We start from the raw sequence: 141,747 nt of genomic DNA, 5'->3' as shown, positions 1-141,747 counted from the left end.
TGATCTTCGATAACAAGAAAAATAAGCGAATTTGGCTAATCAACTGGACTCGTACATTAGAATATGAAATCCCCACAACTAAAAGAAATGCATACACAGTCAAATAAGATTCAAGCAAGGATTGTCCAACACAACTACGCTGTAGTAAGATATGGGTTAGGGGAGGGGCGGAAAACATCGATCCAAGACTGAAAAGATGAGAGAACAAGTCATATATACGGAAGCTGGTGATGAGGAGAAAAGACACAAGTCAATCTAGGTAGCGTATCTCCTTCAAGAATCCCATCTGTGGAATTGCTGAGGGTCAACTGGGCCAGGCAGCTTGAAAGAGATGCAGCAAAGATTCTGACTTCGCATCTCAGATACTTGAGACCATTTCTCCACTCTTCTTTCACTCCTTTTATGATCACCGTGCCATCACTCTCAACTTCACGGCTCAAGTCCTCTGCAATGTATCATGTTAGATTTGATGTTATTGAAGCTAATAAACAAATCCTGACTAAAATTGAACCATGATGATTAGCAAAGGAAAGAAGCAAAGTTAAAACAAGCTTTTTCCACAGTAAAATTAAAATGACCAAACAGACGACTTACATAGATAGCATAGGCTAACTATGAATGCTCAAATTATGCCAGGAATGTAACATGTCATGGATCCTTACAAAATCTGGAACTTACTTGCATCCCTTTTTACGGAGTCCTCTGCTTCCCCAATATCAGTAAGTCCTACAACTTCCAGTAACAGCAAAACCACCGTTAGTGGAAGAAACAAGGTTGCTCTCCATTCTTCCTTATGAATAACATTCCCTGATCTATTTCTTGCCCGGAACTAGCCTTGATTTGCGATAGGACTGTGAAACCGCATGCCACGAGGTAAGTATTAAACAAAATCCATTATCTATTATTTAGCATTGACAAACAAAATCCATTATCTATTATTTAGCATTGACAAACAAAATCCATTATCATACCATATAACAGTACAGTGTTGATGAAACATAGGGGATCATTTTCAACATGATATTACAAAGTTAGGTATAAGTGCGAACACATTGAATTTGTCTCTAGGAACATTTCTAACTTGCAAGTTACCAGAATTTATTATCAGTTCGATGGAGTACAATTTTTATTACGTAAATGCTTGTCATGTATGAATATCAGAGCTCAACAACAGGAATTTGCTTTTCTGCCATCTTCTAATTCCTAATCTCCACCTAATTCAATACTCATCTCACTTTTCTAACTTAAAAAAAAAAAAAAAAAAAGATGATTCTGGGGGGGCAATTCATGAAACTCGAACATAAAAAAGTAAATTACAAAAACATTAGCAGCAATCCACAATCCAACACATTTATTGAGCATAAACTATCCAACAAAAAAAACGTTACAAAGTTTATTAAACAAGAAAACCAAATCAGAAAAAGAGCATATGACAGTGAATCAAACATAGGCATCTGGATTCTGAATGAGGAAAGCTTCAACAGCCTTGTACATTCCCAACACCCTCTCTTTTCCTGCCTTCACTTCCTCCTCTTTCAGGCTGAATTCCCCGGCAGTGTAGTACTTGCTCGTCACCTTGGAAACCGACCCCCCATCGCCCGACTCCTCAAACTTAACCTCGTACGTTATCTTCTCTAGCTTCTCCGCCAAAGCATCTCCTTCCACCAACGTGTAGCAATAAGTAAGTGTCTTCTCGTCCAGTTCGTCCACACGGTATTTCACACACTTGAGAGGGCTACCTGCACGCCCGTGCTTAAACTTAATTACCTCAGCAATCTACTACTACTACTAATACAGAGGGAAATTTGAGAACACGAAAACTGACCTTCAGCGAAGTTGATCTGCTTGATGCTCCCAGCACCTCCGTCGCCTTGTGTGATCTCAATGCTTTTTATGGCCTGTGGCAGGAGCTTCGGGATCAAATTGTGGGAATCAACGATCGAGGCCTTGAAGATCCTCGATGGGGCAATTGGGGAAGTGTATTCATCACAAAATGTGGTCACACCCATGATTCTTTGTATAACTGAATGATTTCTTTTATGACTTATTTGGGATGAGTGAGTAAGATGGAGAAAGCAAGTGTATTTATATGTGCAATTTTGAGTTGTTGAATGATTCCAAATTTTGTCTTTAAACTGCAGACGGCCAAACTTATACTATTAAAACAGATTTTATGCAATTTAAAGTACCAAATCTGCACATGTATGACAAAAAAGAGCATATCTTGAGCTTTGCTCAATTCCAAACACAAATTAAAGATTTAGAATCAGTCAGTAAACATTATCTTCATTTCACCATAATTTCCAACGTAGACCAAAACAAGAAAATGGATATGTACCTGGATATATGCTACAATTGTTTACTCTAGCAAGCACAAATTAAACTTCTTCATCGCTAAAATCATCATCATCCATGTTAACGACGGAGGAAAGAGTCGCAGCCCAAGTCTGCATACCATCCAGAGCATCCCTCTTCCTTGTCTGCTCGAGCTTTTCCAGAGCGCTCTTTGGAACTCCACATTTCAAGAGAATGATCCCGAGCGACTTGAACGTGGAGTCATCGGGCATGACACGAGACTCTAGCATCTCGCGGAAGGTAGCTACAGCCTCCTTGTACCTTCCATCAGAAGCATAGAATCCAAGCACAAGATTATAAGTAAGCAGCTCTGTCATGAGCCCTAATTCTCTCATCTTTCTTGCAATCCAAAAAGCTTCCACGAATCTCCCGTTCCTTTTATACATGGACAACATCATAGCATGTGTGAACTCATTCGCCTCTCCAATTTGCTCCAACCTCTTGAATATCTTCTCCGCCTCTACCACCATCGAACGCTCACTGTAGAGGTCAATCATGCATTTCAAGGAGTAGACATCAAGCCCACCCGCCTCCAGCGACTGAAGGGTCCTGCACATCTCCTCCGCTTCTCTCAAGTATCCCACCTTCGTGTACAGCTTGATTAATGACTTGCATATGACCGGATTCATAGACAAACCTTGGTTTGCCATGGTACGGACATAGTATGTCGCCTCATCCACACTCCCAGTGTCTGCAAATGCATTTATAAGGACTCCATAAACGATTATATCAGGCTTCACGTCATGAGAAATCATCTCCTCGTACAACTCAACTGCCATGTCTACACGGCCTAACTTTGCATAGCTAGAGATGACTGCACAATACGGGACACAATCAATCACAAGCCCTGCCTCCTGCATTCTCCTAAGATAGACTATCGCAGTTTCTGGCATATCCGCACTAGCAAGCATTTGCACAAGAGAATTATATCCACATAAATCAGCAACCAACCCATGTTTCCCCATGCTATCAAACAAGGAGCAAGCCTGCTCGAGTTTCCCCCCAATACCATATGCTTTGATCATCACATTAAACTCGAGAACAGTCAGTTTTTGAACCTGCACACAGCAATCAAACACTTTCTCAGCTAGTGAAACATACCCTCTTTGGCCATAAGCATCAATGTTTGCAGAATAGCACTCGGAAGTCATCCCTCCTCCACGGTGAAACCTCTGAAACCACGACCACGACTCGTCAAGCAAGCCTGCTTCTATATACATTCTTGTCAAGGATGACTGAGTAAACTCATCAATCTCCAATCCTCTCTCATCCATCTCTAAGACCAGCTCCTCTGCCTCGTTAACCATATGCCTAATTGCATAGGCATACAAGAGAGTACGATAGCTGACAGGATCGGGCTCAAGAGATGCTGCCTTCATCTTCTTCCAGTATCTTGCTGCAGATTCTATGTCATTGTGCTTAGCATGAAGTGATATGAGAATATTATAGGTTCGTGTATCGGGGCAACATTTAGCACTCTCCATTCTACCCATCAGGGAAGCAACCTCATCAAGCTGCCCATTGTTACCATACATGTGAATCATAGTGTTAAAAGTCACTGTGTTAGGAGATAAACCTTTCTGCACCATCTCCTCGAACGTCTTACTTGCTTCCTTTAGTTTCCCGGCTTTCCCATACGTATCAATCAACGTATTGTACGTGTAAGAACCAACATTAGCACCCGTTTTCCTCTTCCATTTACGCCCCTCAATCGAAGAGTTTCCCCGTGACCACTTCTTGAAGAAATCCTCAGCAGCCGCGAAATCCCCTGCTTTCTTATACATTTGCACCACAATCCCCAGGGTCACCTCATCCGGCTCCATTCTACGCTTTTTCATGAGCTCCAACCACCTCATTGCGACGTCCCTACGCCCCCCTTTGCAGTACACATCAATGAGAGTCCCATAGGTGGAGTTGATGGGATCAACCCCGCTCTTCGCCATCTCATCCCACAGCCTCTCAACCTCGCTCCACTGCCGCGCCTTGCCTAGAAGGCGAAGCATTATGTTGTAGTGGATGACATTCACTTCGTAGCAGCCTTTCCTTTTGAACCACTCAAAAATCTCCATCGCCCTCTCCCACCCCGACTGCTCCTTCAGCAATATGCTCCTCTCCTTGTTCGTAAGCGTCGCCTCCCACGCCTTCAACGCCTCGTCCAAGTCGCTTATCCTCTCCAAAGCATCCAACATTGCGGGAATACTGCCGCCGTACCTTCCCCATTTCGTCGAACACTTGGTCTGCATCCCCTCAACCACATTTTCCCGCCTAATCCCTTCACTGCAATTCACCTTTTCTTTCCTAAAAACCCTATTACGAGCAGGCAATTCCTCCTCCTCCACACCATTGACCCTATTTGAATTGCCGAAAATCTCTTCTTCTTTCTGAGGATTCCCATTTCTGCCATTAAAGCCACCTCCTTTTCTCTCGATTCTTTCACGAGGGCCTTTGAAAAATCCATTTTTCTTGAACAACCGAACTGCGTCGCTGGGTTTGTGGGAGGGTGGAGTAACGGAGATGCCGACGCTTGGCGGAGTGGTTTTTGTGGAACTGAATATGCGCAGGCAGCTGGCGTCAGAATACTGAAACTGTACAAACATATTTTCGCAGGGTTTAGGAGAAAAAAAGGTAGAGTCTTGATATTGTGATTTTGTGATTGCAGAGTTGGATTCTGCTTGAGAGAGATGCCGGCAACAGTCCTGGTAGCGCGAAGAGAAAACAGTCTCAAACTTAGGACAAATAACGTCCAATTTAATCAATTTTGATATAATATGGAGTGAATCTAATCTTTTATTTCAGGAATTTTGATGTTGGGAGGATGGGCATGAAGATGAGTTTTTTTTCTTTTTTGTAGAGAAAGGAGAACAAAACTGAGTGGCAGACTAGCGACAGAGGTGAAGGAGAGCAGACGTGAGTTGACGGCCGGCTGGAGGAATTGTCGACGGAGATGGAAGATGGTGCGCGCGTGTTTTCCTTTTCTCAAGGATTAGGGATCATTTCATTTGAGAGGAATTGAATGAAATTGGGCTCAAATTTAGGCCACTTAATGAGTTGGGCTGACTGCACCTTTAATATTCAATTTTCTTCTTTCTTTTTCTCTTCAATTTTAATTAAATTATGCAAAAATTTATTTTTTTTAATCTTCACTTTATCCTCTTTATTATTTTATTCTTCTACACTCACAAAATAAAAAAATAGGGATGACAATGTAGCCCGTAACTCGTGGGCTGGCCCGAATATTCCGCCAAATTTATTGGATTAGTGCCGGAAATTTCTAGCCCGATAAAATCAAAACCCGATTAGCCTGCACCCGATTAACCCGCAATCCGTTAGGGCCAGACTCGAAAACCCAATAAAGTTTCTATTATTCTATTTTTTACTCCTAATTCGACACTTCATTAATTAATTTTAACTAAAAAAATAACTTTCAATTTTATAATTATATATACAAATTATATATTAAAATTTTATTAATATAATAATTGATAAATAAATTAAAACCTTCAAATTCACTAAAAAATATTTAAATTTGTAAAACATGCATTAAAATTTCATGAAATATCTCAAATATATTATAATTAAATGTTTTACATTGTATGAATATTAGTAATTTTAATCATTATTTATTGGATTGGTCGTATGTTAATATTATCGGTAGCAACCCGATTAACCCACTGGACTAGCCCAAAACCCGAATTTTTAGGGCTAGGTTGACCTTTTATAACCTGAAAGAAATCGCAACCCGATTAGCCCGCACCCGATTGATCCATAATCTGAGTAGGGTTGGCCCGAAATCCGACGGGTCAGCCCAATTGACATCCCTATAAAAAATTATAAAATTTCATGTTGAATCGGAAACGCTCCACTCAGATTGGGACCTTATATTACTTTTTTTTAAGTGTTGTTTTATTTGAGAAATTAATTGAACATCTTCAGTCATCCAGCAGCCACTTTATCATACCTGTGGTAAAGCTATGTTTCATATTATTGAACACATTTGTATCATAAAAGATTATTGCAGATTTGGAGTGGTTTGTATTATTAGCAGACCTGCGTATGGTTATTGAAAACGAGATGTGCTGATAGAATGCTTCATGAAATGGAAGCTCACTCATGATTATTATATCAATTAGTAGTTTCTCAGTACCATTCAGAGGTAAGCTTGAATACCTAATTACCTATCCACCATCGATGTCCTAATTAACTTTTGATCTATTCACTTATTTATGGCATGTCAAAAGCAGTAAGATCTACACAGATAAACTAGTTAACAAATGAACATGGTGTCAACTGTCAAACACTAATCCCAGGGCATGTTTCAACTGTGCCTTGTTCTTGATGTCCTTTATCTTGTCCTGATCTGCTAGCTAGAAAAAGAAGTCCTCACTTGTAATGAAAATCTTGTACTAGTCTCTTTTTAGTCTGGTCATTCTTTCTCTTTTGGTTATAGTGAAACTATGCTTATTGATGTTGGAATAATGATTTCCGAAGCAATTCATATTTTCATTATCTTTGAATATATCATTATATTGCACTATATAATCCATACACAAATTTATGTTGCAGTTTGGGGTTAACGTTGTTGCAATCACGCATTCCATCTTCACTGCATCTTGAAATGGATGAATTCACAAACTTCACAAGCGCATTGTCCCATGTGTCGTAGAGAATGGCAATTCAAGGTAATTCAGGGACGGAACTAGAAATCGAAATGAGCCAATGCTAAAATTTAACGATAAATACGCCAAACTGTGTGATGCTTTCATAATACTAGTATTATCCATTTGTGATTACTTTGACTCGTTTCTAATAGTATTAAAAAGTAAAAAGGTTAAAAAAAAAAAAAGAAAATTAGTGAGTCATTTTATATACTAGTAGTAATTTTATGAGCAGAATGTGAAATTTATTTATCAAAATTAATAAAATAGAGTAGTAAATAAATATGTATTTGGATAGACCTAAAATAAAATATGAGATGAATAATACAAAATATTAATCAATAATGTTATTACACAAATAAAAATAATGAATCCAATCTTACGACAGGTATCACGTATGATCTTCTCATAGTCTATGTTGGCCTTGGTTGTGTGATCTCACCAAAGACCATTACCATGTTGGTTTTGGTACAAGTCTCACATGCAAACTTGATCGAGGCTGGCATCAGATATCTGGTCGCAGAGCTTGTCAGGGTGGGTTGTCCCTCGATCACACTCTCAGAGTTAAACAAGAAGGTTTCCATTAATGTAAATTGTAAATATTCTCTTAGAGTTTGAAATCTTTACTTATTGACTTTTTTTTTTTATTTTAATTTATGCATTTATTGTTTGAATTAATTTTTAAACGTTATAATTATAAGTTAAAATAAAGAGACTATTGTATCTCAAAAAGTGATGAACCGAATGGATCAAAATCGTTCTGAAACCACCAAAATCGGCATGAAACAAGTGGTTTAACACATTGGCACACTTACCAAACTACATTAATTTTTTTGTATAACATTATGTTTTGTCACTATTTTTTTATGCAAATTGATGTGCAAAACTCCTATCAAAATACTCTTTCTAGCTAACATGACACATTTCTTAGTCAGCACGAGATTTTAGGAGGTATTGGCTAATATGTTAATTGAAAAGGGAAATGTGGGTGTAAGTATTAAAATAGAGCGTAATACGAGTGAAAAATAGTGGTTCAGTGTATTAATTGAAAAAAAAGTTTCCAAAAAATAAAATGTATCATCTTAGCCCCTACAATATCAATTTTCTGCATCCGCCCATATTTAAACAGGAACCATTAGCTTGCTCATGGGCTAGATACAATTTTCCATTTTCTTGAACCCATAATAATAATGATAACAATAATAATAATAATAATAATAATAATAATATCAATAATAATTATTATTATGTTTATTATATAATGACATAAAATATGAACAATAATTTTATAATTACGCTACATTAAGATTTACTTAATTAATTATTAATAAAATAAAAATAAAAAATAATTATTATTATTATAATTAAGTTTGATTCACAATTTTAAAATTATTCATAATTTTAACATAGTCGTGACACTGATGGAATTTTAACAAAATAATATAAAGTGCGTGAATATGTAACAAACTGAACATCAGAAAAAGAATACCAAAAAAGAACTAAGAATAATCCCGACAAGTTAAATAGTTTTATTATTTTCAGAATTCATATGATTTTCAGTATTAAATAAAAAACAGTTTAATAAGATAGAAGAGCCCTTATATTCATACTCGTAAGTCGTAAATATATGTTGATTTAATTATCGTGGTGCTCAACTGATTTTGATCTTATATATTTTTAACTTTTAATTTCATTCCAAATCGAAATATATGCTAATTAAATTATCGTGATATTCAATTTGACTATTATCTAATTATATTTCAACATTTAAAATTCATTCGAATTTCAATTTGGCTGAGTCGGCTTCTGTTCATTCCTTCAAGTTGTTAGTCTTGCCACGTCAATAACCGTTTCACCATTCATTCTCTTTTATCCAATCTTTTGTTATTCAAATTTGTAAATAAGTGGATGACTTCACAAATGGAGTATTTAATTGACATACATTGTTATTTTTAATAATGTTACGATTTTTCTTGTTTATAGGGTATCCCAGTAGTACACAACTCTCAAATTCGACTATTTGGAATTTTGGATCAGATATTATTAATTCTGATATATATGTGACAAATTATTGATATTTTTTTTCACAAAAAAATCAAAAGAACACATCTTTGGGCCTCTTGATATATGGGCCTAATGGCTCGTGAGGTGGTCCATTCACAGGTTTAAATGATTGAAAGAGATATGGTGGTTGAAATTTGTGATTATTATACTAAATATTTATCAAAAAAACATGAAAAACAACGACCTCGACATCAACAATCCAACCACTAGAATTAACTTGAATCCAAATAAAACGTTTTTACTAACGTAATTAATTAAAAAAAATAACTTTTCAATTTAAGGTTTATTCTAATCAAGATGTATATGTAAACAATGTATCTACCAAATGAAAACATAAAAGCACATTTGTATCAATACCAATTGAACATGAAATATTATGTCTTATACAATAATATTCCAAAATAAATGGACCGAAAAAATATGCTAAGAATTGGACCAAAGATGGCTAGCGGATTATCACTGTCACAGTCTTTGTTGTTATAAATGTCATTAATTTCTGAAAAAGAATAATTTTTTGGGGTATGATTAAATTAATTCATAACGGTGTTGTGAATGTGACGGGAAGGAATGTCACAGCAACAGTTGTTCTCTCTTGGTCCAAATAATAATTGGAATATATTTCCAGATAAATGCAGAAATCAGATTTATGGCTTCAAAAATTGACTCTTATCTAATTCAGGTCCAAAAATTTAATTCTCAGGTTTACCCCATTAATATGGCATATTTATACTTTCATTTCACCATTTATAATTAATTATTTGCATTAAGAATTTTGATATAATAATTTAAGAAAAAGGCTCTACTGATTAAAAAGGAGAAGCCGAAATCAGCTTATAATATAACAAAGATTATAATACGAACATTTGAAAGCAAAAGAACAAGTGGTTTCTGTTTGATTATGTGGTAATGCTTATAACATTCGCTAAATGTAGGACATAATTAGTAAGTTTGAGCATGATTAGTACCACTAACGAGATCCAAACCAATATGATCATTTAACAATTAAAAATATAACTTTTAATAATAAAATATGCCCAAAACCAAAAAGGCTAAACCTGTCATATATATAATGCAAAATGAAGTGTACAAATCTTTGGAAGATCAGAGTTAGCCGAAGCCACACTTGCAGACGAATAGAAATTTAAATGCCGCACCATAATAATTTTGAACTCGAAACCTTTGTCTTAAAAATTTATCGTTAGGTCAATTCACACACACAAAATTATTTATGTTACATTTTTATTTTTAATGATATAGCCACTATTTTATTTTTGCTTATAACTCTCTTTTCTTTGTGTCTACTATTTATCCATCTTCATCAATCTCTAATAATTTTTTCTTTCATTCTTTATCAACTTACAATAAAACTTACGTTACCAAGTAACGAAAATAACGAGAAATTACAAAATACATTAGAAAACAAAAGGTCTCTATTGTTTAATTCAGCTCCCCTTGCCATCAAATTTATATAACCTGTCGAATGTTAACATTATCATATCTTTTACATTGTGACGAAGCTAGTATACCAATTGAATTCAATTAAGAGAAATTTTATCAATTAATAAAATGGTACCACAAAAGCGTGTGCTAGATGGCAAAATAAAGAAGGGTGGTGCGCTTTTAAGACATTTTAAGGGAGACCCCACCAGTGTATATTGTCCCATTTTCAACCAACATATGGAATATATATTAATATATTATTGTGCTAAAGATTCCATTATATTTTTCTACATTTTGATTTCCAATATGAAGGGGCCCTCAACAGTTAATTTAGAATTTAAATGACATTCATATTTTACATTTAGTCAAGTTATTAAATATTTATAAAAATTGATTAGTGTTGCCAAAAGATTTATTGGTTGAAGTAAAATTATATATCTGCATAGTTTGTCATCATTATTGGGTAGAATTAAAAAGTATGAGTAAATATTTTTATAATTGGTAAACCACATTTTACTGGATAGTAAATTAATTACAAAGTCTCGTAATTATGCATACGGGTGATAAATGGTAATGATATAGTAGCGATTTTTAACAGAGCAAAATATAATTTATATATAACTCCATAATTATATAATCGAATAAATACTGCAGAAAATTATAGATATTGAAAAACTAATTTTAACTATATATACAGAGTCATGGAGGCATGTAAAATTAAAGTGAAAGAACGAATAACTTAATATATATGTTTACCTAAATGACTGAACTATGTATATAGAAGTATTTAATTGGTACTTTGATGCTTACACTGAATATCACTTAATTTTAATTATTTAAGAATTACCGACAAATTAATTCGATTTTGTTAGTCTAAAAAAAGATTTTGCAGATGTTGACATTGATGTACCCCATAAATTTCAAATTCAATAGTCTATGTCACTTAATTATTAAACTTTTCTCTCTATCATTTTAGGAATGATTATATAATGGATACTACTTTTTTCCATGAGAATCACCAAAAATAAAGGAGAAGTAAATAAATCTCTCATTCTACAGTTTAGTAGTACTATCATTTTATTAACTTTTCCTTCAATGAAAAATAATTCTACTATTAGATATTACACGTTTTACTAGAAAATTAGAAAAATAAAAAATAAGTATAACATAAACAGTGGATCTAAATAAGTATTTTTATTAAAAAAAAAATAAGAAAAATCATTTTAATGATAAATTTATTATGAATAGCTACTAATGGATGAAATAGAAAAATATAATTATTTTTTGTGAACGGGTTAAGTACTTTTGTAATAAGCCATAAACTAAATGTTTTATACACCATTTTTGTTATTCTCCATGCAGTCCACGCTAGTTCTTCTTCGGGTTACTCTTTAGTATTACCATTTTCAACAATGAATTCATATAAAAAGGGCAACTCAGAAGAATAATTCATCTTGCTTTTCCAAGCTTTATATAGGCAACATTACAACAAGCAATCTCTTCTGTTGCACCTCCAAAGACCAATTCCGAATTCCGGCCACCAAATATGATGGGCATCAACAAGCTTTGTGTTAAGGACCTAAATCCCTAACGATCCGATAAATCGGACAATAACAAGATAAAGATAATCCGACGCCCGTAAGGGTCGGCGGAGGTAAGGATCTGGGCGGCTGTGCGCGGGTTCCAACCCATCGGGCAACGGCTACAGATCAGATATACGTTCCGGCTATGCGCGGAGACCTTCCGTCGGGCAGCATTATGGATTCAAAGCATTTCGCAAGGCATTTGGCCAAAATAACGTATTCATTGATTCATTGTTGATGATTCAGCATATATCTCACGAAGAGATCTCTCGCGATACAGAAAGTAAGTTATACAAATTGAAAGACAACCACGATAAGGGAAACACACGAACTAAAATAAGATAAGAGATAGAAATAGAACTGAAATAAGATGGGATATAAAAATACGAACTGAAATAAACAATGTTAATCCTCTTACGAGGCCTCGAAATTTCGTGCCTTCAATTGTGTGATTTTATATGCACCTTTATGAGATTTAATTTAATTTGCGTAATTATGTGACTTATTTAATTTTGGATAAAATCCAAAATGAATGTGTTTAATTAAGTGAGTCCATGCATAATTCCTTTCGCTTATTTTCCTAGGTAATTTTCGATCCTTACCCTTTTTTTGAGAGAAACTATTATTTCTTGTATTTAATACTTCATCCGTTCTATTTTAGAAGTCTCAGTCACTTTTCTTGAGAAGACTCTTTACTGTGCATTATTCTCTCTCTTAGTTTACCATTTCTCCACTTTAACTATTTATTACTTCATCCGTCCCAAAAAAATTATGGGTAATGAGTATGGCAAGGGAATTAAGACAAAATTGATAGAGAGGAGGAGAATGATATGGTAAAGTAAGAGAGAGGAGGAGAGATGTTAGTGGATAGTAGGACCTACATTATTAAATTGATATAACTTTCCAAAAATGGAATGCATATATTTTTGTGGGACAGACGAAAATGGAAAATGCACATATTTTTATGGGACGGAAGGAGTATAATTTTTATAAAACGGGTGCAAAAAAATGACTAAGACTCCTAAAGTAGGACGGAGGGAGTAATTTATTTAGAGATAATTTTCCAAATTAAATCTTATCCATTTGCCCTATTTTTTGATCCCTGCCCCTATTCCCTACATGTAATTTTCGAAATTTACATGTCTTAGTAAAGAAGAAATTGTTTTGTGAATTTAATTAATTCCTTGTGTATATCCTTTTCTAATTAAATCCAATTAAATCCTACCATTATTCATCAAGAAATCTTCATTTGTTGTGTTCCTTTGGAGTTGAAGAATCAAGAACCTTTGAAGAGCCCTTCTATCCTTTTGATTCTTTTGTATACTTCTTAAAATTCATTCTTAAAATTCATGTTGATCCCGGACAACTAATGACGAACACTAAAGTATTGAACATGGGAGATAATTCAATATATGAGGTAACGAGCAGGTCAATATTATTTTGATAGTAGCACAAAATAATGTTTTATTTGTTGACTTGAATTAAATTGTGGCTTGATTTAATTTGAAAATTGGAATAGATTAGTCTCAGTTTGACCTTCATGATCCTGGTACGACCTTGATTACTCATGATTTAGAAAACTAGAAATGAGATAGAAAAGTAGAGAGAAAAAGAAGGGAATATTCAAAAATCCCATATAGGAAATTTTCAAGTTTTATATCCACTTGCTAAAAGGGGATATATGTTGTGGTCTACCTAGATATCGAAAACATGATTGTCGGATATTATATATATCCAAGAATATCATTCCTAGGGATTCACATAAAATAGTAGTAATCATCAACTTAATTTAAGTTAACTAACCTACCTAATACTTTGAAGACCACGTTGCATAAACATCTAGACTCGGTCGCATCTTTACCATCCATCGAGGACTTTAGTTTAGTCTCACATAATCCGTAATCCTCTTTCCAGACCTCGAATAAAAATATGCAAAGACCCCATAACTATAAATCCAAATTAAAATCTCTCTTTAATTGTTTTGGACCAATTACGTACATTCCATTAGTTACGCAAATGGACATTTGGGAGAATTCATTTTTGAAAAAAAAAATCGAATTTTAAGTTTTTAACTAATGTAGCCAGGATCTTAGTTCAAACGAATTCAATGATGGAGTGGTTTTTATTGGAATTGGACCTGTCTTCTATCGTACGTATGTTTCTCTCATGAAGTTTTACCTGTCTTCTAAGTATTTTTACTGACTTTTAGCTTTTCCCCTAACTTCTAGGACTCCATCAGATGTCTAGAATTCTTTCAAATGTCTTTTAAAATACTTCTATCCACTTCGTTCATTTCCGCAAAGTTTGGGTGTTTACTCCTATCGTACGTGTGTTTCTCAGAATCCTAGACATCTGATGCATGAGAGAAACACACGTACAATAGGAGTAAACACCCAAACTTTGCGGAAATGAACGAAGTGGGTAAAAGTATTTTAAAAGACATTTGAAAGAATCCTAGACATCTGATGGAGTCCTAGAAGTTAGGGGAAAAGCTAAAAGTCAGTTCAGATACTTAGAAGGCAGGTAAAACTTCATGAGAGAAACACACGTACGATAGGAGTAAACACCCAAACTTTGCGGAAATGAACGAAGTGGGTATAAGTATTTTAAAAGACATTTGAAAGAATCCTAGACATCTGATGGAGTCCTAGAAGTTAGGGAAAAAGCTAAAAGTCAGTAAAAATACTTAGAAGGCAGGTAAAACTTTATGAGAGAATCACACGTACGATAGGAGTAAACACCCAAACTTTGCGGAAATGAACGAAGTGGGTAGAAGTATTTTAAAAGACATTTGAATGAATCCTAGACATCTGATGGAGTCCTAGAAGTTAGGGAAAAAGCTAAAAGTCAGTAAAAATACTTAGAAGGCAGGTAAAACTTCATGAGAGAAACACACGTACGATAGGAGTAAACACCCAAACTTTGCGAAAATGAACGAAGTGGGTAGAAGTATTTTAAAAGACATTTGAAAGAATCCTAGACATCTGATGAAGTCCTTGAAGTTAGGGGAAAAGCTAAAAGTCAGTAAAAATACTTAGAAGAATCAATTTCTTCTGATCCAATTAGAGGACAAGATCCGTTTGATTTTTAATGGCATAAACTTTTCAAAGAAGAGCGTTAAGATTACATATTCTAGATCTCAAAGAAGGAGTCAAAGCAGATGTGGCAAGAATTGAAGCTTTTCTCCAAATTATCAATAGAGAAATCAATGTTCCAGGAGAAATTGATCAGTTTCATATGGATTTAATCTTAACTGGGATCCAAAGAAGAATGGGCCGAATCAATGAAATGAAGAAGAATCTTAAAATCATCTCTATCATACTTGCTGCTTGATATGTTTTTCAAAGATTGCAGTTTTGAGATTACCAGGCTTGAAGAAAGGATTAAAATTCAAAGACGTTTTATCAAATATATCTTTATTCAACAACAAAGGAGACAAGAGTTCTACAGGATCAAAATTGCAGAAAAATCTGAGTCACGACAAAGAATGGAGAAAATAATGATATCACATGACCTTCTCTCTCTCCAAGAAATTGAGTGGAGGACAGGTGTGATCGATTCTGCTCAAGCTCAAATCCGACGCATCAACATTATCTTATCAGCTTGAAGAGATAAAGATGCTTTTCAGAAAAGAAGAAGGCAAGAAGCGAGAATCTCGCTTACACCCTGACAAAATTCTCATACTTTAATAATGTAAAATATTGTGATGTAAGTGATGATGTAATCAAAATGTAATAGTGAGTTTTACTAGCCACCTGTTTTGGCTATAAATAGATAGTTTCAGAGTGATGAGAGACACACCGGGAATTTGATGGTCTTCCCTTTGCTCTCTCCCTCCTCCCTCTGTTGTAACTGCATGTTTTAAGCCAAAGTAATATTTTCATACTCTCTGTTCATTACTGTTTATTATCTTCAAATTCAAATCTCTTCTAGCGAAGAAAGTTATCATACTAGCAATGAGCAAGGAAAGGATATTTGTAAAAGCTGTATTAATATTATCTCCAAAGAAGAAAATGAAGTCATCTTTGGTCTTATCCAAGAAATTCCTGATAACAATTTAAAAGAAGATTACCTTAACAAACTTAAAGATTTAATATTGGAAGAACCATCGTCTTCTAAGAAAGTCAAAATCAATGAACAGTTTAGCTTAAATAAAATTTGGGAAAAATATCCATACCAAAAGTTTTTCCAAACAAATAACTGCTAAAGATCTTCAAAATGAAATTAATACTCTTAAAAGGCAAATTAATAAAGAGTTTCATGAATTAAAAGAAAAAGACTTTGAACTCGAATCAAGAATAGAAATTATTGAAAATAATGAAAAGGTTCATGATTAGAATAATGAGGAAAAAGATACATAATCCATTAATAACAGGGAAAACAATTCCATAAAAGTTATTCAAAAAATGAATTACTAAAAATGGCACGTGAATGTCACCCTAGTTGTTGATAATTTCAAAACTAGTATAATGACTTTGGTTGATTCAGGGGCAGATCATAATATTATTAGAGAAGGAATTATTCCGACAAAATTCTGTGATAAAACAAAAGAAAGACTTTTTACGGCAAATAATAATCCTTTAACGATAAAATATAAACTTTCTAGAGCTCATATTTGTAATAATGGTTATTGTTTCAAAAACATTTTCACTATTGTTAGTGATGTCTCTTATAACATGATTTTAGGAACACCCTTTTTAACTCAAATATACCCATTCTATGTTAATGACATAGGCATCACAACCAAGATTCAAGGAAGAGAAATAAACTTTAAGTTTCTCTCACCCATTAAAAAGCAAGAAATATTAAACCTTCAAAGTAGTTCCATATTTAAACAAATAAATAGCATAAGCCATAAGAAAAAACAAATCAATCTATTAAAAGAAGAATTGTCTTTTCAAAGAATCGAAGATCAATTAAAAACTTCTAAATATATTAACAAAATAAAAGAAATAGAGAATAAATTTATCAATAAAGTCTGCAACGAAGTTCCTAATGCTTTTTGGGATAGAAAACAACACATAATTGAATTACCATATGAGAAAGACTTTAATGAGAAAGATATTCCTACAAAATCAAGGCCTATTCAGATGAATCAAGAACTTATGGAGACCTGTAAAAAGGAAATCAATGAATTAATATATAAAAAATTAATAAGACCTTCCAAATCTCCATGGAGTTGTTCTGCCTTTTATGTCATGAAACAAGCTGAATTAGAAAGGGGAACTCCAAGGCTAGTAATAAATTATAAACCTTTGAATAAAGTCTTACAATGGATTAGATATCCTATTCCTAATAAAAGAGATTTGATAAATAGATTCTATAATTCTAAGCTTTTCTCCAAATCTGATCTTAAATCAGGATTTTGGCAAATTCAAGTTGCTGAGAAAGATAGATATAAAACAGCCTTTACTGTACCTTTTGGACATTACGAATGGAATGTAATGCCTTTTGGATTGAAAAATGCTCCCTCAGAATTTCAAAGAATAATGAATGACATTATGAATCCCTATAGTCATTTTAGCATTGTCTACATTGATGATGTTTTAATCTTTTCTCAAGATATTGACCAACATATTAAACACCTTGAAATTTTCATAAAGGCTATCGAGAAAAATGGATTAGTTATCTCTACTCCAAAAATGAAACTCTTCCAAACCAGCATTAGATTTCTAGGTCATGACATTACCAAAGGGACATTTAAACCTATTAGCAGATCTTTATCTTTCACAGAAAAAATTCCTGATGAGATCAAAGATAAAAACCAATTACAAAGATTTTTAGGATGTTTAAATTATATTTCTGATTTTTATCCAAATCTTAGAGAAACCTGTAAAATCCTTTATCAAAGACTTAAGAAAAAACCTATAAATTGGTCTGATGAACATACTAAAGTAGTCAGAATCATTAAAGAACAAGTAAAGTCTTTACCATTCTTAGGAATCCCAGATCCTAAGGCTTTCATGATTATTGAAACAGACGCCTCTAATATAGTTTATGGAGGAATCTTAAAACAAAAGATAGAAATCAATGCAAAAGAACAATTGATAAGATTCCATTCGGGAATTTGGAATAATGCACAGATGAACTATTCGGTCATAAAAAAAGAAATTTTAGCCATTGTTCTATGCATTTCAAAATTCCAAGATGACTTATATAATAAAAAATTTCTCCTTAGAATAGATTGCAAATCTGAAAAAGAAGTCTTTGTCAAAGATGTTCAAAATATTGTTTCAAAATAGATTTTTGCTAGGTGGCAAGCAATTTTATCAGTTTTTGACTTTGAAATTGAATTTATCAAAGGAGAAAATAATTCATTACCTGATTTTCTAACCAGAGAATTCTTGCAAGAAAACAATCATGAATCCAGAAAAGAAAAGAATACAGAGCGCTAAAGACTATGAAGTTCAAACTCCAAAAGACTCATCAAAAGCCATTGTCTCGGCTTCACATCCACTTACTCCCCAAAAATCCATTCAAAGGATACCAAACAGATTCTCTCCTCTTCAACACCAGCCTGAAATCCCATATAATACTGTCCTGGTCTCAAATCTCCCAAAGCCAACTAATATTCAAATCCCAAACACCCCAGAAATTCATAAATATGTTGTCAAAGATTGGCATGAAGACTGTGGGATGACCACTTTTACTGATTTCCCAGTCAACATATCTCAAAATGATTATATCAGAAACTGTTTCCCAAATCCTTCTCAATTTTGGGAGTCTGATGATCCCTTAAAAGACCAAAAGTATTATGAGTTTATTCTTGTAGACTCGAATTCGGTTGAGATAACTCACAATTTCAATAAATCTAAAGAAGTGGAATTTTCAAAATGCCTTATCAAAAGAATATATACTCCGACCACTTTTGGAGGACTTAGTGAGTTCAAAATGTTTTCGGTCAATCATCCAGCCCATGGGTATCACTACATTGACTACAAAAATGCATGGTTTCGTGCTTTCTTTTTAAGACCCTTCAACCACTCATGGTTCTTTTCCTTTCATCAAAATTCTGACAAATCTCTTCCAATATGGTTTCTTGATTGGTGGAGAAAGTTTGGATCTTTAGTTCATATTCTGCCTTCTCAAATCCAAAATGGTTTTAACGTCTTTGCAGAACTTTCTACCCTAAAAAATTATCAAAAGTTCGTCATGTTTCATGCAGAATTTAAAATCCCTTAGATCTTTGCTTGGGATTTTCATTTTGAGAAAATCTACCCAGACCCTACTCTCTTCTCTTTAACAAGGGTCTATAAGATCAAATGGTGGGCAAAAGATTGTTTATCAAAAGGAAGAAACTAAGAAAGGAATCAAAGCAAATGTGGCAAGAAACTAGCTCTCTTAGTATCTTTCCTTTCTTTAGTTTCTTCCTTTTGTTAAATAATCTTTTGACCAGTGGATAAGAAATGCCTAACTGCAGGTTCTGCTCCAAGATGTTCTTGGAATTTTGCCCACCATTTGATCTTATAGACCCTAGTTAAAGAGAAGAGAGTAGGGTCTGGGTAGATTTTCTCAAAATGAAAATCCCAAGCAAAGATCCAAGGGATTTTAAATTCTGCATGAAAGATGACGAACTTTTGATAATTTTTTAGGGTAGAAAGTTCTGCAAAGACGTTAAAACCATTTTGGATTTGAGAAGGCAGAATATGAACTAAAGATCCAAACTTTCTCCACCAATCAAGAAACCATATTGGAAGAGATTTGTCAGAATTTTGATGAAAGGAAAAGAACCATGAGTGGTTGAAGGGTCTTAAAAAGAAAGCACGAAACCATGCATTTTTGTAGTCAATGTAGTGATACCCATAGGCTGGATGATTGACCGAAAACATTTTGAACTCACTAAGTCCTCCAAAAGTGGTCGGAGTATATATTCTTTTGATAAGGCATTTTGAAAATTCCACTTCTTTAGATTTATTGAAATTGTGAGTTATCTCAACCGAATTCGAGTCTACAAGAATAAACTCATAATACTTTTGGTCTTTTAAGGGATCATCAGACTCCCAAAATTGAGAAGGATTTGGGAAACAGTTTCTAATATAATCATTTTGAGATATGTTGACTGGGAAATCAGCAAAAGTGGTCATCCCACAGTCTTCATGCCAATCTTTGACAACATATTTATGAATTTCGGGGGTGTTTGGGATTTGAATATTAGTTGGCTTTGGGAGATTTGAGACCAGGACAGTATTATATGGGATTTCAGGCTGGTGTTGAAGAGGAGAGAATCTGTTTGGTATCCTTTGAATGGATTTTTGGGGAGTAAGTGGATGTGAAGCCGAGACAATGGCTTTTGATGAGTCTTTTGGAGTTTGAACTTCATAGTCTTTAGCGCTCTGTATTCTTTTCTTTTCTGGATTCATGACTGTTTCCTTGCAAGAATTCTCTAGTTAGAAAATCAGGTAATGAATTATTTTCTCCTTTGATAAATTCAATTTCAAAGTCAAAAATTGATAAAATTGCTTGCCACCTAGCAAAAATCTGTTTTGAAACAATATTTTGAACATCTTTGACAAGGACTTCTTTTGCAAATTTGCAATCTATTCTAAGGAGAAATTTTTTATTATATAAGTCATCTTGGAATTTTGAAATGCATAGAACAATGGCTAAAATTTCTTTTTAGATGACCGAATAGTTCATCTGTGCATTATTCCAAATTCCCGAATGGAATCTTATCAATTGTTCTTTTGCATTGATTTCTATCTTTTGTTTTAAGATTCCTCCATAAACTATATTAGAGGCGTCTGTTTCAATAATCATGAAAGCCTTAGGATCTGGGATTCCTAAGAATGGTAAAGACTTTACTTGTTCTTTAATGATTCTGACTACTTTAGTATGTTCATCAGACCAATTTACAGGGTTTTTCTTAAGTCTTTGATAAAGGATTTTACAGGTTTATCTAAGATTTGGATAAAAATCAGAAATATAATGTAAACATCCTAAAAATCTTTGTAGTTGGTTTTTATCTTTGATCTCATCAGGAAATTTTTCTGTGAAAGATAAAGATCTGCTAATAGGTTTAAATGTCCCTTTGGTAATGTCATGACCTAGAAATCTAATGCTGGTTTGGAAGAGTTTCATTTTTGGAGTAGAGATAACTAATCCATTTTTCTCGATAGCCTTTATGAAAATTTCAAGGTGTTTAATATGTTGGTCAATATCTTGAGAAAAGATTAAAACATCATCAATGTAGACAATGCTAAAATGACTATAGGGATTCATAATGTCATTCATTATTCTTTGAAATTCTGAGGGAGCATTTTTCAATCCAAAAGGCATTACATTCCATTCGTAATGTCCAAAAGGTACAGTAAAGGCTGTTTTATATCTATCTTTCTCAGCAACTTGAATTTGCCAAAATCCTGATTTAAGATCAGATTTGGAGAAAAGCTTAGAATTATAGAATCTATTTATCAAATCTCTTTTATTAGGAATAGGATATCTAATCCATTGTAAGACTTTATTCAAAGGTTTATAATTTATTACTAGCCTTGGAGTTCCCCTTTCTAATTCAGCTTGTTTCATGACATAAAAGGCAGAACAACTCATGGAGATTTGGAAGGTCTTATTAATTTTTTATTTATTAATTCATTGATTTCCTTTTTACAGGTCTCCATAAGTTCTTGATTCATCTGAATAGGCCTTGATTTTGTAGGAATATCTTTCTCATTAAAGTCTTTCTCATATGGTAATTCAATTATGTGTTGTTTTCTATCCCAAAAAGCATTAGGAACTTCGTTGCAGACTTTATTGATAAATTTGTTCTCTATTTCTTTGATTTTGTTAATATATTTAGAAGTTTTTAATTGATCTTCGATTCTTTGAAAAGGCAATTCTTCTTTTAATAGATTAATTTGTTTTTTCTTATGGCTTATGCTATTTATTTGTTTAAATATGGAACTACTTTGAAGGTTTAATATTTCTTGCTTTTTAATGGGTGAGAGAAACTTAAAGTTTATTTCTCTTCCTTGAATCTTGGTTGTGATGCCTATGTCATTAACATAGAAGGGGTATATTTGAGTTAAAAAGGGTGTTCCTAAAATCATGTTATAAGAGACATCACTAACAATAGTGAAAATGTTTTTGAAACAATAACCATTATTACAAATATGAGCTCTAGAAAGTTTATATTTTATCGTTAAAGGATTATTATTTGCCGTAAAAAGTCTTTCTTTTGTTTTATCACAGAATTTTGTCGGAACAATTCCTTCTCTAATAATATTATGATCTGCTCCTGAATCAACCAAAGCCATTATACTAGTTTTGAAATTATCAACAACTAGGGTGACATTCACGTGCCACTTTTGGTAATTCATTTTTTGAATAACTTTTGTGGAATTGTTTTCCCTGTTATTAATGGATTCTGTATCTTTTTCCTCATTATTCCAATCATGAACCTTTTCATTATTTTCAATAATTTTTAGTCTTGATTTGAGTTCAAAGTCTTTTTCTTTTAATTCATGAAACTCTTTATTAATTTGCCTTTTAAGAGTATTAATTTCATTTTGAAGATCTTTAGCAGTTATTTGTTTGGAAAAACTTTGGTATGGATATTTTTCCCAAATTTTATTTAAGCTAAACTGTTCATTGATTTTGACTTTCTTAGAAGACGATGGTTCTTCCAATATTAAATCTTTAAGTTTGTTAAGGTAATATTCTTTTAAATTGTTATCAGGAATTTCTTGGATAAGATCAAAGATGACTTCCTTTTCTTCTTTGGAGATAACATTAATACAGCTTTTACAAATATCCTTTCCTTGCACATTGCTAGTATGATAACTTTCTTCGCTAGAAGAGCTTTGAATTTCTTCAATGTCAGAATTAGATTTGGTATCAGAATAAGAGTCTTCTTCATTTTCTTTCAAAAGACTATTAATTTGTTTACTTATTAGTTTAATATTTCTCTTTTTCTTTTTCCAGCACTGATTTTTAGTATGTCCAGTTTTCTTGCAAAACCAGCACTTTATTTCAGTATTATTCTTTTCTGGTTTATAATCTTTCTTAGGCCTTGGTCTCCTATGTTTATTCCTATATGGTTTACTATAAAAGGGTTTTTGTATAATTTTCTTAAAAGATTTTCTCTTATTCTTGGAGGACGGGGCTTCTAATTTTTCTATTCCAAACATCTCACAAAAGCATCCTAATTCATTCTTAGCTTTCTGCTTATCTTTTCTATATTTATTTTGAATTTTTATTTCCATGCATAAAGATAAACCTTCTTTTTTTTATGAAGGCAAATAATTGCCCAAAAGTAATTTCTTCAAAGGGGATATTTTCGGTTCCTATATCATCTTTTACTTTTTGGATTATTCTTTCGCCAAATAATTTTGGTAATCCTGCAATAAATCTCTCTTTCTAGAAGGCTTGATTACAATCATTTCTTTTGAGAACTTGGGTTATGAAAACGTCTGTATACCATCTATAATCAGATAAAGTAGGACATTTTAGATTTGTCAAAACAATAGAGGAGCTATTAAATTCTTCTCTAGGATTTCCTATAAAATACATTGATATCGTTACAACTAGGTAATCACAGGCATCATTTGTTTCTTTGATTTCCCCATCTTGATCTTCTGTATTAATGACATGGTTTAAAATTTTCTCTTTGCTTTCAAAATTCAAAGCATTATCCCACCAATTTTTTAATTGGCATGTGAATCCATTAACGAGGAGAACACAGGCTTCCTTTTCAGATATTCCATTATATCTATATGCTATTTTGGCCATACCAATTTCTTGCAGGGTATTAAGAATTTCATATTCAGATTTTCCATCAATATTCCACTCTGTTATAGAATTTCCGTCATAGCTAGATTTATGGAATTGTCCTCTTTCTTCATATTGTAAATCTGCATGTGAGGGTTTAGTATAATAATTTTTATTATTATTAAATTTTTTTCCTTTAAATATTCTCTTAATTTTATAAGGATAACTTTGTTCTTCATCTCTGAAAACTTCATCAAGTTGGTCTAAGACATTGTCTTCTTCAGAAGAAGAACAACTGGTCTGACTATTATGTGATTCTCTGATAACATTTGCATTAGAAGAGCTTGGTCCTCCAAGCTTATCAGATATGTTTGATAAAAGTTTTTCAGTTTTTGGATTAAAGGTAACGCTATTGCTTTTCAAGATATCATTACTTTTGAAGAAAGGCTTCGAGGTGTCATTCAAAATACTTTGTTTAGTAGTAACTAGATTTTTACTAGAAATAGTGTCAAGTTGATTTGCAATGGTTCAAAATTTGATTTGAATAATTATTTTGTTGAATAATCCTTTGTAAATCTTTATTTTCAGTAGTATCTTTATCTGTGGAATCTTTGGTCTTTTTGAAAGGATCTGCTATGATTTCGCCTTTGCAGGATTGGATTTTCAAAGATTGAAGAGGAAGATGGATTGCTGTAACAACAATATCATTACTGGACAAGCATCATTTTTTACTTAAATTAGTATTAACTTCAATAGTGGGTTTTCTAAAACAATCGTACCATCCTTCGGATGAGAGGAAGATGGCAATGAAATCGTAAAAAAGAAAGTTCGATTTTATTTTCTTTATTTCTTTTATCCATTCATTTTTAATTTTGATTCTAATTCTATTGTCAAGTTTATTGAACCACTTCTCTTTTTCTTTATAAAAAGGAGAACTCAATTCTTTATTCAAATAATCCATGTCTGGTACAAAATCTTGACCAGAAATTATGACCATGGTACTTCTGGTAGGGGAGTATGAACCCTCAGCACCATCTTCAGTCGTTTGTCTAGGCTGTGGTATTGGCATTTTAAAAGTATATCTATTTTCGGAAGTACGTGGAATATCCGAGCAAGAAGCCCTATGTTCATAGTATTGGTAACTTCTATTATTTCTAAAATTCATGAAGGAGTTTGTCCTATCAAATTTAATAGTGACTGTTCCATCTGCTTCTTCAACAATTTGTGAAGGTTCTCTTCTTTCAATGTTTCTAGAAATCTGAGGTTCTTTAATTATGAATTGGTCCGGAATAGTCATCTCATTCCATTTAAGTCTTTTAGGGGTATAAGTAGTAGATTGCTCCGCATCTACTTGTAGAAGGATTGTTTCTCCTTTTGAGAAAGGGTTTCTACTAAGATATATCCTGAACATAACTGCAAAATTTTTGCAAACGTGGAATTCATCTCCCTGGATTTGAACATCTAAAACTAAAGATTCTAGTATCATTGGGTCAGTAAGGTCAACGGAAAAGTTTGGAGTGCAATTAAAATAGATTGGTCCATTGCATATATTAGTTTGAACCATATCTAGGAGAGAGGTTTCATATCTTTTCAATCTTTTATCTCTCAAAGCTAAATATATAGGTGTGTCAACTCCTATATGAACTAAAGGTTTGACAGCTATTTGTGCTAGACCAACATGCGCGTATCTGTAACCATTTTCTTTATATTTTTTGACTGATTCTATATTGAGAAGGGGAAAACTATCAGACTCATGAAGAATACTTCTAGTTTCTTCGTGGGTTCTAATGGAGAAGGCCGTCCTAAAATCAATTAATCCTATATCATAAAAATTTTCAATTTTCTCTTTGGGTATACTCCAATTTGAATAATCGATTGGGACATGAATTTCATTACTTAGAACAATATTTTTATTATCTTTATCTTCGGTCTTAAAACTTAACAATTTTCTGAGTTTACTTGCCATTTTCACTTAAAAGTTAAAAATTTGTGATGAGATAGTTTTAGTAGAAGAAACTGGCCACAGCGGAACACTTTGCGTGGAACACCCTAATCGGGTTTGCCAACCGTCTTACAAGTTTGCCAAGCCTGGATTCCAACGTTTCTTTTATTAAAACTATAATAAGCCAAACTTTAAAACTTTTAATTTGAAATTGAAAGCAATCTCTGAAAATCTCATTATTTAGATGGTTATATATCTCTATCATCGCCATCGAAATGGCTCTGATACCATTTGGGACCCCTTTATTAGAAACATTTGAAATATTCATGTTATGATCCAAGCACAGCTTAGCCCTTAGTCCATGACCCACTCTAATACCGTAAAAAGTCCATAAAATTTCATCTAAAAATCAATTAGTGATAAGAGTAACTCGTAAAACTTATACTGATTTTACTTCTCTTAGAGCATCTTCAAGGGGAGAGGTAAATGGAGAGTTAAAGTTATATAACTACCATATTTACCTTTTTTTCATAAAAAATCATTCTCCAAGGGGAGAGGTATTTGAGAAGGTATTATACATTTTCCCATTTTGAAAAAGTATCTTTACCTCTCCATTAATGGAGAAGTAAAATTTTATAACTATCACATTTGTCTTCTTTTCATTAAAAAAAACTATTCTCCCAAGGAGAAGGTATTTGAGAAAGGTATCATACTTTATGTTTTCTTAATACATATTGTACTATTATTTTATGTTTAAAAAATCATTTACCTTTTTACGTACCTTTTTTCTTTGGAGTATTTCTTTTCGGAAGGGTATATTTTACATTTTGACGAGGTATATAGAAGATATAACTCTTTTATTAACCCCGGAGATGCTCTTATTAGTTGACCAGCATATACAACCTCATGTTATTATAATAACTCCAAAAGTGAACTCAAAGAGTGTCACTTTCTTTTTAGTTGTTCTTTGTTTTCTCAAAAGGGCATTAAAAAGATTAGCTCGCAGATTTATATTTTCCCAAATGCGAAAAACGATCTCTTGTTTTCTTGTATGATTTCGACCGGCGCACAAAGTTCCAAAAGATGATCAAAATAGATATATCATCTTTTTAGATATTGTAAATTATTGAAGAAAATGTGGATAGGAATGCATGGTTTTGATTAGGGAGCAATTATTATCTATCTATCAATATATCAGCAATTTATATACTCCCTTCCTTCTATAGAAATAGTCAATGTTTTTTTAAATAGTCCATACTCCATATCTATTTATGAGAACATTTATCTTTTTATTTTATTTTATTATTTATAGACTTCACCATTCATTACACGATTTCAACTACATTTTTTTCCTTCTCAATTATAGATTAAAACTTGTGCCAAGCCTACATGGTTTATTTTTATGGGACGAAAAGAGTAGAAATTAAAAATAGGACCATCGAATTTGGTAAAGAAATTTGGTCCTAACACATGCAATATTCCAATAAAAAGATGGTGATTGATTAATCATAAGCTAATAATTGGATGCTAAACAGGAAAATTCATATGGCATGTTTTGTATACGAGGAAACAAATTAATTAAACAAACAATACATGAATAAGTAATTAAAACGATCGTGCAACGAGGAGATTCTCTTCGTATAATAAACCTTATGCATGTAAAAAATGATTTTATCAAACTTTGGAGATAGTGATGGGGCAAGAGGATTTTAGAGATGTTTTCTTTTTGTAATTAGGATGTGACCTGTCTATCATTTTTGGCCATTGATTTTTCATAAATGACTTTAGATAGGGTGATGTTCCTGTCACATTTACCTTAAATTTTTACATTATAACATGCCTTACACTTTCCGTGCAAAACTATTGACTTTATTGACAATGGAGAAAAAAATAATAGTATTATACATATGTACGTACATCATTTGTACACTTATACTCCTATAGTACTGATAAAAATACATTTTACAATGTCCGTTGAAAGTTCTCATTCTTGTCCCACTGAGCTATTCATTTATTCGAAAAGCCTCATAAAAATGGAGAGTTTCGATCTAAAAATATATAGAAAAGACATTGTCACTATGAAGTCGATGTGAAATAATATTATGTTTTTCAACATCACCAAGAAACCTTAATAAAAAGGACTTGTATACTCTTACATTTGGGTCTCATTTATGAGATATACTATAAAAAAGGAAAGGCAAAAGTTTGAAGAAAGAGTTCTCAATCCAAGCAAAATGTATGTAATTATTATTTAGTCGGGCTAAAAATTACAATAAGTAAACAAATATTTGTGTGCAAAATGGATAATGAGAAGCTTCGGCGAAATAAGAAACTTTGTCCACCAGAAGATAATAAAAACACAATAATTTAGCAAAATTCATTATATTGCTAGGGTTGTTGCTTGGGTCGTTACAATATGTTCCTCTAACATGTAACATACCCCATTTATTATGGGACTCAATTCTTGAAGGGACTATTTATGGTATCTCTATTATTGCCTTCATATTTACCTGGTTTTGTGGATCTATGTTTAATAATACATAAACAATACACACACAGATTAGGTGATACTAACATTTAACATGGTATCTTGGCATATTATGTGCTGAGACGATATAGATGTATATTTTGAATATTTATGTAGAATCAATAATCTAAAATTGTCGATAACTTAATACTATAATATATTCAATTATTAAAAAATTAGATGAAAAATGCAATTTAATTGGTAAGGCAGTTCTCCAACTGATCAACCGAGCTAGTTGAGGTGAATTATAATTTTGTACTTAGATAAATAAGTAATGGGGTATTCCTATATGAAATGAGAGAAATTGATTGGTATAATTAGTTGATGAATTGATTGGAATGGCCAAGAGCACTTAAAACTTGGGTTTTTTTGTTTATCATTACACAGACAGTGGTGTAATATATTCAAAGCAAGCATTAATTGAAAATAGTCTAGAAAAATATAATTAAAGACTAATTTTTACCAAAAGTAATCACCATCAAAACCGAAGTTCAATTTGGACGAGTCACGAATATTTCACAAGCAACACAGTGATTAGTCAATTTCAGGATTCATTGAACAATTTCTGAAATTGAGTTTTGAGGTTGGCCATAACAGGAGAAAAATATTTGTTCTGGTTGCCTTTTATCCATGGACCATTCTAGAGCCGACAAATAATGCGAGTTGGGTTATTATCGAGTCAATCTGATATCGATCCAACCAATAAGGTCAAACCAAAAAAACCAAGCTAAAATCATTGAAATCTTATTGAGTCGACTTAGGACTCAAATTCAATAAAGTTTAACCCTTCAAATCTACTCCCTCCGTCCACGATTAAGAGTTCTAAATGTCGCGGGTTTTAAGAAATGTTAAGAAAAGTGGGTGGAAAAAGTTAGTGGAATATGAGTCCCACTTGTATATATTAGTTTTAAATGATATGTAAGTGGAATGAGTTAGTGGAATGTAGGGTCTCTTTACCATTTATGGTAATTATGAACCGGGACTCTTATTCGTGGACAAACAAAAATGGAAAAACGGGACTTTTATTCATGGCCAGAGGGAGTGTATATTAACTTCACGTGTGTTTGTCGGGTTTGTGTGTCATATTGATAATTTCTAGCCCTACCAATAACGATACGACACAATTCGAATTGATACGACACAATATTGACCCAAGTCCGATATTACAAAAATTAAAATCTAATATTACACAATTAAATAGTACTCCCTCCGTTCCACAAAAGATGTTACACTTTCCTTTTTAATTTGTCCCACAAAATATGTCACATTTCTATTTTTGGAAAAAGTTCTCTCCCACATTAATATAAAAAATTATATTTTCTCTTTTCATCTAACACATAAAATAAAACTTTCTAAAATCTCATGTCATCTCATAAATGTGACATCTTTTGTTGGACAGAGGGAATATAATACTTCGTATTACACAACTAAAACTTGATCACAGCCTAAATTTAAATAATAATATTAAAACATACAATCTCCATCTTTTAAAATATAATTTTTTTTAAAACGATGCATATTTTAATGCACGACTCATAAAATATTAAAGATATTAATTTAAAATTAGACATAACTCCATAAAAACACCATTCATATCTTCTACAACTAAAATAAATAACTGAAGCACCAAATTTGTCATTTCATAACATCAGAAAAAGCTGAGGATTTAGGAATTATTTAACCTATATATTTTCAGTAATTAAAGCAACTACAATCATTATCTCAACAAAATGCTCTTGATCCAAGATGATCAAAATACCACGTGGCAGCACGCGATTCCTCGGAACTTGATCGTCTGCTGCTATAGTTATATATAAACATCCCGGACTCACACATTTGCTCTTGCTCCACACAAAATTATTATTACTACAAACACGCACATTTTTCTACATCCAATCCAAGAGAAAAACGCAGGGATATAGGAGGAGACGAAGAAACCGGCGGCGGCGGTTGTGAGAATGGAAGTCGGCCTGAATCTGAAGGCGACCGAGCTCTGCCTCGGCCTGCCCGGCGCCACCGTGAAGAGCACGGGCAAGAGAGGCTTTTCCGAGACGATCGATCTCAAATTGAACCTTCAGTCAAACGAATCTGACGCTCTGGATCTGAAGGAAAACATGCAGAATTCCTCCAAGGAGAAAGCTATGCTCCCTCCCAAGGATCACATCAAGCCTCCTTCCAAGTGAGATTTTCGAGATCGCGCCGTGTTTAATTCAATTTCTCGACTATTTAATTTGATTTAATTGAAAATTCTAGGGCTCAGGTGGTGGGATGGCCGCCGGTGAGGGCGTTCCGGAAGAACATCATGAGCCACCAGAAGAGCGAGGAGTCGGAGAAGGCGGCATGCAGCGGCGGCGGCGCCTTCGTGAAGGTGTCGATGGACGGCGCGCCCTACCTCCGTAAGGTGGATTTGAGGATGTATAAAAGCTACCAAGAGCTCTCTGATGCCTTAGCCAAAATGTTCAGTTCCTTCACTTTGGGTAAGTTCAAATAAATCAACATAAACTACTTTTTTTTATTATTATTATTATTTTTAATTATATGATTTTGGTAGGGAATTATGGAACCGAGGGAATGATAGACTTCATGAATGAGAGGAAATTGATGGATCTGTTAAACAGTTCAGAATATGTGCCTAGTTATGAGGATAAGGATGGTGATTGGATGCTTGTTGGTGATGTTCCATGGGAGTAAGTTTTTTTTCTTATTCCATAGTAGAAAAAATATAGATCTATATTTTGAGCAATATTTATGATTTTTTAGGATGTTTGTTGATTCATGCAAGCGTCTCCGAATTATGAAAGGATCCGAGGCTATAGGATTAGGTACGTTACGCTTATATTCATCAGATTTCTGTTTTAAATTTCTGGTTTCGTCACTTAATATTGTTATTATTATTGTCATATTTAGCACCAAGAGCCATGGAGAAATGCAAGAACAGATGCTAATGGAATATTTGTAATAAACTACTGGTGCAACTTGGTTTGATGGTTCCAATTATGTATCATTATTTTTCGTTTCTTGTAATTTTATTAGCTTTTCGATGAATTATTGTCTGTATTTTATATTGTAGAATATAGATATGAAATTTTATGGACATATTTGTATTAGACAAGAAGCAAACGCACTATCGGTTGTCTGGTTTGTTATAATTAAAGTATATGGATCATTTTGGCTTGTTTAATTAAATTGTAAATTATTGTATTGGCTGTCACAGTTGTGCTTGTGTCTTTTATTTAATTTTGAACATAGAAAATCGAATTTTTATATCTCAACAAGATTCTACGTGACTTGTTACTCAAATTTCTATACTATATTGTTTTTTTGAGCATTATTATTTGATGATTATTGTAGCCACTAGACTGGTTAGGCTGGTGAAGGGAACAAAGCCATGTGAATGTTCATGGGACTATTCCTGGCATTCTATATTTTATTCGGTAGCATGCATTAATTATTCTTGTTAGTTTTTAAATATATTTAGAATGATTGAAGGTTTATATATTTATGAATGGTCATGCTTGTAAATGTTAGTCAATTAGGGTTGTCTTTGATGAGCTGGAATTTAATCATGCATTATGGGTGGTCGGGAGAAAATGCATGTGTTATGCTACATGTACCTAAATTGTTTTGTGTGTTAATTAATTTATGAAAAAAAGTTGTCCCAATATTTAACCTTTATGATATGCACCAAAATGTTAGTAGTATTAAATAATGTACATAACAATTTGATACATAATAAGTGCATTCGTTCATTTTGTGACATAATATCTCATTTCGAAAAACTGATATACTTACTATTCCACATTACGAGTATCGCGGCAGTTAATGTCTAATTAAGTGGTGTGACATCTTTAGTAATAACTAAAATTTTTGATAGCGTTTATAGTAGATTATTTATAGGATGGTGAATTGATAATACATAAAAGTAAGTAATTGAAGAATAAGAGAGCCAAACAAATTCAAATTTAATCAATTCATTAAAATTCATCAAATAAAATGTGGATTACCTTGGATCATTTTCATCAATCATCCTAGCATGTAAAGCCTGAAATAGTATGTTAACTATCATCACATCTCTATATTAGTGATGCTTTAATCGCATCCAAATAAAATATACTAGTGTGGAAGTAATTTATTTGTAAGAAATTAAGAATAATTATCTAATTATAATTATAGTTACAAATTATACTAAATGTATAACATTGAAAAGACAATCAATTGTCCAAGCCTCAATTGGGTTTCATTTTGTTACACAATCTGATATGGACCAACCTTTGAAGTGAATTAAGCTCCCAATGGTTCCTACTCTCTAAAATTAAGATGGCCCAGTAATTGGACAAGCAGAGTCTAAAGGGACTAGCCCAACTTAATTATTAGTTCTGGCTTCTAAGGGACATTTAAGACCACTGTCCACACCGTGTGGTGTTTTTCTTTCACCCTCTTGTTTCATTTTTCTTATTTCTATTTTTCGATACAATAAAAAAGCTTAGAGCCAAAGGGATGACGAACAGAAGAGTGAGTCTGACACAAACAAAGCTAAGACGAACACGAAGCAACTTGATTCAAACAGCAGAAAACAAAATCACATAGATAGAAGAGGAAACATATGGTCGTGATAACATCAAGTTCCTCTGTTTTTATTCACCGAGATTGTTGAAATAGAAAGATAAACTAACTGATTAAAAGCTCCTAATTTTACATTTTATTTTTCTATTTCAACATAGATATCCATGTATTATATTTTTTTATTTTCAAAACCAATCGCACCATGTCCTTGCAGTTTAAATATTAGAGGATTAGATAAACTATTGCAATTTCTTGTTATATGCTTAGGAAGAGGGTGTAAAGGACCGAGATTTTATAGAAAGTCCGTGCATAGGATTTATTTATGATAGTATTAATTAATTTATTTAAGTGTGTTATATTCGCCAAATCGAATCAATACTTTTTTATCTTTATAATTATACTATTAATAAAGTACATATTTTGAATATGACGTTAATGAGATCTGAATCGAAAAATATACTCCCTCCGTCCCAGATAATTCGTCCCAGTTTTCCATTTTGGGCGTCCCACATAATTTGTCTCATTTCACTTTTACCATTTTTGGTAGTGGACCCCATATTCCACCAACTCATTCATACTCACATTTTATTATAAAACTAATATATAAAAGTAGGACCCACATTCCACTAACTTTTTCAACTCAATTTTCATTACAATTCTTAAAACCCGTGCCCGGTCAAAGTGACCCGAATTATCCGGGACGGAGGAAGTACTACATTGAGTTTAAATTAGTACTAGTTCTATGGTAGTGAAGACATTTCTTTTTAGCAAGAAGATTAAGACAAATGTGTGTAATATATTAAATAAAAGGATAATAAAGTAGGAGGAAAAATAGAGAGATTAAAGCAAGAGTGAGAAAATGTGTTACTTTTTATTAAAAAGAAAATGACTCTATGTAGCAAAAAGGTGATGCGGTCACCCTGGCCGCCCCCACACCCCGGCCCGACAGTTTGTGAGGGGGTTCAATCAGGGTACACAGCGGCCCGTTAGAGAGGAGGCCTTCAACCCACTGTCCTGACAGGAGCCCATCTCCTTCACACTTGTGTCTGAGAGATGGAAGCTCCCACACGCCAGTAGTGGGATTCGAACCCAACTTCTTGTAGCAATATCTGCTCTCTCGGAACCAACTGCGCTAAGCCCCTGCGGGCAGTGTGTGTAGCATGTGAAGTGTGCGTAGTGCGTGAAATATGTGCATTGTATGTGTAGTGTGTGAAGTGTGTGAAGTATTTGAAGTGCGTGAAGTGTGAGAAATACGTGTAGTGTGTGAAGTATGTGAATTGCGTGAAGTGTTATAGAATGGAGAGACTACTATGATGTTTATACTTTGAAACAAAATTTAGAGACACCCCTACAAATAATCTAAAACACCCTAAAATATAATTTGAAACAAAATTTAGAAATCTCAGCCCCTAACGATATTTATTTCTACCCCTGGGGTGTCGCGTGTAGTGTGTAGTGTGTAGTGGGTGAAGTGTGTAGTGTGTGTAGCATGTGAAGTGTGCGTAGTGCGTGAAATATATGCATTGTATGTGTAGTGTGTGAAATGTGTGAAGTATTTGAAGTGCGTGAAGTGTGAGAAATACGTGTAGTGTGTGAAGTATGTGAATTGCGTGAAGTGTGTGAAGTGCGTGTAGTGTGTGAAGTTTGTAAAATGTGTGTAGTGTGATATATATTTAGTGTGTGTAACATGTGAAGTGTGTAGTGAAGCTATTTGATTTTATGACTATTTTTGATATCAAACATTGAATTTGTAATTAAAAACTCCAATTCCAAATTTCCAATTTCATGGTACCAACATAGCCGTATTTGATTGTTTGTAATTAAAAGCTCCAATTCCAAATTTCCAATTTCATGATACCAACATAGCCGTATTTGATTGCAAACAATAACCCGTACTCTTTGTTTGGGAGGTATTGTTGTTGAATATGATTGTAGGAAATATGATTCGGTTGATTACTTATTTTTTTTTATAAAATATCTTGTTATCAGTCATTTTAAATTCAATCAACTAAATTATACATAATAATTAATTTTTTTAAATGATATACTCTCTCCGTTTCATAGTAGTAGTCACTTTGCTATTTTATTGTGTTCTATAGTAGTGTAGTCATTTCCAGTAAAAGTCAACGTATTTCTCCTCACTTACTTTACTCTCTCTTACTTTATTCTCTCTTCGTCTATTACTTTATTCTTCTTTTACTTAACTCACTTAACACAATTTCTCTTAATCTCCGTGCGAAATGAAATGCATCCACTACTATGGAACGGAGGAGTATAATAATTAGAATCAAAACTTGTATTGATGTTGATTTTATGTGTTTTGCAATGAGATTCAAGATAAATTCAATAAGGTTTTCGGAATCGGGCATTTGGTTATTATCTATGATTTGTGGACCGATCCTTATTGTTAATGCTCTAATATTGTGTTAAATTGGAAAATTGAATTTAGGCTTGTCAAAATCGAGTAATTGGATACCCGGAATCTAATTTTTCTTGTCTCGGATCGGAATCGTGTATTGAGAATTTTGGGTGTTCGGATATCGGGTTACCCGATATCCAATTGGGTAAACCCGATTTATCTGATTTTTTTTTTAAATTTATTCCCGATATCCAATTGGGTAAACCCGATTTATCTGATTTTTTTTTAAATTAATAAATATTATATTTACTCTAATTTTAAAAAAATTAAGTAATTGAACATTGAAGACTTATGTGTGAGCGAGGTGACTGTATTAATTCTAATTTGCCAGGTGCTAGTGGCTGATGATATTCTTACTTATTTACAAACCCAATTCTCCGCTTAATATTCTAACTGCTCATAGTCATAGGTTTTAAAATATTGTATTAATTCTAATTTTCAAAAAATGAAGTAATTAAATATTAGGATTACTGTTACTAAGTTACTGTGACTAAGTATTTAAAATAGTATATAAATTTTTTATATTTAAAAGTTTGTATTTTATCTTACATACTGCATCAAATTTGTATTTCTAAAAATTTGTACTTAATATTTTAAAATAAAATCAAAATCGAAATTGAAATTTTGGATACCCTATTATTCGGAACTGGATACCTGAGTTGGATATCCAAGTACCCCAAATCCAAATCGGATCAGATATCACATCAGGTACTAGATTTTGAGAAATTCGAGATCGGATACCCAATTTGACCGGCCTAATTGAATTGGTTTGTATTGCTTAATTTTCTTCTTTATACAACCGCAACAATCGTACAGTGAGAAAATATTCTATTCTTGCAAGTATAATTTGATCTTCCTTAATCTTCGCCCTTGATTCTCCATAATCATTGTTTGATTGGTCTGATCTTTACAACACAACGTACATACACAATGACACAAATTACACCTAATATGATGACTAAGCTACTTAAATCAAAACATCGATCAAATAAACCAATCCTAATACCGATTTTGAAAAGGTTGCTTGTCATATGTGTGCCAAGTAGAAGGAAGGGCGATGAATATTTAAGATCAAGAGATATGGAGATCCAAAGAAGCTCCTTTTTTAGCATCACGAATGGTTCGGGCAGAGGCATTAGCAGATATCGTATTGCTCAACTGCAACTTCTTAAGATTCACTATATCAGCGAGGCCAAGCGGGAGCGCCATAAGTTTGGTGCAGTTGGACAGCTCAAGCTTTCTGAGCTCGGGGAAGTAAACACTTGAAGCTTGCCAATGAACGAAATCCAGGCCTTCAATGTGCAAGGCTTGAAGATGGGGTAAACCTTTGTCGTCCCCACTGAACTCCCACTTGTCCCCCACAAATGCATTATCTTTCAGCTTGAGCTCCTCGAGATTGTGCAGTGATCCGAGGATTTTGATTTGGTCCCAAGCAAGATCAGTGGCGGACAGCGTTAGGCTTACCATATTGGGAGGAAACTGATCAGAGCGCTGAGGAAGGCTAAACAATTTCCCTTTCGAATTTGAACCCGTTACATCCATCAGTTTCCATTTCGAATTTGAACCTGTTACGTCATTCAGTAGCTTCAGTTTCTCGACATTAGCCAGTTTCCTCAACAACTCATTCCTGCCATCAACAAGCAATGCCAGCTGCCCGCGGATGCCCAACTTCTTCAAATTGAGAGCCTTGTCAAAGAAGATTTCTGTGCAACTTTTTGGTGAAATTCCACACAGTGTCTGAAGCTGTTCACCATCATTGCACTTCGTGTCTGTCTTGGGCAAAGTCGCAGATGCATTTGTCTTAAAATGTCTTAGCTCAGTCATCTTCAAGATATCAGCTTTGATCTTGAGGGAAGGCGACGTTGTATGAACTACAAGAGTTTGTATGCTGCGAAGCTTGTAGATGTCTTTAGGAAGAACATCTCCTTTGAGAGAGAGGGTGACGTAGCGCAGATGAACCAGCCGGTACAAGTCGCCAGGAAATTCGGTGAATCCCATTGGCTTAGCATCCAACACCCTAAGAAGTGTGAAAGCTGCACGAATGACCGAAATGTCTTTCTTCTTTAGGGGGCAAGTCTCTTTTGAGTGGGAAATAAACGACCGGAGGCGGACTCGGAGGCTACTGCGACTTCTTAAAGAGATAAATGTAGAGATGAATTTAGAGAGATCAGTGTGAACACAAACACGACGATATTTCTCCACTTCATCAATTGAAGGAAGAAAAGCTCCATCTGTTTTAGATTTCTTCACTTCTTCAAGAAAGTTCTCTCTCTCATTTCCAGCTTCAGTTTTGCAAAACTCGTACATCAGATAATTCATGCTGCATATTTTAGCTGAGCCATCTGGTTTTTGGTCATCAACAATAACCAAATTTCTGTCAATAAGAGATTTCAAATAGGTATGTGCAATCTCCTCCAAGCTCAAACTTTCGTTTGCCCGAACAAATCCTTCTGCAATCCACATCCGAATCAATTTTGAGACCGAAAACTTAGAGCGCTGTGGGAATATTCCCATATAAAGTAAGCAAGGTCTCAAGTCAGAGTCCAAGTTATGGTAACTTGACAGTATATTTGACCTCCCTTGGTCTTTAATGAAATAAATACGCATGCTTCCGCTTACATTTTTCCAAATTTTTAGCCTTTCATTCATTTCAAATTTCCTTGAATCCTTCTTGGCAAGAATACCAGCCACGATCTCTATTGTCTTTGGCAGGCCATCACACTGCACTGCAATCAGGTTCCCAATTTTTTCCAACTCGGGAGGACATCCGACGTCGCCAAAAACCATATATTGCAGTAGATTCCAGCTTTCTTCACGTTTCAGCGGCTGCAACTCTATGGAAGGATTATCCCGACCCACTGATCTCGCCGTCTCATTATTATTGCTGGTGATCAAGATTTTGCTATCTTCATTGCTCTTCTCAAAAGCAGTCATGAGCATATTGTCAATCTCACACACATCATCGATGACAATCAAGAACTTCGTTCGCTCCAAGCATTCCGCAACCAATTTGGATAGATCTTGAGCACACCTTTGAGCTGCATCTTCAGGGAGTTCATCAAGTTGCTTCAGAATGGCGAGCAAAATATTCTTCGTTGAAGGTTGAGAAACACGAATCCATAAGGGTGGTATGCTGAAATTATTTCGAACTGTTGGATCATGGAAGATCTTGGCCACCAGTGTTGTCTTACCAACGCCGTGCATACCAGTAACGAAGATGGCATCGATGTGTTGGGTATGTTGAGTAAGACGATCCTTTATTTGTTGTTCCTTAGCATCAAAACCCACCACATACTTGGGTTTTCCTGGTGGGTACTGTAAAAAAAGGACACTTCTTACTAATGTTTATAGTATGAAATAAACAAGTAGTAGTAAAATTTAATGTAGAAGATATTGGCAAGTAGACACAATCACTATCTTGCCTTGATCGATATAGAGAGAAAATTAAGTTTATATTTTTTTTAATTATTTTCAAATTTAATTTAAGGTCTACTTCTTAATATAGTTGCATTTTGTCAAGATGTAATCAAATGTATTAATACAAGAAAACATCTAAAATATATTAATAGAAGAATATTTATGTGTGTTTTGTCTTTTAATTATTACTCCATTAATTAGAATAAAAGCCAAAACTGGTCCCGCACATATGCTCATTTTACAATTTCGGTCCTATACTTTATTTTTTGAATTTTTGCATCCTGAACATTTCAACTCGGATCACAATTGGTCCTACGCTAACAATTCCGTCAATTTCTAAAGAGTTTCAACCTGATTTTGATGGTTTTAATAGTCCCATTCGGGATAAAATCATTTAAAAATCGGTCAAAATCAGGTTAAAACTGTTTAAAATTTGACGGAATTATTATTGTAGAACCAATTGTAATCCGAGTTGAAATGTTCAGGATGAAAAAATTCAAAAAATAAAGTATATGACCAAAATCATAAAACGAGCATATATTCAGCACCAAATTTTGACCTTTACTCTATTAATTATTCATATCACATCACTTGGCATTGGCATACTAGGAAATTTACCAAAAAGCGTTACTGCAACATTAATATATGTACAAAGTATTTAATACGAATACTATTAAATGACAAAAACAATTACTCTCTTTATCTATAAAAAGTAGTCCAATTTCTTTATTTTTATCCACGTATTAAAAAGAGAAAGTTATTTCTAATTCAATATCAATTTTTATCTTTTCTTCTTATTTCATTTGCATTTTCTAATTTTTCCTTCTATTTTACCAACTTTATCTATTTTTCACTAATATTTTAGTAATTTCATTTTTAAATAAGTACATGTTATCCACCGATATGACTATTTTCGGTGGACGGAATATTGATTTAAATATTTAAATAAAACTATTAGTACTATATACATCCTTTAAAAATATGAACTACTCCAACGTCTCCTAAAAATAGAAATTTTTTAAACGACGTGGGTTTTAATGGAAAATTGGTAAGTAAGAGAAGGATAGAAAGAAAAATTTGTTAGTGGAAAATGGGTCTCACCTCGTTAAGAAGAAAGAAATTTCCTTAAATATAAAGTTTCTATTTTTAAGGATCGACCATAAAAGAAAGAGTTTCTATTTTTAAGTGGACGGAGTATTTCCTTTTAATCTGTACTTTAAACTTGTAATCTACTTTTATTTATAGCCTGTTCTTTTTAATTCAATCCAACTAAACACTACTAATAATGTGGATCTCAATATCCACTAACATTATGTATACTACATTTTCTCTTCATCTCTTTTACGCCATCAATTGTGCATTAAAGTTCATAATTTTGATCAAGGGCGGGAGTATTTTACTTGGCATTTAATTTAATGTTAAAATATGGTTGAATTTGGATGAGATAAATTAGGCTTGAGTTTAGGTAGTAATTGAAGACAAGAGTCATAAATTGGAGCATTGTTAAAAGGAGCTGCATAGACCAGAATGAAGATGAAGAAAAGTTAGAAATTTGACCATATATTCTGCAGATTCTTCATCCTGGGCATTCTGGATGCCGCCGGTTTCATATTGCGCTTCAACCTTGTGGCGGAGAGGTGTGATCTTTTTTCTGATGGACTCCACAAGTTGGGCGATTTCGGCGAGCTTTGCTTTTGGCTTTCCGACGCCACCAGCCAGGAAGGAGTCAATGGCGTCTCGTGCATCGTAAATACTGCTACGCACGTCCCTGAGGAGCTCTTTCATGATTAAATTCTCCTTCTTACGTCTTTTCATGGACTCTTCCTCAAAATTTGTTAAAAACCAGATATCATTCTCCAGCTGATCCACGTTTTCAGTAGCATCCTTGATCACCCGCGATTGCTCCTTCTGCTGCTGTATATATACCAGCACCACGGATTTCAGTGTATTCAATAGAACACCCAATGCTACACCCTCCATTTCAGCTCTCTCGCTCAAATCAATATCACCAAAGTAGTATTTTTTTTTTTTTTCTTTCACTATAATGAATTAATATGACCAAAATTATCGTCAAACATTCTCACTTCTCACTAGAAGGGGATGAAACAACAAAATAAATAACCTTTTTTGTTAAAAGTAATAGTTCCTTTGTCCCATGAAAAATGTTTCATTTATTATTCCCTCTGTCCGGGCTAAGATAACACATTTATTGGTTAATGTGTTTAATTAGAGAGAGAAAAGGTGGATGAGAGTATTAAAATAGAGAGAGAAAGAAAGATAAATATTTTAATAGGGTGATAAAAAGTGGTTGAGTATATTAATTGGAGATAAAAAGTTTCTCAAAAAGGAAATGTGTCATCTTAGTTAAGACAAACTAAAAAGGAAAACATGTCATCTTAGGTGGGACGGAAGGGAGTAATATTTTTCTTTATTCGTCTCTCCTATTTTTAAACATCTAATAGTAACATTTTATTTCCTAATTTAATCATTTTTCTCTCACTCTTACTCTCTCGGTCCATGGTTAAATGTCTCATATCTAATCGGAACAAATTTTAAGAAATTGTTTGACTTTACAAAGTAAAGTGAGTTATAAAAAATTAGTGGAATGTTGGGCCTACTTTATATATTGATTTTATAGTAAAATGCAAGTGGAATGTAGTTTCATTTACCAATTATAGTGAAAATGAAATGTATAACATTTATTGGTGGATGAGCGAAAATAGGAAAAATTGGATATTTAATGGCGGACGGGAGAGTATTTTATTCATCTTTTCTATTTTTAAACAACCAACGACCTTCTTTTATTTCTGACGTACTTTAACTTCTTCTTTATATGTACTTTGAAGGCTCAACGTTATTTTCTCTTTTATTTGTTTTCTAATTTAAAAAATCCAATACTTTTCCTTTCTCCATAAACTTTTTAAAATACGTGAGCATAAAATTTTATGTTGAAGAATCTAAGCGGTGTGGTCGAGTGGCATGGGACTCGTCCATCCTTAACCAAATGGTCAGGAGGTTGATCGCTGTCTTTGGCTATGGAGCAGCTTTAAATCCTTGGGTCAGCTGTCCCACCCATTGAGGTGCCTACAAATCAGCATGGAGAATAATCACTGGGCTTGCCGATAGATACCCTTTAGCAATTACTAAAACAAAAAATTTATGTTGTCTCAGGAACGCAGCATTTTCCTGGAACGGAGAGAATACTACCACATATAGTCTTATTAATTAACACTAAATTTTAATGTTAAATTCGTACATTCAGTAGGTTTAGGAAAAAAATGGAAAATGGGACCTTCTCAAATATACTCCAAAAATAAAGGTTAAACTTAATAAACGGTCCAAGATAAAGAAATAAGACAGTTTTCTCTGAAAGAATTAGTAATGATGAAGATTAAATAACTATAGATATCTAATACTTCTTCGTCCATAATAATATGCACTATTTCCTTTTTAGTTCATCCCATACGAATATGCATTTTTCAATTTTAGAAATCTTGTCTCTCTAATGAGGTGAGAGTTATTCCTCACTCTTATTTTACCAATTTTACATTAAAACTCGTGTCGAAGCGCATATTCTTTGGGGACGGAGAGAGTATAATAGTACTACTTTCTTCTAAATAATTGTCACTTATTTTTATTTTTATTCATCTAACAAATTTTTTTGATATTTTAATCTTATCATTTTTGAATGAATCTCAAATTTAACTAATTCATTTTTATTTTTATTTTATTATAAAAATAATTATATAAAAATAAAACTCATATCAATTAAAATTTTTCAGTTAATGTTCATTAGTATTTCTGAAACTTCATACCTGAGTCAAAAGAAGTCAAATTTAACAAGACAGATGTAGTACTACTATAAATTGGCAGACTGAACCTGGCCCCATCCAAATAAATGGAAGAAAGAAAGAAAGCATTTTCACTACTCCTATAATATAGTAAAGCAAGAGAAAAGTAGAAAAAATAGTTGAACTGTATAGTTGATGGTAAGGCCTTTAAATAATAAAGTAAAAGAAAAAGAAAAAAGGATTGTTATAAATAGATATAGACTATATTATATTTATAAGATGAACGAAAAAGAAAATATGGTCCAACGGAGAGAGTATGCCACTTCCTATTACTATTACAGGTATATGAAATACTACCTTCCTTTCAAGTCAAATAGTAGTAAGACATAATAAGAAAGTGGTATTTAGAGCACTCCCAATGGAGTTCCCTAAAAACTCCCTTATTTCTCCCTAACTCCTGCCACATCAGCGCCACATCAGCACCAAAATTTATCCCCAGTTTTTAGCCAAGTGCTACATTGGTTTCTCCCTTATTTCTCCCTTATTTCTCCCTAACTCAACATTTCATTTTTACATCATTATTTTTTATATTATTTAATTTTCCCTACAAATGTATTTAATAAATAGACTAATAATGAACAATTCATCGTTGTATTAATCATTGGAAAATATAATACAACGAGAAAAAAAAAACTACAAATAAAAAACGCAAATAAACAAAGATTTAAAAAAAAAAAATCTAAGACGGAGGGGCCGGAGGGGCGTCGGGATCGAGCCCCAGCGTACTCTGCAGGTGTTGGATGCATTTCCAGAGGGCCGCCTTTTCTTCAGGGGTCCCGCCGCCGGTGAAGTACAGCGTGTACATCTGGGTCAGATTGGCGACATTGCTCGAATAAGTGGCTTTTTCTAAGTCGATGACGGATTCCGACGCGACTTCCGACGTTGCGCCCTTCCCCTTCCGCCTCCCCTTCGCCTTCTTCACTCCCTCCGGGCGCTCGTGCGGACCATCCCCACTCAAGTCGATGTGGGCCGCGCTCCCCTCGCTCTCCGAAACGCTAAGTCGCGAGCGCACCGATTTCCCGTGCAGCGCGTCGTGCATTCCCGTCCGGAATTTGGGGAGATCCTTCAGCTTATCGTAGATGTTCCAATACTTGAAGCCCTTCGTCGACAAGTACTGGCTACTATACATCCGGATGGCCTCATCTCGGACCATGTGCTCGTTCTGGCCACTCGTCATGTGAGTCATCAAGTTAGAATAAATACCGTTGAAGTGCCCGCAGTCCCTCATGAGGCGCTCCCAATGCCGACGGATCGCCTCGCTGCCATGGTCCTTCATTGAGGCAGTCTTGTGGCTCCTGTACTTCGCGGCAATCCGCTCCCAGAATATGATCTCAGTCTGGTAGTTGCTGCGCTCCGCGTCCTGTGACGTGTCCGCCCAGCAGTCGGCTATCAGCTCGGACTCTTGCAGAGTGTAAGTAGTCCTTACCCGCTTCGGCCTCTCATCGGAACCCGTATCAGTCGCAGCCGACGACGCCGGCGCCTTCCCCCTCCCGCTCCTAGAAGGCGGCTCGGTGGGCGTTTCTTCCACCTCGAAGTCCTCCGCGCTCAGTGTCGCGGCCTGAGATTCTTGGTCGCCTGGGGTTGATCCGGGGGTGTCGAACTGGGGCCGATACACATCGTCGGCTGGAAAGGGCATTCTGCCGGCAGAGTTGAAGTACGGAGAAAGTCTCCGCGCCGGAGGAGTCTGCAAAGGAGACGGACCCCCGTATGGAAGTTGGCCGGGAGGAGAACCCATCGCCAACAACGACTGCATCCACTGCTCGTTTGCTTCATCCGTGTTGGGAATTTGTGAACTCGACTCTTTCCCCTTACCCTTATCCTTACCCGATCGGGAACTTTTCTTCCAAAAGCTCATAATTTTGATGAAAATTGAAGATTGGGAGAAGAGATTGAAAATGGAGAGAATGAAGATTGTGGGTGATGAATGGAGGAAGTGGAGGAAATATTTATAGGGGTGGAATGTAAAATAGCCGTTGGGTTCAAAAAAAAAAAAAAAAAATTTTAATTATCGCCGATTATCGCCGAGCGTCGCCACAGTGGCCGGCGATCGCTCGGCGATAATCCGGCGTTAGAACGCCACTCGGCGAAGCAACGGCAACATTATCGCCGAATTATCGCCGACTTCGCCACAATGGCCGGCGATAATTCGGCGATAACCGGCGATTTATCGCCGAGAATTCGCCACCTCCATTGGGAATGCTCTTAGGAGTAAGTTAATTTAGAAAAATAAGGGTTCAAGGTTTAGGAGGTTTAATACTTACTTCATTTAATACTTACTTCGTTCCACAGTAATAGAGTCATTTCTCTTTTTAGTAAAAGTCAACACATTTTTCCACACATACTTTACTCTCTCTTACTTTTTTCTCTTTTCATCTCTCTATCTTTTTAATTTTCCACCTTATTCTCCATTTACTTAACTTACCTAATACAATTTTTCTTGATCTCCGTGCCGAAAAGAAATTCTTCCATTACTCTAGAATGGAGGGAGTATAAAGAGAATAGAGATATTGGTCTCATTAACCAAAATTTGGTAATTCTTACCAACATAAAAGTTAAGACATTAAAATCATGAATTTAAGTTTAGCAGTGGATTCCCCACAATATAATTCCTTCCCCTAATTAATAGGAAATTCGCTATAAGAGAAAATATTAAGGTTCTTACTACCAAAGTTTAAATTCATGTGAAATATACCAAATTAGGCCAAATTTTGTGATATTGTGGTGGACTATACCAAATTGTGGAGTTTTTATTATTTCTCATTTCTGGTACAAAATTTTTCATACTTAATTTTGACAAGATTGTGATTTTATGGATCAATACGTCAAAAGAATCAACATGAGAACAAAAAATGTGAAAAAATAAAAAGGAGATGGATTGACATCGACTCCGCCCTCTTTTACTTTATCAATTTTGTCTTAATTCTAATGTCATGTCATATACTTAGGGCATGTTTGATAAGTTAGTAATAATAAGATAGAGAATTATATATGGACATTTCTAATTGTTTGATATCATAGTTAGGCTTAACTCAAAGCCCAATATAAGACCAGAGCCCTATCTAATCTTACCAAAATTATAACATTAACCTTGTTTATGTATCTCACCAATTTGTCAAGTTAAGCCATGTTATTTAATATACAATACAAATTTAGATAATTTATTTTCTATCAAACAACAACGGAAAAAAAATCATATCTTTGCATATCTTGACATGAAGCCCGTATTTCTTATCTTGTTTTACATATCTTCTCATATCCCATCTTTTATATCAAACGAGTCCTTATATTTTTATTGGACAAAGGAAGTACAAAATTGTTGTCAAAGATAGGGCAGATATATAGTAAGGACTATTGCAACCGTATGAGCAAAACGATATTAGATTTGTCCCATTATAAATGAAACATAATCCTTTTTAGGCATTTTCACTATAAGTGAGACATTTGCTTTTATGGCGGAAAACAACACTCTATCTCTCTTTTATTTTAGGCATGTAGTCATGTCAGACGACATTTACGGAGTACGTACTCTTATCGAGTCAAATAAATATTATCTCCGTCCCATTAAATATGAAATACTATTTGGGAATCAACTGGGATTTTTATATAGTACTACTATTGTTTTGTGAGTTAATGAAGCGAGAATAAAGTAATAGGGATGAAAAAGTAGAGAGAAAATTGTTTTCATTTTAGGAAACGTTTCATTTTTAATAGGACAATCCAGAAAGAAAAACATTTTATCTTTAATGGGACGGATGGAGAATAAATCTCTTTTACTACTCTCTTCGTCCCACAATTAGAGTTACACTTTGTCATTTTGGTCCTTCCCACTATACTAAAAGTCACATTTTATTTTTTACCATAAATAGTAAGTAGGTCTCACATTTCACTAACTCGCCTAACTCACATTTTATTATAAAACCAATTTAAAAAAGTGGGTCTCATAATGCACTAACTTTTTCAATCCACTATTCTTTATTTGACTTAAATCTTGTGTTCACTAACTTTTTATATGTAACATTGGTCCTTCCGATTGCTAATTTTCTCAAGAATGGTACGTCCAATTAATTATACTATCCTCTGTCAAGTTAATTAATTATAGTACTATCCTCTTGTCAAGTTAATTAATTATAGTACTATCCCCTGTCAAGTTAATTTTAGCTGTCCTTCAAAAATGTCCCTTCCAATAAATCACGCCCACAACTACTCAAAAATGAAGACAGCTAGCAAGGATAGTACTCCATCCATTCCATACCACATTTGTCATTTTGACGTGTTTCGTATTATTGAAGTCATTTTCTTTTTTAGTAAAAGTTTATACATTTTTTTCCACTTACTATATTCTCTTTTATTTTATTTTCTTTTTATCTCTTTACCTATTTCATTTCATACTTTTTTTTCCCTTTATTTAACACAATTTTTATTAATCTCTGTGCCAAAAAAAATATCTCTACTACTATACAAAGGGAATACTTTTTTGGTAAGGGTATGAAAAATATAAAACAATAATCATATATCGGCTTTATCATATTGAAAAATATTTAAAATATCAAATTTTTTGATACATCGTACTCCCTCCGTCCCGGCTAAGATGACACATTTCTTAGCCAACACGGGATTTTAGGAGTTATTGGTTAAAGTATTTAATTGGAGAAAGAGGGTGGTGTAAGTATTAAAGTAGAGAGATAAAGAAAGATGAATATTTTAATTGGAGTGAGAAAAAGTGGTTGAGTGTATTAATTGGAGAGAGAAAATTACATAAAAAGGAAATGTGTTATCTTAGTTGGGACAAACTAAAAAGAAAACGTGTCATCTTAAGCGGGACAGAGGGAGTAATTTTTTATACTACTATATGATACCATACTGAGCATACCAAAAATTAAGATATATACCGTGTACTGGTATATAACGTAATCACGGTATATACCGAATTTATGGTGTATAATTATATCAATACTCCCTCTGTTCCAAGGTAGTTGAGTCATTTTTTTGCGGCGCCATTTAAGAAAAATTATGTTAAGTGAGTTAAGTAAAAGAAGAATAAAATGGGAAATGAAAAAAAAAATAGAGAGATGAAAAGAGTGTAAAGTGAGAAGAAATGTGTTTATTTTTACTTAAAAAGAAATGATGCCACCACTATGGAACGTACCAAAATGGCAAAATGACTCCACTACTATGGAGCAGAGGGGGTATATATTTAAAATTATAAAATATAAATAATATTCTAAAAATCCAAATATGTTATTTTCATTGATGTTGAAAGTCCAATATGCCGTAAAAGAATGATATACCAAATTTCAGTATAATTTTCTGAAAATAAAGTATGAATCAATATTAAAATTTATCATACCGAAAATAAAGTATACCAAACCTTAATACATCAAATGTTTTGATAAGATAAAAATATACAGTAACTTTTATCTCATACCAAATTTAAAATAAAATATACTACTAATATATGATAATTTGTGTAATACATATACCTTAGCTACCCATCCATACTTTGTTGGCAATGATAAAGAAACTTTAGAGATATGCAAGACGTTAGCAAGGAAGTCTTACAGTCAAACATTTCAAATTTAATTGAACGAGAATTTCAAAATTTAGTTTTTAACCATACAATAATATCAAATGGGTTTATTGTTTTACAAGGAGTAAAACAAATTATTTTATAAAAATAGTATTATGTTTACTTTTGGCTTGTTTTTACATGTTTAAAAATATAAGAAAACATAACAAAAGTCTTTGTTTTAGTAGACCGGTCGTGAGCGTCGTCCACTTTAAAGTAACACGTTCAATTCTGAACAAAGGAAAACAAAATTTCACAACCCAAATAGACTCTAACTACCTATCGTGAAATGTTGCAATGTTCGTTCGTATATTTCCAAGCCTTAACGAAATAAAGTGACAATGGTATGATATAGCACTGAACGGATCTAACAGCAAGACAAGTCTTTATGCTATCTACAGAAAGACGAAGGTCTTGATAAACTACAATTTCTTAATCAATATATTTAGCATTGAGCATACGTTATTGATTATGCATTACTTTGATCGAACAAAAGGTGTGGGTTTTTTCCTACCCAAGAATCCTGATATTTTGGATAGTGGTAATTAATATCTATCGATGCTAGGGTTGTTATCATGTTGAATCGTGCCCCATAATAGTTTGGTTTGATATTGTCCTCAAGAGGAGCTCTAAACTTTTATTATTCGGAACTTAGCTAGTTGGAAACCCGGATTGCTTGCAATTTCGGATTGGATGGGTAAATCGATATTATTACTGTAGTGGCTGATAATAATATTTTAATTCAAGTTTATATTAAATTGAGTTCAATTTAATTAGATAAAAGCTTCATTGGGTGTGGCCTGCATCCAAACCTCCATAAATCTTTGACTGAGCCCAATATGTAACTTAGAGACACAATTTTTTAGTGAAATTTTCGTCCCCCCCTCTCTCTGAATTAGACGCCTTATTCTCTCTCTCCTACTTTATGAGGGAGTTCTGTCTTCTTTATTTAAGTCTCAGTATTTTAATAAGATCAGCCTAGCCTGATATCGAAATATAGTTCGTGAATCAGTCAGAAGATTTTGTGGTCTAGTATTGAAGATCATCATGTGGAGAAGTAGCAAGCAATCTTCGATTCTTTGGAGAATCAAGAAGGCATTAAATCCTCTCCGTAGAAAAGCATGTTTTCATTCAAGTTTTAAGCATGATACATGTGATAAATACGCGAATAGGTTATATCAAAATAATCTGCTAAATAGATCTATTTTTCTGCTTTGTTTGAGCTTCCGCTACATACCCCAACGTCTCTCTCATCTTCTCTCGTTCTTCAACACAATAATATCATTTCCTTTCTCCTTGATTCCTGGAGCTTGGCTGCTGAACTTAAATAATTAACTCTTGATGACAATTCTCTTTAGGGAAAATCCCTAATTCTTTAACGAGATTGGTTTTTCTCGAAGAGTTGGATTTGAGTCACGACAAATTTGAAAGAAACATTGATGATATTGACAATTTGTTGTCTTTGGAGATGATAAATCTTTAGAAGAACAATTTTGATGGCTCAATTCCATATTTATTCATAAACTTCTAAACTCTGTGTTTTAAACCTGAACAACAACAAATTCCGCGGTGGAATCCCACAGATCATTGGACCAATCACCTTGTTCAACTCCCTTGATCTCTCTGAGAACAATCTTATCGGAGAAATCCTACTTTCTCAAGAAATTAATGCTCAGACAAAAAAAAAATGATATTTTTTCAAAGTTTGCAAACAAAAAAGACGTTCTCATAATATTTTAATGAAGAAGAGAGAATAAATAGATTGAAATACCCTTTATGGACTTGATTGTATTTTCGCTTAAATAAAGTTTGAAACAATGAAAAGTAGCTCAAATGATATTAGATTAAAGTTCAAGGACTTTAGAAGATATTTTCAAATGTTACATACCAAAATTGATACCTTAACAAAATTCACGAACGTAGAAAAATATTCTTCTGTTTTAACAATGTTATTAGATGCATGGGTCTAACTTTTGATATAATGTCACTGCAAAATTCTCTTTTAGAGCATCCCCAGTGGGGACGGACTTCCCATAGCCTTCCCAACGGACTTCCCAAAAACAACTCCTGCCACGTCATAAGGACCTCTCATAGCCTTTCCAGCACTGCCACGTCATAAGAACTTCGCACTGCACAGTGGCAGACATTCTATAGCCTTCCCGCGCGGACTTCCCGCAATAAAAAATATTCACAAATTCGCCAAATTAAACAATTTACGGAATTAAACAATGTGCGGTATTAAAATTTCGGCACAAATATGGAGAAAATGCAACTACTTTATTTTTTTAAAAAAGTAATCCTCCGTCCCAAGATATTAGAGCTCTTTCTTTTGGGCACAAGAATTTAGGAGATAGTGTAAAGTGGTGTAAATGGAGTTGGTAGTAAAGTAAAATTTTACCATAAATAGAAATGGCTCAAATATGTTGGGACACCCCAAAAAGGAATAAGGGTCTAATATCTTGGGACGGAGGGAGTACATAATTATTAAAAAAAAACTTAACCAACAAAAAAAAACTACCCCAAGCTTCGACAAATTGCCCCCCCGTCTCATTCCCCGGCATCAGACCCGTCCTACCCGTTGCCGGTGGTGCTGTCAACATCGGGCAGGGGTGGCAGCCTCAGATTTCTCCTCATAGTGTCGATCCCATCCTTCAACATCCGCTTGTACATGGGATCCCTCGTTGCATGCCACTTCTCCGTTGTTTCGATCATGAACTGCGTCAGCTGCAGTTCGGTGAGATTGGCCAGCTGGGAAGTGATTTGCGAAGGAGCTTCCGAGTGGACCTCTTGCGAGGCGCTGGAACTTCCCCTAGCCATCCGCATCGCGGCCTTTTTCCCAATCGGGCGACGGCGGCGGGAAGACGATTGAGGTGTCGGGAATTCTGTCTCGGCTTCGGGGAGTTCGTGGAACCAGCACTGCTGCTGTACTCGCCAGAGGCGTTGATCTTCGTCCGTTTCGGCCACCCAGCTTCAACACCCGCCATAAACTTGGGGGAATTCTCCACCTCAAGATAAACGTCCCAATATTTGAACTTCCCGAACCCCTTCTCACTGTCGGGGAACTGCTGGTGGGACAAAAGCTTCACATCTTCGAAGGTCATGCCGCTGGTTGCCGACCGGAGGTTCTTTTGGTAGAGGCCGGCAAATCGACTGAGTTGCTTCTTCAGCCGCTCCCACTGTTTCCGGTAATGCTCTGCACTGTGAGCCTTCCCATCGGCCGGTTTCCATTCGAGGTAGCTTTGGCTAATGCGGTACCATATGCTGTCGATGACTTGGTTGGACGAGACGTATGGATCCTCGATACACTGATCCATGCCTTTGCCAGCGCGACGCACTCCTGAATGTTCCAGACGGTCCTCTTTTTCCTGCCGCCCTCCTCCTCCCCCGCCCCATCATAGGTCACTGCACGCGAGCTAGTGGCCTTGCTCTTCCCCTCCCCTCGCGTCCTCGCCGGTGGCGCTGCTGGCTGCGTGGCTGGCGACGTCCGCGGAGATATCCCCAAATCATCAAAAGAGAACAACTCGGAGTCCGGGAACTGAGTCTCTAGGGCAGTACGAGTCTCCAGCGAAGTATGGACGGGAGAATCACTGCACAATAAATGCATATAGGGACGATGGACATTGTCCCCATGTGGTTGAGGGGCACCCTGCCTGCTCCCTCCCGTAGCGGCAGTGGATCACTGTTGCAGCTGGGGCATCATCCTCCCCGGTTGCATTTGAGGCATCATCCCCGACATCTGTTGCATTTGGGGCATCTGTTGTATCTGGGGCGTCATCATTCCAGGCATATTGTAGTACCCGGGCATCATCCAGGCATATTGTAGTACCCAAGCATCATCCCCCGCATTTGGGGTTGCTGCATCATCCACCCCATTTGGGGTTGTTGCATCATCGTCGACATTCCGGGCATCATCCCGGACATCGGTGCACTTCCGCTGGCATTTCCCCCAACTCGAGATGGAATACACAACGAGGGAATATTCTGCGTTTGTGACTCGCTCGTGACGAGGGAATCACTATCGTAATGCGACATATTTCGTCAGAAGAAATGAATATAGCGAGAGATAGAAACTTGTTAACACAAGTGGTGCGAATGAAATGAAGTTTAACGAGCCGTATATATAGAGTTTGAAAAAAAAAATTAAAATTATATCGGACGTCCGCATGCCATAGCGGACGTCCCGTAGCCTCCGCACGGGACGTCCATCCGCCTGCCTTCCTCGCCCAATGGCGGACGTTAGACACGTCGGTCCGACGCCCGGCGGATGGCCGCCGCTGCTGATGCTCTTACTCGTATTTCATAACTTTTTTAATTCTACTAATATTTTTTTTTACTTAAGAAGCATTTTTTACTTTTTGCAATTGAGATGATTACAACTTTAGTCTCTAAACTAAATTGTTAGAAAAACATTTCTAATTATTATTTTTTCAAATACCCTTTACGCTATAAAGGTTAGTTATCTATTTTCTCATAAGAGAGAAAATGTCACTAATTTATTTGTTTTCCTTCAAGTATGTACTCCCTCCGTCCCAATAAATATGAAACATTTGGTTTCTGGCACAAGATTTTATGCAAGTGTTGTTTTGTGAGTTAATGAAGAGAGAATAAAGTAAGAGAGAGGGAAAAGTAGAGAGAGTGATGTTTCCATTTTAGAAAACGTTTCATTTTTAGTGGGACAACCCAAAAAGGAAAACGTTGCATTTCTAATGAGACAGAGGGAGTATTATGTTGAGCAGTTAATTGCTATATACTTTGATGACTTCTCTATAAGGAATTCGATACAAATGAATGAACCAATTGTAACCTATAATAGGTGTTTTTCTCTTTAAAGAAAATGATACAAATAAATATCTCTTATACTCGCTCCGTCCCATTGAAGATGATCCACTTTTCTTTTTGGTTTGTCCCAACCAAGATGACCCATTACTTAAAATGGAAACATCTTTATCTCTACTTTATTCCCTCTCTCTTACTTTACTCTCTCCTCTTAACACACAAAAATTAACTGCATAAAATCCAGTGCCGCCCAAGGAAGGGGTCATCTTCCTTGGGACGGAGGGAGTAGTTTGGAGCTATTTGATACTCCTCTGTCCCATTAAAAATGAAACGTTTTCCTTTTATTCTGTCCCATTAAAAATGAAACGTTTCCTAAAATGGAAACAACTCTATCTCTACTTTTTCATCTCTCTAACTTTACTCTCTCTTCATTAATTCACAAAACTAACACTACATAAAATTCCGTGTCGATTCTTAAATATTTTATTTTAAGTGGGACGGAGAGAGTACAAAATATTTAAAAATTACTTACGCGTCGTTAGCAATAATAGGAAGTGAGATGAGACTTGAGAGAGTGAAAAAAAAAACAGATCAAAATAATAGTCTCTGAAAGACCAGGTGAGTGACGAGAAAAACAATGATGGCAAAAGTGAAGATATGCTCATTGGATAAAATAATAAAATAAAAGTGCAAAAATATTATAGTGGAAAAATCAGTTCAGCAATAATATATCAAAGGTCAATGCATATGGAGTTCTTTGTAAACACTGGCGTTTGATATAATTGCATAATTCAGGGGCTAAATGCTACTTACTCCGTTGTAACTAAATTCCGACGTAATTTTTGGGCATGAAAATTAAGAGATTGTACTAAAAAGTAGGAGAAAGAAATAAAATAGAAAAGATAAAGAGATAATAATATAAATAATTGAATAAAGTAATAATGGTCGAATGTTTTGTATTTTGTTAAAAAAAAGAAATTACTCAACTTAGTTGGGACATCTCAAAGAGAAATACTACTCAACTTAGTTGAGATAGAGGGAGTATATTTTCTAAAATAAAAATAGTTTCATCTCTATTTTTTTTTTTTTCTTATTTTATTCACTCTTTTCTAATTAATAAAATAACACTATATAAAATTTCGTGTCGAAAAACAAATCGCAAACGTACAAAAAATGCTCTTTATATAAATAAAATAACAAAAAGGCTAAAAAGTCATGAAATAGTAAATGGACTTCAAGTGATATTTGGTTAAACCTGTCTGATGATATTTTAAAAGATTGGGGACAGCGTTTGATATTGCTGCATTAATAAGGATTTAGTTCTTTCTTTAATTATAAACAGATGAACTACATCCGTCCCTAAAAATTTATCCCATTTTTTCATTTTCGTCTGTCCCTTAAAATTTATTTCATTTTATTTTTACCATTTTTGACAGTGAACCTCATATTCCACTAACTCATTTCTAATCACATTTTATTATAAAACTAATATATAAAAGTAGGACCCACAATCCACTAACTTTTTCAACTCACTTTCCATTATATTTTTTAAAATCTGTGCCGTATCAAAGTAGGACAAATTTTAGGGGACGAGGTAGTAGTATATTTTTCGTCACAGCTAAAACGATACACTTTTTTTTTTCAATTTCACTAAAATAAGATGATACTCCCTAATTTTATTTTTGGAAACAATAAAGCAAATTTTTTTAATACATTTAACTAATTCAATTATAAAATGTTTTAACTCAATTTTTTCTCTATTATACTTATTTTTTACGCTCACTTTTTTCTCTAATTAAACGCATTAATGAACTCTATCCGTTTTAATCAGAAAGAGGTAATGCAGGTAAGGAGGATAGTACTCCATTTAATGTCGGTAGCTACAATCTTTATCTACTCCATTTAATAACGGTACTTATATTTTTTAAAACCATATCTACTTCATTTAACGTCGGTACTTACAATCTTTTAAACCATATCTACTCCATTTAATGTCGGTACTTACAATCTTTTAAATCATGTACATCAGACAGCCAATGAAAGTGAGTTTACTGCCAAAGATTTCAAATTTTATTAACCATCATAGTACTACGAAACTTTATGCAATACAGATGCTTCCTCTATCTCCATTAGGAGTCCTATTCACTTTTGCACTCATTTTATAAAAATAATACTCCTAATAATACTCCAGTTAATATGAAAAAATGATAGAATAAGAAAGAAAATAATGTAGAGAAGAAAACGAATGTAGAAAAGTCAATATGGTTCCTAATGACGGATAGATGGAGTAATTATGTAGTACTTCCTCCGTTCTATGTTAATTAAGTCGTTTTTCTATTTTTGGGAAGTTTCAATTTAATTGAGTCATTTTTATTTTTGACAAAAAATTACACTCTCTCTTATTTTATTATTCCATCTGTTAATATCTCTTACTCCCTCCGTCCCAGATAATTCGTCCCAGTTTTCCATTTCGGTCCGTCCCACATAATTTGTCCCATTTCACTTTTACCATTTTTGGTAGTGGACCTCATATTGCACCAACTCATTCCTACTCACATTTTATTATAAAACTAATATATAAAGGTAAGACCCACATTCCATTAACTCTTTCAACCCACTTTTCATTACAATTCTTAAAACCCGTGTCCGGTCAAAGTGACCCGAATTATCCGGGACGGAGGGAGTACTTTATTACTCCATCTGTTAATATCTCTTACTTTATTAACCATCCACTTAACACACTATTCTTAAGCTTCGTATCAAAAAGAAATGGCTCATTAATATGGAACGGAGAGAGTAACAAACTTTTGAAATACTCTCGATGTCCCTTAGTATAAAATATTAACTTTTTAATTTATAATAATTAATAAAATAAAAAGAAGATAAAAATAAAAAATAATTAAAATATTACTAGTAGAGAATATATAGATCTTAATTTATTATAGAGAGTAAAATTTTATTAAATTAGAAAGTTCATATTTTTAAGGATTATAATTGAAATGAAATATAATAGTTTATATTTTTAAAGAGAAAATACTACTCCATACTCTCTCGTGCCAATAAATATAAAATATTTGAATTTCGGCACAAGATTTATGCTATGTTGGTTTGTAAATTAATGAAGAAATAGTAAAGTAAAAGAGAGAAAAAAGCAAAGATGATGTTTTTTTTCATTTTATGAAACGTTACATTTTCAATTGGACAACATAAAAGATAAATATTTTATTTTCCCTTAGACAAATGGAATATTTCTAAAGAACAGAGAAAGTATGAAAGACGAACGAATAGTGACATTGTTGTCAAATATTTCAAATTTCATCATGTAAGAGAAAATTTTAAATTATACTATTTCCTTTTTCTCGGCTAAAATGACACATTTAATAGTTGCCACATAATTTTTGGAATTATTAGTTAATTTTTTTAATTGAGAAAATAAAATGTGAATGTAATTATTAAATGAAAATTGAATGAGAGTTGAAAATTATAATATTCAATTTTAGATTATCACAAACTAATTAAGTCATTTCATTTAATAAAAAAATTAAGCATATATATAGGTCACTACTCTTTTATTCTTTTTCTATTCAATTTTATGTTATTAACATTTAACTAACTAACACAAGTTTTTAAATATCCATGTCCAATAAAAACTCCCAAACTAAAATGGAATGAAGGAAGGGAGTAATTCATTTTTTTCTAAAAAATAATCTCATTTGAAAGTATATTTTATTTATTAAAAAATTAAAAAAGAGGAAGGAAAGTAAATAAAAAAGAGAAAAATAAATAAATAAATCATTAGTAAAAATGGGACTAATTTTAATAGATATTAAAATGGAATAATGAAACTATTATGTTGTTAAATATTAATACTACTATTAAACTCGACATAATTGATTAACCACGTCAGTTGTGATTTTATAGGGATAAAAATCCGTCCAAAAAATAGCTGGGTTTTTCAGCAAAGGCAGACCTGCCTGGCTTTTGATTAGGACTAACCCGACTCACGTAGAGTCTCTGGAGTGTCGTGCAGTCTTCAAAACGAGATTAACTCTTTCTACATTTCTCCAATCGAAGCGTACTATACTCACACGAAGCTCTTTTGAAGAAGAAGAAGAAATTAGTATCCCGTTTAAGAAACATCATTTCAGGACATTTTTCCTTCAAACTCAACATACTTATCAAAATAACCTATTGATTAGACAAAAACAAAGAAAATTAATCCCAAAACTAAGTAATTCGTGCTAAATCTTACCCCATAAACTATTTAGTACTCCATTCGTCTCACAAGAATATGTGCTTTGGAATGTGCACAGGTTTTAGTGCACAGTTGGTAAAGTAAGAGAATGATAACAAGAAAAAATAATTAAAGTGTTATTAGTGGAGAATGGGTTCCACATCAATAGAGAGAAAAAAAATTTCTAGATTAAAAAGTGCATATTATTATGAGACAGACTAAAAAGGAAGGATTCCATAATATATTATGAGATGAACCTTCACATTCTTATTGGATGGGAAGAGTATATGATAAGGATCAGTTAGCCATTTTTCTTAATGAGTGAATTTGCGCAATGAGAACGGGCACACAAGCTTTCACTCACAAAACCCCTATTAGATCTATTATTGGACATAATTAAATACTCTATTTGATGCAAGATGAGATTGTAAAGATGTTTTTTTGGAAAAAAAATAAAACACTATTCTATACTCCCTTCGTCCACGAATAAGAGTCATGTTTACTTTTTCACACTTGTTTTGTAAAAATGATAATAAATAGTTAAAATAGAGATATGATAAAGTAAGAGAGAGAATAGTGTAGATAAGAGTCTTATTTATACTATTCTCTCTCTTACTTTATAATTTCTCTACTTTAACTATTTATTATCATTTTTACAAAACAAGTGCGAAAAAGCAAATGAGACTCTTATTCGTGGACGGAGGGAGTATATGTTTATGTGTTCTGCATGTAGAGAATAAAGTAAAATAGTGTATAAATATTGCAAGTCATATATCCACAACAATAGTGCTTCTATTTTTAGCCACAATCCATTTTTTATCTGTTAAGTCAAAAATTAATTATTTCAACCAAATCGCATGAAATAAGACAACCTCATTTTCAATCTCATTTTCTGCCACTAAACTTATTATACGAATTTTATCATTTGTAAACCTTTTTAATTTCATTTTTGATTCTCAACAAATAACAAAATTAAAATACCCATACGATATAAACAACACTACAATAATAATCCTTTTGCTTAATTAAGATTTCTACATTAAACTTCAGTTGTTATGCACCCTATAAATAGAAAAAGAAAGACAATATTTAGAGAGAGATTAAATTAATAAAATTGAACAAAAACTCAAAATATAAATCATTTCATTTCAGTCGTATTATGCAGTTGAAAAACGCTGCAATAAGGTTAAAAAGTCAGCCGCAAAATCGAGCGGACCGCCAAGGCTTCGGTTGATTTTCCAGCACCATTGATTTGCAATAAGTCTGCAAAATACGGCTGCATTTATGAATATAGCCTAAGTGAAAAAGAAATTAGAAAATGTGTTAATCTAAGCGTGTATAAAAATCTAAGCGCGTGGTAAAAAAATTTATACTACCTCCGTCCCAACTAAGTTTGATAGAAATCCATCATCCTAAAACCAATTGGTGATAGAAGGAGAGGCCATGAGACTTATATACTAGTTTCAATTTTTTCCAACTAAGTTTGATAGAAATCCATGGATTCCATCCTAAAACTAATTGTTGATAGGAGGGGCCATGAGACTTATATACTAGTTTCAGTTTTTCTCTTGACACCGATGTGGGACAATTATATGTTACTTTTTTAGTTTTAATTGTCAATACCCTCCCTCAAAGACACCGACGTGAGACAGTTATATGTTACTTTTTTTAGTTTCAATTGCCAACAAAGTTGAATCATATTTATTTTTTGGATGTCCCAACTAAGTTGAGTCATTTTTCTTTTTGACTAAAAACAAAACATCCAATCACTCTTACTTTATTCCATCACCCACTTTGCTCTCTCTTTATCTTTCATATCTCATACTTTTCAACACAATTTCTTAATCTCCATGTCCAAAAGTTATGTCTCAACTTAGTTGGGATGAATGGAGTATCTCTCATATACTTTACTCACTCTTTATCTCTACATTTTAACCCACTTTATTTTATAAAGTTAAATAATTTCTTAAAATCCATGTTGGTCAAATATGAAACATTTAATAGCAGACAAATGGAGTACTTTACTCTTCTCTATTTTAATCTCTAAATTTTAATCTTTTAACACGTCACTTTCTTAAAATATCTTGTCCAATAGAAATACCCCTACTAGCATTACACTACTACTGCTTCTCGATCCAAAAAAAATAAAAATCATGTTAATCTAATTAAGCGTTACATCTTTATTTGCATATTGTCGGAGAGAGAGAGAGAGAGTTATCGGCAATGGAGAATGCGGTGTTGAAACTTCTGCTGGAGAAACTCCATAACATGAAGACTGACGAAGAGGAGGAGCTGAAGATGCAACTCCGCAGGGTGGAAGGCTTCCTCAAAAATTTCACGGCGAAGCAGCGGAAGTACGATCCCGTCGTGAAGGGGCTCGTCCACCAGGCAACTGACCTCATTTACGAGGTGGATGACGTCATAGACTCCATCTTGATCCATAAAGCCAATCAGATTCACACTAGTCTCCGCTTGTCTTTTAGACGTCGCTGGATGCCAGGCAGATCAACAAGCCAACTCACTGGAGTTATCGCAAAGATCAAAAGCTTCTTTTCATCCTCCGATGAGGTGAAGTCTAACTTCGCCATCGACCAAGAGAACAATGAAGACAATTTGAAGGTTATTATGTTCATTTCTCTACCTTTATTTCTTTCATTAATTAGCAAGTTTTCGGTTTAGGGTTTACGGTTGTTTGGGGGAAACCGGCCACGATACCATTACCAGCAGCCGGATAGTATGAATTAGGGGTGGGTCGGCCGAGAACGTGCCTATCGTACTGAAAACTGTGGTATGATAAAAAAATACTTATATGCTTATACCATACCGGATACCAAAAATTAGGTATGGCTAATTTTTTTATGCTATGTATAAAACAAAATTAAACAGAAAAAATATTCGAAAATCAACTTTTAAATCCTAGTCTAGACATATTATTTGGCATAATCAGTTGGTATGCCCAACTAATAATTATATTCCAACTATACATGAAAATTAATGGATGTAAATCTATATTCAGTTATTACTTTAAATTATGAAAAAATTTCTAAAATATTTTGAACCTTTGTTAAATACTTTCAACTACATATTGAATCTAATGAGAGTAATCTATGCGCATAATTATACATGCATTTGCTATTTTTTTTATTTTCAAATTTCTTTAATTTGTTCTTGCTGAAAAAAAAAAGTACAAAAATTAAAAATAATTAATACAGTAATATGTTAAGAAAATTTAAATTAATATGTTAACAAAACTTAAATTAACAGCCAAACTTCATTATTTATGTAGAATACACGTGATTTTATATGCACAAACAAATATTCAACATAAATAATAAAATTTGGCTATTAATTTAACATTGTTGATATATTATTAATTATTTTTAAAAAAAATCTACTTTTTTATAGCATAAAAAAATTTAAGAAAAATTTAAAATAATAAATAAAATAGCTAAAACATGTATAACTATACAAATGTTTACTCCCATTTGATTGTATATGACGTAAGTCCAAAAGATTTTGCAATTTTAGAGTAATACTCCCTCCGTCCCACAAAGATAGTCTCACTTTGACCCGGCACGGGATTTAAGAAATGTAATGAAAAGTGAGTTGAAAAAGTTAGTGGAACGTGGGTCCTACTTTTATATATTAGTTTTATAATAAAGTGTGAGTTAGAATGAGTTAGTGGAATATGGGGTCCACTACTAAAAATGGTAAAAGGTGAAATGGGACAAACTTTGTGGGACGAACGGAAATGGAAAAATGGGACAATCTTTGTGGGACGGAGGGAGTAGTTGAATTTAGAGTTATACTGTATCTATTAATCCATGTATAGTTATGCATAGTTGGAGAATAACTTTTTTAGAGTTCCACTTGTCAAATAGTAATTATTTGTTGGACATACCAATTCATTATGCCAAACTGTATGTCTAGACTAGGACACTTTTTCTCCTATGTCAATACTCTCTTTGTTCCATAATAATTGAGTCATTTAATTTTCTACATTCATTTTAGAAAAATGATACTATCTCCGTCCATAAAAAAATAAGTTTTACTATTTTGAAATATGGAAAGTTTCTAATTATGAACCATATAACCATTAACATCACTCTTCTCTTACTTTTTTCCACTCTCTCTGCACTTCTATTTATTACTATATCCGTTCCAACTAAGTTGGGTCAAAACTTTTGGACACAGAAGTTAATAAATAGTGTTTAATGGATTAAATGAAAATAAAGTAAAATAAGAGAGAGGAAAAAAGTAGGAGAGATAGGAGAGGGTAAAATAGGTGATAATAAAGTAAGAGTGCTTAGATGTTTTGTTTTTTTAAAAAAAAATTGCTCAATTTTGTAGGAATGTCTCAAAAATGTATACGACTCAAGTTAGTTGGGATAGATGAATTATCATTCTTTTCTAAAATGAGCGCAGAAAATGAAATGTCATCGTGTAACGGAGGGAGTTCTACTTAGTAAGTAGTATGCAAATACATAACGTCCTTCAATTTCAAATCGATTCGGGACAGTTTTTATGAACTACTAGTAGTTTTCAAAAGTGGGGTATATTGATTGTAAATATACCACAATTTTATATACGTATATATAGGAGGAAGAGTGGGGTATATTGATTGTAAATATACCACAATATTTTATACGCATATTATACAGAGGAGGAATGATATGACACATATCTTATGTGAGCGTCATTTTTGTTTGACGCACGTTTAGAGTTGTTCGTTTCAATTTATTTATTTAGTTTAATTCTAATACATTAAAAAATATAATTGAAATTTTTAATTTCACAAAATTCATAAAAATCAAACTTGATTGTTATTTTATTAATTCATTTGAAATTGTAGAGCAAACGAGTAAATCGAGCTTTGATTTTATGAATTTTGTGAATATAAAAATTTCAACAATATTCTTTAATATATTAGAATCAAACTAAATACATAAATTAAAACGAACAATTTTAAACATGCTTCAAACGTGACTAGTGCTTACACAAGGAGCTCACGTCACAGTGTAGGTAGCATATCATTCCCCCATATAGAGTACAGTTTATCACTAGCCAAATAGTAAATACTAACTATCTATCGAGTATTTGAGTATTTAGGCTTGAGAACTAAATTTTGTTTAGAACTCCAATAAAAAATTCTGTGTTTTGAATCATCCGTGATATTGCGGTAGCAACATTTGAACTTGATCCTGAAATATTTTTTGAACAGGATACTGCTTTAAGACGATATAAAATAGTGGGTTTTGAAGAGGAGATGATTACATTGATTGGATACCTTTGTGAACAAACCGAGCAACTTGATGTCAGCGCGATAGTTGGTATGCCCGGGATCGGGAAGACAACATTAGCATGGAATATTTATGCAAACCCAAAAATCAAGGATGAATTTCCAATCCTTATATGGGTTCATGTCTCGGATACTTTCACGGATAAGAACCTCTTTCTCGCCATTTTGAGGAATTTCTCGCACGATGATGTAACTGAGAAAAGTGTTGAGGAGTTGGCCAAACTAGTGTATGGCCATCTAGAATGTGGAAAATTCTTGATTGTCTTGGATGATGTACGATCAGTTGAGGATTGGGATCGACTCAAAAGTGCTCTACCAATATCCAATAAGTTAGGCAAAGTGTTGATCACCACTTGTAATGAGGCAGTGGGGCGGTATGCTAGCAGAAGTAGACTTCCTTACAAGGTTCGCTTCTTAAATGATAGCGAGAGTTGGTCGCTGCTCCAGTTTGAGGTTTTTGGTAAGCAAGATGGGTGCCCTCAAGAGCTGGAAAGCATTGGAAAGCTGGTAGCAAAGCAATGTGAGGGGCTGCCGCTTGCAGTAGTTGTCATGGGAGGTATTGTTGCTCAAAAGGACAACCCATCTTCAGATATGGCGGACAGGAAAGCTGCATGGATCGAGGCATGTCAAGACATCCCTCAATATCTTAATGAGAAATTTTACGATGATTTGCCCCAACACTTGCAGCTTTGCTTTCTCTATTTTGGGATGTTCCCTTCTAACTTTGAGATATCAGTTTGGAATTTGGTAAGAATGTGGATTGCTGAGGGGTTTATATTGAAAGAAGGGGTTTTGAGTTTGGAGAAAACTGCTGAGAATTATCTAGAGGACCTTATCAACAGGCACTTGGTTGTAGTTGGCCAGTATGGTGGTGATGGTAAAGTTAAAACATGCCGCATTCATCATACGCTCCATGATTTTTGCAAAATCAAAGCTAGAAAGGAGAATGTCCTTCAAGAAATTAGGTTTATAAATGGAGTCTTTGAACCCCCAGTTTCTCAACTGTCACTCAGTCGCCGTCTTTGTATTCATTCCTATGTTCCTGGTTTTCTGGATTCCAAACCTTCATGTCCTCGTGTCCGTTCCTTTGTCAGTTTCTCCAGTGATGAAACTAACTTGCCTCCAAATAGTAACTCAGCTATCCCCGAAGCTTTCCAACTACTTAGACTTTTAGATATCAAGCCCATTGTATTCTCGAAATTTCCTAGAGACTTGTTCCAATTGATTCACTTGAGGTACCTCGCTATGTCCTTGTCTATAAGTTCTCTTCCTATTGGCTTCTCCAAGCTTTGGAGCATGCAAACTCTTATAGTGGAGACAACTTGTCGTACCCTTGAAATCAAAGAAGACATTTGGAAGATGGCTAACTTAAGACATTTTAAGACAAATGCTTCTGCTGATTTGCCCAGATCTAGTAAACCTACACAAGAAGCTCTAGAGCTCCAAACACTTGGCATGCTTTCACCCCAAAGTTGCACGGAGGAAAATTTGGGCAAGGTTCGTAATTTGAAGAAATTGGGCATTCGTGGAAGACTCTGTGTCTTAATGGATGATAAGGAAGACTCATTCAACAGTGTGGGAAGACTGGCTAATGTTGAAAAGTTGAAGCTATTAAATGATGTATTTCCTCATGCACCTTCACTATGTCGAGTGCAGAGTCTTCCCCCCGCTGCTAACTTTCCTCCGGGATTAAGGAGCCTAACACTATCTGACACGCTTCTTGATTGGAGTCAGATGCACATCCTAGCATCTCTGGAGATGCTGAAGGTTCTCAAGTTGAAAGAAAAAGCATTTGTGGGCCATACCTGGGTGACAGATGATGGAGGTTTTCGCAATCTTGAAGCATTGCATATTGGGCGCACAGATTTAGTGATTTGGCTCACTTCAGCCTATCACTTCCCAAAACTTATGAATCTTGAGCTGTACAAATGTGTGAATCTTCAAGAAGTTCCGATTGAACTTGCTGATATACCAACATTCCAAAGCTTGGAATTGTACCAAACTGGACTTGCGGCTGCTTCTGCAAATAGGATTCATGAGAGAAAGCAGAAGTATATTCAAGAGCTAAGCAACAAACACAGATCTGCTTCACATTCACGCTCTAGAGCGTTCAAGCTCTCCGTTTTTCCTCAAAATTAATTGATGGCTCACACCCTTATTGATTCTCACTTGCAAGGTAACCTTAGCGCATGTTTGGTAGGGTATATAATTCATCTAGAGATGGAATTCTATGAGCAAAAATGACATTTTTGTTCATAGAATTTCATCCCTAGATCTTGTTTTACACCCCTTCATTGAATGAAATTGGTGTGCAGATGCGAGCTGAAGTTTCAATGAGATTAGGGAAGAATGGGTGCATGGGAATCTTGTCAAGAAAACCTCTTCTACTAGTTTGCATAAATAGAACTGTGCTTTGATTCCGTACGTTATTCCAGACTGTAATGTTGTTTGTTTTACTAGTTTGCTTGGGTGTGACTGTGGGAGACTTTGTCTTTATATCATTGTAAACTTATAATTATGTTGACTTGGGACTTTTGTCACTGTTGTTACGGTAACTATGGTTGGAACCTTTTATGTTATCAACACACTTTTTCTTCTAGGACGTATATCAGTATATGTATGCATTGCCTGTGAGAAAGTGTTCGTTGAATGTCATGGGTTGTGTACTTATGTTAATGCTTACAAACCATTAGAATACGTGTTTGCATTTTCGGCGATGGATGGAACGACGGCCGAGTCTAATGGGACGAAGAGAATATTATAGTTTGAAGATTGAGCATGTCTTCTTAGCACTCCCCCTATAAGGTAGGCGACACAAAATACTATGCAATTTACAGATTTATTTCATGCAAATCATTACAATTACTAATATCTAATAACGCTGGTTGATATTTGTTCTAATGTTGTAGTTAATGTCAAATGTCACGTAGAATTCCATGGATTGTATTTAAAACTAATTTATCTATATATACATATATAAAATGGCATTCTTTTAATATATCTATAAATTTTGGGGTTTAAATATGAATATTTATAAGTTATGGATGATTGAGTATAAAATAGATGATAATAGATGTTGTAATTACAAATTTTCATTATTATTTAGAAATTAATTATAAATTATTGCATTAAGTAACGGCCAATCATCATGGTGGACTACACAAATCTGCATTGAAACTCATTTATTCATAATAACAAACGTACTATAACTTTAAATCCATGGCTAATAACAACAAAAACGGATAAGAAAAGCTAAATTTTGTAACATCTACTGTGTTACTTTTATAATTTGTGGTGTTTTAATTCCATGATCTCTCATGGACTAATTTTGCACCTATAAAAGGCATATAGCTGTGGATGAATCACACACCAACAAAAACATTCTCCATTCTCTCTCAAGCTCTCAACATTTTATTGTACATTTTAGGAACATTGTATTACTCAATTTTTGGAACCCCATCAAGTTCATCGGTGCCTAGCGGGTTTGAGATGTTATGTACGTTAGGAGAATTTCATCTTTGGGGATAATACGTCAATTCGAGAGCACTAACTATAATGTAATTTGTCTTGCATAAAGAGGGTTTTCTCAACTAGACTTATAGTTCAGTTTATTCTATAAATTTTATTGTAATTTTCATTTTATTTATTGTTGTTTTTTTTTCTTTTGATTGCAATAGTTAGAGTACCGCGTGTATATATGGTTCGAGAATATTATCCCAATATTTCTTACAATTCTTAGAGAGAGAAGAATCGTACCATTCTTGACTCAAGACATGCATAACATTTATTTTCATCTTTACACAATTTATTATTTTTGTATATTTATATTGTCAATGCTGCAATAATTATATTAAGTGGTGTCAAAAAAAATAATATTTGATTACTTATGATGAATTAATAAATTCATGTATACTTTAAGAGCGTCTTCGGTGGTGCCCCTCCCACTATCCCCTCCCACTAGGACTTCCCACAAAACTGTCTGCCACGTCATCACTAGCCCCTCCCATTCCACTGCCACATCACTGGCCCTTCCCACTGCACTAGGACTTCCCACTAGGACTTCCCATTAGGTCTTCCTGCAATAAAATTAAATTCACAATTAAAATTAAAATTTTTACGAAATTAAAATTCGACACGAATACGAACGGGGAAATGCGAATATTTCATTAAAAAAAACATACATCATTCGAAAAAAAAAATTACATAGTAGATAGAAAAAAAAGCAACCACATCAACTTGCACCCCTCCGCGTCCAAACCTCTTCGATGATATCCTCCTGAAGTCGAATATGGGCATCTCTTTGCCGCATGTCGGCAAATGCGCGCAACCGCTCAACCTCTCCATGAGGTACCCCCATGTTCACATTCGCACTGGCCACGCCGTGGCTTGGACCGGCACCCGTATCATCTTCGTTGGTCCACTGAGTCAGTTCGTCCCCTTCACTTTCGACAATCATGTTGTGCAAAATGATACATGCGTACATGATGTCGCCGATGTTGGGAATATACCACTGCCGTGTCGGACCCCTCACCATCCCCCATCGACTCTGGAGCACACCAAATGCGCGCTCAACATCCTTGCGCGCTGCCTCCTGACGGGTCGCAAAGTAGGACTTCTTTGGTCCGACCGCATGCTTGATCGTCTTTACAAAGACGGGTAAGTTTGGGTATATCCCATCCGCCAAATAGTATCTCATATTGTGCTGGTTGCCGTTGGCGACGAAACTGATAGCGGGACCAACGCCATTGCACTGATCGTTGAATAGGGGCGACGACTGGAGGACGTTGAAGTCGTTGTTCGACCCGGCGACTCCAAAATAAGCATGCCATATCCACAGCCGGTAGTCAGTTGTATCTTCAAGGATCATCGTGGGATGCTTGGCTTTGAAGCCGGAAGTGTGTATCCCCTTCCAGGCGACGGGGCAGTTCCTCCACTCCCAATGCATACAATCTATGCTGCCCAACATCCCAGGGAACCCGTGCACCGACCCGTGCATATTTATCAGCCGCTGGCAGTCTTCGGGGCTCGGACGCCGAAGATACTGATCCCCGAATATCGATCTAACGCCCGCGCAAAAATTCAGCAGACACTCGACGGCTGAAGACTCGCCAATGTGGAGGTACTCGTCGAACATATCGACCGGGCCTCCGTACGCCAGTTGCCTGATTGCGGCAGTGCACTTCTGTATTGCCGTGTGTCCGGGTTTGCCAGCCGCATCCTCCCTGATCCTGAAAAACTCATATCTTCTCTCTAAAGCACCCACGATATGCATAAACAGAGGACGATACATCCTAAAACGTCGCCGGAATAAGGCATCCCCAAAACGCGGCTGCGGAGCAAAGTAGTCCTCATACAACCGAATATGTGCAGCAATGTGGTCCCAGGGTACATGACGTCGGCGATGGATCGGCCGAGGTACCGCCGCCGCCGCCTGCTGCCGCCGCTGCTGCCTTTGCCGGAGCAATCGATCAATCGCCTCTTGCACAACGAGATCCAATTCATTATCACTATCACTATCACTAGCGCCTCCGCCACTACCACCCGCACGAGTACTCCCCATTAGATATAATTGAAAAAAGAGGTTAGAGAGAGAAACTTGTCAACACAAGTGGTGTGAATGAAATGAAGTTGGGGGAGCTCTATTTATAGAGTTTTAAAAAAAAAGAAATTAAAAATTGCGGACGTCCGACCGGGACGTCCGACCTACGCCACAGTGGCGGAAGTCCGGTCGGACGTCGGTGGGAGGGGCGAGGCCGTCCGACGGGCACTCGGGACGGGCGTGGGCGCACTTCCCACCCACTACGGCGGACGTCCGGTCGGACGTCAGCACGGGGCGACCGGGGCGTCCGCCGTTAGAGACACTCTAAGAGCATCTCCAACGGCGGATGTCGCGGTAGGACGTCGCGGAAGTCCTACCCGACGTCCGCCATTGTGGAGCAAAAGGTCAGACACGCCCGTCCCATTAGCTCGTCGGATATCCTCGCGACGTCCTACCTGACGTCCGCCATTGTGGAGGGGGTCGGACGTCCGAGTTAAAATTTAATTTAATTTTTTTTAAAACTCTATAAATACGGCTCTATATATACGGCTCGTTAAATTTCGTAAATTTGAAACGTATAAATTGAATAATTGTGATTTTATTTTATTGCGGGAAGTCCTAGTGGAAGTCCTACATTGTGCAGTGGGATGGGAAGTCCTAGTGGGAAGTCTTAGTGACGTGGCAGGAGGTTTTTGTGGGAAGTACTAGTGGAAAGGGCGCCACCGGAGATGCTCTAACATGATCCTATGTGTATATTTGCAATGAAATAATTAAATATAGCAAAATCGAGTTGTTCAAACAAAATAATTAGTCTACTACCAAATTTTGGTTTACTAATAAAACTATTGTTGAAATTAGGATTTAGCACTTAATTGTTAAGTGATACAACTGATTTTATATGGAGAATCTAATTATCTCATATATAGGTGATCATGCTAAATAAAATATACAGGTATATATTTACAAAAAGAGAATTTGCAGTATTGAGAATTGTAAAGTAGTATAAAAAATTGTCTGGATGTTTCATGTTCCAACAAGCCACATTTAAAAGTGCAATAAATAAAGATAAAAGCTCCAACATTCAAAAGTTCTATCATTATTCATTAATGTAATAATGTTAACTAAACCAATTAATGTAATGTTATTTTTGTGTAGTTTATCATTTAAATTTTTTTATAGTCATAATTTTGACGTTTTGAATATTATGGGTTATTTATTCATTATTTTATTATAACTATGATTTACATTTTTAGTAGAGAAATATGAATGATTGTTTTAAACATATTTGTCAGAAGTATCAACACTTGATACTCTCTTCTTCGTTGTCCAAATAATTGTGTTTGTCTTGGTTCTATTTTAAATAGTAATTTTATGTCTTTTAAGTGTAAAATGAATGAAGGAGTATATATTTATTGAATTGTTATTTATAGTATATTTTTTCTATTTTTAATCTTATATAGTTATATTATTTCTTATTTTAATTAATTAATTAATAATTGAAACCCATACAATAAAAAAAAATACTCTGTCTTACATCGTACGTGGTTTAACACTAGTTGGTGATAAGAAGAGAGATCCATTAAACTCATATCATAATTACAGCTCTTTATGAACACACTGACGTGAGATAGTCATATTTATTTACCATTTTTGGTAGAGTCACCTATTTCTTTTTTCGTCCGCCCCTAAAAATTTGTCACTTTTCATTTTTACCATTTTTGGTAGTGGATCCTACATTCCACTAACTCTTTTACACTCATATTTTATTATAAAACTAATATATAAAAGTAGGACCTACATACCACCAACTTTTTCAACTCACTTTCTATTACATTTCTTAAAATCTGTGTCCGGTCAAATGGTGACGAATGATTAGGGACGAAGGAAGTATTTAGTTAGTTATCAACACGCATGGTGCGTGATGTAGAGACACTAAATATGACGTTCCATGAGCATTTCTAATTAGCACAATTGGCATTTAGTTTATGTTAACATTGTTATTTCTCTTGAGAATAATATATTTCTCTTTTTCTTTTAAATTGTTTATATTTTTTGTCTTATAAAAGATGTTATACTTTTTTTAGGAAAAAATTTTCTCTTAAATTAATATAAATTAATATACCTTCGTTCGCGATCGAGCTTTCGGAAGTGCCGCTTGTCTGCTAATTTGCAATTGCCGGACGACCGCAGACGAGGGATTGCCCGGACGAATAATGAACCACTGTGGATGCTCTTAAAACCCAGGTCGTCCATTTCAAAATTAATTTAATTCACACATATAATTGCAAATGATAAAAAGATTAAAAACTACAAAAAATTCTCTCTGTCCAGTAATAAATTTTTCATTTTGCTATTTTCGTCTGTCCACGGTCTACCAATAAATTTCCCATTTGTTTTTTGTTATTTTTGGTAATGGACCCATATTCCACTAATTTTATATCGCTCATTGTTTAATATAAAACTAATACTATTACTCCTTTCGTCCCACTCAAGATGGCCACATTCTTGAGTCGCACGGGATTTTAGGGAGAATTGTTAGGTGGAATACAGTAGAGAGCAAAAAGTAGTTGAATATTTTAATGAGGAGAGGGAAGAGAGGATGTTATTTCCAAAATTGGAAAGTGATCATTTTTATTGGGATAAACAAAAAAGAAAAGGTGGTCATCTTGATGGGACGGATGGAGTATATAAAAGTATGACCCACCTTTGACTAACCTTTTTGACCAACTTTCTACTACATTTCTTAAAATTGCGTCAGATCAAAATATACCTTATAAGTATTGGACAGAGGAAGTAAGGGATACATAAGAGCACTCACAATGGTGGCCGATCGCGAGGGCCGAGCGATTGGCCACCCCAGCGCCTCTCATCGGCTCCAATTGTAGAGAGGGAGCCGATCTCCACTCACCAAGGGCTCCGCCCCAAGGTCGAGCCAGCGCCTCAGCCAATCCACCATCGCCTCCCCATCGGCCTTGTGATAGGCCCCCATTGCAGGGCGTCGGAGCCCATGTTCAAATATATATATTTTTAAATTAATTTATTAAATTTCTTCCCTTGTACTACAATCCCATTCATTTTACACACCCACAGTCTTCTTTACTCACATTTTGAAGACGATCATATTACCAACTGAGCCGAAGAGAACTTATTTTGCCCAACGGCAAGAGGCCGCTCGGAAGGATGTGGAGCGGGCTTTTGGTGTGCTCCAAGCACGTTGGCCATTTGTTAAAGGCTCGTCGCGTTTATTCTACCTTGGAGATATCGCTAATATCATATATGCATGCATCATCAAGCATAACATGATAGTCGACGATGAAGGTGAAGGAATCACAGACGTTGTCAATGAAAACACTCCTGGACCAAGCCACGATGTTGCAAGCGAGTCACATCGTCAGGGTCTACCATACAATAATGATTAGCGTCTTCAGGCATTTGTTGACATGCGCTAGGCCAAAGCCCGTCGTGCACTCCAACGTGATATGATTGAAGTTAGTGTGACCATGCATGCACTGATGTTTTATTGAAATTTGCTTCTCGTTGTATTCTTTTCATCAATATTGTAATATATCAAAAAATTAATTTATTATGTGATTTTAATTTAAATTATTTAGATATTGGCATTAAAAATAAAAGAAAATAGTGTTATTGTGGAGATGAGATAGTCCTTATGAAACGAGCTCCCATTACAAAGAAGATTGGTTGTTGACATGGTACGAGAAAATGGAGATTGGGTGATGGAATCCGGATTTAAGGTGCCCTAATATTTATGAATAGTGTAACGGATTATAGGAATATAATATAAGATTGCTGATTTCATTTGAATAAGAGATAAGATAGGGGAGGTTAAAAAATGAATGTGATTAGTGATGCCCTAATTCACGATTAAGGGAGTAGTTGACCTAATAATTAGAGTTTTTAATGTAGTGTCAAATTATTGTTATTTTTTGAGTCTTTTTTTTTCTCCCCTCTTTCAGAGTCTCTTCTTCTCCAAACACACACTATTCTAGAAAATCACACACACAGCAGTAGTGAACAGTAGTCTCAAATTCATGCACGCAGATTAAAATCACACGATTGTGTGAAATTCCGACGAAAATTTCGTGAATTTGTGATGTGAATTAGAAAATGACGGGTCGAGACGGAGGGTACGTTGTGCCGGCGGATCCTCTGAATGCGGTGGGCGGGTTGAAGAAGAAGGGCAGCGGCTCACGCAGCTGGATCCTGCTGGATTCCTCGGGTCAGGAAGTCGTTCTCGATGTCGACAAGTACGCGATCATGCATCGCGTCCAAATACACGCTCGTGATCTTCGCATTCTCGACCCCCTCTTGTCTTACCCATCCACCATCCTCGGCCGCGAGCGAGCCATTGTTCTCAATTTAGAAGTACAATTCTCCTCTTCTCTTTATTTCTCTTTTAATTCATTTTGTTTGGGGATCTTCTGTGATTGTTGCTTGGAGATTATTTTTTGTTCCGATTAATCGATTGAATTCCCTTCCCTCTAACCTCTCACAATTTTCTCAACTCTGTCAATTACTTGTTCAATTTCAGTAATTTTCTTTCGGATTTGTTTTTCTCAGTATTTTTTAACTTTTGTTTGTATTGGTGCAGCATATCAAGGCTATAATCACGTCTGATGAGGTGAGGTTTTAGTCTTCCTTTTAAGTACTACTACTCTTGTTTCAAATCCTTTATTCCTGTATTTTACTTTGTTGAGATATTATTATTTATTAGTTTGAACCAAATCTATTATCTTATAACCAGTATAGTTCTAGATGAGAAGTAGGATCAGAGTTTTAGGATTTCATAAGCTATTTATCTTAAGTGTGTTGCTTGAGCAGGATTACAGTTGAATTAGTGTGAATTTAGTTTTGTATCTTTGGATCAAGCATAGCTGCACAAGAAATTACCTTATGATAGGGTTGGAACCATGTGCTTTTGCTTTAGTATCATGAATCATGATAATTAACTAAAATAGTGAAATGCCTCTTGGGAGCTAGGATGTTTTCAATTATATCTGACACAATTTGAAAATAATTATTTTAGGTTTTGCTTCGTGATCCATTGGATGATAATGTTGTCCCTATAGTGGAAGACCTTCGAAGGCGATTGAAACCGCTAACTGATAATCGAGAAATTAGTGGTGATGGCAAGGAGTTACTAGCACAGCATGATGAGACTGGTGAAGAAGATGGTATATACTGAATTTATTGTTCTGCATAAGTGGGAAGTGTAGTTTTCCTTCGTTGATGTAGCACTGGGTCTGCATGCAGTTTCTCCTTCTCTCTGCACGTTCCTTTTTACCTTTTTCTTTACATCTCTCTGCACATTCTTTTTTTTTTCCTCGAATCTTTACAATGAAATATTGTGTGAATCCTGATAGGCTCACTGAAAATTACAGATTCTCCGTTTGAGTTTCGTGCCCTTGAGGTGGCATTGGAAGCTATTTGTAGTTTCCTTTCTGCTCGCACAATTGAATTGGAGAGTGCAGTTTACCCAGCTTTGGATATGCTTACGTCAAAGGTAATTTTATTTTTTTGTTTCATACTCCATATTTAATTGAGAAGATGTGCAATCTAATTGCTGCACATTAGAGTAGGGTTCTATAATTGTGATGTGGCAAAATTCTTTTTTCCTCCATCTTTCAATGATCTTGTAGATATATTGGAACTGTGACTGGTCTTTCTTCACAACCTACTTATTTAATTGTTTTCACTTAATCTCGCTTAGTTTTAGTTTATTGAGTCATTGACACACATATCCTTTAATCTTTATGGACGATGACTTCCCCATTTCTTTATGGATTACTTTCAACTGCATTTTCTGTTTGCAATTTGTTTACAGATTAGTAGCCGTAATCTAGATCGGGTACGGAAGTTGAAGAGTCAAATGACTCGGTTGACTGCTCGTGTGCAAAAGGTAGAACCTTCCTTACCTTTTTCTTCAGCATGAAGGAACTTCATGTTTTCCTTTTGTTCTTCAGTTGATTGCACTGCTTAAACAATGACATTACTCCTCTTCTACTTTAGTGTAAGTACTTTTTTTTGTTTTAGAAAGAGATGTTTGCAAATCTAAATCAAGAGAAGTTCATTGAAAATATCACTTTCTATTGGATATGCTAGCCTATATTTATTGTGTTGTTTATATTTTTCTTAAACTTTTCTTTTAATATTGATATTTTATTTATTAATTCATAGACTTATCCTTTATCATTCCAAAGGTGCGAGATGAATTGGAACAGCTTTTGGATGATGACGATGATATGGCTGACCTGTACTTATCGAGGAAGATGGCTGGAGCATCACCTGTGAGTGGCTCGGGTGCAGCTAGTTGGTTCCTTGCATCCCCGACAATAGGCTCCAAGATATCCAAGGCCAGTAGGGCAAGTATAGGAACCATGCGTGGGGATGAAAATGATGTTGAGGAACTTGAAATGCTTCTTGAGGTAATTTGGCGTACCGCACTCCCCTCTGGTTTCTTAAGAAAATGATGGACAACTTACTATCTGCTTTACAGGCCTACTTCATGCAAATTGATGGCACATTGAACAAATTGACCACGGTATGTTAACCATTATACTTGTTCTTTGAAAAACACCATCTTTTAAAATTTTGTATTATAATGTTTTCCAGATAGCATTATATGGATTAGCCTCTGCTAACCTTCCTGCCTTTGTTTCAGCTGCGTGAATACATTGATAACACTGAAGATTATATTAATATCCAGGTAAAAAAGCGACGGATGTGGTGCTTGATATACCTTTTTCTCTAAGAATATCTAATAATCTAAATCTTTGATTATGCACCTCTTGGCAGCTTGATAATCATCGAAACCAGCTCATTCAGGTCCGTCTTAGCAGATTAAATATTATCATTCATTCTTGACGGCCTTACCAAAATACTCATAATTTTCGTTTCTTATGCCAGTTGGAACTGTTTCTGAGCGCTGGAACTGTGTGCTTATCCATTTACTCATTGGTAGCTGGAATTTTCGGTATGAACATTCCATACACATGGAACGACGATCATGGATACATGTTTAAATGGGTGAGTAGTGAGGATTGGATTGTTTGTATTTGCAGTTGTAGTTCACTACACTCAAGAGTATATCTTCCTGATGTTCACAGGTGGTCATCTGCACGGGGATTTTTTGTTCGATTCTTTTTGTTCTTATAATGTCGTACGCGCGCTACAAAGGGCTGGTCGGATCTTGAGTCGAATCGTCCAAATTTGGGATGACATTTTTCCGTCTCCTTCAAATCCTGATGAGAGAGAGAACGCAATTTATTTAGTAACTTTAGATTACATATTCGTTTCTTTTTCAACAGTTAAACACTGCTGCTATTCAACACCGCAAGATTTCCCTCAAAAAATAAACTATGTTCCATTTCCGTTGGTAATTTCAGTTACAGAAAATGTAAATGAATTTGGATAGTCAAAAGTGAAAAATGTTTAAAATTAATTAATTACTCAAAATAAGTTCATGTACGTTACAATGGATTATGTGTCATTGGTTCTATAACCTTTTGAGTTGTGTAAGTAGTATTTGTCAAGTAATAATACGAATTATCTCTAGTGAATTACATATTGATGCACCGTTTTCTACTTTTCTCTTTTGCTAAATCGCCTTCGATTTTGGGGCAATTTGATTTCATAATCAAAATCAGATAATAAATCTAGTGATTTTAGCAGCAATTAATCCTTTATGATTGTATAATACTGCATAAATAATTGATGTATTATCCAACATGCGGTAAGTTTGATGGATTAAAAGTTAAATATGTACTGTACTATAAAAATTGGAGACCAAAATAGAGATATGGAATGAAATTAAACATAATAGAGAACATAAGAAAAGAATCATGTTAATAAGTATCATGTTAAGTACATCTTTTGGTTGATTTTTTTCATTGGCGCAGAGAAAGCAGATAGATTTTGGCAGTACAATTTCTGAAGACTATACTATACTAATGTCTGTACAACAAAGGCAAAAAGGGTAGAGGAAAAAAAAAAGACAAAATGTCAATTTTACTCATATTCAGAAATCTCCACATACCGGCTAACGGCTTCAGGATTCTCCGGTCGCTCTCTCCATTATCATCTGCCCAAGTTGTGTGTACAAATCTCGTTGCTCCTCATAGCTGAGGTTCATCATTATCTACATCAACACGACAAGATAGACCATTCACAATCACTCGTGATGGCAAAACATTATGCATCACTTACCTGATCAATAATAATCTCCAGTGTCAAGTTCTGTGGCACAACAAATGACTGGTGATAGATGTACGCAAAAACCGCCATCACCATCTGCGTAAACAAAATATATCCACCATCTCAAATTAGTTTGGAGCGAGTTTTGAATCGAGAGTTGTCACCAAAATAATAAATTCCAGAAAAAAGAATAATTTTTATTCATTTAAAAAAAAACAGATTTGGTCAGGGGTGGATCACTGACTGCGGTTCCAGGCCGAACCAGAACCATGTCCAGGTATGGTTCAAAAAATTTCGAACCATGAACTGGCGGTTCAGTCAAAACCAAAAAAAAGAATGCGGGTTTTGAACAGGAACTGGAACTGCCAGCCCAGCGACATCACTACCCGTACGTGCATTTTGTGATAAATTCACCTGGCAGTCCATTCTGTCAGTAATCCCACCGTGACCAGGAATGCTGTCACCAAAATCCTGAAAAATGAAAGCAGAAACAATAAGGTATCAAAGAACTATTGGACTTTATAAGTTAATATTGATAAAATGAACATTATACATTCGTTGGTTCGGAGCTTAGAAACAAAACGATATTAAACCTTGATATTGAACGCCCTTTTGAAGCCGCTAGCGAAAAACCCTCCAAAAGGTGCTATAATCGATGCAAAGAGACCAAGGCAGAGAGCATGCCATTGCACTGGCAAAATGGAAATCTCTTTCCATGGAAACTGCGAACATATTAAAGTGTGTGATAGTACATAAGTGAATATGTTACAGCACAATATTGTCTAAAAATGTCAGAAAGAGAAAATGTGTACATGATAGTAGCAACTAAAAGATCGTTATGAATTTCATGGTGCCAATTTGACTGCAGGAAGGCTACTCCAATAATCCGATGAGGAAGAAATATTTACCCATTCAGAAAACCACTCTGGCAGAGCGAACTCCTCGGGTCTAAACAGTGTACCAGGATCACAGTGAAGCCAGCCAGATGATAAATCCTACATATCATCAGAAATTGAAAGACACACTAGGTTTCATATCAACTATGACGTGGATGAGGATAACCGTATAGATAAAAAAAAACACTTTCAGACTCTTTCACAGGAAAAACAGTCTGATGTCTAATGTTATTATAAGAACATTTGGAATGTTGTTTGTAAGTAAATATGGCTATATCTCCTTATTAACAAGAATACCATCCCAGAAATTGGACAACACGACACATTCTGTTCCCAAAGAAAAAATTTACAACAGCAAAAAATGAATTTAAATATAAAGTGAATATAAGCTAACAATTACCTTTCTTGGGCAGGTCAACCATTGAAAGTGGCCCAATACATTAGCAAGCTGGAAAGCAAGTGAAAAAAAAATTGTGATCATCTTGTGAATTATAATGATGGCATTGGACGTTGGAGACAAGTATAAATTCAACAAAAAGATTTTTCACTCTGTCTGTCTATTTCCTAATAGATAGATTGATGCTTACGAAGAAGGCTGAAATGACAGTAGCAACAGATGCTCCAATGAAACCCTCCCATGTTTTCTTTGGCGATAGCTTGATTAAAGGAGTTTTCCCAAAGAAAAATCCGAAAATATAAGCAGCTACATCGTTGACAATGATAAGCGATGCTGGAAGAAGGAACCTGCACAATTGCCAATCTGCATCTGAAGTTCTTTATCCAAGTCAATATCCAATGATGTAAACATCAGATCTCAGCCATGCCTATGAATCATATCTTCTTGTCGGGACCAGTTATTAGAGCCAGCAAGAGGAGTTGCCAAGAAGGGAAAAATCAAGCATGCAAAAAGGAATCCAGAAAAAAGCTTCAACGTAAAAGCTACCAAAGAGGACAAATATAAAATGAGGTATATTGTTTTACTGAATATGATTAACATAATTTAGCATAATATGGTGTGATTAAAATGCTAAACAGGACAAATGAAATGTTATTACCAGAAAATTCCTTCAAAGATATTTGCTACGGTAAATGCCGACTGAGTGAACACCACAATCAGGATCATATGTGTCCATGCAAATTGGCTGAATTGATACTTGTACATCTTCTTCTTCAGTGTAAGAATGAACCACACGAAGCCTGAATTCACCGACAGAAGAATATATAATTTAAAAATGTAAAAACTAAGATTTATTTAGTGGATAACAATATGGAGAATGTATGTTTTGAACCCCAAGAAAAAGCATATAAGCATTACAGAAGCTATAAAAGAAGTTCAAGATATTGTATACAAAAGAACTGCTTTTATAAGCATCAGTCAGAGGATAGACTTTAGGAGCAAACATGAAAATATTTAAGAAACACATAGAACCAAGCCTTTTGTGCATACCTGCAATATACAAGAAATAACACGTAACCATGTGATACTTGATAAATTTGCTCACAAGTTTATACAAAACTTTGTCTGATGCAACAGTGTTCACAAGCCTCTGACTGAGAATGCGACCGTACACAAATAACATCGCTGTGAAGAAAAAGTGCCTGAAACATCGGATTAAATCTTTAAAATAGCGAAACATAAACAAAACTGTATTTCCTAAAGAATCAAACAAAGAACCAAGGGAAACCAATTAATAGAATAATGGAACACAAAACATAAGAGTCCGTTGTGAAACAAAGTATCACACCAATTTAAGATCCTGAATCCCGGAAGGCGCCTGTCTTCAGATGCTCTCCTAAGTAAATTGAACAGCTCCTTGGCCATGAAAATCTGGATAACTACCACCATTGCCCAGATATACAGGTGCCCCATGTATATTACGAAGGTGAATCCTCCAATCATCCAAACAGTTGAGTATGTCCGGATCAAAAACGACTTGTACTTGTTCCGATCATTAACAAGCAGATTGTCGCCATTAGATTTATCAACTTCCGGAAAGGCCTAGAGTAACACGCAAAAGCAATGGGGAATTTCAAAAACGTAACTTTCGATATGCAGTAAAAAAGATAAACTACTCAAAGTTGAAAACCCTCTACATTCGACATAGCAAAGAAGCATCTCCATCGACGTAATGTGATGGCAGAAGGATAAGTTGGAAGTATTTAACTGACCTCAGTGGAACCTTTGCGCCGACGTAATCGCGCAGTAGGTGTTGATGGGGCCCCATAACCTGGATCCTTTTTCATATTTCTCAGGGCCTTAAGATCCCACAAGATATGTTAAGCAAACATTAACACTACCAAAAGAAAAGAAGCAAAGCTCAATTAGTAGTCCTGATTTTATCAGTTCTTCCTGTATATTAACTACTTCTATCTAAGTAGCAGATATACTATAACATTAAGATAACAAAATCACAAACTCTAAGATGATGAAACACAACCAACATAAACACCTATAGATATCTAATAATAACCGAAAATCAATTCTGCGATGCACGAGTATAGTAGCAACTAACAGTTGAAGAATCCAGCATAAAAAGTTTGCATCTTTATAAGAAAAAACAGAAGCCCAAGTAAATTGTAGTGCAAAATTCGAGAAAAGACCAGCTGGAATGCATGCATACATTTCTTGTGAGCTGAAGGATTTACCTCTAACAAATTGTGAGTAAAAGAGAATACGAAGAAACAGGGATTTAGATTACAGGGCGACCATCGTCTTCTTACCTTCGTTTTGAGGAACTGCGGAAAATTTTGGGGGAAATTTCTGTTTGTTTTTTTTTTCTGAAGTGATAGAGTTTGGCAATTCTTTAGGTGTAGTAATACCATTTTAATTTGTGATTTTAACACCATTTTTTAAATGATTTTCAGTTTGTGTCGTAGAATTAGTAATTCTTATTTAATCAATCATTTGTAACTATGTGATGGTTAAAATAAAAATTGATGTGATAAAATTATATAGAACTATGTAATAACAAAATTATGGTATTTCGAATATATAGAGTTGTTTTAATTAACATTCAAATAGAATGACGTGATTTTATCTAAAAGATTTATTGTTTTGTTTTACATTGATTTGATTATGTTAGTTATTTTCAGAGTTGTAGTGGAATAACTGCAAAAATATAAAAATTTCTAGCCTTACACAAATTTCATATGTTATGATAACCAGAAGTCAATAAAAAATATTATTTTAAATGACAATTAACTTTCAATTTTTCAGTAAGAAAATATCAAAGGAGATTTATATTCCACTGTTTTAAAATCCTATAAAAATCGCACAACTACTGAAATTCTGGAATACCAACAATTAACCTTGCTATATCACACTAGATTTGCAAGACATCACCCCTATTTGCATATTTTCATGAGACTTAACATTACTTGGAGCGAAAATATCAAAGGAGCTTTATATTCACTATTTTTAAAATCCTATAAAAATCGCACAACGACTGAAATTCAGGAATACAAACAATTAACCTTGCTATATCACACTAGATTTGCGAGATACGACTTTTAAGAAATATAAAGGGAAGTTCGTGAAAAAAGACGGGAGGTCCAATTTTTTATATTAATTTTATAATAAAATATGAGAGGAAAAATGTATTAGTTTTATAATAAAATATGAGTGAAAAAAGATTAATAGAATGTGAGCCTAATACTTACTATTTATGAAATATTCCAATCGAGATTCCAAAGTGGAACACCAAAATGATAAACCAAGACTCCTAAAATGGGACGGAGGAAATATTAGATTGCCAAAGGCAATTTCGTCCTATAAAAATAGGACAACGAAATTAGTAGACTAGGTAAACTAAACAGCAAGTAATCATATGAAAAATTCACTAGATAGCAAGAGTTGTTCCAAAAAACACAAGAAAAGAATAATGCTCGCAACCATATCGTTTCCAAGAATTACTTTGGCACAGTCAAGATTACAAGCTATGCAGTTCAGTAAATTTGTGAGGAAAATAGCATAAATAGTCTTAAAATCTTAACCAAACAAAACTCAAGTATCACCATGCTCTAAGAAAAGGAAAGAAAGATCACAGCTAAACCATCCTTCCTTCCACCAACAGAATCCTCACTTCAGAGGAATGAACCTCGACGAATGTGTGGCACCAATACCAGGCCTACCATGCTTGACGGGCTTGTATGAAATCGAGAACTCTGCAAGGTAGTGGCCAATCATCTCAGGCTTGATTTCAACTGGATTGAAGGTCTTGCCATTGTACACTCCAAGGACGCTTCCGATCATCTCAGGGACGATGATCATGTTCCGGAGGTGGGTTCTGACAAGGGCAGGCTTTTCACCAGCAGGGGCTTCCAGTTTCTGCATAATTCGCAATATTAACCCTCGTCAATGAAACATGTGGGAGTGAACCAAATGAAGTTAAAACTTATTAAACCATAAGGTTAATGTCAAAATGCAGTATATGCAGGAACCAAATAAACACCCAACAATAACTAGAACAGTCACGAAAATAAAGATCACTTACGGCCTTCCTTAACTTCTTGATCAAAGCCATTGGCTTCCTGTTCAAACCTCTCTGAAACCTGCCCATTTGCAAGTATATATTTAGAAAAGAGTTCTGACTATGAATAGAGTGGAAGTTCAATGACATAAAAGCAATCAACACATAATTGCAGCAAATCAGTCATTAAAATTGATAAATTAGCTGGTTCACAATACCATACAACACTCTAGCTTATGCATAACAAAATGAGACAAATAGGAGTGATCTCACTTATGAATATATATGCATAATCCAACAGCTAATAAGATACAAATATTAAAATCGCATTAACATATCGATCAATTTAAAACACTAATTCAAAACTGTAAAACATGAACAACCACATCCTCTAACCAAATAATAGATGATCTCCAACTCAGTATTATAACAGATCTACGCATACAGTTTGCACATGCCAATAACGTTGAATCAATTCAATTGCATTTCCAAACAATAAAAAAGTCTCGTGTATCAACAAATCTACTCAATCATATTTTCCCCAATCTCATCGGCTACTAAAACTAACTTCCAAAACCCTAGAAACAAGAGAATTCACAAAAAGTATAAAAAATACAAACCTGCGTCTTTGGCGAGCGCCCAAGAGCTTGACGAGCTCATCAATTGGCATATCAAGGAGCGCATCGAGATCGACGCCTTTGAAGCTGAACTTCTTGAATGTCCTCTTTTTTGGCTGTTGTGCCACCGCGACATCTGGATTAGCGTCAGCCTGCGAGAACACACAAAAGAGAAAGTAAGGACGGAGGCGAGAAATAAGGCGGCGCGGCGGAGAAGAGATTCATACCATTACTTCAGAAGGCTAGGGTTTTTCGATGCGGGAGAGGAGAATTGTGGCCAAACAAAATTGAGGGGTTTTATAAATACGAAAACGCTTTGGGCTGTTTATGGGCCTTATTTACTCGGTCCAATGTCTGTTTGCTATGTACAAAAAGGACCCAAACGATAAAGCTTAGCCCATTTAACATGGATCCCTCGTAATAATACTATCCCACGAAACGTTTTCCTTTTTGGATTGTCTCATTAAAAATGAAACGTTTCTAAAAATAGAAATAATTTTATTTCTATTTTTTCCTCTCTCTTATTTTACTCTCTCTTCTTTAACTTACAAAACAACACTACATAAAATTATGTGTCAAAAAAAAACGTTTCATATTTATTGGGACGAAAGAAGTATATACTATACTAACATGGTTCCTCCATTTTTATTGGCTAAACTAGGCTAATTTATAATATTTAATATTTATATATACATGTATATAAATAAATTAAATAGATAATATATTTTTTTTATTTTTAAAATAAAAAATTTCGGTATAAAGATATGTGCAACAGTATGATATAACGGTGTAGAGTACACCCAGTTCGTGCAACGTGACAAGTGATTGGGCTATTGCTATTTTTTCTCATACGCGTGCAGTGTGATTAGTGATTGCGCCGTTGCTAAAATAATTAGTTTGATTTACATCCAAAATAATAGTACAAATATTAATATTATGGATCTCAATTTAACCCAAAACTAATGAGTTGACGCAAATAGCTTTGTAAAAATTTATGGGTTAAAGCTGTAATTTTGTAACCCGAATACAAAATGGGCTATATGGATTGGCGGGTTAAAAGGGTTGGCCTGAACAGATTGCAACTATTATTTAAAAAACATTACTCCCTCCGTCCATTAAACTTTGTCACTTCAATTTCCATCTGTCCCACAAAATTTCTCACATTTCACCTTTTACCATTTTTGGTAGCGGACCTCATATTCAACTAACTCATTTCTACTCACATTTTATTATAAAACTAATATATAAAAGTCAAACCCACATTTCATTAACTTTTTCAACTCACTTTCCATTATATTTCTTAAAACTCGTGCCCGGTCAAGGCGTGACAAAATTTAAGGGACATGGGAGCAAGTTTTAGGGTTTTTTTGTATTTTCTCATTTCATGTGGCACAATCATTAGTCTTCTTCAATCCTCATTCAACATTTTTCCACTTGATCCTACACTATAAACGTTCAAGTTCCATTTCGACTCAATATTCCATCGTCTTATCATCTGCCACTACTGTCTTACCACCACCAAAGTCAATCAAGACAAAATTAAGAACTAACCCATCAAAATCTCAATATATTTATTATTTTTAATATTCATAAAGAATATGAACAATGTCAAATAATGACACTAACACAAGCTTAAATTCAAATTGAATGATTTAATTTTGATTTATCTTTGTCATTGTAGTTAATCAAGATGAAAGACTTCTCTCCAACTATTATAGAAGAAAATTATGACAATTTGAAGATTTTATATGAATAAAAAACTAAAAAGAAAAAAATATCTAAAATTTAAAATCATTTTATAGAGGAAATTTTGATACAAGAAATTAGTTTCGAAAGTTTTTAGGCCCTAATAACCTAGAGCCAAATAGCCTGGCAACCCGAATAAATTGACTCAAATCCGAACAAGTTAGTCCGATTGACATCCTATATTACATGTGAAACACTATTATAGTTAAATCTTCACCAATCTTCCTTTCTCTCTAAATACAACGAAATAGTTAGTGGGACAACAAAACATAGATGTGGATGATCGACTTCTTTAACTGTCATATAAGTATAACTTGATACTCCCTCCGTTCCACGTTATCTAAGATGTTTCTTTTCTACATGAGATTTAAGAAAATTGTATTTGATGAATTAATTAGATATAAATAAAATATGAGGGAGAATAAAACAGACAATACTATAAGATAATATAAAATAGAAAGAGAATAAAGTATATATAATTAGATGTTTATTTTTAACCATAAAAGGAAATCCCTCAAGTAACTTGAGATATAAAAAATAGAAATAGACTGAAGTAAATTGAGATGGAAGGAGTATTTGCAAATATTTCAAATTTTATTTAGTTATTAATGAATACTTATACTTTTATTGGAAGATTATTAAAACTAAACAATTTTTTTTTCCTAAACTAATACTCCCTCTGTCCACGAAAAATCGAACACATTTGTTATTTTTGATTGTTCATGAAAAATAGAGCACATTTAAATAAAAAAAGTTTTCAACAACTTCTCTCTTACTTTTCCACCCATTTAATAATATGGACCACACTATCTACTAACACTACTTCTCTCTTACTTTTATCTCTTCTCTCTTACTAATAATATAGACTTCGCATTCCACTAACACCACTTCTCTTTTACTTTTTCACTTTTCTTTTACTTTACCAATTCCACATTAAAATCCGTGTCATTCATAATGTGTCATATTTTTTATGGACGGAGAGAGTACTACTTTTGTCCTTTAAAAGTAGCTATTATTTTCATTTTTGTTATGTCCCTTAAAATTAGAAACTTCTATTTTAGAAAATATTTTTATATCTAATAAGGTGAGGCCAATTATCGACTTCAATTAATTTTCTTTCTATCTTCTCGTACTTTATTTATTATTTGTAATTTTTTTCTTCATTAGATTCTTATACTAATATAATTTTATTTAAAAGATTCTTTGGTTGAATTTTTTATTTAACGGGTTTCACAGTTTAATTAATTCTCTATTTATTTTTCTCTTATTTATATTTTTAAATTAATTTAATTGGAATATTAACTCGAATTATTAAAAAGTAACAAGTTTATAAGATCCATTAGAAAATGATAAATAGTATATAAATTGATAACAGATAATATCAATAAAATTTACAGAATAAACTAATAAAATAAATACATTAGTCTATACATAAAAATGTCAAATTACTAATTTTAAATGCACATTAATATTACTATTTCCCAGAATCCTGTTACATTTGCGAGAAAGCAACTGTACGAAACTGTAAAACCGATTTTATCCGATTCGCAGCATCTGATTAGCTCTGTTAAAAATTAAAGATTTCAATCCACCGCAGACTCTTCTCTTTTTTCTCTCTCTCTCTAACACCTAACCCATGTAGCTAGCTGACTCCATTGAAAGCTGCGTGAAACGATAATCCCTCGTTGTTTCGGCAATTTTCACAAATGGAAGGGGGGTGGACAGGACTGAGCTATAATGCTATGGAATTCTTCAATAGCTCCGCGCTGATGGAGGCCTTCGTCGACATCTTCGTCTGCGCGGTTCCGATTTGGCTGGCGGTCATGATCGGCTTGTTGATCGGCTGGTCCTGGCGCCCGAGATGGTCCGGATTGCTCTTCCTCGGCCTCCGATCCAAACTCCGCTACGTTTGGACCCTGCCGCCGGGCCTCGGCGCGCGCCGCTTCTGGCTCGCCTTCACGGCGCTCTCCGCCTTCTCGCTTTGCCGCGGCCTCTGGTTTAGATCCCGTGGAATGACGCGGAAGGTGGAGAAGGAGGCGGCGTCGAATTTGCCTCCGACGCCGGCCGCCTCTGCTCAGGAGTCGGTTGATAATGGTAGCTGCCGCGATATTAGGTACCTATTATCCACTTCCTATGCGAATATTTGCGTGCTGATTATCTTTGTAGGTGTGTGGATTTATTGTATTCAATTTCGACCTGATCTCGACAAAAAAATACATTTAATGTATTCATATTCAGTTCAGGAATGTTCTATAAATTGGAATTAACTGTGTAATTAGTTGCAGTTTTTGTAGTGAGGTTAGTGGTTGAGGTGTTAGTAAAAGCTAATTACACACAATGATAGTGGAATTTCAGAGTTGGAATGCAATTGGATTCAGGATGAAGAGAATTAATCATCACCGTGATATATGCATATACGTGTGTGGTTAATAAATGTGTTTTCCAATTCTAAGAGATCTCGTGCTATGCTTAGCATTTGTTTGTTTTCAAGAAATTTGTACAAGGAACACAAGAATCTAGTGTGATGCATTGCTTAGTGAGGAGTCTGGTTTAAATGATAAAGCAGCGTGGAAGTCATCTTATATTTTATTCCTATCTTACTTTCATCTCTGGGCTTAGATAGGCTATCTATGGAGTCTGCAAGGTTGTATCACAGAAACATTGTTGCCCAAGAATGTTTCGTTACCCTTCATATCTTATCGTAGGGTTATTGATGGAATATGTGGAGAGAGACAGAGATTAAGTCAATTGTTGGTTATAGCTGCATTTTCCATTATTTGACATGATATTTTTCCTTCGAGAATGATTTTTAGATGGATTAGTTAAGTTCTTTATGCATTCCCCAGTAGCTAATGTATTGCCCTTTCTCATAAGGTTATTAAAACCTTTCTGCTGTGAGTTTTTGATGAATTTTTGTAATTTAATCTTCATGATTGTTATACATAACCAGTTATTCGTAAGATTAGTGGCAACATGTTATCCAGTTATGTACTGTTCAAAATCAAATGTTCTTTCTATGTGATCAGTGGAACTATTTATAAATATATGATGCTCAATATTGACTTTGCTCCTTCAGCAGCTCTCTGACTGGAGCTCTTGAGGGAGAATCCAATGTTGTCACAGAAAAAGACTTGGAACACCTGTTAAAGCTTCTTAATGTTAAAGATGGAGACATGGCGTGGCAAAGCATGATGGAGCGCTCCCCAACAAACATGCATTACCAAGCTTGGCGTCATGAGCCTACGGTAGGAGTAGGTGGTTTAATATATCAGTCATGGGACACTGCTGCTCTATGTTCTCTAATGGAGCAAATTGAAAATATCGATTATAATAAAGACGATGTCGAACTTCTGGTTTTATCTTATAAGTAATAGTAGTACATTCTTATTTTTTGTCAAATGCTTTTATACTGGTGATTCTTTTTATGTTCTTTATGTCTAGCATTTTAGAATCACATGAGAACTACTGCTAGGTTTCTTGTTACAATTTAGTCTTTCATCTACTATTAGGAAATTAGTTTGTTCATAGGACTTGTGACGCATATGAATACTGATTTGTCACTATATTTTGTTCATAGAATGGCCCAACAGTTTACCGAAGCAAAACCATCTTTGAGGATGCAACTCCGGAGCTTGTCAGAGATTTTTTCTGGGATGACGAGTTTCGGCCTAACTGGGATCCTATGCTTGTATATGTCAATATACTGGAAGAATGCCCCGAGAGAGGGATGATGATAATGCACTGGATTAAGAAGGTATATTAGTCAGAAGCAGCTGTGCCACTTCAATACTTTAATTTTTGCTTTCTTGACAGATTTTCACCTCATGACATCGATTTTTCCTGCCTATACAGTTCCCTTTCTTCTGTAGTGATCGTGAATATATCATTGGTAGGAGAATATGGGAACAAGGAAACGCATATTATTGTGTGACAAAGGTATGGTATTTGAATCTACATGAAATGCAGTCCACGCAGCCTATTTTCCTTAAAAGAACTTGGTTGCATCCCTATGAAGTTGAATACCTCCTGTTAGGAACTTGCATTTTGCTTTCAAAATGCGATATAGGATATGATATTACTCCTTAAGTTCTTATGGGAAATTAACATGAATTTGCAAATGCTGTGGGTGCAGGGAGTACCATATGCAGCTTTGCCAAGGCTTGACAAACCAAGGCGTGTTGATCTCTATTTTTCGAGCTGGGTTATCAAGCCTGGTGAGCATTCCTTTCCATATGGCATTAGATCTCTCTCTCTCACACATATATATATACTATATTGTAACGAAATGCAAAATATGCAGTTCAATCGCGTAAAGATGGCCAGACATCAGCATGCGAGGTCAATCTCGTTCACTATGAAGACATGGGGATCCCAAAAGACGTTGCTAAGCTAGGTGTTCGTCACGGGATGTGGGGAACTGTGAAGAAGCTACATGCTGGCTTTAGAGCATATCAGAGTGCTAGAAAGCAAGAGTCATCATCACTAACCAGGTGTGCTATCATGGCAAGAACTACCACAAAAATCTCGTGCAACGAAGGAGCTGATCCTAAGGAGCAAGAACCCGATGAACGAGAGCAAAGTGAGTTGGCAGGAGTGAACAGGCAGAGAGGTGGCTGTGGAATCGATTGGAGGTGGGTAGCGATAGGGGGAATGGTGGCTGTTGTTTGCGGGCTACAAACCGGTGTGTTCGGGAGAGCGATGGTAATTGGGGGAGCAGGGCATAGGATTGCCGCGAGACGAGGTAATAGGAGGCGATAGATGTATGAAAAAGAGGCTTTAAGAAACAAGTAATGCAACTATGAGAGGGTATTCTATCTTGTTACACATTTGATTATTGCTCTAGTTTTGGATGTTTCATACCTTGTCCATATCTCTTACTCTTTGCTTGGGATGTATTGCTTATTTCTGGCCATAAAATCATAAATCATAAATCGTAAATTAATAATATAAGGATCTATCTATATTGATTGTTTTATAAAAAAGGGCTAAATTGTTTTGTATATTGATTGTTTTATACTAAAAGGACCAAATATAAAAGTACTTTATACTATATAAGTTATTCTTGTTTAATAATATAAATTTCTCCGTAATATATGTTCTTGTTAAAAGAGTTAATACTCATATATTTTAGATTAAAAAAGAGAGATAGAAATAAGAGAGATGTATTGGGAATAGATTTTAGATTTTCTTTTCTTCCATTTGTCCACTTTATAATGATGTATTGGCAAATTAAGGCATAAAATGCAGCAGCCAGTAGGTGATCCTTACCGCAAAAAAGCTCTAGTATGTAATTTTCAATATTGACAAAAAATAATGTCTCCATATTGCGATCCCTTTACTAATATTAAGACTACTTTTTTCATTCAACATACTCAAGTTGTCCCCTTTTCTTTTTGACTAATAAACTATGAGATTCACAATTACAAAATAATTGGTCCGTGTAGCGTTACGTGTGTATAATTACATAGACAAGGTCACACGGCCTTTTATTAACAACTACTTAAAATATTAGTAAAGATTATAAATAAGCGAAGGCTGTTTGCGATTTCATTTGAGTTAATCACAATCAATTTATTAGCAAAATATAGTGATATTATTTTAGTTATCACTTGGAGTGTGCAATAGTATATAAATGGAACATCAAGTTTAGTTTAATTAAAACCCATCGATCTTGTACAATATGCCATGGATAGTACTACAAATCTAGTTGAAATGCAAAATCAAGAAATTTATTTTTATTAATTTTGTGAATTCTATATATTCTTTGTCGCTCTGTGCAAGTAAAGTACCGTGTAGAAAGCATCAACATTGAAAAGATGAAACCTTTCTTTTTCTTTCTTTCCTTTCCAGAGATTTATTCTCATTTTCACACACACACAACACCTTTACACTTTCTAAAGAAATCCACCATTTTCACATCCTCAAAATAGCTTGTTCTTCATCTTTTACACCAGCAAACTCAGTAATAACGAACCAAAACCAAAAACAAAATCTCATAACATTTATATGTAGAATTATTTTAATACCTCTGCACCATTACAATATTCAACAGCTTGGATCCCAAATCAAGAAATCTAGCATATCAAGAGGGATAGATAATCTCCCAATACAAATCTAGACAGATTGCAAGAATCAATCTTCAGCTATTCAATGACAATATAAAAATAAAAAGAATAAATTTTCACACACACACACTACAATGAGAACACTCTGCATATTATAAGCCAAGATGAAGATTGCTTCAAGCATTGTAGAGCAGCTGGGGGGAATGAAGCCTGGTCCGACGTCGTTTGGCTTGAAACGGTGTCGAACCAGACAACATCCCCCTCAGCAGTTGAGGAGGAAGAGAGTACAAGTAGAAATGGCCATGCACTTGATTTGTTATGGGGCCTTATATACCTCAGGATGACAACTGATGAGGCCTATCTTTTTGACAAGTAGTTACACTTTTGACAACTTCCTACATCATCATGCTTTTTCATTTTCATTATTAATCAACAATATAATTGCTACTATTATTCATTCCTTTTTTTATCATGCATGACAAAAATATTGAGTAAAGTCTCTGTGTGACTGCAATAAAAATTTGATATCATGGTGTTAAGTTTTAGAGTATTCAACCAAATATTAGTAGTTATGATTTGGATCAATTGGAGAGCTTATTAGTATTGGGTGGAAGAATGTTTTATAACACAAAATACATTAGTATTAATCTCAGACAAAAACAGAGCAAACATACATACCCTATAAACTCAGATATGATTTGCAACACTGAAAAGGGAATTCATAATCTTTTGCAAATGCATCTAAATAAGTTACAGAAATTTACACGTTCACACATTAAATATAAAAACAAGCCACTCGAACGGGTTCTGGATCCACAAGGCACAAGACAAGGTTTTCATCTCTCGATAGATCAATTTGGTTTCGACATTAAATAATTAAATAACTTACAGCAGCTCATCAAGAATGAACAGCAATGTCCATGTGTCTCTCGCCCATCAGGTTAGATGTAAACGATTCATCCATCTTCCCTCCTTGTTCTCGACTTTTCCAGCCGTTCTGTTTATCACTTCCGCTTTTCCTGTTCGAGGACCTGTCTCTTAAAATGTGAAAACCGTGGCCACCTTCTTCTGCCCCTCTATCGGAATCTTTTGAGTCACTGAAGCTCTTCCTTCTACCCAACTTTGGAGATTTTGCTCGAGTTGGAGGTGGCTGATTTCCAGAAAACAGTAAAACTTAAGATGTAACACAAATACTACTAATAAATAAGAAAATGCTACTCATATATTTTGTTTCATTAGACAACTGCAATACCTTTTTCAGTTCGACTTTTGGAGGTGGTCCGTCATGGTAAAAGCTCGGCATTGGGCTTGCTTTGAAATTTAAACTCTTCCTTAGTTGCTTGATTGCTGCTTCAGACTCTTCCTACAAAATCGAAGAAGCCAGAGAAGTAGCACAATGAACATTTCATGAGTCATGACTAGGTCCGAGTTAACACAAAAATTCAAAGAATTTAAAAATTGTGACTACCTTAGTCCTTGCCTCATACTGATTTTTCTCAGCTTCCAGTGCCTGATGTTTTTCCTCCAATTTTGTGAAAAACTAAAACAGACAAGTATCGTTAAATTAACATGACAGAATCACACAATCTATTTCACGGGCAAAGTAAATTCAATCAATAGACGTTACCTCCCTTCTTCTTTCAGCACGTTCACTGCTTTTAAAGGTTGGGGCTGAGGCAACTGTTATCTTACACTTTCTTGCTGGCACAATAGTACTTGATAGTTAAGGCAAATCAATATAAGCAGTCACGCTACCTTCTACTACTACTATGATAATAATATCATGTTGTGGTAATAATAATACTACTACTAATAATAAATAGCTCTATGCTAGAATAGGATATCATGAGGTAACAGAGCAATTATCTTCATCAACTAGCTTCTTGTTGTCGGGCAGCGGTGGCTTCTTTTGGACAACAGGTGTGACTATCTGCACCCACATGCTCAAAGAGTCACTATCGTAATACCTTAATCGGCATTTAAGAAAGAACTCATCATAATAAAATAACATTTAGTCTTAATGGCCAGTAATAGAATTAAGTGTGTGACATAACCTTAAGATACCAAATCACATCTACAGTTAAAGCATACCACTTAACAAACAAGTGGTAGAATATATAAGCAAGAACCAAATCACATTTCCAAACAAATAAAGATTCTACTTGGTCTGGGAATTTACCATATTCTGTTTAACAGAACTAGGCTGTAGCGGGACACGAATATGTGATGGCTTGTCTCCACCAGTGGTGTTGTCGCACTCAGCTCCGTTGGGACGAGCTCCATGTAAAGCACGTCTTTCAGTTGCCAGAGCAAATGGCTGTGGAACTGTGCATTTTGTTTTGCAGTTCCCAACAGCTGGCTTGGTAACTTTTCTCCCACAAGGCTGTGTCTTCTTATCATGATCTCTTGCTTTATGACCTTCCGATTTCACACCATTCTTCTCGGTTCCACTCTTGGATTCAGCAACACTCTCCACGGAACTCTCCTGCTGACAAGGTTTTATTTCCTCAGGCTTGACACTATTGCATTCCTTCACCACACAGTCGCCATTCTCATCGGATACATCAACATGTTGAGGATCAATGTCGATAATCTCAGGCAGCTGTGCGACATCCTGATCGCAGGCATTCCCACAACCTGAACTGATGGTGACATCATTTGCATATATAATGACACCATCCGGCTCCTTGTCAATATGAACATCGCTGCCATCTATCTCCATATCACTAAGATGATAAACAAAAGCACTATTTTAAAGGTCCACGTATAATGTAATTGCATAAAAGTCAGCAAAATCCCCAAGTCTTATACTTATATCCATGCCTCACATGTAGTAATATTGTACATTGAGTTCACACATATATGCAATTGCTCCATAGTGATTTCACCTTACACTGGTTTACACAGCCATATACCACTACGCCATCTCAAGTAACAAAAGAAACATTTAAAACACACTATTTTTAGACAATCTTTGCAACAAAATAATAAAATCAAAAGAGCCATTTCACTTTTATAGAGAAGAAGTAAGTACATCTTTCGGTGGCATTCACAACACTTCATTAAACTTGTTTATCCTGTAAGGTGTGTTAATGCTTTTTGTCTTGAATTAGCTGAATTATCCGAGCTATTGATCACACAAGAACCAGGACATGGAACAAACCTACGATCATATTTACTTATGATGGCATCCTTTTCCTAAATGTACAAACCTAATCATATTCAATCAGACTTCAAATTCAACGCTAGCCCGTTTATCAATAGGAAACACGAACGAGTGTTTAAACAAACGATGATTCAATATCTTCGATTTCAATGGACATCTAGACAAGTGGTAACTCCAGTTTTTGCCAATAACATTTCTAGCTTGAAATAATTCACTAAGAATTAAAAATAAAGTGACAAATCATACTCAAAACTCTAGTTACCGAGAAGATACAGCTTGGATGAACAAGGTACCAGATGATAAACTAAAAAATGCATAACTTGTCGCATAATATCACATAAAATTCTAACAATGAGCAGCTCTAAGAAATCAGAATCGAATTGCGGAATTCCGCTGATCAATTTCAAAAATTGAGATAAATTAGGTAAAGTTTCGGAAAAACTGAAAAATTCCAGTACCCAAACATTCATACAAAAAATAGATCTGCTGGAAAAAAAGCATGAATCAGAAAAAAATAGAAACAAAAATTTGATTGATAGGTACAGTTTTGTGCAAGCATAGAAATAGAGTAAAGAAGAAAGGATTTGAAAATGTAGGAAATTGTACTTACGGGTATGCTAAAAATGAAATCTTTTAGCTTAATTTGGCTTCTGGGTTTTCCTTATCAAGAGCTTCCTTGAACCCCCAGTGTGTGTACTGTGTGTGACGGTGGGCTTTGTCTGTGTGCTGTTGCAGATAGTTATAGAGAGAAGGGGTGGAATTAAATAACGACGTTTGTTGACGGCGGTTGAGAATTTTGAAATAAATTTGTCACAAAGTGATGGTGTGAAATGACATTTGAGGGCCTGTCTTGGAGGTAAAATTTTTGAATTTTGCTTCACGTGATTTTCTTTTTTCTTTTGTTGTAAATTACTATCTCCGTTCTACGGTAGTGGAGACATTTCTTTTCGGCACACGATCTAAGAAAAATTATTTTAAGTGACTTAATTAAAGAAAGATTATAGTAAGAAATGAAAATGGTTGAGGAATGAAGAGAGAATAAAGTAACTGAGAAGAAATGTGTTGGTTTTTTTTGCTATAATAGAAAATGACTCTACTATTATAGAACGTACAAAAATGATAAAATGACTCCACTACTGCAGAACGGAAGAATGACTAAAGTGGGTCCAAATTTCATATGCCTGGATTTTTTTATAATCCGTTGTAGTTGTCTTTTTTCGAAAATGGCATTACATTTTTTTCTAATAAATAGAAATGCTCAAGCCATAAGAATGAAAAGTTGAGATTATATCATAAAAAGTACGGAGTATTACGAAACATGCAAATTAACAATACAACACAAAAACGGCAAAAAACTATTAACACCATAGAAGTTCTTAGAGCATCCACAACCTTATCTTCATTCCATCTTCAATTCATCTCATCGCACACTATTCATGGGCCCCTCATCACTTTTTACTCTATCTCTTCCTAGAGAGATAGCACTACAACCTTCCATCTACAATTCTTTTAACTATTCATGGGTCCCACTTTTTCATTTCACTTTTATTTTTTTACAAACAAATTTAATTTAATTAAGATGAAATATTATTTTAAAAATAATATTCATATATTTTTAGAGAAAACATGAAAATTACATAATTAATATATTTAGTGAGATAGTGTTTCTTTGGGCTCCCTGGGATTGAAGATAACTTGTGTGTCTTTTTCAAAGAAGAGCTAGAGACTGTTGATCATGTCATTTTCGGATGCAGGTGTTCTAGCAGGTTGTGGTATTTCTGCTGCAGCTATTGGAATTTATCTCTTTGTTTTCCCATAGACCTGGTCTCGTGCTTCCTCATCTGGATGGACGCTCCTTTCATCAAATTTGATAAAAAGCTGTGGTGCTCCCTCTTCTATGTGACATCATGGTCCATTTGGTGGCTGAGGAACAAAATTGCTTTCGAGAAGATTGTCCCAAGCTGGGAAATTGAGAAGAGACTCTTGCTGTGGAGGCTAGGTTCGTGGGCTAAGGGATGGTGTCCAGAGTTTTCATTTTTACCAGAACAAATTTATGAGGAGCTGAGCCGGGTTAGAAGATGGACTGACATCAAACATAAGGCTAAGGTTGCAATCAAAGACCACTAATGAGGTTCGTCTTGCCCTCGGTTTGATATAATGATTGGTTGGCCTTGCTTGCTTGGTTACTTGGTGGCTTTTGCTTTTGGTGTGAGCTGAGGTGGTGTGAGCTTTGGTCGTTTGTTTGTTTTTGCTTTTGGTTTTTGTTGGTGCTTAGTTTTTTCGTTGGTCTTGGTAGATTTGTTTTTTTGTTTGGGTGTTGTTGTTGAACTCTTGCTCACAATCTTTTGGTTTGAGCCTATTTTTATCAAAAAAAAAAATTGTGGCAGGCCGGCGAATGAGCATTATCGCCAATGCCAGCTCGCCACGTGTGGGGGTCGCATGGAGAGTTGGCTCGATAATATCCCCCCAAGAGTTTTTTTCGAGACCAATTGCTTGCAACTCAATCTCTTTGCCATCTTGTCTTGCCGAGACGAGATGGAGATGACTAAGAACCAGTTGCAAATGCTCTTACCGTAATTGAATCCATCCAACATTAGTCGAAAGAGAGTAAAGAATGGCAGGAAGAAAAAAAAAAGACTTAAACAAGCACATGCATAGTAAAAAACAAAGGCCAAACAACACAAAACAAAAACTCACCCGATAACAGTCAAATAATACCAAGATGAACATCACAATATCTTTTCCTTATTTATGTTGGAAATTATTATAGTGCAGTCTATTAATGACATAGATTATCCTCTGAAATATGGAAAACAACATGTTCTTTACATGTACTAAATACTGTCATTTCCTCATACCGAACTTAGCTTATGATTAATTTGAACTATCTAACTAAGCAGTTAATTCCACATCAGGGGATCCATTTCCTTATAAACACAGTGTTAGAGATATATCATTACTAATACTATATTTTATGAATATATGTGGACACAAATAAAGATTAAATCATTTTCCATATTCTCAATTTATTCACGACTATACGTCTAAAAAATATTAATGACTAAGACTAATTACGATTTTTTTTCTTGAAAAAATGGGTGGATCATAGCATTACAGCTAATGACAATTTTGACAGTCTAACTATGAAGGGTTAGATTGTCATAACGACGTTTTGTCCGACAAATTGTAATTAGTATTTGCCAATTGTGGCCCAATAATTATTGCTTACGATGGGCCCCATCTCTTTAATACTATTCCTAATCCTTTGATAAAGCCCTTGCACCTTATTATTAGTATTGTAATGTAATTTGGAATTACACCTTCCCTACCCCTTCTGCCAAACCCACTCATTAAAATCTCATCTACTAACAGCGATTTATTATTTGAGTAATGCACGAATTTTGATTTATTCGCAATTTACATCTAATTTTATAAAATGTATACATGCATGCCATAAGTTTCTTTGTTACTCAAACTATTTTTTCAATTTTTTAGCTCCAATCACCAAATGACTTACATAATGATTCATGAATGGGAGGAAAAGAAAGTAGTTAATATTTATAATTATCTACAATGTTCAACTAAGATTGGTCCATCCCTAGCTTTGAATTTTGATTATGCAACTATTAGATATCGACTAATCCTTAATATAGCAGCAAATTTATTGGTGTGATAGTGAAACAAGATAGCTAAAGATTGATAACGGAGTCAAGAAACATGCCTACCTAAAAATATAAGCATAACGTTTATCAACTTTATACAAATTAAATGTAACATGTTCATTTCATTTTCCAACTTTATGGTCAAATTAATTAGATTATTTTTTTCTAGTCATCTTTCGGATGCTTTTGAAGTGGAAAATGTCGCATGAATTTAATATTCTTAAAACAGTCTATTCTCATGTCAAATTAGTGGATATATATAGTAATATCATATATACTTCAAATTATAATGATTGTGATAGACTGTATTATCTAGGCCTGATTTATCATAAAAAAAATGTTATAAATAAAATGAGCATATATATTCTTTATTCGCATAATATAAAACATTATAATATGCTATCAATGAAAGTATACAACAACTTTTGTAGTTTGTTTCTATTGCATATTTTGTATGTTTCTATAAATATACTACTAATAAATTGGAAAACCAAGTAACAAATCAAACAAACGAATTGCTGTCCTTGTTTTTTAGGTCTATCTACACCTTAAGTAAAGCATAATCACCTACTCATCAACTAATAATTGTGTTTAATTTAATTCAATTTATGAAGTGGTTATCAAAAGGATAATCCTTCTTTTCTTACCAAACCCCAAAAACATCTACGTATGGAGTATATTATATTTACACAATAGAGTTAGTGTAACCTAAACATTTGGTATAGCAATTAGGAATAAAGAGATCGATTTCAACAAATTCTTTATTTCCCATCAATTATTTGTTTCTAATTTTGTTCGACTTTAATTATTGTAACTTTGTCCTATGCTTAACTAATATGCCATTAGCCTGGAAATACATATAAATATAAGTATTTGATAGTAAGTTGTTGAGGTTTCAGCCGCCAACATAAACAATATAAAAAGAATATTAAGCTTTACAATCATCTACCACTTACATACAAGCATATCTCAATAACGCATTGTAGAAGATATATGACACGTAACAATTATTATAATTGGAGTGGGAAAGAAATGAAAAATGGCCATTACTTTAAATAAATTTGAATTAAACTAACAGGGCTCCTTTTCCTTTTCTTTTTTATTGTCTAGAAATGGAATCTTCAACCCTAAGTGAAGCATCATAGGCCCCAATCTCCATTATCCAAGATTCTATCTACCACTGTGTTTGTAATTTTGTAGGATAAATGGCTAATATATGCTTGTCATTATGCTCTTTCCCTTTTACAATTACTTATTTATTGCTCATACTAATCACTTTTTCTGCGATTTAATTTCATTTAAAACAAAAGGCATATTTGTTTCCATATTATATAGGAGATCTAAATTTTAAATCCTTCTGATTTCGACATTTCTGACATGAAATATGACATACAATTGATGGGATTAATTTTTAGTACTACTATATTTTTAGATAGGATTAAATGATATTAACTTCTAATATCACAAAATTTTTTAAACATTTGTTTTCTCCCGTGGACTATGAACTTGACATATATATCACGAATTTAAATAGTTATTTAATTTTTCCCAGCATCAACATAATTCAACTATACTAAACTCTATGAATAACCATATATGGCTTTTAGGGACTTTGTCACATCAATATCACTTTCAGTGATAAGTGATAACCATATCTTATGTGATGTAATAACAAACGAAATATAGCCGAATTTTGTTGCTAGTGGAAAAAATTAACAACTATTTTAAATTCGTAATATTATATTTCAAGTTTAAAATTTGTGAAAAAAACAATTTTTTGAAAAGATTTGTGATATTGGACGCCAATATCCCTACTATTAAAGCTGGATTCAAGCTTAATTAATTAGCATGAATTTAAGAGAAATATAATCAAATGAAAAACATGCAATGAAATGATGATATGATCAAAAAGTGAATAAAACCAGCTGAAAAGGAGCAATAAGACCATAATGTTATTGCCAGAATTCATAATTTTCTAAACAAAAGCAAAAATAGGCGATTTATTTAGATACACATACATAGGCATACATGTAGCCTTGAGTAACAACTTCAAGGCATCAAGAAATGGAGAGTTTGGCAAGCGTTAGCGCTAATACTCTCACGCCGTTCGCGATATCCTGTTGCGCTGCGAACTCTTCAGGCTTATGGCTATATCCTGCCAACAAAAACCCAAAAATCAATCAATTTCTCCACATCACTTCTGCAGAAACTATGTGTTTGCTTGCAACTGCGTGCGTGCATGGAAATCGCGTTGTTGCATATGATAGAATCCGTACCTTTATAGCATGGAATGAAGATCATGCCCATTGGAGATATCCTGCCAACATTTACAAACGAGGTTTAAGGCACGTCATGAGAAAGCATTTTCCAATTCGATGATGAAGGAATCAAAGTGAACGAAGCATAGAGTTTGGTGCATCCGCGTTAAGGGTGATTGCGTGTTTGCCAAGAATGATTACCTGGCCATGAACAGGGAATCGTGATAGGCTCTGCTGATCATCTTCTTGTAAGGCATGTTCAGTTCTTGGCAGGCTGATTCAGTTGCTTTGGTGATCAGCTCTTCTGAGAGTGCAGGTGGATCTTGGTTGACGATCTTGAATTCTGAGAGCTCCACATTGCGAGCTTTTGAAATGCTCAGGGCGGACTGATGGATTTTCTCAATCACGAGATTTCTCCTCTGTTCATCTATGTCACGAGTATCTGCAATGGTCACATTCAACAACTTTGGTTGCAATGCGATGCAAGTGGTGACGGATTTGCAATTCGGGCCAAAAGTCATGATTTAGATGGCAAGTTAGCGCAAAAGAATCATACCGATCTCCAAATGTGCTTTGCTCGGTATACTGTTTATTGCTCCGGGATGCAGCTCCAGAATACCTGATTTTACATCATTTTTTTTAACAAAAAAAGTTAGCCCAACCGATCTAAGTCTCGAACATGAAAGGATGGAGGATGTGTTGCTCACCAACGGTCCCAACAGTGTCGACTGATCCAGATTCTAAAACATGTTTCTCGACAGCAAGAGCTAATTCTGCAGCAGCCAGTCCTGCATCGTTTCTGTTCCAAAATGTTGCATAGACTAATTAGATTATGGAGTAGCAAATCACACAAAATTTCACACAACTATAATTGATCGATCTACTCAGTTGGACTCTCGTTTCCAGCTATCTGGTGCTCAAACTTTGAGAAAATAATATACCTCTTTGGCATCAGAACAGCTCCAGCATGCCCTCCATTGCCTTCAAAATCCACTTTGATGCTTGCTGGAGCAGCAATGGCGGTGACAACACCAATTGAGATTGCTGCAGATACGCAAATTAAAGCAAATTTATGGGAAGTTTCCCTAATTTCAATCGTAAAGATAATCATTCTCGGATTAACCTTCTTCTTCCAAGATGGGACCTTGCTCAATATGCAGTTCAATAAAAGCAGAATAGCTTCCCTTTTCCAGAAAAACGCTGGAAAGGTCCTCACTGTTCGAGTATCCAGCAAACTTGGCAGCATCAGAGAAGGATATGTTTTGACCGTCGACTGTCCTTTTAAGAAGTTGGGCCAATTCTTTACTTCCAGCTAATAAGCGGCTGCACAAAAACCCCGGGCAGGAAATTCACATAAACATGACAATGGTGTGTTTGACCAACAAATTTGGCAATCAAACGAGTTATAGCAAGAGACAGAGAGAAATGGTATGCATTTCAAGAAAATAGGAGGCTGTATGTAACCTTCCCAAGCAGCTGATTCCAAATCGCGTTGGCTCTTCAGATGTAAACATGATCACCTCCAGAGATCTCTTAGGCTTAAAGCCTGACCTGTTAAGCTTCAAACTCTGAGAGAAGCTACTTGTCTAATACTTGAAAATACATTAAAGCATGTGTGCTTCAATAGATACCTACATAAATGGCCAGCGAAAAAGAGTGAGACAAAGCAACATACCGCTTTAGGACGTTAATTGCTTCAATGGCACCCAACACTCCAACTACTCCATCGTATTTCCCTGAGTACGGTATAGCATCTATATGAGAACCTGTGGAAACTGGAGCCAGCTCTGGTTCAGAACCAACCCTGTGTCGAAGTCAGAATTGGGAAATTATTTTAGTGTTACTCAGAGAAAGCCAACATAACTGAACTGGGAACTGGGAACAAGAAGATCAAAATGAACTCAAAACTCACCATCGACCAAATATGTTCCCAACCGCATCCTCTCTCACTGACAGACCGGAAATGTTCATCAAATTCTTGACGAACCTGCACATTAATGTGGCATCGTAAGCAAGAATCACAAGCTATATACAATCTTCGGCATAAATATGAACAGATTCTACATCGGTTCATCAGCTAAGAATTCCATAGAAAGCTTATACTATTGTCAAGATCTTACCCCCTTGCTTGCACATCTTTTTCGCTGTAAAGGATCCTTGTGACCGCAGGCGCAGGTACATCAGAGAAAGTTGAGAGCTCATCAATCTAGAGCATAACATTAGCTATACATGTTAATAACTACATCAACATTCCAATCTCAAAAACCATCTATCTAACTTTTCTTATACTATGAAATCATGTCATGGGAATTATTATTTTGGAACAATTATAAAAATCACAGTTGCTTTTGAAATCCAAAGCCCTAACTAAGACAGAAAACAATTAAAATGGCTTTAAATCACAAATCAAAAACCTCACAATCTACAATGAGGTCGGAATCATATGGCTCAAATCTACAGAACTCTAAAATAACAATGTACAATTTGTGCAGCATATAACTTATGCTATACACAATCTATACAAATGACTGTTTCACAACTAACCAATAGTCACTTGACTTCAACAAAATTAAATAATTAAGCCAACACAACTAACTGAAAGCCAACAAGAGTTGATACAAGATTATCACTATCCATCAAATTTATCATGCTCAGCAGTCAGCAGCAATATCCCGCTTTCCCAACACTAAAAAAAATCGGATCTTTGCAATCCCATGAGATTAAAAAATTTAAGTACTATTACAAAATTGCGCATTTTTCATAGATATTTCGAGTAAAAATACCTGTCTCTGCAGAGTTTCAGTGTCTACTGAAAGAGAAGATGAGGAGGAATCATGAAAGGTTGGCTCATGAATTTGGTAACCTGAAAACTCCTCCATTGTTCTGATTGTGGCGTCATATTCATTGCTTTGAGACGAGATTCCAGCAAACAAGTAGAGAGAGAGGATGAGGAGGATACCTATTCTGGGAATCATATTTCTCGTGTGTTTTTTGCCAAAATTATTGGTACCTTTGATACTTAAAATCGTTTTAGGTTTGTGCGTGGTGAGTCAGTATTGCATTCTTACGTTGTCTTTAACCTCTAAAAAAAATGTCACCAAAAAAGATAAAATTATGAATAACACAAATTTTAATATATAATTAATAAAGTAAAGAGATTGAAAAAAAATAAAATAGAAAAAGGGAAAAAGTAGTGGAATGAGTTTAGTCAATTGTGGAATCTACGATTTAGAATGATGTGTAGGATTAGTATTGGTTGAAAACTTTTCATTTTTAGACTTAGTTTAATTTTGGTTGAAAACTTTTCATTTTTAGATTTAGTCTAACTAGTGTTAGCACCTGTGCTATGCACGAGACAATAAAATTTCAAAATATGAAGATATAATAACAACTACTACTAAATAATTTAAATAAAAAATATAGTGTAAATAATATAAAAATATATTTATAGTTAAGAATATAAACTAACTAAAATAAGTATTTTACACATTATAAATAATAGCAAAAAGCCATTTGTACTTCTCTCAATCCATTTTAAATACTCTTCCACTACAATGAAGGTAAAACAATTTCTTAAAAAATCGCACTGAATCAATCTGGAACAAACATTGTGTGGCGGAGAGAGTAAAAAATACTTCCTCTGACCCCAAAGAATATGCACTTTAGGATCGACACAAGTTTTAATACAAATTGGTAAAGTAAGAGAGAAGTAAAAAGACAAAGTAAATAAAGTATTGTTAGTGGAGAATGAGTCTCACCTCATTTGACCATCTCCAACCATGCTTCAAAAATAAGTTTTGGTCTATAAATCTTCTCCAACCATACACCAAACTTAAACTTATTTTTGGTGTTTTTTGTGAAACAACACCAAATATGGTGTTAGTGTTACTGAAAAAATGTTGTGAGACAAAAACTCAAAAATGGTGTAGCTTTTGAATTTGATGTAAATGGTTGGAGTAAAACTACTTTTTAGTGCGACATATACTCAAAAATGGTTTTGAGTTTGGTGTAAATGGTTAAAGATGGTCTTAGAGAGAAATACTTTCCAAAATTAGAAAATACATATTCTTATGAACGACTAAAAAGAAAATAGTGCATATTATCGAGAGATAGAGGAAGTATTTGAGACCAAATATTATAGTCAAAATATAATAAAAATATTTGAGAGTATACATAAATAATAGTACCAGATTTAATTAAATAAAATCGGTAGGCAATATTAATTATTAAATGAAAACACGATTAAAGCGAAAAAAATGATACTTACTACTAAAATGGTTTTAAACAAAAAAACACACCACAAACCAAACACCATCCCCGAGCCACGCCGTCAATCCCTCCCTCTGCTTCTACAGAAATTAAAATAGAGGAAACACCATAACCGACTACAAAAGGGGTTAAACCATTACAACCTCAATATCCACATATTACATATTAGAGCATCTCCCATGGTCGGCTAGCGACCGGCTAGCCGATTCGTCGCGCTGGCCGATCGGCTAGCCGAACCATTGGAGTCGGCGAGAGCGAAATCGGCGAGTGCTTCGGCGTGGGCTGGCCGATCGGCTAGCCGCCATTGTGGCGTCCCGATCGGCCAGCACCGATTTTTGTTTTTTTTTTAAAACCTATATAAACGCGATTTTCGATTCATTTTCATTTGCACCACTTGTTTTAACGAGTTTTCTCTCTCTCTAACTTTCTGTACAAGAGCATCATCGAACGATGGATCACAACAACGAGTCCAGTCCAGCGACGAGTGGATCTCAGACTCCCACAGTACCTGTGGGATCTGGATGGGGGCAGATGGGCCCGGGGTTTAACATCCCTTGGAATCAGATGATGGGGATGATGGCCGGTGCGCCGGGGGGAGGGGGGGCACAGGGGGGGAACCAGGGGGGTATGCCGTGGGGCAGGGGAGCGGCGGGCAGTCAGCGCCCGGGTGGGCGGGTATGCCCCAGATGCAGCAGCAGATGATGCTGCAGCAGATGATGGGGATGATGTGGCAGGGCAGGATGCAGGGGGGGATGCAGCACGGTATGCATCCCGGGATGCAGGGGGGGTGCAGGGGTCACCGGGAGGGGACACGGTATATCGACCCTCGCTTGATTTTTTGACGGCTTCGTCTCACACGTCGACCCCAGTGGAGACGCAATTCACTGGCGATGACCTTCTGTCATTGCATGATATGGGGATCGATCTCGGGGATCCGGATACTCCCGTTCCAGCGAGACGGGCCGCGCCGAAGAAGAAGACGAGGGGGAAGGCCAAGGCGGTCGGTGAGTCATCGCAGCCCGCTGTTGACGACACCCCTGGCCGGAGGAAGTGGACGGAGGATGAGTACGCCGGGGTGGCCAGGGGGTGGTTGGAGGTGTGCGACGATCAGCTGGTTGCGAACAACCAGCGGATCGTCAACATGTGGGCGAAGATCAGAGCTGCCTATAGGAGGCACTGCCTGCACGGGAAGGACTTCGGCCCGAAGGAGGTCCGGAAGGGGTGGGAGCGCACCAGGGCCGCGGTGGGCCGTTTTGCGAATTTGTATGCCAACGCCCTCCGTCAGCTCCGTAGTGGGCAGAATGAGGACGACGCCCGGAGGATCGCCGTGAGTCAGTTCCCCTTGGCGGGGAAGTATAAGGAGTTCACCTACTGGGAGTGCTTCTTGTTGCTGAAGGACTCCGAGAAGTTCCGGGCGGGGTGCGACGCTGGGTGGCCGAAGAAGCAGCGACTGAACTATAGCGACGACTACAGCGGCAGCAGCGGCGGATCCCACGACCTCCCCCCGGATGCTGAGGAGTTTCCATCCCCTCCTTCATTTACTGGTCGCCCCCGCCCGGTTGGACAGAAGCGGGCGCAGCGGGCTGCGAGGGGCGGACCCCCCTATCGCCCCGCGAGGTCCAGTCCTCCGCCCTCCCACCCGCCCCACTCGAGTACACTCTCCATTCGCGTAACCATACGCGGGATCAGATGTACAAGGTCTTGCAAGAGTGGAGGACCGCCACTGACCCCACGGAGAAGATGTTTCTTCACGAGATGCTCGAGAGCATGCGGGTTGATTTGGAAATCGCGAGGGCACGGCTAGCGGGTTCCGACGTGGGCTCAGATACCACGGGCGGCGGCGGCAGCGGCGGCGGCGACGGCGACGGCGATGAGTAGTAGAGAGTGGCGGGGCTCGTGTGTTGAAGCCCTTTTTTTTTAAAAAAAAATCATGTACTTTTTTTAAAAAAATCTTTGTACTTTTTTTTAATGGAATGAATTATTTTTCCCGTATATGTCTCGTAAATTTAATTCCGTATTTTAATCGTAATTTTAATTCCGTAAATGTAGTATATTTTGAATTATTTTTATTGCGGCTGGCTTATGGTTGGCCTAAATCTGATGTGGCCGGTGGATTTTTTAGTGTTGCTGACGTGGCAGGGGAGAGAATGACTGACCTATTGCTGGCCCATGCACCATTGGAGATGCTCTTATCCTGAAATCTCAGCGCCACCTAATCACATTACAATCCTTTTTCGATATGTTAGGGTGAATGGAATGTCTCTAGAAGAATACTTAGATTTGGGAAAGTTTATAAACAAAAATGAATACAACAAATATTTCACTCCCTCCTCGCCTATTTGCCTCTTTCTCTCTCTACGACCCCCCCACTTCTAGTGGCCAATTGAGAAACTTGAAATGGATCGGATGGGGCGTAATTAAAGAGCGACGCGCTGAAAACCTCGCTTCAAAACATCATTTTGTAGAGAGCAAATTGATCAACATCTTCTTCTTCTCCGGGGCAGCGCTGGAGACCAAGGAAGAGGCACGACAGCGATTTCCCGGCAAGGAGGGAAAATCAGCCGGGAGAGGGGGAGACTCGCACTCTCCTTGGATCGCCACCCACTTCTCCGCACAGCAAATCCCCTTCATCGCCTTCCTTGCTTCGACGTCAGTCGAACACCGGAAGCCACCGCAACGACACCAGATTTCACCCAGTTCATGCTGCCCGATTTCCTCCCTGCTTTCCCTACAAATCTTCTAAAGCGCACAATCTCCTCCACCATTCTCTGCTGTGTCGCCGCCTTTCGTCGTTTAAACCTAATTACACTCAAATTTCCAGCCCCTTGTATCTTCCTCGTTCTCTGCTTTACTTATTTATTATACTCCGCATAGAAATCTTTCACATATTCACTCTCTATTTATAGAAGAATTTTAAGATGGAGTACTTGATGCTCTAAAGAAATTTATACTCATTTGTTTAGTCTATAAAGGACATGCTAGACTCATGAATCTGCTAATTACAATTCTCTAGATTACTTTATGCATTGCTCAAGATGATAGCTATTTTATTGCTCTGGAAAACCTATCGCATTGCTCAAGAATGATTGCTATGATTGTAAGTTTTAATGCTAGTTTTCCGCCCAAATGGTGCCACGGTCCACCATCACAAAAACTGCTCTTTTATATAATGATAGATGATAGATTTTGGTGGACATCCTAAAATGATAAAACTAGTCTATCTTTTGTGGACTAATGAAGTATAAATTGGTTGATCTCTATTTCTTTTTCATGGATTTTGGGTAGAATAGAAAATGGCATCATTTTAATTTTTAAAGGTTAGAAATATTGGAAGAAAATAGGAGTGGGAATAAGATAGTGGAAGGTGGAAAGCCTATTATCAAAAATGATAAAAGTGAAAAGTGATAAATTTTTAAGAATAAACGAAAATAAAAATAAGTGACAAATTTTCAAGAATGGAAGGAGTACTATTGAGTGGTCAATTCTTTGAACGATTGTTTGGTTATTTTCACTAAAATGGACACGTTGCTACAATTTCCCCGAAGAGGAGTTTGTCTATCGATGAATGAAAATTCACCTAAATTAAATATTACCGTAGTATATAATTTCTTTTTTTTTTATATTTAAATGCATAACTTATTTAAACTTAAATAATATTACAAGATGTACTACTATTAGTAATACTCATTTCGTCCTAAAAAATATTAATTAGTAAAATTAAGAGAAAGATAAAACGTAGTGTAAGTAATATTAGTTGAGAGTGGATTCCACGTCATTAATGATATAAGTTATATGAACAATAGGTTATTTAACTATTTTAAAACTAGAAAATTTATACTTTTCATAAATAAGGAAATAGTAATCCGGAGTACTACTTTTTAGGATGGATGGAGTATATATTTCTGATACTCAATACTAATAAATTCACACTGAGTAATATTTTTGCTATTAAAACCATTTAAATGAGTAGCACATGTTAGAAACCATAAAATTTAGGAAGAAATATTTTATTCAAGATTCCACAAAGATTGGAACCGAGATTACAACAGCAATCACTTGCAATTTGGCAATGGCGATCCACACAAACACTTATTATTCGAATAAGCCGAGGAGTCCACTTTCTGCAAGATCCCGCCCGTGGGAATCCGGCCACACAAGCTGTTGTAGCTGACATCCAGATCCCTCAGCCCCACCAGCCCCGCCAGCCCATTCGGCAACGCCCCAGTAAGCTTGTTATGGTCCAGAAACAGACTGTTCAGGCCCTTGAGCTGGCCCAACGAAGCCGGGATGGGCCCACTAAGGTGGTTATGGTCAAGGCGCAGGAATTTGAGGTTTTTGAGCTTGCCTAGGTCGGACGGGATTGGGCCGGATATGTTAGTGGTGTGGATGACGAGCGTGTCGAGGAAGGGGAGGTCGGCGATGGCGCGGGGGATGGGGCCGGAGAGGTTGTAGTCGAAGATTTCGAGGGAGGTGATGCGGTTGGTGGTGCGGTCGCATTTGGCGATGTACCAGTCGCAGCAGTCGGTGTCGGGCTTCCATGAGGCGAAGTAGTAGTCGTTTTTGAAGGCCTTTTTGATGCTGAGGAGGGCTTGTTTGTCTTGAGGGTTGCATTTCTCGGAGAGGGAGTGTGGGGATTGGGAGAGGATGGTGAGGAGGAGGAGGAGGAGAGTGGTGAATAGAGATAGGTGCTTCATGGTTTGTTTGTGGGGTTGTGAATTTGTGATTGATGCCAATAAAGTTGGGTTCATATATATATAGTGTTGTGTGTTTTGGCCAAATTTATTTTGTGTTCTGAATTTTTATTTTTTTTTGGTACGTCTCTTATTAATTGTCTCACTTTACTTTATTTTTTAATAAACTTCGTGTTTCGCTAACATACATCACTCACATTTTATTACTCTTCTTGTGGATCGTTTATTATTTGTCATACGATTTTATGTAGTTTTATTCTGTGAATTAAGTACAAAGAGAACAAAGTAGAAATGATACTGTTTATAGTTTAGAAAATGTGTAAATTAGAATGAGATCTCTTAGAAAATGTCACTTACAGTGGGGTGAAGGGAGTATAAAACTAGTATTACTACTATACCCCTTCTGTCCCATAAGAATATGCACTATTTCCTTTTTTTGTCTGTTCCATGAGAATATGCACTTTCTAATTTTGGTAACTCTCTTCTCTCTAATGAAGTGGGACCCAATATCCACTAACAATACTTTAATTATTTTTTCTCTCTATCTCTCTCTTACTTTATCAATTTTGCATTAAAACTCGTGTCAAACCCAAAGTACATATTCTTTAGAGACGGAGGAAGTATAAAGGACTCATATTTTACTATTTTTTTTCATTTACTCTCCTGTATATATCTTAAAATTGAAAGCTGATCAAAGTGAGACACATATTAAAGATGGAGATGGAATGAGTATTAAAAAATTACTACTTGTCTTTGAAAAATAGGAACTTTTAAAACAACATGAGAGATGTCAAGTAAGAGAGAAGAAATTGGTTTAGTAAGAGGGAGAAAAGAAAAATGGATAAAGTAAGAGAGAATAATACTCCTACAAAAAATTGTGGAAGTAGTGCTAGTAGACTGTGGAGTATACGTCCTAAAATAGAAAATTTAGAAAAGTTTTATTTTTAAGGGACGGTTTAAAACGGAAATAGTTTCTATGTATAAAGGATGTAGTATAAAATATGAGCAATAAGATGGGGCTGAGGTGTTTTTTTTTTTTGAGTAATACTCTTTCCGTCCATGATTAAATGTCTCATACTCCCTCCGTCCGTGGTTAAAGTCCCATATTTGATCAGCACGAATTTTAAGAAATTGTTTGATTTTATGTAGTAAAGTGAGTAGAAAAGTTAGTGGAATGTGAGACATACTTTTAGTGGAATGTAAGGTCCACTAACCAAATATAGTAAAAGTGAAATGAGATATTTATTGGCGGACGGACGGAAAAAAGGAAAATGGGAAATTTAATGGCGGACGGAGGGAGTATTTATTTTTATATGAATGTGTTTTAGGAAATGTTTTAGCAAATGACATAGGTGATCTGCTTTAATAGAATGTCGGATCTACTTAACAAATAAAATAAAAGTGAAATGAGATATTTATTGGCGTACGAAAAAAAGGAAAAAATTGGGGCATTTAAAATGACGAACGAGTAAAAACGACAAGTCTAAGTTTCTTAAAAGAGAATGCAGAGTATGGACTTTCTGAACTTTAATCTAAAAATTCACACATCAATAAAGTGGAATAACTTTACCCCCAATAGCAGTGAAAAAAGAAAATAGAGAGAGGATGTAAGCATGTGATCAGGTTGTACTATTTCTATCGCGACATGTGATCAGCTTGTAGTACTTTTTATACTAAAGGACGGACCAACTTTTCCAGATGGCGTGCGTTGAGTTTTGGAGTATTATTAGCAAGATGTGATTGGGAGCTTTGGGTTCTTATATTATGGCATCATAGATTCATATCACAAACCGTAGGAATAAGACCTCTCCGAATTTACTAATCAATACACAATTACAAGTACTCTTTCTGTCCCACTAAAGATGACCAACTTTCTTTTATAGTTTGTCCCATCCAAGATGATCCATTATTTTAAATGAAAATACATTTATCTCTACTTTATTCATCTTCTCTTACTTTACTCTTTCCATTTAACACACAAAATAAAACTGCATAAAATTCTGTATCGCCCAAGGAAAGGGGTCATCTTTCTTAGGACGGAGGGAGTACAAGATACAACATGTGAACCCTAAGACACTTTTTCCTTTCTCTCTTCTCTTCTCTTTTCTTCTCTTCTTGTTATAGAAGAAAAGTGACGAGCATGTTAAAAAAATGGAAATGGACTACTCTATGAGAATTAATACTACTTGTAACATCCCTGACTCGAATTATGCTTCATTTTATATATTTGCGTATAAATTATTTATGTAAAATAGATATATCAAGCGAGTATGATAATTTTTAATAAATGGTGACTAGTATGATACTTTTTTAAAAATGAGTAGCATATATATATAATACTATGTATTTAATGTACCGAATAAAAAATATATATAAACTATAAATTTGGTGAGGTAATTGAGTACTTAATATTTATTATAAATATGTATGTATATTATGTTCAAGTAGACATATGTATCTAAACTATTAAATACTCCATAATTTAGACAAGTAAATACATGCAAAAGAAAAAAAAAAGAATAGTTACGTGTGTATGCATGGAACAATAATTCTATAACTAAAATAGTGATAGATATTACAATAGTAAGTACATGCGTGGCCAAATTCCTTAGTCATCACTTTTCATTAATAAAAATCAAATAAGTCGGCTATTTCGTTTGCATCTATCTTAAAATGGATCACATCAGTTTATATATATAATAATTATGTGGCGTAATAGAAAGGGGAGGAGGAAAAAGAAATATGGAGGAAAAAGTTTGGGGAGAATAAGCACAAATAAGGAAGAAAAAAAAAAAAAAAAACAGAAGAAGAAGGGGAAGTTAGAAGAAATACATGGAGATATTACATCAGAAAGATTTTAGTGGAAGAAATTAAAAGGATTAAGGATGTAGCCACTAGAACCAGGAGTTCAATTAAACTATTATTTATTATAATCGAGGTATGTATAAATCAAACTTTTAATTTTACAAATTTTATGTGGTTGATTGCTTTATATTAAATTGAAGTGAATTTGAATTATATGATGTGCTACTGAAATGATTATGCGTTATTTGATATTGATGGTGTAAAAGGATTTGGATATGTGATTTGTGCAAGAGATATGTTTATCTATAGTATTGGAATTATTTGATGGAATATAATATGGATATGCAGTTGATAGAAAATGGATATGTTTTACATGTGGTATTGAAAGTACATGAATCATAAGATTAAAGAGCATATGTGACGGTCTTGCCTCTGAAATCACAATGGACATGTTAGGACCTTCGGGTCAATTATATTGGGACCTCCTGGTCAATCACAGTGGGACCTTCGGGTCGAATCAGATTGGGACCTTCGGGTCAAATCACAGTGGGATCTTCGGGTCGAATCATATTGGGACCTTCGGGTCAAATCATATTGTCATATTGGAAATCTCGGGCAGATACCAGGCTTGATTTGCCACAGAATAATAAACTGGATAGAGAGGTATGTGCATATGGATGTGAAATTGCTTATGATATTTGGTCATTTATATGTGCGAGTTTAGAATATTTGTAAATAAGCCTAGTAAATGATGGATTTTGCAATTATAGTATTTTGGTTGGTGAAATGATTTATATGTGTTTTCTTTACTTTAATATGTATTTGTTTATTATAAATATATACGTCAGAAGGGTTGGGTATGACACTACTACTACTTATATTAATGCGTACTCCCTTATATGTGGATTATTTTTAGGGTGAATCATATTACAAAAAAAATTTGATATACTTTTTTATATTGTTATGAAATGATTAGCATATTATTTATTTTAAGTTAATTTATATTTATAGATTGATTTTTAATGTAAGATATCAAAAGGTTCGATTATACAACTATAATTTGTGGACTACCCACTTAGAGCATCCACATGATAGCCCGCCCGATGCCGTCCGCCCCATCGATCATCCGCCACTATAGCATGGCAGACAATGGCGGACCCTTCCTCCGCCCCCTATGCTTCCTCCGCGGATGATGGTCTCGGATTACGCCTCGTCCACCCCATTGCGGGGGACGCGGACGATGCGATGCGTTATCATTTTTTTTAATTTTTTTTTATATTTTCTTATCTATATATACCTCATTTCTCATTCCATTTTTCACACACCAATCTTTCTTTCCCTCTCAATTCTCTTTCACTCTATAAAAATAAATCCCGACGATGACTAGAGTACCTCGGAGGGCATTACTCGGGCCTTGACTCGGGCGATTGCGTTCATGAGGCTCCGGCCGATTGCTTGACCGAAATGGAGCTTGAGCCTGAATAGGCGGAGCAGGTCCAGAGGCCAATCTGACGTCGGACCTTTGTCCCCCACTGACGTAGCTCATCAACATCTGTTTGCTATTTAGCCGATGAACCACGGTGGGGCCCAACGATTTTTCACCGGCGAATTAGAACACGGCGAGATCTTTTTCTCCGCATTATTCGCACGTTGGAGGCACGTGATACATACTTCTAGTATCGGCTTGATGGCATTGACAGACCCGGAGTTACGCCGTTGCAGAAGTGCACGGTTGCGCTCCGGTAGTTGGCCTACGGCACGACGACGGACATGTTCGACGAGTATCTTCACGTCAGCGAGACAAATGGCCGCGAGTACCTAAAGATATTTTGTAAGGGAGTTGTGGAGGCTTTCTGCAACACATATTTTGTGAAGGCCGACGCTAACGATTGACAGACCCCGATGAACATGGACGAGAGGGTGCACGACTTTCCTGGAATGCTAGGGAGCATAGATTGTATGCACTGGGAGTGGAAAAATTGTACGGCGGCGTGGAGATGCCAATTTACTAGTGGATTCAAGGGCAGCCACCCGACGATGATCCTCGAAGCCATCGCTGACCATCGGCTCTGGATCTGGCATGCATACTTCGGTGTGGCGGGGCCAAACAACGACATCAACTTCCTGAACACATCGTATCTCCTCACCGAGCAATGCAATGGCAATGGACCGATGATCAAGTTCACTTCAAACGACCGCCGACATCATATGGGATACTACTCAGCCGATGCCATATACCTATGGTGGCCTGATTTTCTGAAGACGATCATCTGCCCAACGGATCGGAAGAGAGCTTTATTTGCACAACGGCAGGAGGCTGCGCGGAAGGATGTGGAGTGGGCATTTGGTGTGCTCCAAGCGCGTTGGCCAATAGTGAAAGGTCCGGTGCGTTTCTGGTACAAGGAAGTCATCGCCGATGTCATCTATGCGTGCATCATCTTGCATAACATGATAGTCGAAGACGAAGGTACTGGAGTCACCGATTGGGGCAATGAGGAAGCTGGACCTAGCTCCGGTGGACCTAGCTCCGGTGCAGCGACCCCGCCCCACGTTTGAAGATTACCGATGGGCTACAATGAGGTTCTAGCAGCACATGCCTCAATGCGCAACCAACAAGACCATGCTCGGCTCATGTCTGACATGGTTGAAGAAATTTGGGCACGTAACCGCTATTGAAATTGTAGTTCTTTTAAGTATTTCGTATTGTACTCTTTCGACTTTCAATAAAATGAAGTTTCTTTTTTATTTTGTAGTGTTAAATTACAATTTTATTATATTCAAATACTAATAAAAAGTAAAATAAATACAAAAGACAAATGAAATGCTATAGGGCGGGCTATAGGACGCCCTACTGCAGGTAGGGGTGGGTAAACGGTTTTCAGTTATTTGGTTAACCGAGAACCGAACCGGAACCGGACGGTTATCGGTTAACCGATAACCGAAATTTTACGATTATCGGTTCGATACCGGTTTTACGTTTTGCTCCAAGTCGGTTATCGGTTATAACCGATAACCGTCAACCGAATTAAATTCAATTTTAATTCAATTATATGTTTATTTAGCACTAGAAGAAATTATAATTTACTTTCAAACTTTGTCACAATGAAAGAAATTGTAATTTATATCTAAATTTTGTCAAAGTCTCGTATTGCAATGTCAAAAAGTCCATTTTAATTTGTGTCACTATCAATTATAGTATTATACTTATACATTTATATCTCAAAGTCAGTAAAGTGCTTAAGCATTACTATTTTTAAAAAAAAGAATAACCCTTCACTTATTATTGGAGAAAAGTTTTTAAATTATAGATCATGTATATTTTAAGTCTTTTAAAGTGGCTAAACAATTTATGTATTACTTGTAAATAGGAGTATAATAAAAATAAAATAATAATAATAATAATAATAATAATAATAATAATAAATTAGATAAAAAGTTAAAAGTTAAAACTATAAATAATTTTAATTTTAATTATATTTTAATTAATAATAAAAGAAATTGTAATTTACTTTCAAACTTTGTCATAATAGAAGAAATTGTAATTTACTTCCAAATTTTGTCAAAGTCTCATATTGTAATGTCAAAAATATTTATTTTAATTTGTATTACCACTGGCGGACCTACACTTAATGGGGGAGGGGCTTTAGCCCCTAATGAATTCATTTTTTAAATTATTTCCTACTATAAAGTTCTAAAATTTATTCATATTCTATACACATTATTATATAAAAGCCCCTATTAATAATCTAAGTTACCTACAAATTTATTTTTAAGATAAAATTTGAGAATTTAGCCCCTACTCCCGTTCATTTCTGCGTTGCCTCTGTGTATTACTATCAGTTATACTTATAATACTTAAAGCTTATAAAGTTTCTAAATATTAGGATTTTATAAATAAGTTCTCTCAAATTCAATAAGGTGGTTAAGCATTACTACTATTTTAAAAATAGGATAACCCTTCACTTATTATTGGAAAAAAGTTTTTATATTTTAGATCATTTAAAGTTATGTTTTTAAAGTGCCTAAACAATTTATGTATTACTTGTAAATAGAAATATAATGATAATAATAAATAATAAAAAAGTAGATGAAAAGATAAAAACCATAAACAATTTTCGTCATAATTCGGTTAGTTCGGTTATAACCGATAACCGACCGGTTCTAACCGAGTCGGTTAATTAAGTAACCGAACTTGAGATCAGGTCGGTTTCGGTTAGTTTTTTGATGAAATTTTGGGGTCTGTTAACCGACCGAATAACCACCCCTAACTGCAGGTGAATGGGTAGGAGGATAAAATGCTGACGTGGAGGACTATAGGGCGGGGTATAGGGTGTCCCATTTGTGGATGCTCTTACAAAAAAAAAAATGGTCGCCTATTAGCCGTAAAAGGAGATACTCCCTCCGTCCACGAAAAATAGACAAGCTTGTGAATGACACGAGTTTAATGTATAATTCATAAAATAAGATAGAGAGAGGAAAAGTAAGAGAGAGAGGTAAAAGGTAGTGAAATGAGTGTTGGTGGATTATAAGATCCACATTTAGAATGATGCGTAGGATTAGTACTGATTGAAAATTTTCTTTTTTGAACTTAGTCTATTTTTTTTTTTTACAGACCAAAATGAACTTATCTGTTCTTTTTGGAGGTGGACGGAGAGGGTATTATAAAATAATAAATGAACTATTTACGGTTTGCTAAAATGGGGTCAATTCCGTGATATACAAGTATGAAATTAATTCTACTCCTAACCAAGTTACCGGTTGTCGCAAGAATCTACACGTCCATTCTAAAAAAGTGGGAAAAGGTTGAAAAATATGCAGTAAGTTAGAATTTGGAAATAGTCAACCAACACATTAATTAACTCAATAAAATAACTTAATTCAAACATTCAAATTTCTTATTGTTATAAAATTTTCCAACAAGACTTACTACTTCCAGTTTCATTTATTACATTTTAAAATCATATTCTCATCGTTCCATATTACACATCCCATTTTACTAGTATTTTGAAATGATATATCATTACATATTTCATTCGACTTTTACAACAAATGAATCCAATCAAAATTTCACTAACCCGTTTTATTAAGTACTCCATCATAAGAAGGGATGTAGATTTCGTAGGCATTTCGTTTCGCCTCTTTAGGATTTGAAAATTTGTGGGGATAATTTTCCTTTTGTTTTCCAGTGTTTTACATTTGACCATTGTATTTTTTTAATTATGAATGTTATATCTTTCTTTATGTGAACCATTAAAAAGGTATTATAGTCATCTCATAAATAGATAGTGTTTGGGGTATGGTTTACTTTTTCATATTTTCACTAAGACCAGCCCACCTTCCTTCTACCCTCTTGACCACGTAATCTACACACAAGCTAAAGCAATATTTCTATCTTTTGCCAACATTTTTTAACGATTTGATAGTTCAATTCTAGTCAAACTCCACGTTCTAAAAATATTCAAAATCAACACATCATATATTCAAAATGTCAAAGTATACCAATTAACAACATCACATAAACTAGCTAGCCAAGTCAAAAATTAATAAAAATCAACTAAAACATGAGTAGTTTTCTTTAAAAATTGGCCTATAAATATCGCGCGCACCTCTTTGATCTCCTCATTCACATAGCTAGTCATATAATATTTTGTTCAAAATATGGGTGCATTAACCCTCAATGTTTTCCTAATTTTTTGCATCGTATCAATATCTTTAAATGGATCAAATGCTGCAAGAGTTCTCCCTATGGAGAAATGGCTAATTAAGAGCCAACTCCTATTGCTCGAGTCTCTGCCACGTGGCCCCGTGCCACCCTCCGGGCCCTCTTCGTGCACGTACATCCCCGGCCAAGGTGGCCCTCCTTGCCCGTTGAACGAGAAGCACTTTGCCGGCCGCCTCCGACGTGGCCTCGTCCACGCACCACCAGTTGAAAGTGGTGGAGTTATGGAGAAGGGCTCAACTTCTTGAGCAATGATTTTTATTTTTGTAGCATAATTTTTTTATTTTTTTCTATTTCAATCATTTCGTTGGGATAACCTATTTGTTACCATGTTTCAATTCAAGATTTCATTTTACTAGTGTAATACATGTGTATAGCTATTACTATACACGTGGTTGCATTAAAATGAAATATTGAGACAAAAATAGTATTCCCTGTTTTTTCATTGTTTTATTTTATAGATTCTCCTTACTCGGAGGAACCATTGAAGTTAGATTATTAGATTATATTTTTTGTATGTCACGTAACAAAATGTACAGTTATACTTAATAAATTTGATTGCATCCTATTCATAATTTCATATTATGTCACCTCAATTGTACTTTATTTTAATTTGCTAATTTACTGCAACAAAAAAATCCGCCAAGGACACTTATTTAATGTAATCAAGGACACTAATTTGTGTTTCTAAATATACCACCAACGTTTCAAAATGTGTTTTTATTGTTGGTGTCCCAACTAAAATTAGAGGACGTAAATAGAAGCATCCTAAAAAAACAAAAAATAAGTTAGTTTATCATTAATTTGGAACGTTTTCTTTAGTGTCCTAAATTATTGTTATTTTTGTAAAAAAATCAACGCAAGTATTGCGTCTCAATTTTTATTTTCTTAAAGTTTAAGGTTTTTGAAGTGATTATGACTATACACCTATCTGTTTATAACTTAGACGGTAAACACCTGCTTTCATTAATTTAATTATCTTTAGGGTTAAAAAAAGAGGATTTTTCATTCAATAAATTGAAAACTAAACATATTAAGTTCAGCACATTCTCAATTTTTTTGAATAAAATGATTACATAACCTTGAAAACAAAGTATGGAATGAGAAATTAGCATTTATTTGACCAATCAACTGTGAATATTTATTTTTCAAAATAAACTGCATGGACTAAAGCTAGTTAGATTTAATTGACCTGACCAATTCGTGTTTCATGCTGGGGAATATTATTATTAGGGAGAATTTATTTCAAAGTTTTTGAATGAAGAATTCTCTTGTGTTATGTTTCTGACGTGTACATGAGCAATTTTCGGATTAATATCTGCAAACTAATTTGCTGACTAGTTAATTAACACATGCCACCTCCACTCGAAACTTGTAAAACATAAACTACGCTAATTTTTGCCAAAATGTGCGACATTTACTCATCATCTTTCCACGTTAATCCCAAGCTAAAATTTTGTTCCGACTCAGTCTCGTCTCTGGCACCAAGTATGTCACATCATTATTCATTTTTTATGGTGATGTGTGAAATTTTCACTATCACTAAAAGCTTGGAGGATGATCTTGCAGATGATGACATCAAATTCAGATAAATAGTTAAGAAAATGGTGGAAAAGCTTGGTAAGGATATCCAAATATAAACAAAATTATTTACATTGTTGCATTGTTGGATCTTAGACAAAACATGAAGCATGAGCAACACAGTCCGAAGATGGTGTATGGTGACGCACGGGCAAATGAATTGGTGGAAGAGTTGAAAAAGTCAATTTTGACTTATTTGAGTTGTGCAAGAAATAAGTAACTCCAATGGTGGATAAACACAACAATGAACAACACCACTTACCCAAGTCACAAATAGATCGACTTATCTTTGATTTCTTTATTCTTCTTCATTTTATTTCATTATTTGTGACAGCGATGAACGAACTCCATAAGGCTAGCAAAGTGACATGGTCACTGGGCAATGCCGATACAAATACACAATTGGCAACGACTTCGAGTGTTCAAAGTTAAATCAATCTTGCATTTGTGTTGGAAACTTTGAACTTGGAAATGTTTTTTTAAATATTTGGGCTTTGAATGTTGATAATTTTGAAGAAGACATTTGCTCGGAATACTTAGTCTTACAATCTTAGTACTTGTAAAATTTGTTGGAAATTTAGACTTCAACATTTGGTACTACTACTATTAGTATTGAATGTCTATAGTATAAAATTTGTGAGCAATTTACAGTAGGTTGTTACTTGTTAGTTAGTTGTTCTTGAGCAGGTTATTTTACTTTTTAATTTTATATACGAGATATAGATAATTAATATTCAACATATAATAAACATAAAGAGAATAGCAACGTAGTTGGTCGGTTGGGCATCTGCCTTGCATGTTGGTTCAAGATTGAATCTCACCAGTTGCATTTCCCACGTTTTATATATTTTTTGGGCTAATTTCAATTCAGGCGAGTAAACAAGACGTGAATTGAATCAATTCTAACCGATCGGTTAGTAACTGAACGGAATCTTAATTGTTATCAGTTACTATTAGTGATTTCAGCATTTTCAGGTGTTAGTTAACCGACATTTCGGTTCGTTTAAAACCGAACCGAATTCCCAACCCTATATTATTAGTGTGTGTTGTGTGTGCATATTTTTATCTATTATGTATGTGTGCAATGTATGTATACAAATGTGGTCCCTAGCATATGACCGTTTTATCAATTTGGTCCTTAACATTATCTTTTTGATTATTTGGTCCCTCACAAATAAACTCGGATCCGAATCGGTCCTCACTTAACAAAGCCGTCAAAAATAGACGATGACCGCAATTTGACTATATTAAATTACTAATGGTAATTAATTATACCTAATTATAATTCTTTTCCTATTAGCAAAAAATTGGAAAAAAGATAGTATCATTTGCAAAATGAAATGAATAATTTGTAATTTAATAGGAATTAAGAATTATAATTAGGTATAATAAATTACCATTCGTAATTTAATATAGTCGAATTGCAATTGCCGTCTATTTTTTGACGGTTCTGTTAAGTGAGGACCGATTCGGGTCCGAGTTTATTTGTGAGGGACCAAATAATCAAAATGATAATGTTAAGGACCAAATTGATAAAACGGTCATATGTTAGGGACCACATTTGGCCTTTACTCTTAATTCAATTTTATGAGTATCAATTAACTTTATTTTACTAAAAAAATTAAAATCAAATTAGATTTCAAAATTTTCAAATTCAATTCAATTTAATTCTGTATAATTTCAATTTCATGTATTAAACCGACCCTTAGAGGAGTGCCGTCAATCTCCCATGTAGCTTCAAGCATTTCTTTCTCTCCCCTAATAAGACAATATATGATAGGAAGAATTCAAATTCAAGAAAATGCTAAACTGAGACCAACATTATTCAGGAACATTAACATTTGAGAAAAAAAAAAGCAGAAAAACCCCTTTACAAGATGTAATCTTTAACATAAAGGTTACAACCTCAACTTCAAATCTAAAAACCATCACATCTTTTTTTCTTCCCCTTGGATATAAATTATTTCGTAGTACAAGCTGAGTTTTAGGCCATCGTCACATTCTATTTCCAACTTTTCAAAGTCCATTTGATGAAGGTCTGAATACTGCATAGCCATTCATGCCTACACTGAGGTTCTGATACTCTGGTAAATTATAAGGATAGCCATCACTGTCCATATTCCTCAACAACGGTGCATCCGAACTTCCCATCTGCCACTGGCTCGCCATGTAACTATCGACATGCCCATTCACATACGGCCGTGAACTAGCCGGTGAGACCATATCCCTGAGTGTGTCGTAACTTCTCCCAGGAACACCGTAGCTGTGTTGGTAACCGTCATCATGATAACTTCTTGTTCTGTCGAACCTGCACGCACTTGCTGACGGGCCAGCCCCACTAGACATACTGGGGTCACCGGGGAAGGTATACTGCCTGTTGATGTGATGGGGCGAACTGCTGAACATTTGATAATCAGAGTTAGCTCTGGACGCCAATCCAACTCCATGACCATCATCGAGCAAGTCATTGATGATGTCGAGGTGTGGGAATTCATCTGGCAGTACATGGTGGTTTAGGCGGCCCGAGGTGCAGGCTGGATACTCGGATGGGAGGTGTTCTTGTGATCTGCTATGCATCGGTCCATTCAATTTGAGACCATGAAGATCATTTGCTAATGAATTATGATCACCATGTATATTTCTGTTACCGTCCACCCCTCTCTGTGGGCGATCCATCCAGAGAGACCCATTCTGCAACACATTATCATGGTGATTCAAGATTCCGAACGACAGGCTAGGCTTGGTCGGATTAGTATCCATTCTATCGGAGCTGTGCTGTGAAAATAGAGGTGCAGATCCAAGTGTGGGTGCCTGTGAGTAAGAATGTGACGGATTTACCACTGAAGTGGCAGAATGATTCTGAGAATAGGTAGACGAACTTCCAGCAAGAGGACCAACCATCATTGCATTTCGATAGGATTGTGGAAGGTAACTCTGTGTTCCATACGCAGTACTTTCGGGGCCCAGCCGACCAGCAGCACTAACTGAGCGTGCCAGCACAGGTGCTGTTTGCACCATTGAAACCATGGAAACCACAGGCCTAGGACCAGCTACTAGAGGGGCACTCAAGGGTCTTGACACTACAGGTATAGGCGGAATGGAGGGCTTGTCGGATGTGACTGGCACTTCTTGTGAGGGAAGCTTTTCCATTCCAACGGGTTTCTGATATCCAGAGACAGAGGGTTTCTCAGCAGGTTTTGAGGCTGCAACCTTCTGTGGGGGGGGCTCCATCACTTCCTGTGTCGGAATCTTTTCATTTGTGACATGCTTTTGATGTCCAGCAGGCTTGTCAGCAGGTCTTAAGGAAGCAAACTTATGTGGTACAGGTTTAGGTGAGGGAGTATTTTCAGATAAATTTGCCGAAAGGACAGTGTTACCAGTTTGTTTAGGACTATCTGAAGATGGTTTCTTGACCAGGACTTGACTAACTGGAGCATTGCTCTTCGTATCCACTCTCACTGGAGCAACTAACGGTGTTCCATTTGAAGGGCTCTTGGGCGAGGAAGTTACATGTGCAACACTATCCCCACATGATTTAACTTCGATGGCGTCTTTAGCTTTTGAAATTTTATGCATGGAACCAGTTTCTTCAACCTAAAAAAACCAAACTAAAACATCAATTATATTGAAAAAGGTAGCACAGTATAACCGACTGAGTAAGCCCCTTGACACAGCAACTTTTGTGCGTAGCTGAAAATTCACTTATTGAAGTATGAAATTGATACCATCACGCACCCGATCAATAAGTATTGAAGCATGGAGGGAAATGTATGATAACTAGAGACATGTACCAATGCACAGTAATGTCATATGAAACCAATTATGGAATTGAAAATATTATGCACAAGATTCCAGTGCAAGCTTTATCTAATATTTCCACTAAATTGAAAAGATACAGTAGTAAAATACTACTACCTCCGTCACATTAATACATTCTCAAAAGGCTCTGGGCATGGAAATCAACGAATGCAGTTTTTGAGGCGATAAATAAAAGGGGTCCCACTTAAGACAACTTATAGGCATTTTTTCATTTGAGACATTATAATGGGACAGGCTAAAATTGGTTTTGGGACACTATTAGTGGTTAAGAGGGAGTATAATATAAGAAATGCACCTTTTTCCCTGCTTCATGCACATTCCCATTCCTCACCTTCTCCTGAAAAGACCGGCTAGCGGTCTGGGACAGATTGTCAACAGAACTTGGACATTGAGATGCGTCATTTGTATTCCTTGCATCTTGAACAGCTTCAAATGGCTGCCTAAGTTCTTCATTAACCCAATCACATGTGCTAGAAGTTTTCTTGCTGTGGTTGTTCCTCCCTCTGGAAATACGAATTTAAGATGTCACATCTAGAACTATGAAATAGCCGTAAATACAGAAATAAGTAGGCAGAAATATTTACGTGGTCGCTGACTTTTGGTTTTTAATTTTATCGTAACAAGAATTGCCTCTCTGTGGCCCAGATCTAACAGAAAGCACAGAGTCAGAGGAACAAGTTGAAGAGCTATCATCTACAGCAGATAGAGCTCTTCCATCTGTGCCATTCTGCACAGCAGGAAGACCTCTAGTCGCACTGCCAATCGCTTCTATGGGAGGATGCACTTCAGAAGTATCTGTCACCCAATTGACAGGACTGACATCTCTGTCATCAGAATCTGGTAGGAGTATTTCAGGAACACCATCTACAGAGTCGGATGCATCAGAAGCATCTTCAACTGCTTCGGTTTTCTCAAGTATAATTTCTGGCTCAGCAGCTATCTCTATTATTTCTTGCTCGATCTTGTCGTGGACAGTGCAGCTGGTTTTGTCATCCTTTACTTTATCCTTTCCTTTTCGATTATTCTTTTTCTGTTTTCCCTGAAAATGTGTTCATGACAGACAGTATGTTATGTTTCCTAACCCCATTCTTAAGTTTGAATAAGTCCAACATGCTCCCTAGTATTTTAGAGTAACAAAAACAGTAGAGATGAAAGTCAAGGAGTGTCATGAAAACATAACTAACAAAATGTGAATACAAGAAAAGTGAACATGGCATACAGATAAAAGAAAAATCAAGAGAGGCAGAGCATGAAGATTCATAACCATTTTCAATCGTAAAAAAAGAGAGAATTATCTGTCGTTCCAAGTGTTAGATAAAACCAAAACTACTTCATGCATGCAATTTGCCCTGAACATCCCTGGAAGGGAACGTCCTCAACATCACCATGTACAACTGAGTCATAACAAACCTGTTTCTTTTTAGACTTCTTTTCCTTATCAATTCCTCGCCTGGATTTTTGCTCTATTTCAGCAAGCCAAGCTGCCTCCTCTTCACGGATGAGTTCTTCTTGCTTCTTCAAGGAAACAGCCTCTTGGTATGCAACCTCAATTTTACTGTAATAGCAACAAAAAGAGCAACTAATAATAAATAGAAACAGCAATATATACTTAAAAATTAATGTTAACTATATATGAACTTAAAGAGAAAAGTAGGAGACGAATTGCAAACAAGCCATTAGGCAAGTATAAAGTAATGAAGGAACAAACAATCTACTCTGAGAATAAAAAAAGTAAACACCAGGGAAAATGGCGAACTTTTTACTTGGTGAAGGAAAAAAATTTAAAAGTAAACTATCCAGTTAAAACCTCCAATATCCTATCCCTCATTTTTCATATAAAGAAGAGGCAGGTTGATGCCGCGGTAATATTTCATAAAATCACAGCTTCTCTCAAGTCTCAAATCAAGTAAATTGACAAGACAAATCTTTGTGTGCTAAAATCTACTCAAGCATATAGCTTCAACACAATATAAGATGTTTTAAGAGCCATAAACTCCTAATATTATGTATTGTGAGTGCATATTGCAAAATCGAATATTTTACCTGAATATGTGGGCTAAGACAAATATCTCAATAGTTCGGCGACCCAATTCAGTAAGTCTCCTCTCATCACGTTCAATAGAATCTTTGTTAAACTCCTCTCCTACAGTCCCATCCTAAAACAACAGAATTCCAAATAAGAATGTCCATAAAGAGAGGTCGTGGAAGATGTTTATCGAAAACAATTCAAAACCAAATCGAAGGAGAAAAAAGGCATTAACAACAAAAATAATTGACGGGGGCAAGGATGTTGGTCATACAATTGATGTTCCCAGCATTCGGAATAGTAGCAGTGCTAAATCGTGCACTCATTGAAAAATTTCAAGAAATGGCTACGGATTATGGTAAGCACAAAGAGTTGGACATTAAAAACCAGACCTTAGTACGGTTTTGGGGTCCCTTCTCATCCTTTGGAGGTAAAGGCTCCATAGCAGCCCGCTCGAGCAATAGCAATACATCATCAACCAAAATGAATGTATCTTTCTCCATGCCAACTATAGGAATAGGTAACTCTTCTGCCTCTAAATACTTGCCCTTGCTCTTCTTACCCTTATTCTGACCTTCAAGAGCTTTCAAACCACTATACAAAGAATCCATGACAAGTGTAGATGTCACCTCCTTTTCTATGAAAAATTGCTTCACAACAACTTTCAGAATGGATTCTGACTTCTCTCGTGACATACGGCGACGAGAACTTTGGTCCATACCCAACCAGAAAGCACAGAAACTGAAAATTGATGGGAAGATGTAAAAACTTAGCTGGTATCGCACCACTGGATAGTGATCAAGTTAAAAGAAAATAGCTCGCAGATATTGTCAAATTTAGGAACAAAATATGAGATATCGATTTCAGAAAAAAATTATGGCAAGGACACTAAAGCTTTCGTCCACTCTAGAGGAAATATAATCAGGAAATACATGGGAAAATTCGACCTTAATATAGTACTTTTAGATCAATGTCCTTCCAGGATATCCACTTGTTTACGACAGCCAAATTTTGATTTGCATATGAGAATATATGTCATGACGATATATCTCAAACCCGAAAAAGTAAAGTATTAGATTTAATGAGAAATTATATTTTAAGCTATCGTTCAACAAATCTACAATGCCATTACAGAATTATCAACATAAATGATGCAAAGTACTGCTTTTGAATAAAAAAGAAGCTCAATTAAAGAATATATAAACCAGTGTGTTCCTAGAAAAGGAAGTGATGATGAAAGAATCAGAAACATGAACACAATACCTAGACCATCTAGCTTTATCCTCTAGTAGCTTTCCAAGTTTTGTCCTACGTTCTTCCACAAAACGCCGACAAATCTGTTCAACGTTCGTTAAATAAACTCTTATAAGTTCTCTCCGATACTGACAGTCAAGGCAACGAAAAGGTCGATCTGCTCTTTCCCTGCAAGTAGCATTAAGGTTTACCGTGAAATTGATTAACCAAGTTATGCAGATAAGTTGAAGGCCATTCACATATGCAAGCAAGAAAAGAAGATAAAAGCAAGCAGCTAGTTATCATGTTCATTACACAAGTCCAAATTTTATTTGAAAGCTTTTATGAGAAATACAAAATACTGGCTTTACACCATTTTATTATATCTTCAATTGTTTCAGTTGTATTCTTTACAAAAGTCCATATTTTATTTGAAAACTTTTTCAGATAAAAACAAAATACTGGCTTTACAGTTTACATGCAGAAAAAGATATCTGCTACTAATAGTTTGGTGGAGAATCCAAACATGCTTGGAGTGAAACATTTATCAAAGGAAATGCTCACATTGATAGTGAGTAATGCATAGTGAATAGCCTGAATTTGTTAAGAAACTCAAATAGTTGTGCTTTTACATAAGCAAAGCTCAAGCGACTGTCATATTAAGCATTCCGAGAAAAATCTCTTATTCACAGAACAATAACAGATCGACTTTCATCTCTTGATTTCTTACTTATCAAAAAACTATATAATGCAATCAATATTGAAAGACGAGATATGGATATTATACCTGATAACCTGAACTTGAGCTTTAATTATCAAAGTATCAGCATCAATAAACCCATCCAGCACCTTTGATAGCTCCATAAATTTCTTCCATCCCCAGTCATGTTCCTTCTTCCAAAAACGATGCAACGTATCTTCAAGTTTTGATCAAATGCGTCAATTTCAAGGTTTTGGTGGTAGAGATATAAATTATAATAATTGATTAAATACCAGAATATTTGGACTTTTTTGGATCTTTATTCACAACAGCAATTGTGAACTGGGCAAAATGACTCCACCCTATTCATCAATGAAACCAAGTCATGCAAGTTGCCAAAATCAACAAACTAAAGTTTCTATGAATTACCACTGTAATGTGCCATACCAGGAAGAAGCTTGTCATGATTTGCTACACAAAGAAACAAAGAGAGATGATTGCAGACATCACATCCTTGTGGATAAATCAAAATATACCTATCAACCAAATTTGACAAAATCTATTAATTATGAGCAGCATGTTCAACACTTGCCTATTTCATTGTTTTACATATGCAGTGTGCATCACAAGAAGCCCATTGCATATTTGCATTACATAAAACTGACAGAAAATAAGTAGTTTTAGAGGGAAGGCATAATAGTTTGCAGATCAAGTGATCAACACTCCCAAAAGGATAGTAAATGACTAGGAACTGTACAAACTAAACGGGTTGATCAAGCAAACTGTAAGGATAATTACTTAGGACCAAATTGATTCAATTTAATTCCTTGGGTGAATATTTACTAGTATTTGATTTTGAAGAAGAGAAGAATTACCGATGGAAAAAGCCACACCCATACTCATATCTGCCAAAGCCTCTGGAAACACATTTGAACTCTCAAAAAGGAGTTTAAAATTATATATAAATAAAGAAACACACAAAAGAATTAGGATATTTAGCTCCCTCTTTAATGTATTATACTTCAGCTAGAAGTCTATAAAGGACGCCAACCAAGTTTACTGACATAAACAAAGGTTCAGATGCCTCATAATGGATTACTATAATTAGTGTTGCATAAAATAAATTGTTTTTTGCATAAAAGCTTAAAATCTAACCTGGTCCACAAAATCAGCTTAAATAATAATGTCATAACAACGACTCTGAAGTCAACAGGTCAGTTTATACAGCTGACTGAGAATCTTTACGCACTGCAATGGCAGAAGGAAAATTGACAGGAGACCATACCATTTGTAGCCTCCAACTTCAAATGCATTGCTACGAAGTTCTCTTTTGTTGATTTGAGAAAACTTATCAATCTTCCAAGTATACTTTCCATATAAGTCGGGTGGCTTTGGTCCTGCAGCATGATGAGTGACAAAACAAGCGTTGCAAGGTTAGAGACTTTTTATTGAACAAACGAATGATAAAGATGAGATCAGTATCCAAAAATCAAAAGTTCAATAGATTGCAGTTATAAATAGCTCAAATTGTGCAGCTTCAAAATCTGAAAAGAATTCTGCATGCTTTTTAGCAAAGAGATTTCTCCACACAATGTTAAATGGAGAACAGTTACTGAATAAATGGCTATCCCCAGATCCACAACTAGTGTCACCGCATCCCAACCCATGGAAGGTTAAATTATTTCTGTTTTTCTTTTTTCTCTCTTTCTCCTTGGACGAAAAATAGGTAGTGTATGTAAAATACAAATATTGGAATTTCTCTTGTACAAAAAGCAGTATATATTTTTGGATTCTTCTTGCTTACATCTATGCTGTAACTTTAGTTTCAACATATATTCTCTCAGATCTCAATGATTCATTAAAGGTCTCCTACTCTCCTTCAAACCCTGAGCTTAATCAAATGAATATACTTTGGAAACATGAAACAGGAGGAGTATAGAGATGTTGCAGACGGATCAGAGTGTGCAATCTTCAACCAATATCATGCATTTCCTATCATTTCCTATCATCAATGATGAATTCAGGTTTCCAGGAAATATACAACATCAAAAAATGGCACACCTCCATCATCATCGTCGTCACTGTCCCAGTAAGGGGGAGAAGTAGATGGACTCCCATTTTCAACCTGCTCTAAAGACCTCCATTCAGCTAATGCTTCCCCAGTTTGACATCGTGGCTGCTGTTGCCCAGTTGAAACCCCTTCAAATGATCTTCCAGCTCCGCCCTCCTCAATTGCAACTCCAGCCATTTCCCCCACTCCGCAATATCCAGCACACTTCCTCTAATGTCACCTGCTTTGATATACACTAAAGCTCATTTCAGAACAGATAAGAGCTAGCTGTGTATACGATAAGATTAAATCAATTGGCAAGTGACCAGATGACTATACATAATCAAATACTCATTATAGAAACATTGAATACACTGGAAATGAAGCTTTTGATATGCAATCCATCTGACATATAAGAATTACAGTAATCAAACAAATAGATACAACGATCAAACCAAAATTTCAACGGGCGACACGACAAATTCCAATCCTTAATATCCTCATAAAGTCTAAAAAGCACAGATCAGATGAGGCAAGTCTCAATAAACCCTAAATCCTACCATCCAAACCCAACCAAAAACAGTAAGAAGAATCGAGAAAATCTTCCGAAACAATATCCATTGCACAAGACCCTAGTGATTTTTACCAATCAATAAAAATTCCAGCAATCCTCGACTTCAAACTGAAAACACGATACACTCACAAACCACCTCAGAAACCATTAACATCCTGTAATACTCATAATCAATATCAGTACCCCCCAAACCCTAATTCAAAATCCAGAAAAAATGTAAAATGAAAAAACCAAATCAAAAAATGAAAATCAGTAAAATAGACGCGAGAGAAGATAACAAAATTGTGCAATTCAGATCGAGCGGCATAAACAGACCTTAATTAAGAAAGAAGGAAGCTTTGTTGAATAATTAGGCGAATGAGTAGTCAAGAGAGATTAGAGAGGTCGCAGGTATAAGAAAAAAGCAGCAGCTAAGAGCAGAAGCGAAGGAAATCAATTTCTCACAATTTTTATTACACTTGTTTATATATTAATTTCTTGTTTGTGTGTGTTGTAGTAATATAATTTACGAGTAGGGTTTCACTTTTCAAAATAATAATATAGAAAATTGATCAACATGCACTACAAAATTTTTAAATTCAACAATTCATTTCAAAAATATGAGTTTCATAATCTCCCTCTACAATATTATAAATTATAATAAATGGGATATATCATCACTTTTTCAAAAGGGATGGGGCTTTTTTGGTTTGATTAAATACATTTCTAAGTGGAGTATTATTTTTGGAATTTGCTTTATTTTGACTGGTGAAAGAGTGAATGTGATTGGCTTACATTTTAGGGTTTTTTACTATGTTGGCAACAGTATTCTATTTCTAAACACGATAGAATGTCTAAATAAGCATACTGAAAAATTGATTTAAAATTTGTTAAATTAGGCGACAAAGTTGTTATAAACCTTTTAGTAACGTTGTGTTTTAATGTCGTGGAATTATATTTACGTAGTTAATGAGAGAATAACTATAAAATTAAATTAATCGTTACTTTCATTGAATCCAAAGTTATGTAGTTCATATTCTGTCATGATTTTCAGAGCATTAATTATTACTATTTATTTAATCACTAAAGAGAGGTGAGTGGAAGTGACGAAGACAATGGCGTAAGAGTAAAGTGAAGAGATGAATGTGGCGATGTAGCTGAGTGCTGCGGTGGAAGAGAGGGGGAGAAAGAAAAACAAGGAAGAGACGAAGGCGGTTGCGTGAGGGCAAAGGAGAAGGTACAACGATGGAAGCACCTAAGGCCAAGCCTTAGGTGAGATTGATTGGTGCTGAAACCATAAATCTTTGGCCACCATGGTCGACCTCAGTGTTGGTCTCTGCTCTGGATGGCATGAAGTTTGAACTTAGTGCTGGTCTCTGCTCTGGATGGCATGAAGTCTGAACTTTATATGCACTGCGGATCTAGGTGAGATTTACTTGAAGAGTTTCTTTTTTTTTTTGTTCGAATTCAATCATGCATATGGATGTGAAAACATATTCAATATATGGAAACATCAAGTGTTAAAGAATACTTACATTGTGAAAACAACCAAAATTTTTGTTGCTAAAGTTAAATATATAAACATGTGTAGAGAGTCCCAGAACTCCGGCGTCGACATTAAAAAAATAATATTAATGGATAGATAAAGAGAAATAAATTTTCATTAACTAAAGATATTCACATATATATATATATATATATATAGATGTTTGTCTTAAAATGACAACCCCTCTTAAAATGACACCGTGACACCACTTATACATCAATATTATAAACGCTACACAACAATATTATAAACACTACGCAACAATCTATAGATTGTTGTATAGTGTGTCGGATATTGTTGGATAAGAAATATTACTGGATAAAGACCAGCAAATTGTTGACCGTCTTTTTTCAGATTTTTTTTTGCCACGTGGCAGCTTATTATTCGTCCACATGTACAAATGATTAGCTAGGAATGGTGGTATGGTGTTATTTTAAGGAGTGGTGGCACCCTAACATGCCCATATATATATATATATCTAAAAATAAATTTGGTGGTCAATAATAATCTTTTTGCATTTTACTATCCAAAAGTTTTATTACACGCCATTGTCACTATTATTAATGTTGTTTATAATGTTCGATTGCGACAAATAATCATTTAGTATAACAAGTTACATTTAGAGATTTAAACATTTCAAGTAACTAACTAGTATTCCCTCCGTCCCATCGAAGATGATTCATTTTTCTTTAGGTTTGTCCCAATCAAGATGACTTATTACTAAAAGTAGAAATACTTTAATCTCTACTTTATTCCTCTATTTTACTTTACTCTCTCCACCTAATACACAAAACTATATTACATAAATTATCGTACCGCCAAAGAAAAGGGTCATCTTCCTTGGGACAGAGGGAGTATTAATATTATTATACTTTCTTCTATCTCGGCATAAGCAAAACATTTTTTAGCAGGCATTTTAGAGATTTAAGTGATCAGAAAATAAAGTACTACAGTACATAACTAAGAGAGAGTAAACATGTGATAAAGTAAGAGAAAGTAATTCCGATATATTTTTCCAATAAAGGAAATGGTTTACTTTTTAGGTAGGATATCCCCAAAAGAAATAGAGTCCATGGTATAACAAATGAGGCACATATGTTAAGAGCATCCGCAATGGTCGGCTAGCGACCGGCTAGCCGATTCGTCGCGCTGGCCGATCGGCTAGCCGAACCATTGCAGTCGGCCAGCGCAAAATCGGCGAGCGGATCGGCGTGGGCTCGCCGATCGCTCGTCGCTGGCCGAAACGCTAGCCGATCGGCTAGCCGCCATTGTGGAGGCCCGATCGGCCAGCGATCGGCCAGCGCCGATTTTCAATTTTTTTTTTTTTTTAAAATCATATATAAACGCGATTTTCGTTTCATTTTCATTTGCACCACTTGTTTTAACGAGTTTTATCTCTCTCTAACTTTCTGTTCAAGAGCATCATCGAGCGATGGATCACGCGGGTGGTAGCGGTAGCGGTAGTGGTGGGGATCCTGAGGAGTACGAACGGAGGATGAACGAGGCTATGGAGGCCTACATGAACCGCGGGATGGAGCGGTACATGCGTATGGTGGAACAGCAGGCGATACCTCGCCCTCCTCCACCAGTTGTCCACCACCGAGCAGTGATTGATCGGGATCACGTAGCTGCACATCAGCGGCTGTACGAGGACTACTTTGCAGAGTACCCGCGGTTTCCCGCCAACATGTTCCGGTGGCGTTTCAGAATGCGCATGGAGTTGTTTATGCGCATCGTTAGGGCATTGGAGCGTCAATATATGTGTTTCCGCTTCAGGCACGATGCGGCTGGCAGACCCGGCCACACCCCTATCCAAAAGTGCACGGCGGCAATCAGGCAGTTGGCCTACGGAGGCGCGGCAGACATGTGGGATGAGTACCTCCACATCGGTGAGTCGTCAGCCCTGAAATGTCTGAAGGAGTTCTGTGGGGGCGTGATCAGCATTTTCGGTGAGCAGTACCTTCGAAGCCCTACTCCCGAAAATTGTCAGAATTTGATGCAGATGCACGGGGAGAAGCATGGGTTCCCCGGGATGTTAGGCAGCATAGACTGTATGCATTGGGAGTGGAAGAACTGTCCGACTGCCTGGAAGGGGGCCTACACGACCGGCTACAAGTCAAAGAACCCCACGATAATCCTCGAGGCCGTAGCTGATTACCGGCTGTGGATCTGGCATGCGTATTTTGGGGTAGCCGGGTCGAACAACGACCTCAACGTCCTGAACTCGTCTCCCCTCTTCAACGAGAAGTGCCAGGGCGTCGGTCCAGCCGTCTCATTCGTGGCCAACGGCAACCGGCATGATATGGGCTACTACTTGGCGGATGGGATATACCCTCGGTGGCCGGTCTTTGTGAAGACGATCCGACAAACAAGTGATGAAAAGAAGGCCTACTTTGCGCAACGACAGGAGTCGGCGCGCAAGGACGTGGAGCGCGCATTTGGTGTGCTCCAGTCTCGATGGGCGGCAATCAAGGGCCCAACGCGTTTGTGGGATGTCGGATGCGTTTCCGAGATAATGTACGCCTGCATTATCCTGCACAACATGATCGTCGAAGACGAAGGCGTACAACTGACTAGTTGGGTCAGTGACGATGAAGCCGGTCCAAGCCACGGAACGGCCACCCCTAGTGTACGACAGAGGGTACCCCTCGATGAAGCCGGCCGACTCAAGGAATTTGCCAGCATGCGCCAAGTGGATGCTCATATTCAACTCCAAAAGGATATAATTGAAGAGTTGTGGGCACGGAGGACTGCACGACGATAGTTTTTTTTCTTTATTATGCATGTACTTTTTTTTTATCTATGTAACTTTTTAAAATGCAATTAATGAATTTTCCCGTACACGTGTCTAAATTTAATTCCGTATTTTAATCATAATTTTAATTCCGTAAATGTAGTATATTTTGAATTGTTTTTATTGCGGCTGGCCTATGGCTGGCCTAAATCTGACGTGGCAGGTGGTTTTTTTAGTGTTGCTGACGTGGCAGAGGAGAGAATGGCTGGCCTATGGCTGGCCTATTAACCATTGCGGGTGCTCTAAGACTGCAATGAGGGAAAGAAATCATTTTTCAATTGGATTAGGACAGACGGTGAGTATAATTACAAAATTTATAAAGTAGTATATGATGTAAAAGATTACACCCTCCGTCCCACAATAAGAATCATATGTTACCATTTCGGTTCATTCCACAATAAGAGTCATTAGGCCTGTCAAATCGGGTACTCGCGGATACCCGATCCGAAATTTTTGGGTTACCCGATCCCGAAATTCCCAAAATTTAATACCCGACACCCGACCTGAATTTGATTTCGGGTATCCAGTCCCGAAAAATCGGGTATCCAGTCCCGATTGTGATTTTGTTTTTTAAATTTTTTGTTTTAACCTTTTTTGGAAAATTAACTACAATTTTTAGAGTTTATTTAATATAATATTTAGTTCGAATTTAATACAAAGTTGAAGTAGTAATTCAAGGAAAAATAACTACAAACTTTTAGAAATACAAATTTTTGTAGTAGTTCGAATTTAAGAGAAAATAACTAAAACAAATTAGAAATACAAATTCTTGTAATAGATCGAATTTTAGAAAAAATAACTCTAAACTTTAAGAAATACAAAATTCATAAGTTATAACATATTAACATTTTTCATCTATCCACAATAAGAAGTTAAATTACATATTATCATCTTTCATCCATCCACATGTAATTAAAAAATTAAATTACAATTTTCATCTTTCATCCCTCCAAAATAAGAAATTAAATTAAGTAATTAAATTAAATTGTATCTTTCATTCATCCACAATAAGAAATTAAATTACATATTAACATATTTCATCCATCCACTTATAATTAAGAAATTAAATTACATTTAATTATAAAAAAAAATTATTAATTTTAAAAATAAATCGGATAATTCGGGTATACCCAATCGGGTATCGGGTAATCCGATATCCGATCATCCAAAATTTCCACTACCCGATCCCGATCCGATACCCGAAAAATCAGGTTTCGGGTATCCAATTACCCGACTTTTTCGGGTTTGGATATTGGGTATCCAATACCCGATATCCATTTTGAGCCTTTGACAGGCCTAAGAGTCACAATTCACTTTTTACAATTAATAGTAAGTAGGTCTCACATCCATTAACTCACTTCACTCACATTTTATTATAAAATCGATATAAAAAAGTGGACTCGATATTCCACTTACTTTTTCAACCCATTATTCTTTACTTTTCTTAAAACACGTGTCCACAACAAGAATGACTACTATTTTGGGACAGAGGGAGTAATAAAGTAGATAATGAAGAGAAGATTAAGCAAGAAAAAGTATTTATGTTATATTTTGCAAAAAAATGTAAATGGTACACTTTATGTGGGATATCCTAAAAAGAAATACAATTTGTTTATGGTAGGACGGATGGGGTGTATGTTTAGAGACCACAATGAGTGAAAGAAATCATTTTTCAATTGGATTAGGATGGTGAGTATAATTACATACTCCGTTTGTCCCTCATTATGCGTCAATTCTATTTTGGTTCATCCCTTATAAATTGTCCAACATCAGTGGCTCTTCATAGGTATAGTTTCTCAGCGCCGCCCCGCTGGTTTTCTTGCCCTTCACCCTTTCCATGACTTGTTGTCGTAGTCACCAGTTTTTGCCCCTTCCAGCTCAAAAGAACTGTCATTCGACCCGTTATCAGATGAGGTGAAACAATATATGGGGAGTCGTTTTACTAGTCCGTCGTGCTACTCTGGACCTAGTTACTATTGGAGGTGAAAGATCATTCATTTCCTAATGTGGATCAAGGTTCTTGAAATGGTTATGGAAACCCATTAAATTTTTTAATGTGAAAATGATGGATTGAAAGAGATATGAAGTAAAAGGAAGGGAAAAAGTTATAAAGGTGTATTAATTTGAGTTAAACAAAATAATTGAAATATCTCACCCACCACCAGAAAACCACCCCAACACCCACAATGGCGTCACCGGCAATCACACCTCGCCCTGTCATCGTGGCGCCCCTCCCCAGGCGTGGGTGGAGCCCATCACTGGCCCATTCTGAACCCCCATAACGAGGACTCTTGGGGTGCCTCTGTTGGCGTAGCGGCTCCCCCTCAAATGTCTCACGGTGAATACTCTTAATCAAAATATACAAGTACCCTTTTCACATTTAAAAGTTGGATCTCTTTCTTAAAACTCGGCCATCAAAAGTAAGGCCATCAAACATAAATATAATTAGACAAAAAATAGTGAGACACAGTATATGGGAGTAATTAAAGTGGAAATTCTCTATGATTGATTTAATCACAAGACATACAATATGAGATAATTAAATTGGAATTTGTTTATGATTGATTTAATCATAAGATTGAAACAGAGACACATAATCACAAGTTATAGTTTCCAAAAAAGGGCATCGGGACAAGAGATAAAATTAAATACGGTAACATGATAATCGAACAATCCCTAAGTTGACACATATAACAGTGATAGACTAAATTACGATTGAGTTATTTAGTTTGGTACGAGATTGTTGCGTGGAATAAATCGAGAGATTATAAAATTAACTGTAACTCCAAGTCTTTAATAAAACGAAATTACCTCATGCATGCAATTTGCCATGAGCTTCCCTAGCATCACCAAGTAATAACTTAACAAACCTGTTTCTTTTTTACTTCTTTTTCTTATCAACTCCTCGCCTGGATTTTTTCTCTATTTCACCAAGCCATGCCTCCTCTTCACGGATGAGTTCTTCTTGCTTCTTCAAGACAACAGCCTCTTGGTATGCAAACTCAATTTTACTGTAACAGCAACAACAACAGCAAACGATGATCAAACGAAACAGCAATACTAGTCACTGGGCAAGCATAAAGTAGGCGACGAAACAGCAAACGATGATCAAACGAAACAGCAATACTACTTAAACATTAACATGAAGTAAAAAGTAGGCGACGAATTGCAAACTAGTCACTGGGCAAGCATAAAGTAATGGAGCAAACAATATACTTTGAGAACAAAATACAGTAAACACCAGCAGGAAATGGCAAACTTTTTACTCGGTGCAGGAAAAAACTCTTAAGAGTAAACTATCCATTTAAAACCTCCAATATTCCTCCCCCTCGTTCTTTTTACAGAGAAGAGGCACGTATATGCAGCAGTAATATGAATAAAACAACAGCTTCTCTCAAGTCACAAGTAATGTTGTTGAAAAGACGAATCATTGCGTGTTAAAATCTACTCAAGCATATAGCTTCAACAAAATACCATAAGCTCCAAATCATATGTGTGATCATAATCAAGTTGTATACCTGAATATGTGGGCTAAGACAAATATCTCAATAGTTTGGCGACCGCATTCAGTAAGTCTCCTCTCATCACGTTCAATAGAATCTTTGCTGAACTCCTGTCCTACAGTCCCATCCTAGAAAAACAGAATCAAAAATAAGAAATTGTTGTAACAAAAAGAGGTTGTGGAACAGTGGAAGATATATATCCAAAACAATTGTATTAACAACAAAAATAATTGACGGGATCATGGATGGTGGTCATAAAATCGATGTTCCCAACATTCAGAATAGTAGCAGCTATAGATAAAGCAACTCACTGAAACAAATTAAGAAAAGGCTACAGAAACACAAATAGTTGGACAATAAAAACCAGACCTTAGTATGGTTTTGGGGACCCTTCTTATCCTTTGGAGGCAAAGGTTCCATAACAACCCGCGCAAGCAATAGCAATACATCATCAGCCAAAATGAATGTATCTTTCTCAATGCCAACAATAGGAATTGGTAATTCTTCTGCTTCTAAATACTTGCTATTGCTCTTCTTACCCTTATTCTGACCTTTAAGAGCTTTCAAACCACTATACAAAGAATCCATGACAAGTGTAGATTTCACCTCCTTTTCTATGAAAAATTGCTTCACAACAATTTTCAGAATGGACTCTGACTTCTCCCGTGACAAACGGTGTCGGTCACTTTGGTCCATACCCAACCAGAAAGCACAGAAACTGAAAATTGATGGGAAGATGTAAATACTTAGCTGGTATTACACCACGGGATATCAATCAACTGAAAAGAAAACAGCTCACAGAAATTGTCAAATATAGGAACAAAATACTAGTATGAGATATCAATTTCAGAAAAAAACTACGGAAAGGATACTACAGCTGCATCCACTCCAGGGAAAATATAATTAAGAAATACTACATGGGATTTTCTTTCGGCCCTAGTATAGTACTTCTAGTTCAATGGCCTTACAGGGATATTTACCTACAAAAGCTAAGGATATCCACTTGTTCACGACAGCCAAATTTTCATTTGCATACGAGAATACATGCCATGCACAGACGACTCAATTCTGAATGGATATTGGATACACCTTTTCAATCATCTACTTGCAAAGAATAAATGCTACACTTAAAAAATATATTGGTGCCTGACGATATAAATCAAGCCCGATTAAGTAAAGTACTGTATTAGATTTGATGAGAAATAATATTTCAAGCTGCCTTTCAACAAATCTACAATGCCATTATAGAATGATCAACGTAAATGATGCAAAGTACTGCTTTTGAATAAAAAAGAAGATTACTTAAAGATATTTAAAATAGTGTGTTCCCAGAAAAGAAGATTATGATGAATAGTAGAATCAGAAACATGCACACAATACCTAGACCATCTAGCTGTATCCTCTAATAGCTTTCCGAGTTTTGTCATACGTTCTTCCACAAAACGCTGACAAATCTTTTCAACGTCCGTTAAATACACTCTTATAAGTTCCCTCCGATACTGACAGGCAAGGGAACGAAAAGGTCGATCTACTCTTTCCCTGCAAGTAGCATTAAGTTTACAGTGGAAATGATTAACCAAGTTATGCTGATAAGTTCAAGGGCATAGACATATGCATGCAAGAAAGAAGATAAAAGCAAGTAGCTAGTCATCATGTTCTTTACATAAGTCTAAATTTTATTTGAAAGCTTTTTTGAGTAATAACAAAATACTGGCTTTAAACCATAATACCATATCCACTACTATTGTTTCAATTGTATTCTTTGCACAAGTCCAAAGTTTATTTGAAAACTTTTTAGCAAAAAACAAAATACTGGCTTTACACGAAGAAAAAGATAACTGGAACTCCCTCCGTCACGGCTAAGATGACATATTTCTTAGTCGGCACGAGATTTTAGGAGTTGTTGGTTACTGTATTTAATTGGAGAGAGAAAAGGTTGGTGTAAATATTGACAAACGAGATATGGATATTATACCTGATAACCTGAACTTGAGCTTTAATTAACAAAGCACCATCATTAATAAACCCATCCTGCACCTTTGATAGCTCCAAATATTTCTTCCATCCCCAGTCATTTTCCTTCTTCCAAAACCGATGCAGCGTATCTTCAAGTTTTGATCAAACGCGTCAATTTCAAGGTTTTGGTGGTAGAGATATAATTTATAACTATTGAATAAATACCAGAATATTTGGACTTTTTTGGATCTTTATTCACAAGAGCAATTGTGAACTGGGCATAATGACTCCACCCTGTTCATAGATGAAACAAGTCATGCAAGTTGCAAATCAACAAACTAATGTTTCTATGCATTACCACAATAAAGTGCCATACCTGGAAGAAGCTTGTCATGATTTGCAACACAAAGAAAAAGAGAGAGATGACTGCAGACATCACAGCCTCGTGGAAAAATCAAAATATACCTATCAACCAAATTTCACAAAATCTATTAATTTTGAGCAGCAGGTTGCACTTACTATTTCATTGTTTTGCATATGCAGTGTGCACCGCAAGAAGCCCATTGCATTACATAATAGATTAGTTTGCAGATCAATATTCCTATATGGATAGTAAATGACTAGGAATCATGCAAACTAAATGGGTTGATCAAGCAAAGTATAAGACTATTTACTTAGGACCAAGTTGATTCAATTTAATAATTTCTTGAGTGAATATATACTACTCCCTCCGTCCCACTATAAGTGAGGCGCTTCTTTTCGGCCGTTGTTTTGCGAAAATGATAGTAATAAATAGTTAGAGTGGAGAGAAAGTAAAGTAAGAAAGAGGATAGTCTATATTATTCTCTTTCTTACTTTACTTTCTCTCCACTTTAACTATTTATTGTCATCTTCGCGAAAAAACGGCAGAAAAGAAACGCCTCACTTATAGTGGGACAGAGGGGGTATTTAATTTTGAAGAAGCATTACTGATGGAAAAAGCCAAACCCATACTCATATCTGCCAAAGCCTCTGGAAACACATTTGAACTCCAAAAAGGAGTTTAAAAATTATAGTATATATATAAAGAAACACACAGAGAATCAAGATACATAGCTCCCTCTTTTTAATTCATTATACCGAACCAGGCTAGAAGTCTATAAAGGACACCAACTAAGTTTACGGACATAAACAAAGGTTCAGATGCCTCATAATGGATTACTATAATTCAAGTTGCATAAAAATAATTTTTTTGGCATTAAAGGTTCCAAATCTGGTCGACAAAATCAGCTTAAATAATGATGTCATAACAATGACTCTGAAGTCAACAGGTCAGATAATACAGCTGACTGAGAATCTTTACACACTGCAATGGCAGAAGGAAAATTGACAGGAGACCATACCATTTGTAGCCTCCAATATCAAATGCATTGCTACGAAGTTCTCTTTTGTTGATTTGAGAAAAATTATAAATCGTCCATGTATACATTCCAAATAAGTCGGATCGCTTTGGTCCTGCAGCATAATAGTGACAAAATAAATGTTGCAAGGTTAGAGACTTTTTGTTGAACAAATGAATGATAAAGATGACACAATATCCAAAAATCAAAAGTTCAATAGTTTGCAGTTATAAATAGCTCAAATTGTGCGGCTTTAAAATCTAAATGGAATGCTGCATGCTTTTCAGCAGAGTAAAGGTCTCCTTCAATCAAATGAACAGACTTTGGAAACGAACATAGATATGTTGCAGACAGATATAGAACAGAATTTGCGATATTCAACCAATATCATGCATTTCCTATTCATCAATTGCCAAGAGCACACAAAAAGATGATGAATTCAGGTTGCTAGGAAATATACAACAGAAAAAACAATGGCACACCTCCATAAGGGGGCGAAGTTGATAGACTCCCATTTCCCCCCGCTCCAGCCTCCTTAATTGCAACTCCAGCCATTTCCCCCAATCCGTATTCTCTGTATCACCTGCTTTGATTATATCAGTTGACAAGTCACCCGATGATTATACATAAATAAATAGTACAATGGATCAAACCATAATCAAATACTCATTATAGAAACATTGAATACACAGGAAATGAAGCTTTTGATAATGCAATCCATCGGACATATGAGAATTACAGTGATCAAACAAATAAATACAACGATCAAACCAAAATTCCAGTCGTTAATATCCTCATAAAGTCCAAAAATACAGATCAGATTAGGCAAGTCTCAATAAATCCTAATTAGGCAAGAAGAATCGATAAAATCACCCCAAACAATATCCATTTTTGAAGATACTAGTGAATTTTACCAATCAATAAAATATGCAGCAGCAGCAGCAGAATAAGAAATAAATTCTTTATTAGTCCATATTTATATAGGCCTGTTTGCATGTACGGAGTGAGTATAGTTTTGGAATTTGGAGTAGGGTTTACACTGATGTTATGCACAGCCAGCTCATCTATGACTATATGTCAAATGACAGTATTTCATGGATCTTATGTATAAACATTATTCTTAATTATATCTGTGTTTCATAGTTTCACTAATTTATATTTCTATTGTTTTATTATAAAATTTGTGTATTATTCTTTAACAGTATTTTGTCTAGTTTAAATCAATAGGAGTGTATTTAATTTGTTAATAATCATAATATGATATGAAGAAATTTAGCGTCATTAATCATATTTAATAAAAGCATCTTCAATAGATGAGGTAACTAAGAAGTAAAGAAAAATAACTAGCACTAATATGGGTGCACTAGGATCAATAAGTGAAATTCTGTCAAAAATCAAAACAAATCTCAGCCCTCCCTTGTATAGTTGTATCATTAGATTGGATGGTTATGGTAATAATATCCGAGCTACATTATTAAATTAAAAGTGTTAGATTATTAGCCGAGTTACATTATTAGACTACACACTATACATTATTAGACTAAAAATCGTTACATTATTAGTTGAACTATATTATTAGACTGCACATTCTACATTATTAGATGACATGTGGTATTCATAATGGTTACATCACGAGATCCAATGACTGAAATTTACTTTAATTTTTGACATAATTTCACTTATTGATCTGAACACAATCCCAATACTGATATTTACATCTTCTTAAATATGCATTCTCCAATAGAAAGGGCATTTATACCCTTAATTTATCTTTTTTCCTCCTGATATGCTATGTCTAGAGACTGGCCTTAACTTTTATGGAATAAAAATCTAATTTAATGTACTACTCCCTCCGTCTCGCTTAAGATGACACGTTTTCCTTTTTAGTTTGTCCCAACTAAGATGACACATTTCTTTTTTTGGTAACTTTCTCTCTCCAATTAATACACTCAACCACTTTTTCTCACTCCTATTAAAATATTCATCTTTCTTTATCTCTCTACTTTAATACTTACACCCACCTTCTCTCTCTCCAATTAAACACTTTAACTAATAACTCCTAAAACCCTGTACCGGCTAAGCAATGTGTCATCTTAGCCG

The 141,747-nt window shown here is 35.3% G+C and overlaps 15 protein-coding genes and 2 pseudogenes across 28 annotated transcripts; 6 read left to right on the top strand and 11 right to left on the bottom strand.

The window, feature by feature from the left end:
- Positions 1 to 1,324: 1,324 nt before the first annotated feature.
- LOC125186249 (major allergen Pru ar 1-like) lies at positions 1,325 to 2,324 on the bottom strand. Its single transcript, XM_048082605.2, has 2 exons — positions 1,826 to 2,324; positions 1,325 to 1,739 (listed from the first exon to the last, which is right to left on the bottom strand). Exons 1-2 carry the CDS (start codon positions 2,007 to 2,009, stop codon positions 1,441 to 1,443), a joined length of 483 nt encoding a protein of 160 aa, XP_047938562.1. The 5' UTR covers positions 2,010 to 2,324; the 3' UTR covers positions 1,325 to 1,440.
- On the bottom strand, positions 1,674 to 5,370 carry LOC125200808 (Tetratricopeptide repeat (TPR)-like superfamily protein). 2 transcript variants are annotated; one of them, XR_016135797.1, is made up of 3 exons: positions 2,339 to 2,412; positions 1,826 to 1,898; positions 1,674 to 1,739 (listed from the first exon to the last, which is right to left on the bottom strand). XR_016135797.1 is itself a non-coding variant. In XM_089065702.1 (2 exons), exon 1 carries the CDS (start codon positions 4,950 to 4,952, stop codon positions 2,379 to 2,381), a length of 2,574 nt encoding a protein of 857 aa, XP_088921828.1. In that variant the 5' UTR covers positions 4,953 to 5,370; the 3' UTR covers positions 1,826 to 1,898; positions 2,339 to 2,378. The 2 variants fall into 2 exon arrangements, 1 of the variants encoding a protein (XP_088921828.1); XM_089065702.1 differs by lacking the exon at positions 1,674 to 1,739 and having other exon boundaries at positions 2,339 to 5,370.
- A 12,505-nt stretch (positions 5,371 to 17,875) lies between these two features.
- LOC148931522 (uncharacterized) lies at positions 17,876 to 19,399 on the top strand (annotated as a pseudogene).
- An 8-nt stretch (positions 19,400 to 19,407) lies between these two features.
- LOC148931521 (uncharacterized) lies at positions 19,408 to 20,457 on the bottom strand (annotated as a pseudogene).
- Positions 20,458 to 30,110: 9,653 nt separating this feature from the next.
- Positions 30,111 to 31,480, top strand: LOC125202216 (auxin-responsive protein IAA14-like). Its single transcript, XM_048100581.2, has 5 exons — positions 30,111 to 30,448; positions 30,523 to 30,746; positions 30,821 to 30,956; positions 31,030 to 31,091; positions 31,177 to 31,480. The coding sequence occupies exons 1-5, from the start codon at positions 30,228 to 30,230 to the stop codon at positions 31,212 to 31,214; spliced, it is 681 nt and encodes a 226-aa protein (XP_047956538.1). The 5' UTR covers positions 30,111 to 30,227; the 3' UTR covers positions 31,215 to 31,480.
- Positions 31,481 to 36,108: 4,628 nt separating this feature from the next.
- LOC125186239 (late blight resistance protein R1-A-like) lies at positions 36,109 to 40,721 on the bottom strand. Its single transcript, XM_048082595.2, has 2 exons — positions 40,226 to 40,721; positions 36,109 to 38,566 (listed from the first exon to the last, which is right to left on the bottom strand). Exons 1-2 carry the CDS (start codon positions 40,646 to 40,648, stop codon positions 36,323 to 36,325), a joined length of 2,667 nt encoding a protein of 888 aa, XP_047938552.1. The 5' UTR covers positions 40,649 to 40,721; the 3' UTR covers positions 36,109 to 36,322.
- Positions 40,722 to 59,208: 18,487 nt separating this feature from the next.
- On the top strand, positions 59,209 to 64,993 carry LOC125217849 (putative late blight resistance protein homolog R1C-3). The gene is made up of 3 exons (XM_048119411.2): positions 59,209 to 59,714; positions 62,317 to 64,570; positions 64,710 to 64,993. Exons 1-2 carry the CDS (start codon positions 59,319 to 59,321, stop codon positions 64,531 to 64,533), a joined length of 2,613 nt encoding a protein of 870 aa, XP_047975368.2. The 5' UTR covers positions 59,209 to 59,318; the 3' UTR covers positions 64,534 to 64,570; positions 64,710 to 64,993.
- A 6,895-nt stretch (positions 64,994 to 71,888) lies between these two features.
- On the top strand, positions 71,889 to 75,418 carry LOC125200769 (magnesium transporter MRS2-I-like). Its single transcript, XM_048098531.2, has 11 exons — positions 71,889 to 72,316; positions 72,543 to 72,572; positions 72,978 to 73,125; positions 73,333 to 73,454; positions 73,776 to 73,850; positions 74,152 to 74,376; positions 74,448 to 74,492; positions 74,613 to 74,657; positions 74,747 to 74,776; positions 74,858 to 74,977; positions 75,058 to 75,418. The coding sequence occupies exons 1-11, from the start codon at positions 72,059 to 72,061 to the stop codon at positions 75,142 to 75,144; spliced, it is 1,185 nt and encodes a 394-aa protein (XP_047954488.1). The 5' UTR covers positions 71,889 to 72,058; the 3' UTR covers positions 75,145 to 75,418.
- On the bottom strand, positions 74,910 to 79,906 carry LOC125200768 (phosphatidate cytidylyltransferase 1-like). Of its 3 annotated transcripts, XM_089063432.1 has the most exons (13): positions 79,762 to 79,906; positions 79,210 to 79,334; positions 78,786 to 79,039; positions 78,488 to 78,639; positions 78,096 to 78,237; positions 77,628 to 77,784; positions 77,441 to 77,488; positions 77,053 to 77,139; positions 76,738 to 76,866; positions 76,559 to 76,615; positions 76,157 to 76,240; positions 75,987 to 76,088; positions 74,910 to 75,192 (listed from the first exon to the last, which is right to left on the bottom strand). In XM_089063432.1, exons 2-12 carry the CDS (start codon positions 79,282 to 79,284, stop codon positions 75,999 to 76,001), a joined length of 1,275 nt encoding a protein of 424 aa, XP_088919558.1. In that variant the 5' UTR covers positions 79,285 to 79,334; positions 79,762 to 79,906; the 3' UTR covers positions 74,910 to 75,192; positions 75,987 to 75,998. The 3 variants fall into 3 exon arrangements, with proteins under 3 accessions (XP_088919558.1, XP_047954487.1, XP_088919557.1); XM_048098530.2 differs by lacking the exon at positions 74,910 to 75,192 and having other exon boundaries at positions 75,775 to 76,088; XM_089063431.1 differs by lacking the exon at positions 74,910 to 75,192 and having other exon boundaries at positions 75,775 to 76,088; positions 79,687 to 79,819.
- Positions 79,907 to 80,919: 1,013 nt separating this feature from the next.
- On the bottom strand, positions 80,920 to 82,457 carry LOC125201917 (small ribosomal subunit protein uS19x-like). Its single transcript, XM_048100214.1, has 4 exons — positions 82,354 to 82,457; positions 82,130 to 82,278; positions 81,534 to 81,591; positions 80,920 to 81,367 (listed from the first exon to the last, which is right to left on the bottom strand). Exons 1-4 carry the CDS (start codon positions 82,354 to 82,356, stop codon positions 81,119 to 81,121), a joined length of 459 nt encoding a protein of 152 aa, XP_047956171.1. The 5' UTR covers positions 82,357 to 82,457; the 3' UTR covers positions 80,920 to 81,118.
- Positions 82,458 to 85,456: 2,999 nt separating this feature from the next.
- LOC125202270 (uncharacterized) lies at positions 85,457 to 88,729 on the top strand. Of its 2 annotated transcripts, none has more exons than XM_048100642.2 (6): positions 85,457 to 85,985; positions 86,952 to 87,117; positions 87,450 to 87,626; positions 87,725 to 87,808; positions 88,005 to 88,086; positions 88,173 to 88,729. In XM_048100642.2, the coding sequence occupies exons 1-6, from the start codon at positions 85,579 to 85,581 to the stop codon at positions 88,628 to 88,630; spliced, it is 1,374 nt and encodes a 457-aa protein (XP_047956599.1). In that variant the 5' UTR covers positions 85,457 to 85,578; the 3' UTR covers positions 88,631 to 88,729. The 2 variants fall into 2 exon arrangements, with proteins under 2 accessions (XP_047956599.1, XP_047956598.1); XM_048100641.2 differs by having other exon boundaries at positions 86,949 to 87,117.
- A 1,905-nt stretch (positions 88,730 to 90,634) lies between these two features.
- On the bottom strand, positions 90,635 to 93,860 carry LOC125201899 (protein WVD2-like 3). The gene is made up of 7 exons (XM_048100187.2): positions 93,714 to 93,860; positions 92,117 to 92,663; positions 91,782 to 91,867; positions 91,565 to 91,649; positions 91,406 to 91,477; positions 91,190 to 91,300; positions 90,635 to 91,087 (listed from the first exon to the last, which is right to left on the bottom strand). Exons 2-7 carry the CDS (start codon positions 92,657 to 92,659, stop codon positions 90,836 to 90,838), a joined length of 1,149 nt encoding a protein of 382 aa, XP_047956144.1. The 5' UTR covers positions 92,660 to 92,663; positions 93,714 to 93,860; the 3' UTR covers positions 90,635 to 90,835.
- Positions 93,861 to 98,691: 4,831 nt separating this feature from the next.
- Positions 98,692 to 102,027, bottom strand: UAH (ureidoglycolate amidohydrolase). The gene is made up of 12 exons (XM_048101920.2): positions 101,807 to 102,027; positions 101,144 to 101,229; positions 100,936 to 101,010; positions 100,699 to 100,827; positions 100,488 to 100,574; positions 100,147 to 100,346; positions 99,965 to 100,067; positions 99,731 to 99,822; positions 99,580 to 99,642; positions 99,225 to 99,465; positions 99,042 to 99,082; positions 98,692 to 98,920 (listed from the first exon to the last, which is right to left on the bottom strand). Exons 1-12 carry the CDS (start codon positions 101,996 to 101,998, stop codon positions 98,823 to 98,825), a joined length of 1,407 nt encoding a protein of 468 aa, XP_047957877.1. The 5' UTR covers positions 101,999 to 102,027; the 3' UTR covers positions 98,692 to 98,822.
- A 5,241-nt stretch (positions 102,028 to 107,268) lies between these two features.
- LOC125200098 (uncharacterized) lies at positions 107,269 to 108,003 on the bottom strand. Its single transcript, XM_048097872.2, has one exon. It carries the CDS (start codon positions 107,984 to 107,986, stop codon positions 107,345 to 107,347), a length of 642 nt encoding a protein of 213 aa, XP_047953829.1. The 5' UTR covers positions 107,987 to 108,003; the 3' UTR covers positions 107,269 to 107,344.
- A 4,693-nt stretch (positions 108,004 to 112,696) lies between these two features.
- Positions 112,697 to 113,375, top strand: LOC125186230 (uncharacterized). Its single transcript, XM_089064815.1, has 2 exons — positions 112,697 to 113,173; positions 113,244 to 113,375. The coding sequence occupies exons 1-2, from the start codon at positions 112,697 to 112,699 to the stop codon at positions 113,373 to 113,375; spliced, it is 609 nt and encodes a 202-aa protein (XP_088920941.1).
- A 6,487-nt stretch (positions 113,376 to 119,862) lies between these two features.
- On the bottom strand, positions 119,863 to 128,957 carry LOC125201435 (TNF receptor-associated factor homolog 1a-like). 9 transcript variants are annotated; one of them, XM_089064198.1, is made up of 13 exons: positions 128,806 to 128,957; positions 127,928 to 128,157; positions 127,152 to 127,263; positions 126,314 to 126,402; positions 126,160 to 126,228; positions 125,954 to 126,083; positions 125,197 to 125,355; positions 124,326 to 124,674; positions 123,951 to 124,063; positions 123,318 to 123,486; positions 122,492 to 122,946; positions 122,203 to 122,410; positions 119,863 to 121,682 (listed from the first exon to the last, which is right to left on the bottom strand). In XM_089064198.1, the coding sequence occupies exons 2-13, from the start codon at positions 128,112 to 128,114 to the stop codon at positions 120,105 to 120,107; spliced, it is 3,618 nt and encodes a 1,205-aa protein (XP_088920324.1). In that variant the 5' UTR covers positions 128,115 to 128,157; positions 128,806 to 128,957; the 3' UTR covers positions 119,863 to 120,104. The 9 variants fall into 9 exon arrangements, with proteins under 9 accessions (XP_088920324.1, XP_088920329.1, XP_088920328.1 ...); XM_089064203.1 differs by having other exon boundaries at positions 122,239 to 122,410; XM_089064202.1 differs by having other exon boundaries at positions 123,318 to 123,462.
- A 6,491-nt stretch (positions 128,958 to 135,448) lies between these two features.
- LOC125201436 (TNF receptor-associated factor homolog 1a-like) lies at positions 135,449 to 140,670 on the bottom strand. 2 transcript variants are annotated; one of them, XM_048099548.2, is made up of 10 exons: positions 140,562 to 140,670; positions 140,130 to 140,230; positions 139,651 to 139,762; positions 138,645 to 138,733; positions 138,494 to 138,562; positions 138,288 to 138,417; positions 137,693 to 137,851; positions 136,682 to 137,030; positions 136,328 to 136,440; positions 135,449 to 135,820 (listed from the first exon to the last, which is right to left on the bottom strand). In XM_048099548.2, exons 2-10 carry the CDS (start codon positions 140,200 to 140,202, stop codon positions 135,691 to 135,693), a joined length of 1,224 nt encoding a protein of 407 aa, XP_047955505.1. In that variant the 5' UTR covers positions 140,203 to 140,230; positions 140,562 to 140,670; the 3' UTR covers positions 135,449 to 135,690. The 2 variants fall into 2 exon arrangements, with proteins under 2 accessions (XP_047955505.1, XP_088920172.1); XM_089064046.1 differs by lacking the exon at positions 140,562 to 140,670 and having other exon boundaries at positions 140,130 to 140,527.
- Positions 140,671 to 141,747: the final 1,077 nt, after the last annotated feature.

Source organism: Salvia hispanica, chromosome 2 (assembly GCF_029641045.1).
Source record: "Salvia hispanica isolate PSC_SH4W2 chromosome 2, Shi_PSC_v1, whole genome shotgun sequence".
Lineage (NCBI taxonomy): Eukaryota > Viridiplantae > Streptophyta > Magnoliopsida > Lamiales > Lamiaceae > Salvia > Salvia hispanica.
This window is presented reverse-complemented; position numbering and strand designations above follow the sequence as displayed.

Bases quoted from the DNA above. Each gene is read 5' to 3' on its own strand.
- LOC125201899 (XM_048100187.2), bottom strand. From the start codon at position 92,659: ATGGAGATAGATGGCAGCGATGTTCATATTGACAAGGAGCCGGATGGT. The intron at 91,650-91,781 runs ATATCCTATTCT...ACTATCAAGTAC, and splicing joins AATTGCTCTGTTACCTCATG to TATTGTGCCAGCAAGAAAGT. The intron at 91,478-91,564 runs GTAACGTCTATT...TGTCTGTTTTAG, and splicing joins GTGCTGAAAGAAGAAGGGAG to TTTTTCACAAAATTGGAGGA.
- LOC125186230 (XM_089064815.1), top strand. From the start codon at position 112,697: ATGGACGAGAGGGTGCACGACTTTCCTGGAATGCTAGGGAGCATAGAT. The intron at 113,174-113,243 runs GTGCGTTTCTGG...ATAACATGATAG, and splicing joins GGCCAATAGTGAAAGGTCCG to TCGAAGACGAAGGTACTGGA.
- LOC125202216 (XM_048100581.2), top strand. From the start codon at position 30,228: ATGGAAGTCGGCCTGAATCTGAAGGCGACCGAGCTCTGCCTCGGCCTG. The intron at 30,747-30,820 runs GTAAGTTCAAAT...TGATTTTGGTAG, and splicing joins GTTCAGTTCCTTCACTTTGG to GGAATTATGGAACCGAGGGA. The intron at 30,957-31,029 runs GTAAGTTTTTTT...ATGATTTTTTAG, and splicing joins GTTGGTGATGTTCCATGGGA to GATGTTTGTTGATTCATGCA.
- LOC125201436 (XM_048099548.2), bottom strand. From the start codon at position 140,202: ATGGCTGGAGTTGCAATTAAGGAGGCTGGAGCGGGGGGAAATGGGAGT. The intron at 138,563-138,644 runs GTATGGCACTTT...ATCTATGAACAG, and splicing joins TCATGACAAGCTTCTTCCAG to GGTGGAGTCATTATGCCCAG. The intron at 136,441-136,681 runs GTCTGGTTTTTA...CTGTTTTTCTAG, and splicing joins GTCCCCAAAACCATACTAAG to GATGGGACTGTAGGACAGGA.
- LOC125201917 (XM_048100214.1), bottom strand. The intron at 81,592-82,129 runs GTTTGTATTTTT...GCAAATGGGCAG, and splicing joins GGCGCTCGCCAAAGACGCAG to GTTTCAGAGAGGTTTGAACA. The intron at 81,368-81,533 runs GTAAGTGATCTT...CGAATTATGCAG, and splicing joins TCAAGAAGTTAAGGAAGGCC to AAACTGGAAGCCCCTGCTGG.
- LOC125200808 (XM_089065702.1), bottom strand. From the start codon at position 4,952: ATGTTTGTACAGTTTCAGTATTCTGACGCCAGCTGCCTGCGCATATTC.
- LOC125186249 (XM_048082605.2), bottom strand. From the start codon at position 2,009: ATGGGTGTGACCACATTTTGTGATGAATACACTTCCCCAATTGCCCCA. The intron at 1,740-1,825 runs GTCAGTTTTCGT...ACGGGCGTGCAG, and splicing joins GCAGATCAACTTCGCTGAAG to GTAGCCCTCTCAAGTGTGTG.
- LOC125200768 (XM_089063432.1), bottom strand. From the start codon at position 79,284: ATGAAAAAGGATCCAGGTTATGGGGCCCCATCAACACCTACTGCGCGA. The intron at 77,140-77,440 runs GTAATTGTTAGC...GATGATATGTAG, and splicing joins GGTTGACCTGCCCAAGAAAG to GATTTATCATCTGGCTGGCT. The intron at 76,616-76,737 runs GTTTAATATCGT...TTCATTTTTCAG, and splicing joins AAAGGGCGTTCAATATCAAG to GATTTTGGTGACAGCATTCC.
- LOC125200769 (XM_048098531.2), top strand. From the start codon at position 72,059: ATGACGGGTCGAGACGGAGGGTACGTTGTGCCGGCGGATCCTCTGAAT. The intron at 73,851-74,151 runs GTAGAACCTTCC...ATCATTCCAAAG, and splicing joins TGACTGCTCGTGTGCAAAAG to GTGCGAGATGAATTGGAACA. The intron at 74,978-75,057 runs GTGAGTAGTGAG...TGATGTTCACAG, and splicing joins ATGGATACATGTTTAAATGG to GTGGTCATCTGCACGGGGAT.
- LOC125202270 (XM_048100641.2), top strand. From the start codon at position 85,579: ATGGAAGGGGGGTGGACAGGACTGAGCTATAATGCTATGGAATTCTTC. The intron at 87,118-87,449 runs GTAGGAGTAGGT...TTTTGTTCATAG, and splicing joins CTTGGCGTCATGAGCCTACG to AATGGCCCAACAGTTTACCG. The intron at 88,087-88,172 runs GTGAGCATTCCT...CAAAATATGCAG, and splicing joins GAGCTGGGTTATCAAGCCTG to TTCAATCGCGTAAAGATGGC.
- LOC125200098 (XM_048097872.2), bottom strand. From the start codon at position 107,986: ATGAAGCACCTATCTCTATTCACCACTCTCCTCCTCCTCCTCCTCACC.
- LOC125217849 (XM_048119411.2), top strand. From the start codon at position 59,319: ATGGAGAATGCGGTGTTGAAACTTCTGCTGGAGAAACTCCATAACATG. The intron at 59,715-62,316 runs GTTATTATGTTC...TTTTTTGAACAG, and splicing joins ACAATGAAGACAATTTGAAG to GATACTGCTTTAAGACGATA.
- UAH (XM_048101920.2), bottom strand. From the start codon at position 101,998: ATGATTCCCAGAATAGGTATCCTCCTCATCCTCTCTCTCTACTTGTTT. The intron at 99,823-99,964 runs GTATATTATTTT...ATTTTGGAACAG, and splicing joins GCTGTTCTGATGCCAAAGAG to AAACGATGCAGGACTGGCTG. The intron at 98,921-99,041 runs GTACGGATTCTA...TTTTGTTGGCAG, and splicing joins CTTCATTCCATGCTATAAAG to GATATAGCCATAAGCCTGAA.
- LOC125201435 (XM_089064198.1), bottom strand. From the start codon at position 128,114: ATGGCTGGAGTTGCAATTGAGGAGGGCGGAGCTGGAAGATCATTTGAA. The intron at 124,064-124,325 runs GTCTGGTTTTTA...CTGTTGTTTTAG, and splicing joins GACCCCAAAACCGTACTAAG to GATGGGACTGTAGGAGAGGA. The intron at 123,487-123,950 runs GTAAAATATTCG...ATTTATTATTAG, and splicing joins GTCTTAGCCCACATATTCAG to TTGCTCTTTTTGTTGCTATT.
- LOC125186239 (XM_048082595.2), bottom strand. From the start codon at position 40,648: ATGGAGGGTGTAGCATTGGGTGTTCTATTGAATACACTGAAATCCGTG. The intron at 38,567-40,225 runs GTCAAATTTCTA...CTTTTTTTACAG, and splicing joins AAGAATCTGCAGAATATATG to TACCCACCAGGAAAACCCAA.